Source organism: Suncus etruscus, chromosome 11, assembly GCF_024139225.1.
Source record: "Suncus etruscus isolate mSunEtr1 chromosome 11, mSunEtr1.pri.cur, whole genome shotgun sequence".
Classification (NCBI taxonomy): Eukaryota; Metazoa; Chordata; class Mammalia; order Eulipotyphla; family Soricidae; genus Suncus; species Suncus etruscus.
The window spans coordinates 57,808,834-57,953,012 of NC_064858.1; the positions used below are offsets into that span (position 1 = coordinate 57,808,834).

The 144,179-nt window shown below is 42.6% G+C and overlaps 1 protein-coding gene and 2 non-coding genes across 3 annotated transcripts; 1 reads left to right on the forward strand and 2 right to left on the reverse strand.

The window, feature by feature from the left end:
• Positions 1-18,109: 18,109 nt before the first annotated feature.
• On the reverse strand, positions 18,110-18,272 carry LOC126023761 (U1 spliceosomal RNA). The gene has a single exon (XR_007500828.1). It is a non-coding gene; the product is annotated as a U1 spliceosomal RNA (small nuclear RNA).
• A 15,670-nt stretch (positions 18,273-33,942) lies between these two features.
• On the forward strand, positions 33,943-96,796 carry DRAM1 (DNA damage regulated autophagy modulator 1). Its single transcript, XM_049783192.1, has 7 exons — positions 33,943-34,073; positions 52,487-52,554; positions 58,552-58,694; positions 67,286-67,463; positions 76,270-76,328; positions 81,623-81,715; positions 96,606-96,796. The coding sequence occupies exons 1-7, from the start codon at positions 33,943-33,945 to the stop codon at positions 96,648-96,650; spliced, it is 717 nt and encodes a 238-aa protein (XP_049639149.1). The 3' UTR covers positions 96,651-96,796.
• Positions 96,797-136,541: 39,745 nt separating this feature from the next.
• LOC126023391 (U5 spliceosomal RNA) lies at positions 136,542-136,656 on the reverse strand. The gene has a single exon (XR_007500518.1). It is a non-coding gene; the product is annotated as a U5 spliceosomal RNA (small nuclear RNA).
• Positions 136,657-144,179: the final 7,523 nt, after the last annotated feature.

Consider the following 144,179-nt stretch of genomic DNA (forward strand, 5'->3'; position numbering starts at 1 on the left):
TGGGAATTACAATAATGGCTTTTATTTTTCTTAAATCCCATAGATGAGTGAGACTATTCTGTGTCTGTCTCTCTCCCTCTTATTTATTTCACTCAGCATAATAGTTTCCATGTCACCCATGTATGAAGGGGGGGGAGGTGTTCTTTTCTATAACTGAAACCCACTACAAACATGTTTGTAATCATGCTACTTAAAGATATTATGAAAAACATGAAATTAGAAATGGTACAAAACAAGGTCTCATTAAAAAAAAAGACATGATAAAAAAAAAGGCTATGATGTGTGTATGGAGCCAGTAGTTTTTCCCATGAATAGTATGCTTCAGGGGTGGAGAAAGCCTGAACCTCTTGAGCCTCTTAGGCCTTTCTAATTTCCCAGATACTGTGCTGATGGCAAAAAAAAAAAAAAAAAAAAAAAAAAAACCTTGCTTGCCACACCAGCCCTCCTTCCTTTTTTCTTTTCTTTTTTTTTGTTCTCATGGTTATTATTTTGTTGTTGTTTGTTGTTGTTGTTGTTGCTGTTGTGCATTTATTGTAGTTGCTGGTGCTGGTTTTGGTTTTGGGAGGGTTGTTGTTTTTTGTTTGTTTTTGTTATGTTTTTCTTCTTTTTTCCCTTCTTTTAAATTGATATTTATAACCTCTAGATGGACTCCTCCCAGTTTTTTTCTTTTTTTCTTCCCAACAGAACCACATAACTAGAATCATCTTGTTCTGCCTCATGAATTGATGGGGGAAAATGGAGGTTACCAGGACCAAACAGTTGTATGAACATTAAGTGGAAATAAAAAATGATCAGACTCAAATACCAAACCCAAACACCGAACACCAAAGTCAAAAACAACAGAATCAATACCCAAGCTATATACAGAGGGGAGCAGTTACACTAGCAGTCCAGGAGGCAAATGAGGGGAGGGAGATATGGATGCATGCTAGGAAAAGGGGTGGAGGGAGGACAACACTGGTGGTGGGAATACCCCTGATTCATTGTCACTATGTACCTTAAATATTACTGTGAAAGATTCATAATTCACTTTGGTCACAATAAAAATTATTTTTATTAAAAAGCTATGATGAAGGCTGGAGCAATAGAGCAGTTGATTGGGCTTTTGGCTTGCACGAGGCCAATCTGGGTTCAATCCTCAACATCCCATGAAGTCCTGAGCTCCACTAGTAATGACCACTAAGCACAGTCAGGAGTAACCCTTGAGCATTGCCAACCTGTTAGCAAAAAAAAAAAAAAAAAAAGCAAACAAACAAAAACTCTTTGATGGTTATTGAAGCAATAGTACAGCAATGTGGATGTTTGCCAATCTGGGTTTAATCTCTGGCACCCTATATGGTCCCTGTGCACTGCCAGTAATTATCCCTGAGCACAGCGCCAGAAATAAGACCTGAGCAATGCTGGGTATGGCCCTTACCCCCAAGTACAGCTATGATGTGATCAAAGGATATATATAGTTCAGAGGCAGAAAACATGCCTCAATATGCAAGTATGTTATGACAGGTGAGCAAGATATAGTTAAAGGGGCTGGAGATCAAATTTTGTGTCATCAAGTCCAGTTCAACTTAAAAAACTTTTTTAAAACTTTGTTCCATAAACAATGAGGCTTTTCTGCTGATTTAACATGTACAATTCAAAAAGAATAAGATTAATCTAATATGGGATTGTGAAAATGATTTTTAACTCTCATCTGAGCAGTGGGAGAAACAGTCCCATTTATCAGAAAATCTTTTATCAAATAATCTATAAAAGCCCCCCCCCCAAAAAAAGAACCTAGAAAACAGACTCAGGAGCTTGCTGAAAACCACAAGTGTTGCTTTTCTATCTAGCCATCTATTTTTCTTTCTTCCTTCTTGCTTGCTTTCATTTTTTAGATAAAACCTACTTTGCTCAGGGGTTACTCTTCGCTCTGAACTCAGGAATTAATCTTGGTAGTTTCTGGAGACCATATGGGGTGCTGGGAATTGAACCTGGGTCAGCTGAATGGAAGGCTATTGCCCTACTCAGTGTACTACTGCCCTGGTCCCCAAGTTTTGCTTTTAGAACTCCTCATTCCTTCCCTCTAAATCTACACTCTGATTCTGAGAACCTTTGTGCCAGGGTGAATCGATCAAGTGAATGGACCTAATACAGCAGGATTAAGAAAACAAAGACAGGGGCCAGAGCAGTGGTGCAAGCGGTAGGTCATTTGCCTTGCACATGATGACCTAGAATGAACCGCAGTTCGATCCCCTGGTGTCCCATGTGGTTCCCCAAGCCAGGAGCGATTTCTGAATGCATAGCCAGGAGTAACCCCTGAGTGTCACCAGGTGTGACCCCAAAACAAAACAAAACAAACACACACACAAAACAAGACAAACACAAGAGAAAAAAAGCATGGGGTTAGGGAGCCAATACCTCATGAACTGAGAGCCCTGGCTGTCCTCCACATACAATATTTATTCCTTAGAAATAGTGGTCATGGGCCTGGAGAGCGGTGTTTGCCTTGCATGCAGCCGATCCAGGACCAAAGGTGGTTGGTTCGAATCCCGGTGTCCCATATGGTCCCCCGTGCCTGCCAGGAGCTATTTCTGAGCAGACAGCCAGGAGTAACCCCTGAGCACCACCAGGTGTGGCCCAAAAACCAAAAAAAAAAAAAGAAATAGTGGTCATCAGAAGGATAACAAAGTTATTTGATCAGGTGCATTAATATCTAAGCCTACCCAGGCTAGACTTTTACACCTCCAAGAGCCTTAGTTTATCAGGACAAACATCTTTGTAATGGGCTTTCTCTAAGGGAGGTTCTTCCAGGAAAGCAAGCAGAGATAGAGCAGTTATAGGACCTCCAGCAAGATGACATTTCCTTTCCAGGCATCAGTCTTCTGGGTTTAAAGGTCCCATAAATGCACCCGCCCTGTCCTTTTCCTTTTTCTTTACCCCAGCTACTTTGTTATCTGAGTTCTACATCAACAGCAGATCAGAAAAAAACAAATTTAGGAATTTGATTTCCTATTCTTTCCCCCCAAGGAAGAAGTGACTTTTAACAATGTTTTTAGGAAAGAGAAGAAAAACTTACTCTAAAAAGAAGGTGGGAGATATTACAGGGTAAGGTTTGCAAGTGGCTGGTCTGAGTTCCATCCGCAGCATCCCATATGATTCCCCAAGCAGCACCAGGAGTAATTCCTGAGTAGCAGAAACAGGAGTTACCCGGAGCATTCACCAGGTATGGCCCCAAACAAAAAAGTTGGGGGTGAGTTGTTGCCAGAGAAATAACTCAGTGAAATGGAGCATGTGCTTTATTTGCATGAACTAATCCTTCTTTGCTCCCCAGAACTTTATATCCTCTGAGCACTGAGTAAAGTCACCTCAAAAAAGTTTGGCACAAAGAGTGATGAGTTTAGTTAGAGAAATAACTACATTCTGAACTGTCCTAATAATGAGAATGTATGAGGGAAATGGAAAGCCTGTCTAGAGTACAGGTGGGGGTTGGGTGGGGAGGAGGGAGATTTGGGACATTGGTGATGGGAATGTTGCACTGATGATGGGTGGTGTTCTTTACATGAATGAAACCCAAACACAATCATGTATGTAATCAAGATGTTTAAATAAAATAAAATAAAATAAAATATATTTTAAAAAAGTAAAAAAAAAAGTTTGTCAGGACATTGCTCAGTGATGCCTTTCATACATGGGACCTGGGTTTAATCTCAAAAAAGAAATCAAACTGGTTTACAAAATGTAACTTCAGGATCAATAATGTGGAGGGGGAAGAGCAGGAAGGTAAGAGTGCTCCCTCTCGGGTGTCCTGTCAACCATCTGGTAACCTAGGGAAGAGAACAAAGCTCTGCCAGTCTAAGACAAGTGTTTGCCATCTTATGGGTGGTCCACCCATGTGGGTATATGCCACCTTTCTCAGCAGCTGAGAGAGACAGAGACAGAGAGACACAGAGACAGACACAAAGAGAGTGCACTTAGCACCGCACACCAGCAGTGATCCTAAGCAATGGGTGCCACTTCATTCCCTTCCCCCAAAATACCCAACACAAACAAACGAAAAACCAGTTATAGGATAGAAACCAGAAGATGGCTCACAGGGCTGGGCAAAAGCTTTTCCACGCATCCTGTTTACCATACAGGTTTCATCCTCAGTTCCATAACCAAGACAACAGATGGTCTCCTGAGCACTGCCCCACCCCCAAGGAAAAAATAATTTGTATACACAAAGAAAGAGTATACAAAACATCTGAAACTCTTTTGCAACAACAACAACAACAAAAGACTTGGAGAAATTATTGAGTTCTTATTGTGATTTGACATAACAATCAGGTGATCAGAAGGACAAGGTGGGGCTGAAGTGCTGAAGTCAAGCACTGAAAAAGTAGGAGGTGCCTGGGATTGAGCCCAGGGCCTGGACTATACCGTGTCCAGGAATGAATTCCAGGATCTTTAGTGATCTACCTGCTGGAACCTGGTGATGAAATGCATGTGGCAGAGGGAGGGTGTGACTCGGTTTTTTGGCACAGCAGTCATCTGTTAATTTCAAACATGTAATTAATTTTGTCAACTGACTCAGCAAGTGTACAGTGTCTCCTCTAGCAAGCAGAAAGGTGTTCCAGAAAACCACACACAAAAAAAATTTTAAGACAGTAAATAGGGCAAGATGATGGAAAAGGCTTGGGCGACCTACTTACATTGATAAGCATAAAATGTCTTGTGATGGATTCTTTTCCCTTGGAGAAAGGAAAGGAGGAGTGGAGGGGAGAAGAGAGAAAGGAAGATGAAAGAAGGGGAGAGGAGAGGAGGGGAGAGGATGGAGAACAGGAAAGAGCAGAGGAGGGGAGGGGAGAGAAGATGAGGAAGAAGAGAGAATAAGAAAGGTAAAGTGGCTGCCAGAAAGTTCCATTTTGGCCAGTCAGAACTGGAGTCCCCTAGATGGAGACCAGGTTCAGTTATTAGATAGTCTTGGTGCCTCTACTTGGGGATTGCTGTTTACATTTTTTACTTATGAGATTTACTTATGAGAAATTAACTTCCTTCTTCCTCTGTCCTTCCTGATGAAACCCATGATCTCAGAACTCTTAACACTGAACTCTTAACACTGAGCCACATCCCCAGCTGCTCAAAACATCCAGCTTTTACTTTTCTTAATTTTTGGTGGGAGGCAGCACACACAGTGCTGCTCAGGAGTTACTCTGGCTCTGTAACCAGGAATTACTCCTGGCAGTCTCTGGGGACCATATGGGGTGCAGTGGTTTGAATCCAGATATCCCTACTTGTTCTTCTATCGCTTTGGTCCTTCAAAACAGCTTTTACTTGTTTTGCCAAATAGTGACTTAAACAAAAATGTAAAGAAAAGCTTCCCTGGGGCCGGAGAGATAGCACAGCGAAGTTTGCTTTGCAAGCAGCCGATCTAGGATCAAAGGTGGTTGGTTTGAATGTCGGCGTCCCATGTGGTGCCCCGTGCCTGCCAGGAGCTATTTCTGAGCGGATAGCCAGGAGTAACCCCTGAGCACCGCCGGGTGTGGCCCCAAAACCAAAAAGAAAAGAAAAGAAAAGCTTCCTTGCTAGAGAGGCACAGGGCTTCAAGGGCTTCCTGTGCAAGCGATGATTCCTGAAACACTGCTGGGAGTAGCCCTTGAGCACCATCAGGTGCGGCTCAAGCCCTCCCCCGCATTCCCAAATGAAAATCACCGTGTTTTTGTTTTGTTTTGTTTTGTTTTGTTTTGTTTTGTTTTTCTGGTTGTTCTTTGTGCTGTCCGGGTCTTAAGCATAAGTACCAGCCTGCTCTGCTCACTGCGCCTGGCAGGGTGAAGCATCCACTACTTCAGAAGTCGGTGTGGTATTGCTCCTCCTGCAGGAGGACACAGAAAAGCAACAGCTTCCTGCAATTTCTCTCTGGCTCCCTAGTGGCAAAATAGGGCACCGTCGCCACCTCGCGCTAATAGTTCAGAGAGTTTCTGAGTGAATGGATTTGGAGCTATAAGTGACCAGAAATGAACCACAAAGTGAACCACAAAGGGTTCCAGAGATGGCTTAGATTCTCCTAATCTAATATTTTAATCTGTAGGTGAAAGGCCCAGAGATGGGGATGGGAAAGGTAGGGCAAAGGGCCTCTTTTTTATTTATTTATTTATTTATTTATTTATTTATTTATTTATTTATATTTTTTGTTTTGGGGGTCACACCTGGCAGGGCTCAGGGGTTACTCCTGGCTCTACGCTCAGAAATCGCCCCTGGCAGGCACAGGGGACCATATGGGATGCCGGAATTCGAACCACTGACCTTCTGCATGAAAGGCAAACGCCTTACCTCCATGCTATCTCTCTGGCCCCATTATTTCATTCATTTAAATGTATTTATTTATTTTTGAATTTGGGGGCCACATCTAACGGTGCTCAGGGCTTCACTCCTGGCTCTGCACTCAGGAATAACTCCTGGAGATTCTCAGGAGATCAAATGGAATACCAGAGATTGAACCTGGGTGAGCCATGTCCAAAGCAAAACACCTACTGGCTGCTCTGTTACTCTGAGCCAGGTCTGATTTTTGCTGTTGTTATTTTGTGTATGTGTGAAGCAATATATATATATGTATATATATATATATATATATATATTTGGTTTTTGGGTCACACCTGGCAGCGCTCAGGGGTTACTCCTGGCTCCATCCCGGGATTTGAACCAATGACCTTCTGCATGAAAGGCAAAGACCTTACCTCCATGCTATCTCTCTGGCCCCCCAAATATTTTTATGAAGCTAACACCACTCTGATACCAAAACCAGACAAAGATGCTGCAATAAAAGAAAACTACAGACCAATATCCCTAATGAACAAAACTCAACAAAATCTTGGCAAATAGGATCCAATGTCTCATCAATAAGGTCATACACAGGGCTGGAGAGATGGCATGGAGGTAGGGCATTTGCCGTGCATGCAGAAGGACGGTGGTTCGAATCCTGGTATCCCATATGGTCCCCTGAGCCTGCCAGGAGCAATTTCTGAGCGTAGAGCCAGGAGTAACCCCTGAGCGCTGTCGGATGTGACCCAAAAACCTAAAACCAAAAAAAAAAAAAAAAAAAGGTCATACACTATGACCAATTAGGTTTCATTCCAGAAATGCAAGGATAGTTTAACATACATAAACAATTAACATAATACACCATATCCACAAAAGGAAAAATAAAAACCATCTGTTAATATCAATAGATGCAGAGAAAGCATTTGATAAGGTCCAACACCCATTTATGATAAAAAAAAAAAACTCTCAACAAAATGGGATGAAAGCACCTTTTCTCAATATAGTCAAGGTAAACTACCACAAGCCAATGGCAAATGTTATTCTCAATGAAGATAAACTAAAAGCCTTTCCTCTAAAATTTGTTATCAGACAAGCTGCCCCCTCTCACCACTCCTATTCAATATAGTACTGGAAGTACTTGCCACAGCAATTGGGCAAGAAAAGATATAAAGGGCATCCAGATAGGAAAAGAAAAAGTCAAGCTCTCACTGTAGATGACATGCTACTGTATTTAGAAAACCCTTAAAGGCTCTACCAAAAAAACTTATTTAAACAATAGACTCATTTAGCAAAGTGGCAAGATATCACTTCTGATGGTGCTCTTATAGGATTCCTGGAATGGAGCTGAGGTTGGCTGTGTGCAATAAAACACTACCCACTGTACTGTCTCTCCAGCTGTGGGTGTGGTTGAGTGGGGGTTACAGGGATACTCAAACTTTTTAAACAGGGGGCCAGTTCACTGTCCCTCAGACCATTGGAGGGTCTGACTATAGTAAAAACAAAACTTATGAACGAATTCTTATGCACACTGCATATATCTTATTTTGCAATGAAGAAACAAAACAGATACAAATACAATATGTGGCCCGCAGGCCATAGTTTGAGGACCACTGCTTTAAACCATTCAATCCAATGGAAAATTGTCTTCTTCTCTTGAAGGAGATCATCTAGGTCAGAATCCCTATATTTTTCATGAGGCTTTCCCTGAAATTGCTTTCCTTTTTTTTTGTTGTTGTTGTTTTCTGTTTTTTGGGTCACACCTGGCAGTGCTCAGGGGTTACTCCTGGCTCTACGCTTAGAAATCACTCCTGGCAGACTCGGGGGACCATATGGGATGCCGGGATTCGAACCACCGTCCTTCTACATAAAAGGCAAACACCTTACCTCTATGCTATCTCTCCGGCCCTGCTTTTCTTTCTTTTGCTAATCACTCCATCCTTCTGTCTTCTTGACTATAAAATGCCTTTACTTTGGACAATGCATCAGAACCCCTTGCTAGAAGTAATGCCAATTGATCCACAAACTCTTTAATAAAATCAACTTGAGGGTTTGGAGATGGTTACAGCAGTTAGGACACATGCCTAAACATGTACCCAATCCAAGCTCAAATCTCAGGATCACATGATCCCTTGAGCACTCCTGGCAGCAGCTCTGAGAGCCCCAGTACCCCCATGACTGAAGTATCCCAGCACTGCAGGATCCAAGCAGCATCTCATCTGCTTGTCATCTGTTGCATTGCACCAGACACAGCTGGAAAGAACATCCATAGCCAGAGCCATCCCCTCAAAGCCAATTTGATCTATCTATCTATCTATCTATCTATCTATCTATCTATCTATCTATCTATCTATCTATCTATCTATCTATCTACCTACCTACCTATCTATCTATCTATCTATCTATCTATCTATCTACTTATCCATCCATCCATCCATCCATCCATCCATCCATCCATCCATCCATCCATCCATACATCCATCCATCCATCCATCTATTTTGTGAAAATTATTGTGTCTCCAATGAAGTCATTAATACAATGGCAGAAAGTTCAGTAAGCTCTTGTGAGCTGTCCATTCTGTTAAATTGGTGGTTTTTTTCTTTTTGAGGGGTGTTAGGCCACACCTGGTGACACTCAGGGGTTACTCCTGGCTCTGTGCTCAGAAATCGCTGTTGGCAGACTCAGAGGATCATATGAGATGCCAGAGATCAAAATGGGGTCATCCCCATGCAAGGCAAATGTCCTACTACTGTTCTATAACTCCAGCCCCAAATTAATGTGTTTCAATAGGCATGACAGCATCAAAAAATAGTTATCCAGAAATTCAACACACTATTACTTATACTGCAACTTTTAGAGGCACGCACTCAGCTGCCAGGCCTTCTGAAAGAGGGAGGATTCCCGAAAAGGTTGCCCACACTCACTCCAAAAAAGCCCTCATGATATCAGCCCCCAAGCCAGACTATCTGAAGTGTGGTCAGAACAATGTCCCCGAATGAACTCTTAGAGGCTCTCAGATGAGGCGGGACCATTGGGGAAATGTTGATTCTGGGTGATGAAGACAGCAGGTGTGGCTTTGGGAGGGCAGGGTTTTGGCCTACCCTCTTCTTTAGAGATGGCCAGCTTTCTGCTATGGCCAGTTGTACCCATGATTTTTCATGGCTTGGTTTATATCTCGGTCAAGAAGACTGGGTCTAAGGAGCTGGTCTAGTGTGAACATGGTTACTGTGTTCGTGGACATGGTTATCTATCTATCTATCTATCTATCTATCTATCTATCTATCTATCCATCCATCCATCCATCCATCCATCCATCTATCATCTATCTATCTATCTATCTATCTATCTATCTATCTATCTATCTATCTATCTATCTATCATCTATCCATCTACTATCATCTATCTATCTATCTAATTATCTATCTATCTAATTATCTATCTATCTATCTATCTATCTATCATTTTTGTTTGTTTGCCTGCACTAGCCTTGGACGGACCGCCGTTTGATCCCCCGGCGTCCCATGTGGTCCCCCAAGCCAGGAGTGACTTCTGAGCACATAGCCAGGAGTAACCTTTGTGCGTCACCGGGTGTGGCCCAAAAACCAAACCAAAACAAAACAAAACAAAACAAAAAGTAAAAATAAAAATCACTTCTCCAGGTTTTAGATTTGGACAGCATTCAATTCATTTCACCACTAAGTGGCAGCATACTAAATGATAATTTCTAACAATGATCCCTTCTAGCATGCCCGTTGCTGAGGCTTTAGCAGTGCTAGGTTGTCAAATAGTTCTTTCTTTCTTTTTTTTTTTTTTTCTTTTTTTGGGCACCACCCGTTTGACGCTCAGGGGTTACTCCTGGCTATGTGCTCAGAAATCGCCCCTGGCTTGGGGGGGCCATATGGGACGCCGGGGGATCGAACCGCGGTCCTTCCTTGGCTGGCGCTTGCAAGGCAGACACCTTACCTCCAGCGCCACCTACCCGGCCCCTCTTTCTTTTTTTTGTGTGTGTGGGGGGTCACACCTGACAGCGCTCAGGGGTTACTCCTGGCTTTATGCTCAGAAATCGCTTCTGGCAGGCTTGGGGGACCATATGGGATGCTGGGATTTGAACCACTGTCCTTCTGCATGGAAGGCAAACGCCTTACCTCCATACTGTCTCTCCGCCCCAAATAGTTATTTCTTTAGGAAAACATGACCTAAATTACCCAATAATTTATTTCTATGCAGATATGCTGTAATAAATATGGTTAAGTACTAAAATGGCCATTATGAGGTACCACAGTGCGTGTGTGCAGGCTTTGCTTGTTGGAGATCCCAGTTTCTTCCTCTGCTGTAGAGTTTATACCTTGCATGTGTGAGGGCCTTGGTTTGATTATTGGTACAGTCAAAAAAAAAGTAATAGAAGGAACTCTCCTTTCAGCCCTTAGGCCTGCACTTGCAGTAATATTTGCACTACTTTATCTTTTCCTTAAACACTTCACTTCCATTGTCCCCTCCTGCGAAAGGAACAACAATGAAAAGTATGTAAAATGGCTAGTGAGAGCTCATGGAGCTCTTGGGGTCCCTGGAGCACATGCTTTGTATGCAGAAGGTCCAGGTCCAGTTCCTGGCACTGTAAGGTTCACCATATGGCCAGGAATGACTCCTGAGCAGAGAGATTGGAGGAACCCCTGAGAAATTCTTGGTGTTACAACAACAACAACAAAACAAACCCAACAAATAAAACTAACCCAAAATCATAAAAACTAGTATGTGAAATAATTAAAGATTTCCTTTCTTCAGAGCATGACTTCCCTTAACCAGGTCATTATTGTTAATGCTATGAATGTATATTCTTCCATGGAATTATTCTTGCAAATTTAATTTTAAAATTTTATTTTAGTGGTTTTTTTTGGGGGGAGCATACCTGGCAATACTGCCTCTGCACTCAGGAATGTTTCCTTGTGCTCAAGGAACCATACTGGATGACAGGGATTGAACCTGGGCAGCCATGTGCAAAGCTAAATACCCACTGTTCTATCTCTCCTGCCCCTTGATTTAATTTTTGTTGTTGAGCCATACCCAGAGGTGCTCAGGGGTTACTCCTGGCTCTGCACTCAGGAATAATTCTTATTTTTTGGCCACACTCAGTGGCATTCAGTGGTTATTCCTGGATCTGTGCTCAATAATCACTCCTGGAAGGCTTTGGGGACCATATGGGATGCAGGGGATGGAACTTGAGTCAACTACATACAAGGCAAATACTCTACTCGCTGTGCTATTGCTCTAGCCCCTCAGAAAACACTCTTAGTGGTGCTCAGGGGACCATAAATGATGCCCTACCTGCTATACTATTGCTTGAACCCCCAAAATTTATATTTCTCAAGGAGAATTCTATTCTTTTACTAGGAAGAGGAAGAATCTTAATACTTTTCAGTAGAAGAAGCAGTTGTGTGCTTAGCATTATTAAAAATTACTGAACAGAACTTCACTGTACTTTTCCTGGATACTTTTTTAATAATCCCTCCCTCCAAAGAGTTCTGAATCCCTTTTCTTAGACCAAAGACATAGTATAATGGGTAAGTGCTTGCTTTTCATGCAGCCAACCCAGTTCAATCTTCTGCATCCCATGTGGTCCCTCGGCCTGCTATGAGTGATTTCTGAAAGCATAGTAAGAAGCATTGCTAGGTATGGCCCCCCAAAAAAACAAAACCAATGCAATTTTCTTTTTGTTTTATATAAGATGGTAAAAACCCACATTCTTTAACTTCGGAGGAATGAGAGGCCCACATTCAGTGGTGCCAAGCAAGTCCTCTCCCAATACCTGGAGTCCATGTGCTGGTAGGATCAGAGATGGGGCTCCTGCATGCAAATACATGTTCCAACCTGATTTGATCTTTCCCGTCTCCTGTAATCCCAAATTCTAAGAGCCCTGTCTTTTTATTTATTTATTTTTTGTTTTGTTTTTGGGTCACACCCAGCAGCGTTCAGGGGCTACTCCTGGCTCTATGCTCAGAAATCGCCCCCAGCAGGCTCGGGGGACCATATGGGAATGCCGGGATTCGAACCACCATCCTTCTGCATGCAAGGAAAATGCCTTATCTCCATGCTATCTCTCCGGCCCCTCTAAGAGCCCTTTCAGCTAGTTATCAGTGTGTGCTCCACCATCAATGCTCATGTTAATAAACTAGCTTGTTCTTTTTCTCATCTCTCTCTTGCCAGTCTAATTTATGAATTTCTGGCCAGAAATACAAAGATCAATAGAGGAAAAAGATTTTTCCCCTCCCTCATATTCTTTATCTAATGCAAGTCCTTTGCTAAGAGTATAAACTTCACCCAGTTTTAAAGTTAAGAATATAAGAGAAGGAAACAAAAATAGAGGGGGAAAATTATTTGGGGAAGGTCATTCTAGAACATTTCACTTGTTCCATCATTGTGTGTGTGTGTGTGTGTGTGTGTGTGTGTGTGTGTTAGTTTGGGCCACACATGGTGATGCTCAGAGCTTAATCCTGGTTTGATGCTCAGAAACCACTCCTGGTGGGACTCAGAAGACCATATGCAGCACTGGAATTTGAACTTGGGTAAGCTCTGGTGCAGAGCAACAACTTTACATATATGTATGTATGTATGTATGTAACACAAAGCTATATGTATATACTATATAGCATTAGGGCCACACCTGTCAGTGCTCAGGAGTTACTCCTGGATCTGCACTCAGAAATCACTGCTAGTGGTGCTCAAGGAGCTATATGGGATGCTGGTGATTGAATCTGGGTAAGCTGCATGCAAAGCAAGTGCCCTACCTGCTGTACTATGTTTTTATGATTGATAATTAGGTAAATTATCTTTTAAGTAAAATTCTTCCACTTTATACTTGCCCACCTCTTTAATTTCTATTTTGTTTTGTTCTGGATTTGCTGTGGCAGTGCCCTGGATTGGCTTTGTGTTCAGGGGTCATTTTGGAAGAGCTCAGGGTCCATCTGGAATGCATAGGAACAAATCTTTGTTGGCCCAAACACATGCAAGGAAAGCTCTCTTTACCCACTGTGTATCTTTCTGGCCCCCTGCCCATATTTTTTTTTGTTTTTTTTTGGGTCACACCCAGCAGTGCTCAGGCATTACTCCTGGCTCTACACTCAGAAATCACTGCTGGCAGGCATAGGGGACCATATGGGATGCCAGGATTCGAACCACCTTCCTTCTGCATGAAAGGCAAACGCCTTACCTCATGCTATCTCTTCAGCCCCTGCCCACCTTTTTTAATGTTAATCATAAAAATGTCAAATTCTGTTCTTATTTTTAGACCTGAGATTTGTTTGACCTTTTATGCCCAGAGAAATTAAAGCCCAATATTAATGAAGATGCAAAGTAATAACAAAGAGATTGCTTCTTCTGCCTCTGTTGTTGATCATAATAATGATATTGGTAATGAAAGACTTGAATGAAAACATAGAAAAGTAAACATAGGATAGGAGGGAGAAGTATCACTTTCCCTCTACCATTCTGGGTTCTTGGTTAAGACATTCATAAATTATGAGGAGGAAACCAAAAACATAAATACTTTCTTATACATACATGTGAAAGAAAATGAAGTAACTTGTCAAAATAGCCCAAGATATCTCCTTAAATACTATCTAAAACTAATGACAAAGATGGGATGGAAGAGAGAATGAGAGGTTAGCAAGAAATGCACAGTAAACAGATTACGAAAGGCTCTTTAAAAATTATTTTTAGGGACCAGAGCAATAGGACAGTATGGAAGAGCATTTGCTTTGCATGCAACTGACCCAGATTTGATCCTCGGCATCCCAGTTGGTCCCCCTTGCACTGCCAGGAGTAATTCTTGAGTGCAGAACCAAGAGTAATCCCTGAACACCTCTGGCTGTGGCCCTCAAACCAAAAAATTATTATTATTTGTATAGTGACCATGGAATTACAAAATTATTCATGATTGGATTTCAGGAATACAATACCATATCAATACCAGTCCCTTCACCAGTGTCTACTTCCCTCAACCAGTGTCCTATTTCATCCCAATTTTTCACCACACCTGGTGGTACACAGGGCTTACTCCTGACTCTGGGCTCAGTAATCACTCCTGACAGTGCTCAGAGAATCATATAGGATGTCGGAATCAAACCTGGATTAACTGTGTGCAAGGCAAGCTACCTCTCCATTGTACTATTGCTCAGGCCTGAGCACAGAAGACTCTTTTTCGGTTTTTGGCCCACTCCTGGTGCTTCTCAGGAGGATTAAATCCAGGTCAGGTGTGTGGAAGGCAAATGCCCTACCTACTTTGCTATCATTCCAGCCCCCCACCCCCAACACAGAAGATTCTTAAGACAACTTATATAGCTATTGCCTCCATAGACAGGATTAAAGAGATTCTGTCATCTCCCTCTGCCAGGTACAAGTGAAGATGTTCTTTACATATGTAGGTACCTTAGATTCAGGTCAAACCTGGAAGCCAGGGATGACTCTGCAGCAGAGCAAGTGCCTTGCAACTTTGAGGCTTCAAGTTCTATCGAAGGGGCTGGAGAGATAGCATAGCAGTAGAGCATTTGCCTTGCATTTGCTCGACCTGGGAGGGAGCCTGTTTGAATCCCAGCATCCCATATGATCCCCCAGCTTGCCGGGGCGATTTCTGAGTGCAGAGCCAAGAGTGATCCCTGAGCACTGCTGGGTGTGACTCAAAAACCAACCAACCAATCAATCAATCATTTAGTTTAAAAAAAAAAAGTTCTAGGGGCCGGAGAGATAGCACAGCGGTGTTTGCTTTGCAAGCAGCCGATTCAGGACCTAGGGTGGTTGGTTTGAATCCCGGCGTCCCATGTGATTCCCCATGCCTGCCAGGAGCTATTTCTGAGCAGATAGCCAGGAGTAACCCCTGAGCACCGCCGGGTGTAGCCCCAAACCCAAAAAAAATTTTTAAAAATTAAAAAATAAAATAAAAAAATGTTCTATCCCAGCAACTTCTCACGTAAGAGACTAGTAGGATCCTGTTGGCACTGACATTAGGGTTCTTTGGACCTATTGCAAAGTCTCTGTTGTCTCACAACCACATATGTGCACTTCCATAATTGTTGTGACAATGAAAAAGAGAAGGGTAGGAATAAAACAGGAGACCACCCTAAAGTAGTCCTTACACTAGAGGAAAATTGTGGGAGGGCAAATTATGCTTTGTGTATCAGGAATTAGAAAATGTACTGTCTCTAGCTTCAGTTTGCTGATGAGTGCTTTGAGCCAATTTCTTTTCTTTTCTTTTTCTTTTTTCCTTTTGTAATCCCTATGCTTGAGGGATATTCCTGGCTCTGCATTCAGGAACCACTCCTATCCTGGTGGGGGAGGTTGGGTGACCATATGCAATTTCAGGGATCAAATCTGGATCATTCACATGCAAGGCATGTGCCCTATCTGCTGTACTATCATTCTGGCCCTTTTGAGCCTATTTATTTATTTATTTATTTATTTATTTATTTATTTATTTATTTATTTATTTATTTATTGTTTGGGGGCCACATCTGGCAGCACTCAGGAGTGATTCCTGAATCTGCGCTCAGAAATCACTCCTGGCATGCTCAGGGGACCATATGAGATGTCAGGGATCAAACTTGGGTCTGTCCCAGGTCAATCATGTGCAAGACAGATGCCCTACCCTCTGTGCTATTTCTCTGGCCCCCTTTGAGCCAATTTTTAAAATGCTTTCCATTAGATACATTGAATGAAGTAAGCCAGAAGAAGAAAGACAAACACAGGATGATCTCACATATCTATATCATAGAGAATAACTGGATGAGAAAATGTAATGTAGTAGGGGGGATACCTAGATCACCTTTGACCCCAAAACTTAAGGAAGAGGACAGAGAAGGAAAGAAATCAAGGTGGGGAAGGAAGATGAGAAAGGAAAGTAATAGGGGAACAAGAATCAGAGATTCAGATATATAGGAGAGTAGCATAGCTAAAAATCCAAAGCACATAATCAATATCACTGAAAACGTGAGATCTAAGCTGCCATTAATTAATGTTGTCGTCTCTGTCAAGGTGGCAGGCAGGTGGTGGGGAATGGGGATGAAGGCTCATGGGAACACTGATGCTGGAAGTTGACATTTATGGGTGGGTTGGTGTTGAAATATTATATGTCTAAAATACAACTATCAATAACTTTGTAAACCATAGATCTTTAGCTAAATAAAAGAAATTAGAACAAACAAATAAAATGCTTTTCCTTAGAAAAATTCCATTTTGGGGGGAGTTGCCTTTGGAGGTGTTCAGGGCTTGCTTACTCATTGGTCTTTATTTAGGCATCATTCCTAGCTGAAAGTAAGGCTAGGGGACTATATGAGGTGCCATGGACCTAGATTAAACCTAGGTTGAACCTAGGTTGAACTAAGTGCAAGACAAACAGCCTACCCTTTATCTCTCCAGCCCCATTAAAAACTAATTAACTAGATAATGAAGGGACAAACATGAAATTCTGCCAGCAGATAGCTGGATGAGTTTGGATATATCACATCTCACTGGATTTATTATATTTTTTTAAGTTTCTAGATCACATCTGGTGGTATTTAGGGATTACTCCTGGCTCTGAATCAGGTGTCACTCCTGGTAGAGCTCAGAGAACTATATTGGATGCTGGGGATCAGTTCCACTGAGAGCAAAGCAAGTACTTATTTGCTGTACTATCTATCTCTTTTGTTGTACTATCTATCTCTTTGGCCCTTAGGTTAACAATTTTTGTTTGTTTGTTTGTTTTTGGGTCACACCCGGCAGTGCTCATGGGTTACTCCTGGCTCTATGCTCAGAAATCACTCCTGGCAGGCTCAGGGGACCATTTGGGATCCCGGATTCGAACCACCTACCTTCTGCATGCAAGGCAAATGCCTTACCTCCATGCTATCTCTCTGGCCCCATGTTTAAAATTTTTTTATGTTTACGATTTTTTTTACATCAGACTAAAGGATTGGATAGAAGTCCCTCTGTGAATCTACGATTTTTTTTTATGTAAAATCATTTTATTTAGAAACATAAGAGATGGAGGTTTTAAGAGAGAGAAAATGAACTTACCCAGAAGGAAAAAAGCCAAGAATACTCATCTCAGGTTGAGATGCAGGCAAATCTTTAAGATAGAAAATGTATGATAAAATAAAAGAAAGGAGTTACAGAGCCGTAGTGGTAGCACAGTGGTAGGGCGTTTGCCTTGCACACGGCTGACTTAGAACAGACACAGGTTCAATTCCCTGGCATCCTGAGCCAGGAGCGATTTCTGAGTGCAGAGCCAGGAGTAACCCCCGAGTGCTGCCATGTGCCCCCCCAAAAAAGAAAGGAGTTACACATCTCAGATCAATATGCAAATGAGTCTCCGAGGTGGAGAAGGCACATGAATCTGATATTTTTGAAATCCTCAGCTAATTTTTTTACCATAAGTGTGATATTGAGTCACATATTTTTCCCTTCCGGAAATGGAAAAACCACCCTTTAAGAAATGCTAAATTTAATGAATCAGAATGGGTCTGGAGAATAATACAGTGAATAAGGTGCTTATCTCAAACATCACTGACAAGAGTTCGATCCCAGGTATCCCATATGGTCTTCTAAGTTTGTCAAGAGTAAGTTCTGATTGTAAAACTAGGCATAACCCCTGATCATCACTGGATATGTACATGATACAGTGAGCATCACTGGATATGCCCCCTCTCAAAAGCCAAAACAAAAGCAAAGAAACAAAAACAAAAGTACTCAACCAGAATAGAAAGAACTCTTGAACTCCCCAGTTGAAACCTAAGTACAAAGAGGAAATTACTGAGATGAGTAAACTTGAAACATTCTTCGTAAATGAACTTTTTTTTTTTCTTTTTCCAGGGGAGAGGCGAACGCAGTCCCCCACTACCACAAATTATGCAGTCGAGTTTTCCACATTTGGGGAAATCGCAGGGGTCAGCACATCTGGAGTGAAATGGATAAGCCTCACCCTGGGGAAACCACCTTCGTGATCATGGTATCTTCCTTGCCAGGTAAGTATAACTTTTTTTTTTGACAGTTAAACTATGACAAAGAAATTGGATGCCTGAAGTACAGCAAGGAAAGCCCCTTTAACAAATGGTGATGGAAAAATGGAATCATTACTGCAAAAAAAATAAAAATAAAAAACAAGCTTAATCTACATGGAATAAAGACTTTGAGATTAGACCAGAATCCGTGTAATACATTTAGAAAAAGCATAGGCAGAATTCTCCAATATTTGGACCTCGTAGGAGTTTTCAGTGATTTAAAGCTATAACAGTAACCTAGACAATAAAAATAAAAATAAACAAATGATATTCCATTAAACTAAGAGATCTTTGCTTGGCAAAATAACTAATGTAAAAATTTATAAAAATAAAACACTAGAGAGAGAGAGAGAGAGAGAGAGAGAGAGAGAGAGAGAGAGAGAGAGAAGTAAAATTTCTGCCCCAGAGACAGGGGTAGGGGCAGTGGGAGGGAAGAAGACATCAGGGAGGATAAGTGGGAAACTAGAGATTGATGATGAGAAATGTGCACTGGTGAAGATTGTTGTAAATGTATGACTGTAACTCAATCATGAACAACTTTATATGTAAGGAAAAACCTGTATTATGAATAACCTTGTAACCACGGTGTTTAAGTAAAAAAAAAAAACACTCTGAGAAATGGAAAAAAGATTTACTTATCATACATCAGCTAAGGGCTAATTAATATCTAAGATATAAAAAGCATTTACAAAGCTCAACAAAACAATGAACCTATAAAATAAAATGTGGGGCTGGAGCCAGAGCTATGGCGCAAGTGGTAAGGCATCTGCCTTGCCCATGCTAGCTTAGGATGGACCATGGTTCAATCCCCCAGGTCTCATATGGTCCCCCAAGCCAGGAGTGATTTCTGAGCGTATAGCCAGGAGTAACCCCTGAGTGTCACCGGGTGTGGCAAAAACAAACAAACAAACAAAAAATGGGGGGGGGAGACAAGATGAACATTTCTTCAAAGAAGACATATGAATGACCAGTAAATAGACCTATGTTTGTTGTCACTGGCAATCATGGAAATCCTAATCCAAATAACAATGAGCTATACCATGGAAAATGGCATGTAATGAAACACTGGAAGTAACCAGTGTTAAGGAGATGGTGGAAGAAATCCTTGTTCACCATCAGGGGTCACCTACCTGCTTGCCTGCTTTTCGTGTGCTGATTCCTTCTTCAGTTACTGTCACTCTTCTGGGTCCATTCAGTGAGTTTTCAGGTTCACCTGCCATGCTCTGCCATGCTTTCCACTTTAGTGGCTTTGATTATAGTTTCTTCCTACACTTCATACACTACTCATGTAATCTTCATTCTGTGTTGAAAGCTTCCTCTATAGTTTCTCTTATTCATAGAACATCTTTGTCACCACTGTCACTTTGAATCTTGATTTCTGAGAAGTTATATCCTCTGGAGTTTCATTTAATCCCTATAACTGTGGAATTTTGTTTTCATTTATTCATTTCAGGATGACTGGTCTCTCCTCCACCTTCTGCTGGAGGTGAAATAATTTAAAAAAGAGATAAAAGGAAATAAAGAAAATACCAATAATACAAAAACAAGAAGAAAATTTGTGAAAATTGGGGCTGGAGAGATAGCATGGAGGTAGGGCATTTGCCTTGCACGCAGAAGGATGGTGGTTCAAATCCCGGCATCCCATATGGTCCCCCGAGCCTGTCAGGAGCGACTTCTGAGTGTAGAGCCAGGAGTAACCCCTGAGTTCTGCCGGTGTGACCCAAAAACAAAAAACAAAAAACAAAAAGAAATAAAAGAAAATTTGTGAAAATTACTGTTTTTTGCAATGAGGTAATTAAGTCATTATCAGAAGGTTTAGTAAGCTCTTGTTGATCATTTTGTTATTTTTTTTTCTGAATATTAGGTGGATTCAAATACACATTGGTATTTAAGGTGGGTTTCTTATGAAGATGACAGTATTAAAAATAAGAATAAAAATAGTAAGGATATAACATGTGGCTGTGTATGTGATGACACGATGCAGGAATTTCAAACACCATTGCTTTTTGCAGAGTATGCTTTTGGCTGCCTGAGCTTTCAGAGTATGAGAAGTCTGGGAGAGAATGCCTGAACTTACTCCAAAAAACAGTCCTGGTGATTTCAGCTCAAATGGTCAGATTGGTGTCTCTGCAGAGATTCATAGAGGAGTGGCCATTGGAGAAGGGGCTAATGTGAGTGCAGCAGGGTTGGCTTTGGCAGTGCAGAAACTTGGCTCATCCTCTCCTGAGATCGCCAGATTTCAATTGTGTGGCTTTGTACCCATGATTTTTCACAGATTGATCTGTATCTCTTTTGAGAAGAGTGAGTCTATAGAGCTGGCCTGAATGCAGGCATCTACCACTCTTGGTCTCTTAATTGGTACATTTAGACCATTGACATTGAGAAAGATTATTGTCGTGGAGTTTTGTACCATCTCTCTGTAGATATTTCATATATTTGTAGGGTTTATTTTGTTTTAAAGTAGCCCCTTCAGTTCTTCTTTAAAAGTTAGTTTCGAGGGGCCGAAGAGATAGCATGGAGGTAAGGCGTTTGCTTGAGTCTGCCTGAGTCTGCCGGGAGAGATTTCTGAGCATAGAGCCAGGAGTAACCCCTGAGCACTGCTGGGTGTGACCCAAGAACCAAAAAAAAAAAAAAAAAAGTTAGTTTTGAGTCTATGAGGTTCCTGAGCTGTTGTTTATCTGTGAAGGTATATATATATATATATATATATATATATATATATATATATATATATATATGTATATGTATATTGTTCCTTTGAATATGAATAAAAATCTGACTGGGTAGATTATTTTTGATAAGGTGTTCATTTCATTGAATATATTTTGTTTGTTTGTTTTGGATAACACCTGGAAGTGCTCAGGGTTACTCCTGAGAGGTTCAGGGGACCATAGGGTATGGCTAGGATTGAACCCAGGTCATATGCAAGGCAAATACCCTACCTACTCTGCTATCGCTCTGGCCCCATGACCTAATTTTTTTAACTTTTATTTTATTGAAACATTTGTGATCTACAAAGTCCTTCATAGTTAAATTTCAGATATACCATGAGTCAGGTCCCTTCCCACCACCAGTGTCAAACTCCCTTTGCCAATAGACTCAGAGTGCATCCTATATCACATTGCTTTGATCCCTGGCTTGCCAGGATAACAGACCCCTTTAGGTTTGGATTGTTAAAGTTTAGGTCCCTTGATTGAATTATCATTGATTTTTGCTTAGATATTTAGTTCTGTTCTTATTTATTTCACTGCCAATGCATCTGAGACCACTTGGCCTTGGCCTCCAGCCTTTCTTTATTCCTTTCCTCTTAGTTTTAAAGAAAAAATGCGGAAATATGTGGTAAAATAAAGTAATCTATGTCTCAAGGTTCTATGTAAAAGGTGAAAGGCCCAATTTAAAAGTTGAGTTTATGCAAGTGCTTTACAGCTCTGAGAACTTTTCAGCAATGATGTCCTTGTTGCCTTTTCATCTGGGTTACTTTCCTGTCCCTCAAGGACTCTGTTGATTCTTATATTGTTCCTTTTGAATTTATCTCCAAGTTCTCTTTCTGTTCAAATATTTTGAGTTTTTTTCTCCATTTTTTGCTGTTTCCAGGAGGTTTCCAGCATTCTCACTGATTCTGTCCTCAGCAACTGTAGCTCTCTCTATTTTTGAAACCTTCCATTAAGTTTTACATTTCACTACCAAGTTTTTTTTTTCTTTTTGAGTCACACCCTGTGATGCTCAGGGGTTACTCCTGGCTATGCGCTCAGAAATTGCTCCTGGCTCAGGGGACCAAATGGGATGCCAGGGGATCAAATAAGATCCATTCTAGATCAATTGTGTGCACCCTACCACTGCACTATCGCTCAGCCCCCCCCCCCCTTTTTTTGGTGGTGAAGAGGGAAGGTTTGGACACCCAAGCAGTACTCAGGGGTTACTCCTGGCTCTGTACTCAGAAATCTCTCCTGGCAGGCTCTGGGGACCATACGGGATATGGGAGATCAAACTCTGGTTGGCTGCATGCAAGACAAATGCCCTACTGCTGTGCTATAGCTCAGGCTCAGTTTTAGTCATTTTATTTGGGTGGGGGTTCCCAAGCAGTGCACAGGTGTCTGGGAGCCTCTTAGTTTTGCTGAGAGAATGTTAACTGAGTCTTTCTCAGTTAACTAGTTCAGATGATTCAAAAATGCTTGGCCTGCAATACAAAGGATCACAAGAGTGACCTCAACCATACAAATGTCTGTCTTAAAATTATTTTGGGGGTGGGGCCGGAGAGATAGCATGGAGGTAGAGCATTTGCCTTGCATGCAGAAGGACGGTGATTCAAATCCCGGCATCACATATGGTCTCCTGAGCCTGCCAGGAGCAATTTCTGAGCATAGAGCTAGGAGTAACCCCTGAGCGCTGCCAGGTATGACCCAAAAACCCCCCAAAAATTATCTTGGGGACTGGAAATATAGTTCAGAGGGTAGGTCTTTTGCCATGTGTGTAGCTGATTGGGAATCTATACCTGGCATCCCACATGGCTCCCCCAAACCTGCCAGGAGTAATTTCTGAGCATAGAGCCAGAAGTAAGACTTGAGTACTGCTGGGTATGGCCCAAAACAAAAAACAAAACTGTTTTAGGGGCTGGAGTGATAGTAAACCCTGGGTTCCATCCTTGGTACCCCATATGTACCCCAAACTTGCCAGGAGCAAGTGCAGAGCCAGGAGCTTTCTCTGGTGTGGCCTCAAATTTGTTTAAAATATTTTAAAAGTTATGTTGATTATTTATTTATATATTAAACATTATTTTTATTTTTTTGTTTTGTGTTTTGTGGTTTTGTTGTTTGTTTGTTTGTTTTGCTTTTTGGGTCATACCTGGTGACGCTCAGGGGTTACTCCTGGCTATTATTTTTTAAATGTTTTTGAAGTATTATGTTTGTTTCGAGGAAGAACAGCTCTATTTATAAAAATAAATTTTAATAGTAATAGTCAGGAATGCAAGTTTCTGAAGAACACAAATAACAAATGCTATCAGAACAGTCTCGAACACAAGATCAAATAAACAAGAAACTTAAACAAAAGAGAAAGAGAACAAAAATGGATCTTGTCAGTCAGGAGTGGGTGGACATGGACAATAGGTAAACCATTGCCAGGGGAGCTGTGATCACCTACTTCCCTCAGCATCCTAAAATTTTACTGCATCATGACCCAAAGGATAGCTAAGGGACCTGGTGGTGGCTCAGCGGTTCCTTGAATGTCTGAGGCTCTGTGTTAGATTTTTGGCTTTGCAGAAATAAAAAAGAGGATGATGACATTGATGATAATAATAGGGGCTGGTTGATAGCATAGCAAGTAGGGAGGATATTTGCCTTGCACATGGCCTGGCAGGAGTATTTCTGAGTGTAGAGCCAGGAGTAACACATGAGTATGCTGGGTGTGGCCTCAAAATAAAAAAAACAAGCAAACAAAATAATAGTAATAATTAATAATAATAATAAACAGCTGTCATACACTTATTTTTTTCTGTCATACACTTACTCTTTAGAGAAATGAATCAGAGCACAGCTTTCCCATAGATAACCACTAAAGCACATCCCCAGTTCCTAAGAAAACCCTGTGTTTAAGTGTTTAAGACACACTTAAGGGCCCGGAGAGATAGCACAGCGGCATTTGCCTTGCAAGCAGCAAATCCAGGACCAAAGGTGGTTGGTTCGAATCCCGGTGTCCCATATGGTCCCCGGTGCCTGCCAAGAGCTATTTCTGAGCAGACAGCCAGGAGTAACCCCTGAGCAGCGCTGGGTATGGCCCAAAAAACAAAAAAAAAAAAAAAAAAAAAAAAGAGACACACTTAAGATGAACTGAACCCAGAAAATCAGATGATCCAAGCCTTGGTAATTTTGTTTTGTATTGTTTGGGGGCCACATTCAACTGTGTCCAGGGCTTACCCTGACTCTGAATTCAGGGTTCACTTCTGATGTTTGGGAGACCTTCTGGGGTTGGAGATCAAATTTGGGTCACCTGTGCAAGGCAAGTGCCCTACCTGCTGTGCTATCACTCTGCCCCAAAGAGAAAGGGAGAGGGAAATGAACTTTTAAAGACTGATGAAAAACTCAGACTCATAATGGAAACCCCCAAAGCAGTCTTTCCTTTTTCTTTTCTGCCAGCATACAAACATCTATTAGACAGCATGCAATAGAAGAAATCTGGTATAACTGTCCAAACTTGTTTTCACTTTTCATGATCAGGCCACCCTTACCTAAGCATCATTCTCAAGAGCTTCTGCTCCTCCTTCTTTGGAGATAGCTTGGTATTCATTCTTAGCCACCAGGGGCTGAGATGCCTCTTCTGTAAGCTCACATGCTGTCCATGTGAACGAATGGAACAAGACAGCTTCTCACCAGCGCTTTTCTGTAAAGTTTCTTGTGAGCATTATTATTGTTGTTGTTTGTTTTGTTTTGGGGTCCCACTTGGTGTTGCTCAGGTGTTGCCAGGACATCCTGGCATGTGTTCAGGGATTACTCCTGGCAGGTTCAGGGGACCATATGGGATGCAATGGATGAAACTGGGTTGGCTGAGTGCAAGGCAAGTGCTCTCTCTACTTGCTCTACTATGGCTCTAGTACCCCAACAAACATTTAATAGTCATTTATTCCAGCTGGTTCTAGAGCTGAGACATATATCGGGGGCTGGGGAAAAGAGGAAACCCTCCCCCAGGAAGCACATTGAGACAAATGCCAGCCATACACATTTTACTGCATGCCCTGGACAATGATGTATCAGAGCAGAAATGAGTTCCTGTCTTCATGGAGATTGTGTTACTGGTACAGATCCTAGAGAAAGTCAGCCAGATACATTTGATAAATAATGTCAAATACAGTGTACTTATTTCTATTCATTTTTCATTGGGGAGATCTTGGAACCACATCTAATAGTGCTCTGGTATCCCTCCCAGATATATTCTGGGGATCCATGTGGTGTTAGGGATAGATCCAGTGGTCCCCCACAAGAAAAGTATAAACTCCCATTTTTAGGCCTTTCCCACAGCCCTTATGATTCTATTCTATTTGTTGTTGTTTTTGTTGTTGTTTAATATTTTCAGGAGCCATATTCAGTGCTCAGGGAACATATGGGTTACTCCTACTCATATGGTATCAAGCACTGAACCCAGGAGCTCTCATATGCTCTGCATGTACTCTACCCCATCTCTAGGATCCCAGCTGAATTATGAGAAAAATAACTATCTCTCTGGGGAAATCTCTTTCCCCAGTAATTTTCGTTTGTTTTCCAGTACTACATATATCACAGGAGCAAAGCTTCACTCCTATAAAGACATATGCTACCTCCCATGTGCCTCCCAACCAGCTCTCTGTACCTACACACGAACTCCTGACAGTTCTTCCCTCTCCCTCCTCCTCCTTTGGGTGATACCATTTTGTTGTAAAAATCTAAATGTTGGAGTCAGGAGAGAGAGCTCAATGGTCTAAGCACATGTTTGGTATTAAGGAGGACCTGAGTATGGGGGCTGTTGGATCCATCTTCTGGATTCTATGTAGCTCAAGTAAATTCTCATCAGAGAGGGGCTTAGTGTGGGCAGAAATAACTAGTTTAGCATGGAGCAGATTTCCATTAGGTCAGTTGTGGTGATCTCACAGCTATGTAACCAGTTACCTAATTTTCCATATCTTTTTTAATGTTTTTGGCATAGAAGTATCTGCAAAAAATACTCACTTCATAATTAACAACCTCATTCATTGTCACTTCATTGCTTTTTTGTCTATTTTTCTTTTTGATATATATATTTAAAAATTTAAACACCATGGTTACAAGGTTGTTTATACTATTTTCCCCATATATAAAGTTGTTCATGACTGAGTTAGTTATTTTAATGTACAACAACCTTCACCAGTGCATATTTCCTGCCACCAATGTCAACAGTTTCCCACTTGCCCTCTTCCCTGCTCCTCTCTGTGTATAGGGCAGGCATTTTACTTCATTCTCTCTCTTTTCTTTTTTGACACTGTGGTTTGCACTAGTGTTAAGAAGATACATATATAAAAACATCTTAAAAAAAACAAAATAAGGAAGAAATACTAAGAAAAAATGAAATATATATTGGAAATTTAGCAGAACAATATATAGAAAAATAGTATCTGAATTATAGGAATACCAGAAAAAAGACAAAAAAGATGTAAGGAAGAATTTTTGTCACAAGCATGTATAACCAAATTAAAAAGTCCCTATCTGAAGATCACCTTTGACTTCAAGACATAAGCAGCTATACTTGTGTACTTATTCAAAATAACTCCCCCAAAAAAGATATGCTCTAATCAAAATGACAAGAGTTCGAGATAGAAACATTATCCTATGAGCAGAAAGGGAAAAATTCAAAACTACCTATACAGAGTCTCCATAAATAATTATAGTAGATCTTTAAAATAATACCCTACAAAATAGAATGAATTATAACATGATATGTGAATGAAATAAGAACCATATCAATACAGCTAGATTAGCATTCAAGTTTAATAACAAATAATAGGTAAAGTTATTGGCACTGAAAATGCACTTAATGTTTTCATATTTAAAAAGGTTTTTTTGGTTTTGTTTATGGGTCATTCCTGGCTCTGTGCTCAGAAATCACTTCTGGCAGGCTCGGGGAATGATATAGGAGGCCAGAATTCATACCGGGGTCTATCCTTTGTTGGCTGCATGCAAGGCAAATGCCCCACTGCTGTGCTATTGCTACAGCCCTAAAAAAAAAGCATTTTTAAAAATTCAGACTAACTGTAGAATCATTCCAGAGCCAATACAAACATTTTTTTTTGTTTTTGGTTTTTGGGTCACACCTGGCAGCGCTCAGGGATTACTCCTGGCTCTACGCTCAGAAACTGCTCCTGGCAGGCTTGGGGGACCATATGGGATGCTGGGATTCGAACCACCATCCTTCTGCTTGCAAAGCAAACGCCCTACCTCCATACTATCTCTCCGGCTCCAATACAAAAATATTTTATTAAATTCCTTTGCTTTAATAATGTACTGAATATTAACGTATGAAAACCACAAATTAAAAGTGGAGTGGTAAGGTGAGTAAAAATATCTGAATACCCCCCACAAGAAAAGAACAGCACGGGCCCGGAGAGATAGCACAATAGCGTTTGCCTTGCAAGCAGCCGACCCAGGACCAAAGGTAGTTGGTTCAAATCCCGGTGTCCCATATGGTCCCCCGTGCCTGCCAGGAGCTATTTCTGAGCAGATAGCCAGGAGTAACCCCTGAGCAATGCCGGGTGTGGCCCAAAAACCTAAAAAAACAAACAAACAAAAAAAAAAAGAAAAGAAAAGAACAGCACATTCATTCTTTCCATTCAGTCTCAGAAATAAGCCCAATGGGAAAACTAACTTTTATTATCTATCCTAAGGGTATTCAATATAGGGGAAGGGATTTTTTGTTTTGTTTTGAACCATATCTAATGGCCTTCAAGGCTTACCACTGGCTCTGAGCTCAGGGATCACTCCTTGGTGTATTATATGGAGTTCTAGGGATCAAATTGGTCAGTCATGTATAAGGCAAGCATCGTACCCACGCTATACTATTTCTCTGGCTGTCAGGAAAAAATTTTTTGCCTCTGACCTTGTAGGTTTTTGGCTGGTTCTCTTCTGCAACAAAAGATTAACAATACCAAAAAAAAAAAAGGCACAGAGAATTTTATTAACATATATGTCTCATCTACGCATGGAGAAACTCAGAGGCAAGGACATTAGAAGAGATTGCTGGATCTGGAGTTTATAGTGTCAGGAATCCCAAAATGTCCTCCAGTTTCCTTGCAAGTTATTCTGAGATTGTACAAACAAATAAGCTTAAGGCAGTTGATAAGAGAACAAAATGAGAACTGCACTTATTAGTGGCATGCATGCCTGCCTCTGATGGATATGGAAAAGACTGAGAAAAGCAGTCTCTCACTTCCTGCTCTTTGATACTATGTTTAAAAGTTAATTTAGAGGACAATAAGGAGAAGAAAGAGGTCAGTAGGGAAATTATTAAGGAAGATACTAGAAAAGAAAACCTACACAGTACAGGGACTACAGTGTAAGCTTTGCCTATAGCTGATCCCACACCTGGCCCTACATGGTCTCCCACTATTGCAGGGTCCATTGACGGCTCTAGTCTCTTCTCTACCATGTATATCTCTGAGTACACTTCTCCCGTAACTTCCCAGAGACCAAGCAGCTCTGACTCCTAATGCCCTTGCATTGAACTGAGGAGCACCAGTGCTTCCTAAGCAGTGCTTGGGAGGATACCCTGCAAAACAGGGTGCCCAGCAAAGGCTAGAAGAATAATAGTACAGCAGGTAGGATGCTTAGCTTGCACTTGGTTGATTGAGTTCAATCCCCAGTACCCAAAAGTGATCCCTGAACACAGAGCCAAGAGTAAGCCCTGAGAACTGCTGGGTAAGGACCACAAAACAAACAAAACAAAGATCTACAGACATTTTTGTTTGTTTTGGAGCCACACCTGGCATTGCTCAGGGGGTACTTCTGGCTCTGGGAATTGCTTAGGGGTCATTCCTAGCTGTGCTTGGAGATGCTTGGGTGCTGGGGATCCAACCTAGGTTGGCTGTATGCAAGGCAAACAACTTTCTTCCTCTGCTCTCTCCCCAGACCTACAGATTTAAGGTCTACATTCTGCATTCCTTAGCTCTTCCCTGGGAAGTGTAACATTCAAAAGCAACTGTCTTGGGAATCCCAGAAATGACTCATAAGCCAGAAGTGGCTCATGCACTGCCTGGTAAGCTTGAAGCTAGAGATCAAGCCTTGATAAAGGAATTCGATTCTAACAACTCTTTTCTGCCATCTCCAGTGCTACAAGGAACTTCTGGCCACAACACAGCAGGACTGGGCACTGCTATGAAAAGAGTGTGAGTCTGATGAACGCACAAAAACACTGCCCATACCACAGCCAAGTGTACATGGTTGTGACCTCATTCATCACATAACCCACATGAGATTGGCTTGCAAGTCCTTTCAGAGCTATCTCCCGGCTTAGATATATTCAGGAAAGGAAACTTAACTCTGTCCTTAGGAAAGGCTTGGGTGAGAAAACTTAGCCTGTTTTTGCTGTGTAGGGGAGCAAAACCACCCTCAATTGTCTTTATGAACAAAAGGGGCAACATTGACATGCTAACATCCTACTAAGGCTTCTCCCTCATTGCTTGTTTGAACATATGTCTTTTGTTGTTTGGGGGTAATACTTGGGGAGTGCTTGGGGATTGCTTGCTTGGGAGTTATTTATAGCAGTGGTGGGGCATGAGGTGGCACAGGGGTGTCAAACTCACACCACATGCATGCTGAGTGTGCTCATGGCTCTTAGACTCAGGGTAATGCCAACTAGTAACTTTCTCAGTGGAGAGGCTAAGCTGAAATTTATCTTTGAGTCTTAACTTTGTTCACTACCCCTCCCCTGGTGACAGTCCACAATACTTATCCCCCCCCCCCCCAAGTCTTCCCAATGTTCTGAGTTTGTTTTTTGTTTTTGCAGGTCATTCCTGTTATGCTCAGGTTTGACTCCTTACTCTTACCTTAAAGTGGGAAAATTAGAGGCAAAGTGGGAGGAAACTGGGAGATCCATTCTCATAGCTGGACAATGATAAATAGGCCATAAATCACAAAGGTACAACAAGAACAGAGAGAAAGACTGATGAGGTCATTAGCAGGAAGGAATAATTAGAAGGTCACAGAAACAATTAGTAAGATCTATTTGACACTTAAATAAATTGCATTAACTGATTGGATCAAATGTTATTAACCATGCTATCAACCACTGTGTAGGTCAGATGAAACATGTTTTCTATAAATGTTGTTGCCTGGAGCCAGAGTGGTAGCACAGTGGTAAGGTGTTTGCCTTGCAAGCGGCTGACTCAGGACGGACATGGGTTCAATCCCCGGCATCCCATATGGTCCCTTGAGCCAGGAGCCATTTCTGAGTGCAGAGCCAGAAGTAACCCCTGAGTGCTGCCGGGTGTGGCCCAAAAGCAAACAAACAAACACACAAAATGGTGTTGCCTTGTCTTTCTAGCTCTTTGTGAACTGCATTAAAATCTCAACCCGTTTTGGCGATAGCTAGATTGAGTTCTTTTTTTTTTAGATTGAGTTCTTATACTCAATGAAACACAAAAAATAAAGTTATTATTTTAACAACAACAATAATAAAAAAGTCCTTCAGACTTTTTGGGTTCTGCTTGTTTCTTTGCCAGATTACAGGGATCTTTCTGAAGTGGCTCTAGGGACCATATGGGGTGTTAGGATGGACCCAACTTAGTCATGTGCAAGGTAAATGTTTCTGCCATATGGTCTTTTGGGCCCATTCTGTGCCTGAAGCCACTTGTGGCTTAATGTGTCTTTCTGGAGTCTCTTGCACACACAGGAAATAAACATGCTACTATTATATTATATTCTTTTTGCCTTTTCTGATCAATCTGATACATTTATTTACCAATCTAGAAGGTAGATATAAAAGACTTTCTGTCCCAAGATCTAACCTGCCTTTCGCTCCAAATAATGCTTATAGTAAAAAGGCATATTTAGGAGTGATTTTTTTGGTTTCCATCCTCAGTCAGGGTTGATTTTCAAAACTTTTTCATTTCTTACTATTATTTATTTATTTATTAAGTTTTGGGATCAAAGCATGCAATGCTGAGAACTTACTCTTGACTCTGTGCTTAAGGATGATTCTTTCCTGGTGGGGCTCAGAGAGCCTTATGCTGTGCAAAGGATTGAACCTGGGTCAGTTGCATGCAAGATAAATGCCTTAACTTCTGTACTCTCTGGGCTCACCATCATCATTTTTCCCCATCTAAGAAAGAGTGGGAGGAGAGGAATGAAATGGGAAGCTTTTAGAAGGGACAGGAGAGATATTGACTACTGCTTGACAGCAAATTTATGTATAAATCAGGGTTTGTATAAATATATATAAATATACACATACTTATTTAAAATAACAAAATAGGAGCCAGAGTGATAGTACAGAAGTAGGGCATTTGCCTTGCATATGGTCAACCCGGAATGGATCCGTGTTTGATTCCTGGCATGGTCCACAGAGCCTGCCAGGACTGATTTCTGAGTGCAGTCAGGAGTAATCCCTGAGCATTGCTGGGTGTGGCCACTACCAAGCTACATCCTGAAGCTCCATTCCTGACTCCACAGGGAGGGTTTTTAAATCTCAGATGAACCCCTAGTAGAGAAGGAAAGGGGCAGAGGATGGGAAAGGGCAAGAAGACTAGAAGAGTATAGTTTTCAGAATCCAGGAACCTAAGGAGAGAAGTACAACAAGTCAAGGCAGAGTATAGTTGTGAGTCTGCTTTATTCACTATTGGGGGTCATTTTCCTGCCCCCCATAATTCTACCCAGGCAAAGAAAAGGTAAGTATTAGAGGTGGTCCGGACTGGGTCGGGCTTAGAAGATGCAGAAACTACATGCTAGTTGCAGGCGATCCAAATCAGGGCTCTCTATATGCAAAGCCATTACCAGTTAGATCCTCCACCCTATGTATGAGGCTGCTTATTTTTCAAAGGCATTTTTCAAATGCCAGGCAGAAAACTGAGAGCTGGGCTTCCAAGCCACATTTCCAGGAATAAGAATCTCTGCTAAGAATCTCTGTTTGCTTAGAGGTATTGTTTTGAAAGTGAAACAAGTGTAGTAACATGGATAGGCATGTATTTCAGGACATCACAGGGAAAGGATTTTTGAAAACTGCCACATCAGCAAAAGGTCTTTTTTTTTTTTTCTTTCATCTGTACACTGTCTCAGAGCAGGATTAGCTTCTATTTTATTTTATTTTTGGTCATACCTAGCAATGTTCAGTGGTTGTTTCTGGCTCTGCACTAAGGAATGATTTTTTTTTTTTTTTTTTTTTTTTTTTAGTTTTTGAGTCACACCCGGCAGCGCTCAGAAACACTTCTGGCTCTGTGCTCAGAAATCGCTCCTGGCAGGCTCGGGGGACCTTATGGGATGCCAGGATCCGAACCACCGAACCACCACCGTCCTTCTGCTTGCAAGGTAAACTCCTTATCTCCATGCTATCTCTCCAGCCCCAGGAATGACTCTTAAAGGTAGTTGGGAGACCATATAGGATGCAGGGTATAGAACCTGGGTCTCATGCAAGGCAAGTGCTGTGTACCATTTGTCTAGCCCTGGCCTCTATTTTATTTTACATCCTTCTCCTTCCTCTTTCTCACGAACTGCTGAATTCATAAAAGATTTAAGAGAAGGGAAATAAGAAGGTAGGGATTATGAGAGGGGTCTCCTTAATCGGATTCCATTTTATCTTCTAACACTTCTTACACCTTAGCTTTGTCGTCTCCTAGACTCTTGTTACCACGCAGACTCTTTATTCCAGGCGCATAGTAGGGTGTGGGTGGCCAAGACATTTACGAAGCTGAAATGTCCTGGATCGTTCACTCGTGTCACTAACAAACATCAAGGCCCCCAGCCAAGAAACATTTATGGAGCTGAAATTAACCCAATCGGTCACCCATGTCCCCAACACCAGCATCCCCCGCCTTTTCGGGGTTCAGAGAAACCTTAACACAGGGGTCCTCAAACTTTTTAAACAGAGGGCCAGTTCACTATCCTTCAGACTGTTGGAGGACCAGATTATAGTAAAAACAAAAATTATGAACAAATTTCTATGCACACTGCATATATCTTATTTAGAAGTGAAGAAACAAAATGGGAATAAATACAATATGTGGCCCGCGGGCCGTAGTTTGAAGACCCCTGCGGCTTAACAGAAACATCAGGGGCCAGAGAGACAGCACAGCGGGTAGGGCATTTGCTTAGCACGCGGTCGACCCAGGATCGCTCCCCTGCATCCCCTCTGGTCCCCTGAACCAGCCAAGAGTTATGTCTGAATGCCAAGCCAGAAGTAACTGTTGAATGCCGCCAAGTGTGGCCCACCTCCCTCTTTCCCCCACTAAAAAATAGAAAAAGGAAACCTCAAAAGCACCGTGTTGTCAAGAATAAAGTCTTCAAAAGGCACACATTCCTTTTGTGCAAGGGGATTCGAACCCCCCCTTGCACCACCTTCAAGTCCTGACTCTTACTCAACCCTGCCGGGGAGCCCCACCCCTGAGAGGAGAAAAGGAAATCATTTCTAGGAACCCCGAGGCCATTTCCCGGGGGTGGGTGGGTGGGTGGGGATAAAGCAGAACCGAGAGCAGGGCGCCTTGGGGCTGAGTCTCACCCCGGCACGACTCGCTGGGCGGACCTTAGCTTCTGGGCCGCCCCGTCCAGGTGCCCTCTCCGCCCTCCGGGGCGGGGGCCACCCAGCCTCGAGCTCTCAAGTCCCGCACTGGGCCTGGACCTGAGCGCACAGCGGTCGGCGGGAAGGGAAGGGACGGGAAGGGAAGGGCGAGTGTCTCCGGCGGAGCCACTCTGGCCCCCGGACGTGCGCGGGGGGACCTCGCTGGCCACCCCGGAAGCCCAGGGAGCAGGAGGGGCCGGCAGGAGTCAGCCAGCGGGCTCCGCGGAGTGGTGCGAGTGTCCGAAAAGCGAAAGCCAGAGGCGCGGCCCTTGCGCCGTCCGGGGTCCCCTCGCCCCGGCCCCGGCCCCGCTGCTTTGTGCCCCAGCCCGGCCGTCGCGGGAGTCTCGGGTCCGGCCCGCCCGGGCCGCTCGCACGTGCGCGATGCTGTGCTTCCTCCGCGGAATGGCCTTCGTGCCCTTCCTGCTGGTCACCTGGTCGTCCGCCGCCTTCATCATCTCCTACGTGGTGGCCGTCCTCGCGGGCCATGTCAACCCCTTCCTCCCCTACATCAGGTGAGCTGCGGCGGGGGGAGGTCGGGACCGTCCGGGAAGGGCTGGGGGCAGGTGGGGTGCCGCTGAGCTCTTGGGACTGCACCCCCTGAACGCAGTGGGGACGGTCCGGAGGGGCTCGGGATGGGCTGAGGACTCGGAGCGGTGGCCTGGGACAGACGCTGCTTGCGGGATTTTCAAACTAGAGGTCCAAATTGACCAGAGAAGATGCTGGGGAGGGAGAGAGCGCACGAAGTGGATGAAGGAATGCTTCGCACGCGAGAGGTCCAGCTCCCACACTCAGCCTCACCTTGGCTCAAGGGAGCACAAACCGGGAGTGGATCTCTAAAGGAACAAACAGACTAGGGGAGAAGGGGAAACACGTGGCCGAGTATGTCCAGAGCAATTCTTCATCTAGGTGATGATTTTGTCTGCAAGGAGCTCAGAGAGGAGGAAACTTCCCCATCAGAGCATTTCTTTTCTTTTTTTGTCCCCTTTCGTGTTTTTGTTTTTGGACCACACCCAGCGGCACTCAGGGCTTACTCCTGGCTCTGTTCTCAGAAATCGCTCCTGACAGGCTCAAGCGACCATATGGGATGCCGGGAATCATACCCTGGTCCATCCCGGGTTGGCAGCGTGCAAGGCAAATGCCCTGCCGCTATGCTATCACTGGCTCTCTGGCTCATTTCTCTCCCAAGTGAACCTGACTTGCTTCACTATTCTGAAGTAGAAAAGATCCTCTTCGACTAGTGTCAAAAGGCAGAGCCCCACTCTCCCCTCGGGCGTTTTTTATTTTTGGCCAAACCATGTGTGCTTGCTGCCTGGCTTTGTGCTCAGAAATTACTCCTGGTTCATATGGGATGCCAGGGTCGAAACCAGGTTCGCTGTGTGCGAGGCAAATACAAGGCCTTACCCATTGTGCTATCGCTCTGGCTCAATGGTTTTATTTTTAATTCATAAAATAACCATTGGGGGGTCGGAGCTGTGGCGCAAGTGGTAAGGCATTTGCCTTGTCGGAGCTAGCCTAGGACTGACCGTGGTTTGATCCCCTGGTGTCCCATATAGTCCCCCCAGGCCAGGAGCGATTTCTGAGCGCATAGTCAGGAGTAACCCCTGAGCCCACTGGGTGTGGCTGAAAAAAAAAAACTATTGGGGGCCGGGCGGTGGCGCTAAAGGTAAGGTGCCTGCCTTGCCTGCGCTAGCCTTGGACGGACCGCGGTTCGATCCCCCGGTGTCCCATATGGTCTCCCAAGCCAGGAGCAACTTCTGAGCACATAGCCAGGAGTAACCCCTGAGCGTTACCGGGTGTGGCCCAAAAACCAAAAAAAAAAACAACAAAAAACAAAAAAAAAACTATTGGATCTAGAAATGAATATCTAGAGCATATAGACAGTACTTGCTAACAACATCCTCTCGCCGCCAAGAGTTTCGTAGAGGTATTGTGATACCTTCAGAAATGGGGAAATCCGTTGAGAGATATATGAGCTAGCTGACAACCACTGTGCAAAATTCAAGTCAAAGATAGCCCCAGGCAATAACTGTACATAGAAGAGCAAGGGAAGGAAGTGTTTGGAAGAGCGGGGTTTGTAGGAGGCTGGTTGCTCTGAGCTGTCAGCCTGCAAGTAGCAAACAGGTATCAGCTGCCTACATTTGTTTGTGCTCATTAGCTCTCTGACTGCAAGACCAGTTGGATGGTGCATCTTGAGTTTGCTTTTCTTGAAAGAAGCCCTTGTGGAAGGACAATGTGGTAAGAAAGAGATAACAATCAGGATGCTGAAAGCACTAGGTGGAGAGAGTGACACCAGGTTTACTATTTGGCCTAGAATTGATGGTCTTTAGTCCGTTTTATTCCTATAACTAATTTCAGTACCTCCTCTTCCTGTGGCCCAGGCAGGTTCTCCTCCTCTTGGCTTCTGAGCTGGCTGTGCTCTGTCAGAATGCTTTCCCTCCCATTTCTAAGCTTGTCTTTTAAGCTCCTTTCCCTCACCCATCTCCATAAGGTCTACCCCAACTGACCTGCTGTCATTTACACCTAGTGTTATACCTAGGCTTCCAGGCTCATTCATTTTGGAGGGTGACCCTAGATGTGCAGGGGATCATGCAGTATATAGGGTTTGCATTCAAAGCTAGTGCTCTAGACCTAACACTATCCCCTCTCCTGCCCACCAAGGTTCTTTTTTGTTTTGTTTTGTTTTTCTGGGCCATACCCAGCGGCACTCGGGATACTCCTGGCTCTGTGCTCAGAAATTACTCCTGGCAGGCTCTGGGGACCATATGGGATGCCAGGAATAGAACCTGGGTCTGTCCAGAATCTGCTGCGTGCAAGGCAAACACCCTACCGCTGTGCTATCTCTCATGCTAAGGTTCTTTTTTTTTCAATTGGTTAAAAACCTGATGTTGGGGACCAGAGCGATAGCACAGTGGGGAGGGTGTTTGCCTTACATTTGGCTGGCCTGGCTTTGCATATGGCTGACCTGGATTAGATCACCAGCATCCCATATGGCCCTCCATAGACTGCCATGATTAACCCCTGACCACCACTGAGTGTGGCTCCAAAACATAAACAAAACCTGTTGTGTTTTTACAACTTAAAGAAGGTTAAGTAACAGTAATTTTATGTTAGATTAGAGCTTCTTGGAAGCATCTCCTACCAGTTTGTTATTCAAACTCAGTTCCCTTATCAGAATAATATTGCTATTCTTCTGAGTGAGATAGCTTCGGCTGGAATGATAACACACTTAATCAGTGTGTTTAAGACACGTGCCTGTGGCTGCCTATCTGTGTTAAATCCTGTCAATCTTAATGTCCCTGGAGTACTACCAGGAGTGTGATTCCTGAGTGCAGAGAGCCAGAAGCAATCCCTGAAAACCTCTGGGTGTGATCCAAAAACAAAAAAAGGAGGAAAGCTCCTTGATTATTAGTACGATGCTCCACATCATGAAGAGAATGAAATTCTAATTTAAAATTGACCTTTGTCACTTTTCTGTTTACTGAATTGGCAGAAAACCACATCACTGATGGTACATCTCTTATAGGTGAGACCGGGGTGACAAACTCTAATAGATTTTTTCTGGGAATGTCCATTGATTCAGAGGTTCTGGAAGAATTTTGATCTTTTCAAAATTCATATATATGTGTATATATGCATATAAATATCTATATAATTATTCCAGGCAGTGCTTTTATTAACTAAAAAGTCAAAGATAGTACATATTTTCTTTAATAGAGGAGGACTAAATGTGGTTTATCCAAAGACTGCAGTTGCATTCAAGTGATAGTTTTTTCAATACTCTTTGTTTTTTTTTTTTTTTTTTTTGGTGGGGGGAGAAAGAGGGGTGCACTCAGCGATGCTTAGGGCTAATTCCTGGCTCTGCACTCAGGGACCACTCCTGGTGGTTCTCAAGAAACTGTTGGGTATTAGGGATTATACCCTTGTGAAACAGGCAGGCCATGTATAAGGAAGTGACTTAGCTTTTGTACTACCTTTCTTGCCCCTCTTTTGATACTCTTTATATTGATATAGAAAATAGTGGGAGGCTGGGGCCAGAGAGATACCATGGAGGTAGGGTGTTTGCCCTGCATGCAGAAGGACTGTGGTTCAAATCTTGGCATCCCATATGGTCCCCTGAACCTGCCAGGAGCAATTTCTGAACATAGCGCCAGGAGTAACTCCTGAGCGCTGCCAGGTGTGACCCAAAAACAGGAAGGAAGGAAGGAAGGAAGAAAAGAAAGAAAAAATAGTGGGAGGGATCCTGGACACATTGTTATGCAAAAATGCAGACAAAATATGCCTTCTTGGTGAAGTAGTTTATATTTGCTTGCATTAAAAACTAGTATATATGGTTTATCTGATAATAGAGGGAGGGTGTGATCTTGGTCACCCCCATAATTCTTCTTTATTTTTTTAATTTTTGTTTTGTTTTGTTTTTTGGGCCACACCCAGCGTTGCTCAGGGGTTACTCCTGGCCATCTGCTCAGAAATAGCTCCTGGCAGGCACGGGGGACCATATGGGACACCGGGATTCGAACCAACCACCTTTGGTCCTGGATCGGCTGCTTGCAAGGCAAACACCGCTGTGCTATCTCTCCGGGCCCCCCATAATTCTTTCGATGCATAGATACCTTAAAATGCTTTAGATAGAGAGATAGTATAGCAGACAGGGTGCTTACCTTACATATGGCTGGTCTAGGTTCAATATCCAGCACCTCACCTGGCCACTTGAGTACTGCTGCAGAGCCAGGAATAAAACCTGAACACTGCTGGGGTGGTCACTATTTTCCTCCCCCAAAAAATCTTCAGGTGCCTATTTTTTGGAGGAGAAGTACATCTTTATTCCAATATTGTCCTTTACTTCACATTTTTTTGAAGGGAGATATGAGCAAGGATTGAGCAAGTTCATTTTAGCAAAAATGTTTTCTAACTTCAGTGTTCTCAGTGGCTATCATAGAGCTGACACTTGTGCAAGAGACAGACTATAAACAATATCAACATCTCTTCACATAGATTAAGAATAGCCACTGTGGGGCCAGAGTGATAGCACAATGGTAGGGAATTTGCAGTATACACGGACGACCTGGGACAGACCCAGGTTGGATCCCCAGCATCCCATATGGTCCCCCAAGCCTGCCAGGAGCACTTTCTGAGTGCAGAGCCAGGAGTAACTCCCAAGTGTCGCTAGGTGTGGACCAAAAACCAAAAAAAAAAAAACAAAAAACAAACAAACAAAAAAAAACATTGAGAACATTGAAGTCAGAAAACATTTTTGCTAAAATGAACTTGCTCATATCCTTGCTCATATCTCCCTTCAAAAGAAAAATATGAAATAAAGGACAATATTGCAGCTCTCAGGAATAACTCAGTTTGGGGTAGAACACCTGGGTTAGTTTTCATTCTGTTAGATGCTCCAGTTTTTGAACTAGGAGCAAGGTTCTTGGCTTTTTTTCTTTTTTTTTTTTTTTCTGCTGTCCTTTGGGTTCATAATAGCATTTCCCGCATGAGTTAACATATTAACTCACCTAGAAATCATTAACTCCCCTGGCCCAAGAACAGTAAAGTTCTCAATTAGGAACTCCTCAGGAACCAGTTTCATACATAGATACATGTATTAGTTAGGAAAGGATATTTGGGTGTGGACTCATTTTAAGAATCTTTTTGACTTATATTATTGCAAAGTGACTGGGAATGTGTGAAGTTCCAGGTAGGAATAGGCTATGCTCAGTAGTATGCAGGGATCATTGCAGGCTCTTTGCTTCAGAGCAACCCTTATTGGTGCTCAGGGAACCCTTTGTGGTCTTGAGTCCAGACAATTATGAATGCCAGGCAAGTGCCTCACTTTCTGTATTCTCTCTAACTTGTGAATACTTTCCACACATCTTTCTCAGTATATAATCAGACTTCGCCACCACAAACATGCTAACATCCCTCCATACTGTTTCTTAGATCCCCTCCATCCTTTGTGTCCTCTCTGCCTTTGTTCTGTGATCCAAACCCAAAGATTAGTTTTTGTCTGTTCATGATTGTGGTGGGTTTGGTTTGTGGATATAGCATAGTTTTCTTTCTTCCTTTTTTTTTTGTGTGTGTGTAGGGGCACACCTAAAGGTGCTTGGAAGGGGATGCCTCTTCCAGGTTCATTGCTTGGTATGGTACTTCATATGGTACTTTCGGGAGCGTGAGTTTTTGGGGATAGAACTTGAGGCTCTGAATTGCAAAGTCTGTACACTAGCCCCTTGTACCCTCTCCCTGGCCTCAGAAAATTGCTTCTTTAACCAATCCTGGTCAACTCACTGAGTTAGTTGATAAGAGGTTCTTCACTGTAGAATCCCTTCATTCTTCACGCTTGTGGCGGTTGAGCCCACTTCTTTTACATGATTTTTCTTTGCCATTTGCCAAGTATCGGCTGTGTTTGCTCCCAAATGTGTCTGTCAGTTGTTTTTTTATAATTAAAGTTCTGTCATTTAACTCAATATACATCAATACACACACACACAAAAAAAAACCAGAATGGTCTTCTCTCTCTCTCTCTCTTTTTTTTTTTTTTTTTTTTTTAGTATAACATCTGATAGTGCTTAAGGGTGGGTTTTCCTGTTTTTACTTCAAGGATCATGCAGTACTGAGAGTGAACCTGAACCTGTTGCATGCAGAGCACACACCCTAGCCATCAAAGCCCTTTCCCCAGCCCCCCTAGATCATCCTCTGGGGAGGTGGGTATTGGAGTCATGCCTGGAAGTACTCAGGGTCTTACTTCTGACTCTCAGGAGTTACTGCTGGTGGAGCTCGGGGGACTTCATGGGGTGCCAGGAATTGATCCTGAGTCTGTTGTGTGTAAAGCAAACTCCCTGCCTATAATACTATCTTTCTGGCTCCCAGGATTGTCATTTTTTAAGAAATTTGGGTTAAATACTTTGAAAAGGATTTTTAAGAGAGAAGTTGTCAAGAATTTGAGGTCTGTTATGTAGTAATGTGACAATCCTAACAAATTATGAAAAGTAGGAGAATTTTGCAATTAACTTCCTATAAAGCTATCCTTAAGATTATTTTCTGTGAAGGGATCACAATGATAATGGGAGTTGGAAATGGTTGCTCTGGACAAGAACTGGGTGCTGAAAGGAGGGAAAGTGATATGCATGGTACTCCCTAGGTATCAATGTTGCAAACCACAGGGTCTAAAAGGATGAGAGGAAAAAAAAAAGAGAGAGAAGAAAAAGTCTGCCATAGTGACAGGCGAGGGGAGGGCTGGAGGGAAACGGGGAACACTAATGGTGGGAAAAATGCACTGGTAAAGGGATGGGTGTTGGACATTGTGTGACTGAATCTTAATCATGAATAATTTTGTAACTATCTCATGGGTTTTTTTTTTAAATCATCTTCTTCCACTTCATTTGACCTAGAAAACCCTATGCCATGGTGATCAGCAAGAGATGCAAGTGTTCTTGTTCACTCTAAGAACTCTAGGGATACTAACTAGTCCAGCCACGCAGAGCATACCTTCCCCAAAGCCACAAAGACTCTGATGGTTGTCCATCCACAGAAGTGATGTGTGTCATCCTGCTATAATGATGGTGCCTGTGGGTGGACACAGGGGTGGTGGTGCAGAAAGAATGCTTTTTGGTGGGAGAGGGGACATACCCTGAGCCTCTGTGCTCAGGGATCACTCCTTTGGTCCTGGGGATTGAACGCTAGTTGCTGTTTGCAAGGCAAATCCAGAACCCTCTGTACTGTACGAACGAAGTTCAGGCTTTGAGTGCTGAGTTTTTAATGCACTGCAGAAACGGAAGGGTTGAGAGATAGTCACTGGTCATTGAGCCTATCCAGGTGAACAAAGCCCCCATGGTGCACAGCAGAACTTTACAGAGCTCATGTTCAGATTCACTCCTACCTGAGTTCTACCAGCTATGTGGACTTGAGTCTCTCCACAAAGATGGTTCCCAAACCTGAAGAGGATGCTGCACAGAATCAGCTGAAGAAACAAGATCTTGTGACCATGAATAAGCTAGGCATAAAATAAATATAAGTTAAAATCCCTCCTCACTCTAGTGCTTTATTTCAGTTTCCTGTGTCCTTGCTCAGACTGTGTGATTTTTACATATTTTTGGGCCACACCTGTTTGATGCTCAGGGGTTACTCCTGGCTAAGCGCTCAGAAATCGCCCCTGGCTTGGGGGTACCATGTGGGATGCCGGGCGATCGAACTGCGGTCCTTCCTTGGCTAGCGCTTGCAAGGCAGACACCTTACCTCTAGCGCCACCTCGCCGGCCCCTACGTATTCTTATTTCCTAAATATTCCCTAAGTATATATGTCTTTTATATGAACTAAATACAGTTAGTTATTTCACCAAAACACATACACAAACACACAGCAAAACTCAAACCAAAATATTCACTCTCTGTTTTAAAGATATCAAAACTGGAAGGTATATGATTCACTCAGACTATTGGTTTATGTACCAGGCACAGAGAGTAGCTCCAAACAAACCCTGTGATGGCCTTAAATGAGTTGCCTGCATCAATAATAGGCAGTTGAGTCTGTACAGCATAGAGGGAGATATTTAGAACATGTATTTCCACACCTGGAATAGCTCAGGCGTTATTCCTATCTCTGCATTCAGAAATCACCCCTGGCAGGCTCAGGACTGTACAGGATGCTGGGGATCAAACCCAGGCAGGCTGTATGCAAGGCAAATACCCTATCTGCTGTGCTATTGCTCCAGGCCCCCAATTTTTGAGTTTCCATTGCAATGAATTTCCTGCAGTGGCGTCTGTTGCCTCCCTTTTCAGTGGCTTCCTAGATAATTACTAATCCACTGAGGAGACCTGTGAGCAGAAAATCACAGATTATGACATGCTATAAATACACGTAAGTGTTAGTACATGATCCCTCATAAAAGATCTTAAGTCCACTGCCATAGGTGTACCATTAAAAGGCAGGTGTTCCATTAAACTTTTCAGCTACAAAACTATCCATATTCTTTTTTTTTGGGGGGGGGTTCACTCCTGGCAGCGCTCAGGGGTCACTCCTGGCTCTATGCTCAGAAATCACTCCTGGCAGGCTAAGGGGACCATATGGGATGCTGGAATTCAAACCATTGACCTTCCGCTATCTCTCCGGCCCCTCCCCCCACATTCTTTTTTTTTTTTTTTTTTTTGGTTTTTGGGCCACACCCTGTGACACTCAGGGGTTACTCCTGGCTATGCGCTCAGAAATTGCTCCTGGCTTCTTGGGGGACCATATGGGGCACCGGGGGATCGAACCGCGGTCCGTCCTAGGCTAGCGCAGGCAAGGCAGGCACCTTACCTCCAGCGCCACCGCCCGGCCCCTCCCCCCACATTCTAATGCTACCAATGCTTCTAGTTTTTCTTCAGTACATCAGATGCAAATTAGTCCATCCCAATTGTTTTTATTATTCTGGATCCTGAATTTGGTTTCTAAGCTTCTTTCGGTTTGTTTTTGAGTGATACCCACCAATGCTCAGAGGTTACTGCTCTGCACTCAGAAATAATTCTTAGTGGGCATGAAAGACTATGGGATGTGGGAGAATGAACCTGGGTTGACCGAGTGCAAGGCAAGTGATCTACCTTACTATAGCTCCAGTTCCATGATTTCTAAACTTCTGTATTGTGAATATAATTTTTTTTTCTGTTTTTGGACCATACCTGGCTTGTGCTCAGGGATTACTCCTGGCAAGGGTTGAGAGAACCACACAAGATGCTGATTTTGAACCCTGGTCAGCCATGTGCAAGGCAAATGCCCTTTCCACTATACTATTCTCCTATTCCATGTCCACTTATTAATTTCTTCTTTGTTTCATTTTTTTTTAGTTGGGCCACACTGGACTATGTTCAGGGGATACTCTCAGAGGTGCCAGGAGACCATGGGTGCCAGGGATTAAGCCCTGGGTTCTAATGTGTGTTACAGTCATTTGAGCCGCCTCCCTAGTCCATGGCAGGCCTCTTGATAGAATCGGCATTTCAGTAAATCAAGAACGTGGGTTGTTGAAAAAAAAAAAAGAACATGGGTTGTGGAGGAATAGATGCTTGCATTTCTATAATACTGTAACTCACATGGAGATTATATATTACCATGGTTCCATGAAGAGAAACACAATGTAGTCCTGCAGAGAAAAGTTAGTAGTTGTATCTAGTGAAGTTACACAGCTCCCCATGCTTGGCTTGGTATCTCTATTTATGTGGAGCAATCTATTGCTTTTCTAAGACTCAGTTTCTTTTTTTTTTTTTTGGTTTTTGGGCCACACCCGGCGGTGCTCAGGGGTTACTCCTGGCTGTCTGCTCAGAAATAGCTCCTGGCAGGCACGGGGGACCATATGGGACACCGGGATTCGAACCAACCACCTTTGGTCCTGGATAGGCTGCTTGCAAGGCAAACGCCGCTGTGCTATCTCTCCGGGCCCCAAGACTCAGTTTCTTGCTACTGCTTTTCTAAGACTTGTTTTCTCATCGGAAGACTGAACTAATGAATTATCACTTTACAATGTTGTGAAGACAAAGTATGATGGCTGGCAGTGTTTAAGTGACAGAAAAAGTCATGATTTCTATAGCTCTGTTTCTCTTTGGAGGGGGTGTCATACACACCTTTATGGTTGGGGGTGGGACGCTCCTCCCAACCCAGTGCTCAAGGGGCCTTGCAGTGCCTGGGATCAAACCTGGGCCTCACCTATGTGAAGCATGTATTCAACCTACTCAACCTATGTATCCACTGCTCTATAGACATGTGTGTGTGTGTGTGTGTGTGTGTGTGTGTGTGTGTGTGTGTGTGTGTGTGTGTAGTACTGTGCTAAAAAAAAAACTTTACTGGGCCAGAGATATAGCACAGCAAGCAGGACATTTGCCTTGCATGCTGCTGACCTGGGTTTGAACCACAGCATCCTATAGGATCCCTTAACAGGGCAGCCAGTAGTGATTCTTTGAGTGCAGAGCCACAAGTTACCCCTGAGCACAGTTGGGTGGGGCCTAAAAACCAAAACAAAACAAAACATAGACTAGGGCCAGAGTGATAGCACAACAGATAGGTGGATAGGACATTTGGCTTGTACACTGCTGTCCTGGATTTGATCCCCAGCATCCCATATGGTCCACTGAGCCTGCCAGGAGTAATTTCTGAGTACAGAGCCAGGAGTAACTCCTGAATGCTGCTGGGTGTGGGCTCCAAAAGCAAACAACAGACCGGAGCACTGGCACAAGGGGTAAGGGTCTGCCTTACCTGTGCTAGCCTAGGACGGACCGCAGTTCGATCCACCGGAGTCCTATATGGTCCCCCAAGCCAGGAGTGATTTCTGAGCACATAGCCAGGAGTAATCCCTGAGAATCACCGGGTGTGGCCCAAAAACCAAAACCAAAACCAAAACAAAAAAAAACAAACAAAAGCAAACAACAAAAAACCCCACAAACCCCCCAAACAAATAAAAAACCATAAAACAAAACAATAATTTTCTTCTATACCTATAAACAGTCTAGATTAAATTTTTCACAACTGTAGGCTAAACAGTGCTTCATTGTAGATATCCCTAATCTGACTTCTAATAATCTCCCTCTTTCCACACTTGTCCCAGCTACTGTTATTTCTTGACAAGCTATCAAAATAGCTTCCTAACAGTCTATCAGGGGTCTCAAATTCGCAACCCGCGGGCCACAAACGGCCCTCCGTACAACATTTTGTGGCTCAGCCCTAGAGGAATCTTTTTTTGTTTTGTTTTGTTTTGTTTTAGTTGTTTGGGTCACACCCCCCAATGTTCAAGGCTTACTACTGACTTTGCACTCAAGGATCACCCCGACTTTGCCTCCTGCGGCCCCCAGGTAAATTGAGTTTGAGATCCCCAGAGCTGGCACATACTTTTCCTTTTATATTTCTTTTGTAATAGTCTTTAAAACATCCATCAACTTAATATCACTTTCCTGCTCTTAGCCCTCACCTGTTTCCCATCCTGCTTAGCATAACACTCATGCCTCACTATGGCCCATGGACCCTGTATGTCCTTTTCCCCTATGCACTTGCTCATAGGCCCCACCACAGGACACCTACTTCCTTGCCCTTCCTCCCACAGATTGTTTTGCTGTCTGGGCCTTTTTACTTGACTGTTTCTTCTGCTAATAAGTTTCCTGGCTAGCTCTTCCACTTCATTCAGGTCTGTTCAAGAACTCTCCCCAAGACAGGAGAGAGCATTTAGAAAGTTGAGGCCATTGCCTTGTATTCAGCCCACCCTAACTGCATTATCAACATTCCATATGGTCCCCCATATGGTCCTGCCAGAAGTGATTCCTGAACACAGCTCAGAGTAAGCCCTGAGAGGTTGTGGCCTCTGCCGAGTGTGGCCCCAACCAAAACCAAAAAATACGTATCAAAAGCAAATTATTCTTATTATGGTAAGATAATATGATAATTAATATAATAATTATAATATTCCTGATTATTTCATGTCAGGAAGACACTCAGTACTTACTGTTCTCTCATCAACTTTTTCTTGTCAGTTTTTTTTTTTTTTGAAGTTGGAATATTGAATTTCATTCACATGCCAAAATTACCCTAACAGCTCCAATGACCGGGGCTCAATGGAAAGTAAAATAAAGGGCTGTTTCAAATTCTCCTAACACAGTTTTGGAACTACACTTAGTACCCCCTGAAGACACTTATGCTCTATAAATGCATATCTATGCTTTTTGCACAACTGACAAAGAATTCTTTTCCTATCCAGGTTTTTCCCCAAGGTTCTGCCTTTATTCTTATTTGTGTCAGAACATGAAAAGCAAGACAATCTCTTTGTGACCCTTTCATTTCAACTTTGTCCTGCAGTGCCCATAATGAAATACACATCATTGAAACAGATCATTATTTTCATCTTTTCTCAGTGGCTAATTCCCCATTATCTTTCTGTTTTATTTATGCTTTATTTGTGTTACTTATAGAAAGAATTATGTATACACTGCAATCAGAAACTGTGTTGAGGGGCTGGAGCAATAGCATAGTGGGGAAGGTGTCTTCTTTTCCTCCTCCTCCTCCTCTTCCTCCTCCTCCTCCTCCTCCTCCTCTACCTCCTCCTCCTCCCCCTCTTCACCCACCCACCCACCCAGAGGGGGGTTGGCCACTTTCAAGGCAAACTCCCTACCAGCTGTTTTATCTCTCCGGCCCCCAAGGAAGTCATTTTCTTTGCACCTAGCTGACCTAGTTTGATCCTCGGCATCCCATATGTCCGAAGAACACCACCCGGAGTAATTCTTCAGTGCAGAGCCAGGAGTAATTCCTGAGTGCCACCAGGTATGAATGCCCCCTGCTCCCTACACACACACACACACACACACACACACACACACACACACACATGTGCCTCCCTAAACAAACAGTATCTGATAAAATACAATAGCTTCTAATTCCATATTGCTTTTAAAGAATTGACTTACATTTTGTGAAGTTTAAGGCTAGATGGTAAGAGTTTTTAGATTCTAAATTCTGGGTATGTCTTCTAAGCAATGAATGGGACTAGGAATCGAGGATAACCCTGTAAATGCAAACTAGGCATACAGAAAATTTGGTATTTTGTCATAGCATAACTCCCCCCCAACTCAGAACGTAATGTAATGAATTGCTTACATCGCCTTAATAAGGAACAGTTCTCAACAAAGCAATTGTGTGTGTGTGTGTGTGGACTCACACTCAATGACTATTCCTGACTCTGTGCTTATAAATTATTCCTGGAAGGCTTAGAGGACCATATGAGATGCTGGGGTAGAACCTGGGTCGGGTACATGCAAGGCAAACACCCTATACTGTGCTATTGTAGAGCTGCTGTTTAAGCATATTTTCCTTTTGGTTTCTGGACCACACACAGTGGTGCTCAGGGATTACCCCTGGCTCTATACTCAGAAATCTGAGAAATCTATACTTCTGGCAGGCTTGGGGGATCATATGGAATGCTGGGGATTGAACCAAGTCGACCTTACTCGCTGTGCTATCACTCCAGCCCCAGAACATTCCTTTTGTATATTTATTTCTTTGAGAATTAAGTAATCATGCACTGCTTAACATTCTAAATCAGGTTGAGGAAGGATGTTAGACGTGACATTTTTTTCATAATCAACTTGGAGAAATGGATATATAAAACTTAGGAACTTAAACTGATTTTCTAAACAACATCTACCCCAGAAATCAACTGTGTATACATAACGTCCTAACAGCTTCTAACCACATTCAAACGAGCAGCAAATTCTTAGTTCCTTGGCAGTTCCCAGAAAATACCCACTCTATAAGGAAGGAGGAGGAGGAGGAGGAGGAGGAGGAGGAGGAGGAGGAGGAGACTGCTGCAAAAAATGATTGCTTAAGTCTTGTACAGAATCATGTGGTGGAATTGGGTGGGGCAACTCTACTGAATTCCTAACATGGGCCCCCAAATATAGCTGTATCACTCATGCCTGCCACCTTTGCCTTTGCAAAATGAGATTATTGTGTTTTTTAAATAAAAGCAAAAAATAGAATACCTAATGGATTTCCTAGTTCCTTCTTGGTGCTGTACCCGCATAGATTTAGCCTTAGGTAGAAGATATGATTCAGTATTTGTTTATTAGATGGTATATTAACTTAGTGATGGGGCGGGCGAGGTGGTGCTAGAGGTAAAGTGTCTGCCTTGCAAGCGCTAGCCAAGGAAAGATCGCCACCGTGGTTCGATCCCCCGGCGTCCCCCCAAGCCAGGGGCAATTTCTGAGTGCTTAGCCAGGAGTAACCCCTGAGCATCAAACAGGTGTGGCCTGAAAAACAAAAACAAAAAACAAAACTTAGTGATCAAACAACTTAACTTTTTTAAGAGGTCCTTTTCTTTTTATTTTTAATAATAGGCAACCACTGCCATTTTTTAAAAGTTCTTAGAAAAAAATTTAAAAATGCCAAAACTTCAGGTCAGAGTGATAGGACAGTCGGTAAGGCATTTGTCTTGCATTCAGCTAACCTGAATTCAATCCCCCAAATTCCATGAGATCCCAGGAGCCTGACAGGGGTGATTTCTGAGTGCAGAGCAGGAGTAATCCTTGAGTGCTGCCAGGTGTGGCCCCAAAACAAAAAATATCCAAACTTCTTAAATGTATCAGCATTTTATTTCTTCTGGAACATTTCATTGAACTATTTTTTTTCAGGGGACTTCAGAACACTCTCAGCGGTGCTCTGCACTGCTACTGGCTCTGCACTCAGGAATCATTACAGCAGGCTTGGGACCATATGGGACTCCAGGGATTGAAACTAGATTGGCCTCATGCAAAGCAAGTGTCCTATCTGCTATACTATCTGTCCAGTCCTTCATTAAAATATTATTGTTGTTTGTTAGTTTTTAGGCCATACCCAGAGGTATAATTTTAAATGAAATACATATATAATGGTTATTTGTAAAAAACATTTGACTTTACCCATGTAACGTCATTTTTGGTTTTATTTTTTGGGCCACACATGGCAGTGCTTAGAAGCTACTCCCAGTTTGGGGCTTCATGGTGGTGGTGGTGGTGGTGGTGGGGTGTCACTCCTAGTGATGCTTGGGGGATCATATGGTGGCAGGGGTCAAACCCAGCATTTCTGCATGCAAAGCATACACTTTAGCCATTTAAGTTCTCTCTTTGGCCTATGTGATTCTGCCCATATCACTTTAAATGCGGGATAAACAGTAAGAAAGTACATACTGAAATTCTCAGAGCTCAGATTGCATGCTTGATATCAGGTTGGCCTAGGAGAAATCAGAGCCCTTAACATTCCTCTTCGGTCACTGTCAGTGGACAGTGAAGTCTTGCTCTCTTCTTGGAGGGTCTTCTGCTTTCTCCCCTGCAGTTTCCTCTTTCTTTCTTTATCCCCTTTCCTTTCCTTTCTCAGCAGACACCATTTGCCCTTTCACTGCAGGTAGCAGACAAGTGCTGACTGGTTCTCATGAGTCAGAGATCATGAGGTGCCCTGAGGCCCAGAGTAGGAATCTTGATTTCCCTTTGGGGCCAGTAACCTTCCTGCCCCTGTGCTGCCCAAGGGGACTTGCTGTTCCCTGCCCCTTCCACCCTCGAGGCACACCCTGGGAGGTCTCTGTGCTGGGCAGTAGCTTCTCTACCTGAGGTCCTGTGGGGAGAGCCAGCCCACTGGTGGGAAACGTTCTTTCCCGTCTCTTCCTTCACACTCTAGATGTCCAGGTGCTCTGGAGGTTAGGGTCCTGGGAACAGAGGGACCTGTTGACCTCTTTAGACCCTTTAAAGACGTAAGTGTTCCTCACACTTGAAGGTTCTTACTCTCACACATAGACATCTGGTAAAGTTCCGCAAACACTATGAAGTAGGTCTTTTCAACGACTTGGGTTTTGCAAGACTTGACTCTTCAGCTTCTTGACATGGAAACACTCCTGGGTAGGAGATATTGGGAGTTTGGTGACTCACATTATTAAACTATTGTTTCTTGTGAGCAGCTTAAAAATGGGAACACTTAAACCTTGGGGGTCCAGGGGTCTTGCATGCAGATAACCCCAGTTTTATCCCCCACATCATATACCATCCTCCAAACACCAGCCATGAACACTGTTAGATGTCCCCCCACCAAAAAAAAAAAAACCCTTTAATTTTGGCAATAATAAATAGAAAACAATGTTATCAATTACAACTTTTCAGCAAATTCAGTTGCTACACTTCTGTATTTGCTATACTGTACTAAAGATGTTTTATAGAAACTTTTTTCTAAAATAACTTACCAATCACCTGTATCCTCAATACCATATTATTTTCCAGAAAGTATCGATAGAGTCAATAAAATTGCTCACTTTTCCTAACACTGTGTTCTTTTTAAAGCAGTGTAACTATGATTAAGTCAAATTGTTTTTTAAAAAAAATAAAGGTCGGGGCCAGAGTGGTGGCACAAGTGATCGGGTGTTTGACTTGCACGTACTTACCTAGGACGGACCGCGATTTGATCCCTTAGTGTCCCATAAGACCTCGCAAGCCAGGAGGGATTTCTGAACGCATAGCCAGGAGTGATCAATCCCTGAGGGTCACTGTGTGTGCCTCCCCCCAAAAAATTAAAGGTTGGGGACGGAGAGATAGCACAGCAGTAGGGTGTTTGCCTTGCATGCGGCCAATTTAGGAAATGGTAGTTTGAATCCCGGGATACCATATGGTCCCCCAAGCCTGCCAGGAGAGATTTCTGAGCATAGAGCCAGGAGTATGCCCTGGGCACAGTCGCGTGTGACTCAGAAAACAAACAAGCAAACAAAAATTAAAAGTTTTTATTTTATTTATGTATATTTTCTGTTTGTTTTTGGACCACACCTGGCAATGCTCAGGGGTTACTCTTGGCTCTTCACTCATACTCAGAAAGCACTTCTGGCTCAGGGAACCTATATGGGATGCCGGGGATTGAACCCTGTCTGTTCCGGTCAGCCGAATGCATGGCAAACTCTGTACTGCTGTGCTATCCCTGCTATGGCCCTAAAGGTGTTTTTGATGTTGATTATTCAAATGTATCTTAAAGTTTTTCATTGTTCTTTTGGGAGGGGGGTTGGGGCTCTATCCAGAAGTGCACAGGGCTAAACCTGGCTCAGTGCTCTGGGTTCATTGCCTGGATCTGCTTGGGGGATCATGTGGTGTTGGGATAGAATCTGGCTTCCTGCTTGCAAAGTCTGTGTTCTTGCCTGTGACACTATCTTTCTAATCATCAATTGTTTCTTCGTTAGTGTTTATTTGCGGGGGAGGCTGAGATTGAATAAGGGCCTCATATACTTCACATGCTCCCCCACCCCTCGCCACTGAGCTGCATCTTCAACCCCTAGACTATTTTGGGTTTTTGTTGTTGTTTTGGTTTGTTTTTTTGGGGGGTCACAGCCAGCAGCACTCGGGGGTTACTCCTGGCTCTATGCTCAGAAATTGTTCCTGGCAGGCTCAGGGTGGGGGGGGCATATGGGTTGCCGAGATTTGAACCACCGTCCTTCTGCATGCAAGGCAAACACCCTACCTCCATGCTATCTCTCTGGCCCTGATTATTCTGTTTTCTAAAACATACACTCAGTTCTTCAAGAATGAACACCAGTTTGTTAGTTTTGACCATTCTGAGAAATATCACAACCACTTTTGCATGTATGAACACACTTGGCGGTGCTCAGGCTTTTCTCCGTGTTCTGCACTTAGGGGGCTGTCTTGGTAGGGTTTGCGGGACCATGTGTGGTGACAGAGATTGAACCAGTTCAGGCATATGGAGGGCAAATCCCCTGCTCACATATATCTGGCTCCACCATCTTCACTTTTAACATGCTAGTTTTCACAGTAACAACCAAATGTAATCTATCATGGATAAAAAAAATTGATTTTAGGGGTTAGAGAATTAGTACAGAGATTGAAGTACTTGCTTCTCATGTGGCTGACCCTCATTCAATCCCTGGAACCACATATGATCCCCTAATACTACTAGAAATGATACCTGGGCACAGAGCAAGGAGCAATCCCCAAGTACCATTGGGTGCTGCCCTAAAACCAGAAAGAACCCTTGTTTTAAAAAAAGATTTCTCATATCCAGAGCAATAGTACAGTGGGTAGGGCATTTGCCATGTAGACAGCTGATCCCCCATACCCCATTTGGTTCCCCAAGCCTGCCTGGAATGATCTTTGAGTGCAGAACCAGGAGTAAATCCTGAGCATTGTCAGATGTGACACCAAAACAAACAAAACAATAAATTTAAGCCAGAATAAAAATATTTTAGAACGAAATCAAACCAATTAAAAGTGAATACCCAGAAGAAAATGTGTAAAGCTGCTGTTTAGATGCTGTCTATAGATCTGAATTTTTTTTCCAAATTTTTTTTTCCTTTCTGCAGTGTTGGGCATAGAACCCAGATCATCACATATGCAAGGGCAAGGCAAATGTTTTCTCCTAAGCACCATTCCTACCCTGAACCAAATTCCTTTGTAATAATTCAGATATTTCTTCTGTTTCTCAGTGATACAGGAACAAAACCTCCAGAAAGTGGCATTTTTGGATTCATGATAAACTTCTCTGCATTTCTTGGTAAGTACAAAATAATAATGCCTGTACATTAATGAAAAATTGATAACCATAAGCCAAGTCAGATGTATTCTTTGTAGTTTATGGCTAATTTAGAATGGTTTTGTTTGCTTTTAGCCACATTTTGTTTCTTAGAACTGTTTTTGCTTCATAGATGAATTGAAACAATGAAGTGAAAGGCAGAATTTTCATATAAACATTGTCTCTCCAGCCTTTTGTCTAAAGTACAGTTGTACAGTTAGCTCTACAGAGAGACTTACTACTACAGTCACCTTTGCATTAGGGTTTACTTCTGATTGTGTGTAAAAATAAGCACACATTTATTTTTTATGGGGGCTACATTTAATGATTCTCAGAGCTACTTCTAGTTCTGTACTCAGGGATCATTCCTGGCAATGCTCAGGTGAACATATGCTATGCCAAGTATTGAACTGGGCTTCTTGTATTATCTCTCTTATCATAAAGTACATATATATATACATATATATATACATACATATATATATGTACTTGGGGGGCCATATAGGATGCTGAGGATCGAACCCAGGTCTGTCCTAGGTTGTCTGTGTGCAAGGCAAATACCCTATGACTGTACTATTACTCCAGCCCCAAGTTGTGTATATTTTTATTTATTTTTTTTTATTTATTTTTTTTAATTTTTAATTATGAGAACAAGGATGCAAAGAAAGAGGACAAGGTAAAGTTACAGTGGAAGGACAATACATAACATAATTCTCAGAAGTCCCCTTGCTGATATCCCAACTTTGAAATTTCATCCAAAGAACATTAAGATTGTAACACACTATAATATTTCTTAACAGCACACAAGGCAATCTAAAGCCATAAAACTTACATAACTCCTTAAACATTACAGGCATAGCATTTTTTTTTCATTTCCATATTCATGCATATTAGCTTACGTTAACCTCAAATCTTAACTGGGTTCTTTTTAAGGATTAGAGTCAAAGGAGCACAGCAAAAATGGTGTTAGAGTGGCAATTGTTGTTTGCATAGGCCCACCAAAATATGAGGGACATGGAAAGAAATAACCTTGGCCTAAATACAAAAAGACCAGACCCCTGAAGGTTCCTGGCACAAGACCAACTCTAGGCTCCAGGCAAGCTAGATCGTCCAATCCAAGACATTGTCTGTAGTGCCAACACACTTATATTTTTCACACAGTCTCTGTTGTTGGTATCAAGCTTCTGTATTTAAGATCCTGGAATCTGTATGTCCAACATTGAAGTCAGGATGTGGAGCGTCCTCTGGTTTCACCTCACAGTCAAAGTGCAACGCAGGGAGCCCTGTCCTGTAAGCAGGTCGTTGTTGTTGTTAAGTCTTCTCAGTGTTAATGGAAGTCTCTTTTGAGCAGGACCATGTCTGAGCAGTGTAGAGTCTTCCTATTTTTAAATGAAATGTTTGCAACTAGAGTTTTGTCCTCCTTTGAGAAACTAAAATGATGAAAATTCAAAAAAAATCAAAGTTATTTATAACATTTTTGCAGAACTGCTTTTTACTTTAGCTGGTAATTTGCCACAGGATTTTGAAGTGGACTTTAGATACTATTTGATTTTTTAAAAATGTGATTAATGTCTAATTGCTTTGATATGGCCCAGAGACACCTACTGCATAATCTAGTGCTTCTCAAAGTAGGTTTTGTGGAAAAAAAATTTTTTTTTTGTTTTTTGGGTCACACCTGGTAGTGCTCAGGGGTTACTCCTGGCTCTCTGCTCATAAATCACTCCTGGCAGGCACGGGGAACCATATGGACTCTGGGATTCGAACCACAGTCCTACTGCATGAAAGGCAAATGCCTTACCTTTATGCTATCTCTCCGGCCCCGTTGTGGAAAATTTTATGTAAATCACATGGGAGGGCAGAAATAGAGCTGTGAACTGGATCATCTGACACCCCAGAGTATGCACAGGGAAGACCCTCTCCAGGGGCCTTGGATTCTCACTCCGGCTTGTGAGCCACTGGCAAAGGTGTCTGTGACTTGTGAGAAGCAAAAAGATGTCAAGGGCAGAACAGTTTGTCTCCCACTCAGGGGTGAGTATGATTTTCCCTCTTTATTACTCAGAAGGGCAGTTGAGGAGATGTGGCAAGGAATGGTCTATTAGGAGATGACCCAAGTGCTGAGATGTAGGGCTCTTTCTTAGTCCTTCCCCAGACCCTGACCTATTATATAACTACACATTTGCTAGGGGCCTGTCCTGCCCCATGTGACCAGCAGTTTCTGTGTTGTTTGCTGGTGTGTTCTGGGAAGGGACAAGGTGCTGGAGCCTTTCTTAGTCACCCACCATCTTTGGAATTCGCTCATCCTACCTGGTAGAAATTCTCCTTAGGGCTGAAGAGATAGGACAGTAGGGAAAGGCTGCATAAGGCTGACCCATATTCGACCTCTAATGCCACAGATGGTCCCCAAGTCCTGCTTAGAAGGAATCTCTGAGCAGAGGAGGAAGTCCTGACTACCACTGGGTCTGATCCCATCCTCCCCACAAAAATGTTTTCTTAAAAGACAGCTAGTTGTGGTCTTCTCCTATAGTTTTTGGTGGTGAGCCAGGAGAAGTTGAAATAGGTTACTTGGGAAGATCTTCAAAGGACTGGTATACTTGTGGGACCCCAGGTTTGATCATTGGGGCTTCCTGGTCTCCAATCACTACAGGGTGTATCCCCCAACCACCACTTGGGTGGGCCTCTAAACAACAAAACATTACCAACCAAAGAGAGATCATGTTATCACTCATGGGTTTTATATATATTAAAACATTTATTTATTTTAGGTTTTGGGGCCATACCCAGTGGTACTCAGGGGTTACTCCTAGCTCTGTGCTCAGAAATCACTCCTGGCAGGCTCAGGGGACCATGTGGGATGTCAGGAATTGAACCCAAGTCTGTCCTGGGTTGGCTATTTGCAAAGCAGAACATCCTACGGCTGGGTTATCTCTCTGGCTCCCACTTATGGATTATAAATAGAGCTTTTTGCTTCTATTCTTAGCAAGACTGAATCTGACAGGACTCATCATAGAGTGTCTGGGAGCCAGGGAGATAGTGCAGGGTTTAGGATGCAAATGAGACCTGGCTTGATTTCCAAACATCACAGGGTACATACAGCCTTGGAGAGTCTGGAGAACTGTCAGAGTGGCTCCAGTGGTTCATGGCCACACAGGCCTGTGCTGGCGCACTGCATCTCGGGCCTTCACACAACCACCAGCCCAGTTGCCTGAGAATCATGCAGAATGGCCCTTGACTTTCCTCAGCACTACTGCGGTGCCTCACACCCCCACAAATAGTCTATCTATGATTATTTCTTGGCTTTCACCCTGCTTTTAGAAGCAGCAAAATATCATCACTGTGTGTTTTTTCAAAACATAGACACTTAACACATTGTCTGCATCTCAAGAATGAACTATAATTGTATCAAATCATTTTGTTAAACATTAAGATGATGATGGATATTATTTTGTAAATTATTACTACTTTTGTTTTTGGACCACACCCAGCCATGCTAGGGAATAATCCTGCCTCTTCATTCAGGAATAACTCCTGGTGTGCTCAGGGGACCACATGGGATGCCGAGGATTGAACTCAGATCTGCTGCATACAAGGCAATCAAGCACCTTACCTATTGTACTGTTTCTCTAACCCTGAGACTATATTGATTTTATAATTTACAATGCTGAAATAATTATTCTTTAAGACATCGTTGCATATTTTTTTGGTTTACTTTTGGGTCACACCCGATGATGTTCAGGAGTTACTCTTGCTCTGCACACAGAAATTACTCCTGGCAGGCTCAGGGGACCATATGCAATGCTGAGGATCAAACGCGGGTCAATGCCCTACCCACTGGACTATCACTCTGGCCCCATTTTTGTATATTTATGTGAGTTTTTCTAGAACATAAAGTTACCACGTTAAAGGGCATATGGACCTATACTGTTGGTAGCTGTTTGCTCCTTCCACCTTCATTTGCTAAGTTCATGCTTTGTACTCATGCTTGTTGCTGGTTATTTCCGGTTGGTGCTTAGGAGCAACTCACTTTGGTGTTCCAGGGCTATGCAGTGCTGGACATCAGATCCAGGCCTTATGTATTCAAAGCTTCCACTGCCAATTGTCAAGCTCTCGGTCCCATCTCAGATGCCCCTTTCTTACCAAATTATTCTTATGGTCTCCTGAGTACTGTCAGTACCGATCACTGAGAACAGAGCCTGGAGTAAACCTTGAACACCACCATGTGTGGCCTCTCTTATAAACAAAAACAAACAACACTCTCCCCCAAAAGATCATAACATCCACGGACAGGAAGTTTATCTGAACTAATACAAACTCCAAAAGCTATGCAGAAAATACTTGACAGATTTGAGTAAATTGAAAAATGGAAACTGTTAGATAATGAATTTTAAAAAGCCAGCTAATGAAGAAAAATCAGAAGGAACTTTGTAATATTTATTTAACAGACAATAGACAAGTACATAATTAGAAAAAGCAATTACAGATTAAAAACAAAGAGAAAGCTAAGAACAATGTAAAATGTGCAGCTTATTATTTGAAACTGGAGGGAAGTTGCTCTGCCTCACTGATGATGGAGACTCAGATGAAACCAACCTGCTTCCACTTTACAGTCATTAGGTTGGCAGTGACAAAGGCAAAGGCCAGGGCATGCAGGATTATAGTCAGGCTCTGATGCCCGAGAACAGATTCCTCTGTGGGTTTTGTTTGTTTGTTTGTTTGTTTTGGGGGGGTCACACACAGCATCGCTCAAGTATTACTCCTGGCTCTACACTCAGAAATTGCTCCTGGCATGTGGCTGGCGAGGTGGCGCTAGAGGTAAGGTGTCTGCCTTGCAAGCACTAGCCAAGGAAGGACCGCGGTTCGATCCCCCAGTGTCCCATATGGTACCCCCAAGCCAGGGGCAATTTCTGAGCGCTTAGCAAGGAGTAACCCCTGATCATCAAATGGGTGTGGCCCGAAAAAACAAAACAAAACAAAATAAAATTGCTCCTGGCAGGCTCAGGGGCCCATATGGGATGCTGGAATTCGAATCACCGTCCTTCTTCATGCAAGGCAAACACCCTATCTCCATGCTATCTCTCCAGCCCCATAAAATGGTATATCTTTTTTTTCTTTTTTTTTTTTTTTTTGGTTTTTGGGTCATATCTGGCAGCACTTGGGTTACTCCTGGCTCTATGCTCAGAAATCACACCTGGCAGGCTCGGGGTACCATATGAGATGCCGGGATTGTAGCCTTACCTCCATGTTATCGCTCCTGCCTCCTCTGTGGTCTTGATGCAATCTGAAGGTATTTCTCATTGCACGTGCATACTGGTACATGTATATGTGTGTGTGGGGTGTGTGTGCCAGTGTTAGAACCCAGGTCCTACACATGCAAGACATGTGTTCTACTGGTTATTGGAAAGCCACACTTGACCCTTCTAACTCTTTTATTTGTACATATAACTCTTTTGTTTGCTTTGGTTTATATCAATACTATCTCTAGGAACTTGTCTTCTAGGAACACCTGAAAGTCTGCCTAATACATCAAACAAAATTATCCTTGTACTCTTTTTTTCTCACTCCCCACATCATGTCTAGATAAAATTCAGAGTCTCATGCATGCAGACATGTGCTTTATTGCTGAGCCAATCTCAGCACATTTTTTCACTGGGGGAAAAAAAGCAAATAGGTAATTCATGCACAATACACCATACAGTAGCATTTGTATGAAAATGGTAACAACAAAGATGGTGCATGCGTGTGTGTGCGCACGTGCATGCATTTGTATTTATGAGTCTCCTGATCACATAGAATGGGCAGTAAAATAAGAATGGATACGTAAGCTAATGGAAAGGCAATTTCAATCAGGAAATTGAGAATAGAAACTTTAATGAGGCAGCTCTAGGTTGTCCCTGTGTTTTTTTAATTCTAAAATATAAAAATAAATGTAATAATAAACAAATCCAATAATCAAAATTAATCAGATATCTTTCTTTTTTTTAGGTGCAGCCACCATGTACACAAGATATAAAATAGTAGAGAAGCAAAATCAGACCAGTTATTTCAGCACTCCTGTTTTCAACCTGGTGTCCTTAGTTCTTGGACTGGTGGGATGTATTGGAATGGGCATCGTAGCCAATTTTCAGGTATGACTAAGGCTTTCCCATTATGAACAGTGTTGAAGGGATTAAAAGGCTCTGGAGAAGAGAACTGGGAATTTAGGAAGCAGGTTTATGCCTGTAGAGCTATCAAATAGTTGAGACACTGAAGAATTGGGCCAGCAGGGGGCTGGGAGAATAGATAGCTTAAAGGGCTGGGCCTTATGTTTTTTTTTTGTTTGTTTGTTTGTTTGTTTTTGTTTTTGGGCCACACCCGGTGACGCTCAGGGGTTACTCCTGGCTATGCACTCAGAAATCGCTCCTGGCTTGGGGGACCATATGGGACGCCGGGGGATCGAACTGTGGTCCATCCTAGGCTAGCGCAGGCAAGGCAGGCACCTTACCTCTAGCGCCACTGCCCGGCCCCATGGGCCTTATGTTTTGCCTACAGGACATTTGGGTTCAATCCAGAGCCCTGTGTAGTCCTCCATTACCTCCACCTCCTGGAGTGATCCTAACGCGCCACACCAAGAATAGTACAGTGCGTGCTGCTGAGTGTATTCCCCAAACCAAACCAAAATGAGGTAGGTTGATTTTTAAGAAGCAAGTTGTAGGGTACTTGCTTTACACATGGCCAACCTGGGGTCCATCCCTAACATCCCATTTGGTCCCCTGAATACTGCTTAGAGTGATCCCTAAGCACAGAGCCAGGAGTTACCCCTGATCACCACTGAACATGGCCTGAAAACAAAAACAAACAAACAAAACAAAAATGAAGACCAAACCATGACTGTTTGAAAGTTGGCCTTGCTTGAAGCAATGATAGACTGTATGTGTGCATGGTGACATGAGAAAGTGAAACATTCTGCTCTGTTTCACTGTGTCTTTGCTTTGTGGGTAGAACAGCCACAGCCACTGTCAGGATTTCACTAAGTAAGATGACCTTGTAAGAATGTATGTGTGTGTGTGTGTGTGTGTGTGTGTGTGTGTGTGTGTGTGTGTGTGAGAGAGGGGGGGGAGAACGAGAGGGAGGGAGGGAGGAAGGGAGTGGAGAAGAAAGGAAGGAGGGAGGGAGGGAAGAAGAGAGGGAGAGAGATATTCTACCATTTGAAATTGAACTTCTGCTGTTGAGTTCACAGAGCAGCACTGGGCAGTGTCTCTTACAGATGATGAGAGAGAGAGAGAGAGAGAGAGAGAGAGAGAGAGAGAGAGAGAGAGAGAGAGAAAGAGTAGAGAGAGAGAGAGTTGCCTTTGCTCAAGTTATCCGCTGCAGAGTTCAAACCCAGCCCCACTGTAGCCAATGAACTTGGGTCATGGCCAAGGTGGAGACTGTGAGCAAGGCTTGAGAAGATCTTGTCTGATTCCTGGGTTTATTCAAATTTGTAGGTTGCTGCTGCTGTCAGTGGCCCTTCCAGGATGGCAGGGCCCTATGTATCCTTGGTTTCTGGAATTGAAGAGTCAAAAGTTCTGGTTGCATTTCCAATGTAAACAAGTACTCACACCCCACCACCTCATTGTCAGGATTCAGGGAGACCCCAGCAGTACTGGATATCTAGTGGGGGCTTGCTTGTCCATCAGACATCGACACAGCAGCTGAAGCTACTCCAGAGGTTACTCCCCTTCACTTTCTTTCCACAAAAAGTGGGATGACTTTTTATGATGCATAGTTTCATGATTTTGTTTTTTGTTTTTGCTTCATGGTCAGCAGTTCTCAGAGGCTGCCCTAGTTCACAGCTCAGAGAACCTTATGTATTGGGGATTGAACCCTGGTCTCCTGTGTATAAAGCAATGCATGAGTCTTTTGATCTATCTCCCTAGAGCCCCTTACTAAGGAAGTAAACTCTCTTAACACTTGCTGCAACACATCTTTCTTTTCTGAGCCACGTCCATAGGTGACGTGTAGTGCCTGTGATCAAACCCAGAGCTCCCACAGGGAAACATGTGTTAGTCCTTGGAGGCATACCTGCCCATTCCTTGCTCAGGGATGCTATTTTCACAGTATGGAACCTTCCCTGCTTACTGGCAGTCGTAGCTCATAGTTCACAGCACTGCGCCACCTCCTAGAGTTGATTTGGCTTTCTCTGGAGCACTGCCAGAGTCTCCTTGTTTACCTGTCCTGAGTGAGCTGTGGAGAATCACTTTTCTGCTCTGCAGCTGGAGGATGCCAGCTACCAACTTCTGGGACTCAGAGCTGTGTGTGTGTGTGTGTGTGTGTGTGTGTGTGTGTGTTTCACAGTATCTCCAGGGTAGCCTGTATGGCAGGGAAGTCTCTGTGTGTGAGTCAACCAGAGTTTTACCATTGCATCCTCACCATTGCTTCCTGGTTAACTCAGGGAGGCAGGAAGTAAGAGTCAGATGGAGCCTCTCGGGGGGCAAGAGAATGAGGCCGCATTGAAGGTGCTTTGGAATTGAATCTGCTTTCAATTTTTCCTCCCTGATCATCCCTAAAGGAAAAAGAAAAACGGACCAGCAGTGGCACTTGCTACATGGGCTCTTAGTATCTGCTAGAGGCACAGTGACTTTTTCCTAGAGTTCTGTGTATGCTGCCATCCATGACATCAGACATTATTGTAATTACCTGTGTGGCAGACATGGAAACATTCAAGCTTCTGAGAAAACCTCAGAAGACATGGCCTTGCTTCTCCTTTGTCTGTAGTGATGAAATGAAGGTCTCTCTCATTTGTAGCAAAGTTCTCCTGTCATAATGAGGACAGTTCTTGAAAAAATAAAATAAAAGAAGCATTGACATAATTCACTGGTCTGTAGTATCAGAAAGAACAATGGGAATACATTGGAAAAATGTGGGGAGACACTTGGATTGAGATTTATCTTATGGAGTTGGGATTTCAATGAGACAGATGCACTAAATGAGAGAATCCCTCACTTTGTTCTCTGAAAATGCAGTGTTCTAAGTATTGTGGTCTTAGGTGTTCTTTATTTTATTTTGGGGGGCTACATCCATCTGGATTGGGAGCATCTCCACGTGGCACTCAGGTGATGGGGAATCTGGCCTACTACATGCAGAACCTGCACCCCAGCCCTTTGCACTCTTTCCCTGCCCATGTCGTCAACATTTTACTTTTATTGTTTTTTTGGGGGGTCATACCTAATGGTTATTAGTGCTCTGCACTCAGGGTTCACTTTTGGTGGGGCTCAGAGAATCATAGGAGGTGCCAGGATCAAACTTGAGTCATCCATATGCAAAGCTAGCGCCTATCTCTTTATCATCTATTATGTCAATTTGTGTTAAGCATTAACTTTTGGAGGAAATTTTATACCTTTTGACAGTGAATTTTGGGTTCCTTTTAATTCTTCTGTGAAACTATAATTAAACTTTCATAAGACCCAGAAATAGAAACTTAAAACTCCCTTGGAATCCTAAGTATATATTTACCTTGTTATCAGTCCCATAAAAAATCGACATGACTTCCTTGTTTGATGTTCTGTAATTAATTTCCAATGTGCTGGTGAGCATAACCATGAAGAACTACACCCACGAGAAGTGTTATAAATGGGAGGGGGGAGAGGGAAGAAAAAATAGGAGAGAGAGTGGAGAGAGGAAGAGAGAGAACTAACACTGGTTCTTTTTCTTTTTTGTTTAACTTTTTAATTTATGTATTGATTGAATGATTGATTGGTTTTTGGGCTACACCAGCAGCAGTCATGGTTACTCCTGGCTCTGCACCCAGAAATCACCCCTGGCAGGCTGGGAGACCATATGGGATGCCAGGAATCAAACCGGGTCCTTCCTGGGTCAGCCGCATTCAAGGCAAACGCCCTACTGCTATGCTATCTCTCTGGCCCCTGCTTCTTTTTCTGAGTTGGAAGAATCAATGTCATCATTGCATTGAGAGAGGAAGAGATTGAGAGAGACAGAGACACACAGAGAAAACTTACACTGCTGCTTTTTCTTGAGTTAGTGGAATTAATATCATCATTGCATCAGAAACTCACAGATCTAAGTTTGTCTGAACCTGAGAAGCTGGCCTGATTGCTTTTGGGTGTCTCCCCCTCAATTTTTATCTAAGCTTCAGTTTACCCCTCCTGGATATTTCTTTTTGGGAAAAGACACCATTTCCAAGTTTTAACCTTTCAATACCCTGCTTTCTCTATTTTTTTGACTGTCAATTTAAGGTGTTTCCAAAAAGAATCTAAGAAATGTGCCACATTTCTCCCTCACTAAAACCCATGTATCTGAATTATTTTCAGTCTAACAGGTAAGTTTAAATACCAAGTCTGCCTCTGAGCTGACAAAGACCCCTTACAAATACAATTCCTACTGTTCATAGGGCTTTTGACCTTCGATAATGGCAGCAGTATCAGGAAGTTTTCAGGTTAAGATAGTAAATAGAGGGCCAGAGAGATAGCGCCCCTTTGAGGGGTACACTCTCTGCATATAGGAGTCCAGGGTTGAACCCTGCCTCTGCATTCCTCAGGGCAATCTGCTGGATGAGCTGGAAGTAGCCTCTAAGCTTTGCCAGGGCCACTGCCCCAAAATCCCCTCCAAAAACATCCTGAAAGAAATGCTGAATTGGCCAACATGGACAATTCCCTGGCAGTGCTAGAGGAAGGAAGCCAAGTATGCACATTCAGGATGTTGCTTTACTTGGTGGGTGAGGAAAGTGGAGAGTGGAAAGTACCAGGACTCTCAGAAAGTTGTTCTCCAAAATGACTCATTAGCAGATGATTCCATGCCTTCTTTCTGTTTCTTCTTTCTCACCCAGATGTGAAAGAATTAATTTTGCTAAACAGTTCTGGTACTATTTATTTACCTTTTGTTGAATAGTTTTCTGGTTCAAAAATTTATTTCTGCTTTATTATTTTTGTGTGTGTGTGTGTGTGGTTGCCAAGGCCATACCCTGTGGTGTTGGGAATGGAACCCAGGGCCTCACACAGACTACTTCTTTTTTCTCATTCTTTTTTTTTTTTTAATAAAATCTTTATTTAAGCACCATGATTGTAAGTGTGATTGTAGTTGGGTATCAGTCATAAGCAGAACATACCTCTTCACCACTTCAACATTCCCACCACCTGTCGCTCCGTCCCCACCCTGCCTGTATTTATTTTTACAGCTGCTTTATTAGATGTGAGCATGAATAAGTATATCACATATTCTTATACATACAGATATACACGAATCCATTGTGAGAATAATAGAGCATGAACATGAGATCATTTGGGATCAGATCTAGGCATTGACATATATAGGTCATCTACTCTACAATTGAACCACACCTAGCCTCCTCTTCCTCCTCCTCTTCTTCTTGCTCCTCTTCTTTTTCTTCTTTCTCTTCTTCCCCTTCTTACTCTTCTTCACCTTATTCTTCTTACTTTTCTTCCTCCAACTCCTCTTATTATTATTCTCTTCCTGTGTCTCTGGGACTTCAATGGTTCCTATGTTATTCTGTTGAGTTTAATCAAAGACTTCCACTTTCATCTGTTCACATTCTTTGAGTAGTTTGTCCAGTGTCTGATCATTTTCTTTAAAATTCTCTTCCAATCTCTTCTGCTGTATGGAATTGTTCTGCATTTCATCCTCTGGCTCAATGACCCTGTTTGCAGCTGCCATTACTCCAGTGGAGAGACTATCCATTAAGGTTTTCAATTCATAAACCGAGTTTTTCAGACCTGTTATTTCAGTATGAAGTTTTCTAATTTCTTTTTTTTTTTGAAGTTTTCTAATTTCAATCTTCATATCCTTTTGATTCTTATTTGTGTTTCATTCAAGCCTATCTATGCTTTCTTTGAGCTCCATGAGCATCCTCCATAATTCTTCTCTAAACACCTTATCTGAGTAGATATGTAGCTGTTTGATACTTTTTGGGTCATCAGAGCAGCCATCTTCATTCTCTATACATGGGGTTGTCCAGGAATGACCCCTAATTACTGCTGGAGATGGTCCCACCCCCCAAAAAAAACCCAAATAAAAGCCCCGTGTAATAATCTAAGCTTACATCTGTATATCTTAGATGACTATACTACTATATGTCAATAGATACATAAGAGATCTGTATGTCAATAGATATGGTACATATATAATTATGTCAGCCACATGGAAAACAAATGTTGTACCCTTTAGACCATACCCACCCCCTCAAGTTACAGTTTTCTTGAGATGAGCACAGATTATACAGCATAGTATTGTGTATTTGTTTTGGCTTTGTGAAATACAGAGCACAGTATTGTGAATACTGTTTTGGTGCTGGGCATTACATCCTTAGAAGCTTTTTCTCTTTGGTTGCCTTCCCTCATTTCTCCCTGTTCATATCCCTACAGAGAACATATCAGTCTGTTTTCTGTCTTATGTGAGTTCACACAGGGGTGTTGACAGTGGGCAGAGAAGGGGAAGGATCTTGCCAATGGTGTTCAGGGGTTCTGGGGCCATTACAGCAATTCTTGGCCAACCATGCCACATTTCAATGCAAGAACTGGAGGAGGATATGCTTCTTGGATGTGCAGTGCTAGAGATACCTTGATCGCCCTGACAGTGCTCAGTGGTGTCCAGAACTTCATCCTGTGATGCTGAGGATGCACCCTGGGTGGAACACATGCCCAGTGGGAACTCCAACTACAATTTGGTCACTGTGATGGCCTCTGTGATCATAGACAAATACTATTTGCCTTTATCTGGTTTGTTTCATTTAGTAGAATACCCTTCTGGTCCAAGCCTGTAAATGTGGGAATGTTTCCTCCTTTTCTAGACTGAGCAATGTCCTCTGTGTAAGACTCGTACCCTTAGTGTAGATTGATACTTATTTTATTTTATTGAAGTAATATCAGGTTTTATTTAGAAATTATGAGGAAGGTGACGAAGAGGAGAAAGAGAGAGCAATGCACTCAAGAGAGAGTGTTGGCTTCTCCGAAGGAGGAGAGAGCCCTGGTGCACATCCCAGTGTGAAGGTCTGAAAGTCCAAGTCAAGAGAATAGTCGCAGGTGATGTGTTTGGGTGCTGTCAAAACATATATGGGAATTTTTTTGGTCCTAAGTTGGTTTTATAGTTTCTCCCAGTCTCCCACAATAGGGTTTTCTACCTAGGTGGTTGTCAAGTCGAAGATCTCCGTTGACCTTCCTTTTCTGGTCTTTGTTCTTGCTGAAGTTTCAAAGAGCAACTTTTAGGCCAATAGTTTTCACCCTTGATAGTGAAATATGCTTAAAAGGGTTGGGATTGGGGGCCAAAGTGATAATACAGTAGATAGGGTTCTTGCCTTGCACATGGGCAACCCATATGGTTCCCCAATCACTGCTTGGAGAAATTCCTGAGAGCAGAGCCAGAAGTAAACCCTGAGCACCACAGTGCATGACCCTAAAACTAAATTTTTTAAAAAAGGTTAGGGGCTTTTGGTGTGGTGCTGGGGATTAAATATAGGACTTCTGGCATGCAAAGCCAATGTTTTACCACTGAGCTACATCTCTGGCCCCTAAAATCCTTTCCAAATGAATATAAATCTCCTTTCCTGGGGCCAGAGCAGTGGCAGGGAGCACTAAGGTGTCTGCTTTGCCAGCCCTAGCCTAGGATGGACCACTGTTAGATCTCCTGGTGTCCCATATGGTCCCCCAAGCCAGGAGTAACCCCTGAGTGTCACTAGATGTGGCCCAATAAAACAACAAAAAACAAAAAACACCTCCTTTCCTATATGGAGAATAAAAATTTAGTGCTATTTTCTCTGAACAATCTAGCTGGATAATACTGTGATACAGTGAAGCCTAGAGACCCAGGAATACTGGGTAGTTAGTGATTTGGGACTCAAACCAAGCTCTTCAGGATGATACTTTCACTGGTCCCTTTTTTCAAGCCGGGGACAGAGAGATTTCATCATCAATGTGATGGCCAGAGAGATAGCACAGAGGCTAGGGTGCTTGTCTCACTTGCAGTCCAATTTGATGTGGTCCCAGGTATCCCATATGGACCCTGGAGTACAACCAGGAGTTAATTCCTTAGTGTAGAGCCAGGAGTAATCCCTAAACTTCACTGTTTGTGACCCAATTTCCTTCCTTCCTTCCTTCCTTCCTTCCTTCCTTCCTTCCTTCCTTCCTTCCTTCCTTCCTTCCTTCCTTCCTTCCTTCCTTCCTTCCTTCCTTCCCTCCCTCCCTCCCTCCCTCCCTCCCTCCCTCCCTCCCTCCCTCCCTCCCTCCCTCCCTCCCTCCCTCCCTCCCTCCTTCCTTCCTTCCTTCCTTCCTTCCTTCCTTCCTTCCTTCCTTCCTTCCTTCCCTCCTCCCTCCTTCCCTCCCTCCCGCTGCTGCATTCTGAAATGCACTTTTCTACCCAGCCACATTTCCAGCCCTGTGTTGGCATCTGAAAGGAGCTTCTAGGAGACTCCTTGGTCAGTCAGTGAGGAAAGCATACAGACATTTTGTACCTGGATCCAGTGAAGGGATTGCCTTCAGGATGAAAAGCTTCCTGCACCTTTGCAAGTGGTGTGGGCTGGGGAACTGAAGTTGCTTTTTTATGGCCAGAGCATGTTTGACTCAATTTGCACCTGGATTACCCGCAGATAAAGGCTTTGGCCCTGGAACTCGGGACTGACACAGGTTGGCCACTAAGATCTCAGTGGTCGCAGAGATCTGCGGACAACTGCATTTGCACAGCGCTGGTGTGGGGGTCCCGTTGCAGACATTGACATGTGTGCCCTTCCCTCTAGGAGCTTGCCGTGCCAGTTGTCCACGATGGAGGCGCCCTCTTGGCATTTGTCTGCGGCGTCCTGTACACACTCCTGCAGTCCATCATCTCTTACAAATCCTGCCCTCAGTGGAACAGCCTCAGCACGTGCCATACGCGCATGGCCATCTCCACCGTGTCTTGCGCAGCCGTCATTCCCAGTATCCTTTGCAGTCCCAGGCCGAGTAGAGCGCTGTGGTCGTAGAGCGCATGCTCACATGCGCATGGTCCCAGGCTCAACCCCCAGCCTTGCCTGGCTCCTGAGCACCCCTGGGCTGACTTCTGAACTGTTGGACCCATGTGGCCAGGCTACACAGTACTTACTGAGTGCTTAAACCGCTGCAGGAGTCCTGTGTTGAAGCAAATAAACAAACAAATCTTGAGTAAAGCAAAGGTTAATAACCACATATCCGCAGGCTTTGACTTCAGAAGAACAATTGAGAGGAGAGTGAAATTCAGGAAGGGAATATTTCGCCATGGTAAGAGTCTTTAGGAGTGTGAACAGAGGGTGGGAAATGTCAGGCCGCTTCAGTCTGTTGACATGACTTCATCAGGGTTATTTCAGGAGCCTTAAACAAATATTGAATTTTCTTTGGAGTGCTTGGGTAATGGCACCCAAAATTGTACTTAAACTAGCAGCCCTAAGAAGTGCCAGGCCGCTGGCCTTGCCCTCTTCCTAGTGACCTTTACTTTAGATTTGTTTTCCTGTGAGTTCTCTTCCTTCTGTTCTCCCTTCCCAACTCTCCTTCCTCTTTCTCCTTCCCCATTGCCCTGCCTTTGTGTCTAGAATAGAATATTCTGGGCCTATACATCCTCTATCACTTAGCTACAACCCTAATCTAGTAATACCCAAAATATTTTATTTTTTTTTGCAAGGATCTGTTATTTGTTGATTAGTTCTTTTAATTTTTTCAAGAGCTTTCTTATATACCCCCTCCCTCCCTCTCTCTATCTCTCATTTTTGGGTCACACCCAGCAGCGCTCAGGGATTACTCCTGGCTCTATGCTCAGAAATCACTCCTGGCAGGCTTGGGGGACCATATGGGATGCCGAGATTCGAACCACCCCGTCCTTCTGCATGCAAGGCAAATGCGTTACCTCCATGCTATACCTCCAGCCCCCATATATTGGTCTCTTTTTCAAAATGAAAGTTTTGCTTCATTTTCTAATTGATGAATGAAAAGGAGTGTACTGTGCTTGTAAATGGAGGTGTAGAGGAAAACTTTTCTTTTTTATTTGTTCAAAACAAATTACAACTAAGCCTGATTTTAAGGTTTTGTTGATGTGGTTCAAGAATTGGACAGATCTTATCATGCAGGTTCAAAGGAGGTCTGAAGGGCTGGACAAGATGAAAAACTATTTTTTTGTTTGTTTTTTGTTTTTTTTGGGGGGGGGCACACCCGGTGGTGCTCAGGGGTTACTCCTGGCTGTCTGCTCAGAAATAGCTCCTGGCAGGCACGGGGGACCATATGGGACACCGGGATTTGAACCAACCACCTTTGGTCCTGGATCGGCTGCTTGCAAGGCAAACGCCGCTGTGCCATCTCTTCGGTCCCAAGATGAAAAACTTTTGAGTGGGGGCTGAGGGCCAGTTCTGGTCAGGGGCTATATATAGTGGTGGTTGGAGGTGGATCCAATGGTGTTGTCTGCATGCAAGGGATCACCTTACTCACAGTACTGTCTGTCTGGCTCCAAGAAGAACAGCATTTATAGACAGAGGGAGATGGACAAGGAGGATTCAGCAGTAAACAGCAGACTGGGTTTGCATGGCCACCACCTCCTTTTGGGGTCAAAGGTCTCAAACCCAGGCCACTAGGGTGTGAACCAGGTGGTTCCTGATCAATTGGGCCAGTTGCCTCCCTGTATCTAACCTGAGGGTAATGGAAGTGTTGGTTAAATTAGTCCAGGCATCACAGATGATTCCATTTGGGACCAAAGTTGTCACTGAAGAATTTCAAGTAGTTTCAAATAATAATTAAAAAAAAATCTTCTGTTCTTCCAGGGTGGGAGAAAAATCCCATCTTTTGAAATAACATCTGTTGTGAAATCAGGAAATGAAAAATGGGTGAGAGGTCAGAGACATAGTCCAGCAGGTAGCACACTTGCCATGCATGTAGTCAACTTAGGATCAATCCCTACATCCCATATGGTATCCTGAGCCTGCTAGGAGTGATCCCTGAGCACAGCTGAGGTGTGGTTCCCTCCATATAAACAAAATGATTCCTCCCTCAAAAAACTAACAAAAAAAAGAAGGGAAGACAGGAACTATTTTCATAGTGATTATGGGCCTGAGTTCGGTCTTGCCTTAGAGAAGTCAAGCTAGAGTGAGTGGTTCCAGAGAGCAGCTAGGTATTAAATGCTTTATTTCAGAGTAGAAGCTCTTTAAAAAATTAATTAGGTGACTAGAGAGACAGTACAATGGGGAGGGCTTTTGCCTTGCATGCAGCTGACCCAGGTTCAGTTTCCACATCCCATCATTCCTTGAGTCCGCCAGGAATGATTCCTGAATGTAGAGCCAGGAGTAACCTTTGAGCACAGCAGAGTGTTCCCCACCCCCCAAAAAAGACAAAAAATAAATTGGTGGATTAGAAGCTGTACAGAATGGAATATCTATGTATAGTTGACAATGTTTTATTTTATTATCAGAGGTCAGGAAAATTTATAATTTTAGATAAATGACTTCTCTTATTTATCAATGAATGATGCTCATGCCTTTATTATGTCAAATTAATTTTAGTTGTAAAATTCTCAGGTGAATTATTTGTAGTACTGAAAGCAAAATTTCTTGGTATAGGAAATCTTTTCTTGCTTTAAACTTTGAAATATCAAGATACTAATCTCAAGATACTAGTAATCTCAAAATACTAAATTCAGAAAGAAAGTGGGGTCAGAGTAATAGTAGAGCTGGTAAGGTGCTTGTCTTGCATGCAGCTAATCTGGTTTCAATCACTAGCATCCTATTGTCTGGCATACCAGTTGCCTGAGCACTGATAGAAATGATCCTTGAGTGCAGAGCCAAGCGTAAGCCCTGAGCATCACTGCAAGTGGCACATAATCTAATAATAAACATTCAGTGCCCCACTCAGCCATCATGCTCACACTGTGACAGTGTTCTCAGAAGTGTTTAAATGGTCCCATGGAAGAACCACACATTGTTCCTAGCCTGGCTGTAGGAACTTCCGTGATTCCAGGGCATCCAGTGGCTTTCAGACAGAAAGGAGGGAGAGAAGGTCTGTTTCCCCTCAGTACAAGAACACATCTCTTAGCATCTGAAAAAAAAAATGAGCCTAGCCCCTCATTCTAAGATTCTTTTGTCTTAAAAAGCTAGCAGTTGGGCCCAGAAAGATAGCACAGCAGCGTTTGCCTTGCAAGCAGCCGATCCAGGACCAAAGGTGGTTGGTTTGAATCCCGGTGTCCCATATGGTCCCCCATGCCTGCCAGGAGCTATTTCTGAGCAGACAGCCAGGAGTAACTCCTGAGCACCCCAGGGTGTGGCCTCAAAACAAAAACAAACAAACAAAAAAGCTAGCAGTTACATTTTCTTACCCAGATTTTTAGTCTCATTGGGGCTGGAGTGAGAACCCAACAGGCTGGAGCAGGAGAGTCCTAGAACTTCATGGTTCCCCACCTCATGGGGATCCTCCATGGTCTGCAATAGTGACTCCATGTCCTGAGCTGGGAGGAGCATTCAAGCACCACTGGGTGTGGTCCCACAACATCACCACCAACAACAAACAACCCTTGTTGGTGCATTATTTCTTTTAACACTTTTTATAGGGCTTGGCTACTTTCATATACCTTAGTTCCTAAATTAAACAATTTCCCCTTTTGGGAGGGTTGGACCATACTCTGCAGTGCTCAAGATTTACTTCTGGTTCTGCTCAGATTATTCTCGGCAGGGCTTGGGGGACCAAAGGGGGTGCCAGGGATCAAGCTCACATTAGCTGCATGGAAGATCAGCACCATCCTCACCGCACTATTTTTTTAAGCTCCAGTTTTATTTTTAAAAAAGGGCCCTTATTTTACTTCCCAGAAAAGTTCCAAGGCATAAACAAGCCTCTTCTGAGACCTGAAGGAACAGTCTTGGAGTTAGACATCATCTAAAAATAAATGTTGTTAGAGACATCATATTCTTTTTTTTGTTTTTGTTTTTGGGCCACACCCGGTGGTGCTCAGGGGTTACTCCTGGTTGTCTGCTCAGAAATAGCTTCTGGCAGGCACGGGGGACCATATGGGACACCGGGATTCGAACCAACCACCTTTGGTCCTGGATTGGCTGCTTGCAAGGCAAACGCCGGTGTGCTATCTCTCCGGGCCTGAGACATCATATTCTTTATCGAAATTCCCCTCTTGGACCCTGCTCCTGAAGCTTTCTAAAGCCTTGGAAAGCAGCAGCACTAAATCCAGGTTCCCCTGTGGGTCCCCTGGACTGTCTGTCCTCTAACCCAGTGGTCAGTAACCTTTTTTTCAACTGGGCCAAATCTCGCCAAAACCACGATTGAAATTTATTTTGTGAGCCATACAGGGCGCTCCCTGACAGAGGCTAGAAGCAGAGTCCTGACTCCTGTAGCGGCTGCCCGGCACACAGAAGAGCCAAATTAAAAGTGTAAAGAGCCACATGTGGCTCGCAAGCCGCAGGTTGCTGACCACTGCTTTAACCCCATTTACACTTTTCCCCCATGGGCTAATTCTCTCTCTCTCTCTCTCTCTCTCTCTCTCTCTCTCTCTCTCTCTCTCTCTCTCTCTCTCTCTCTCTCTCTCTCTCTGTTTTCGGGTCACAACTGGTGGCGCTCAGGGGTTACTCTTGACTCTACGCTCAGAAATCACTCCTGGCAGGGATGCCTGGATTCAAACCACCTTTGGTCCTGGGTTGACTGTGTGCAAGGCAAACACCCTACCATTGTGCTATCTCTCCAGCCTGTAGTTTTTCTCTTAAGCCCAGACCCTTCTCTGCCTCTGCCCCATCTTTCTAGCTACAACTCCAGTGTGGTATTTACCTGGGTCATGTATCTGTGACCTTGAAACTTGTCAGGTCTAAGTTGAAATGTGCTATGAGTATAGCATATACCAGGTTCAGAGACTTTTATGAAACGGTTAAAAAATAGGGTTAAATCTCATTAATAATTTCCTCGGGGAGTGGTAGTGGTAGTGTAAGCCCAAACCTGGCAGTACTCAGGAATCAGTACTGATGGGGCTTGGGGACAATATTTGGTAAGGATCAAATCAGGGTCATCCACATACAATGCAGATGCCTTATTCACTAAAACCCCCCACCCCAACCCCATCTCTTAGTTGTGCCTGAGTCCCGCATACTGGCGGGGTCTTGCTCAGGATTGTGATCAGCACCAGAGATCAGACTCAGTTGCCTGCTTGCTTACTTCTGGCTCTGAGCTCAAGGTCCAAAAACAAAATAAAACAAACAAGATATCAGTGTAAACATTCCTGAAGTGCTTAGGGACTATATGGGTTCTGGGATCAAACCTGGGTCAACTGTGTGCAAAGCATACATTCTATCCACTGTACTACCTCTCTGGCCCCCTAAGTTACTGAGCCATCTCCCATATTCTGATTAATTTAGCCTTTTATTTATTTATTTATATGTTATTTAAAAGGCTGCTTTATTATTACTGAGCTAACATGGTTACAATAGTATCGTTAATGCTTTTGGTATTCACAGACAGTTACTGCACCTTCACCATCAAACCTCCCAGGCCTTCAGTCTTTAGGTCATTCACCAGCCCCAATCCTCCCCCTTCACCATTTGAAAACCTGTTCTATTGCTGAGTCTGAGTTTCCTTCCTTTTTCCCTTCCTTCCTTCTTTCCTTCCTTCCTTCCTTCCTTCCTTCCTTCCTTCCTTCCTTCCTTCCTTCCTTCCTTCCTTCCTTCCTTCCTTCCTTCCTTCCTTCCTTCCTTCCTTCCTTCCTTCCTTCCTTCCTTCCTTCCTCCTTCCTTCCTTCCTTCCTTCCTTCCTTCCTTCCTTCCTTCCTCCCTCCCTCCCTCCTTCCTTCCTTCCTTCCTTCCTTCCTTCCTTCCTTCCTTCCTTCCTTCCTTCCTTCCTTCCTTCCTTCCTTCCTTCCTTCTGTTCTTTCTTCCGTTCTTCTTTCTTTCTTTCTTTCTTTCTTTCTTTCTTTCTTTCTTTCTTTCTTTCTTTCTTTCTTTCTTTCTTTCTTTCTTTCTTTCTTTCTTTCTTTCTTTCTTTCTTTCCTTCCTTCCTTCCTTCCTTCCTTCCTTCCTTCCTTCCTTCCTTCCTTCCTTCCTTTCTTTCTTTCTTTCTTTCTTCTTTCCTCCCTTTTTCCTTCCTTCTTTCCCCCTTCCTTCCTCCCTTCCTCCCTCCCTCCCTCCCTTCCTTCTTCCCTTTTTCCCTCCCTTGCTCCTTTTCTTTTTTCTTTTCTTCCTTATTTTCTTCTTTCATTTTTGGGCCACGCCTGGCGACACTTCAGGGGTTACTCCTGGCTTTGGACTGAGAATCAATCTTGGCTGGCTCAGGGACCATATAAAATACCAGGGATCAAACTCAGGTTGGCTGTGTGCAAGGCACATGCCCTTCCCACTGTGCTGTCGCTTTGGCCCCATTAAGGGTTGGTTTTCACTGGACACTGGTCCTCCCCTTTCTTGCTCTTTTTACTTACCTCTTTTGGGTGAGATTGACTGATGTTTGTTCTTCTGACACATTTCACCTAATGGGAAATACTCTAATTCCATTCAAATTGTAACCAATGGGAAGCTTTCCTCCTATACCTGAATGGTATTCCATTGTGTGTATTTCTCACTAAGTCTTCACTCACTCATTTGTCTGTTGGCATTTTGGTTGTTCCTAGATCTTGACTCTGAGCCTGGGCAGTCAAAAGAAGGTGTTTACTTTGAATTTAGAGAAGGCTCAGAGTTTATTTTTTTGCTCTTTAGTTATTTGTGTTTTGGCTACACCCTGAAAAGCTAAGAATTAGTCCCAGATGGGGGAACATGTGGTGGCAGGGATTGAATTCATGGCTTCTACATATGAGCCATACACTCCAGATGGCCCCATGGACCATCTTCACAGCCCAGACACTAAACTTGACCTGACTTATATTTTGAATTCCTTTTGAATTTGTTCCTTCACCAATGCTCAGGGGTTATTCCTGACTCTACGCTCAGAAATCTCCCCCAGGCAGGTTCAGGGGACCATATGGGATGCCTGGATTCGAACCAGCGACCTTCCGCATGCAAGGCAAATGCCTTACCAATGTGCTGTCTCTCCAGCCCCACTCTTTTGCCTTTCTTTACATTACTTTGTAGGATCAAAATAGGGAGTCACCAGTTTTGTGTAGAAAATGTTTTGCTTGCTTTTGGATCGCACCAGCAGCACTCAGAAGTTAATCCTGGCTCTGCTCAGAAATCTTTCCTTGTGGATGTAAGGGATGCCAGAGATAGAACCCAGTTCTGGCTTCATGCAAGGCAAGTGCTCTGTCTGCTTTACTATTTATCAGGCCGATTATATTGTAATAACATTTAACAGAATGGTGTAACAGTTGTGCAGTGACACTCCTAGGCATGTGCCATGTTTTGGCACATGTCCTCTGTGGACAGCTGCTGAATGGCTCCTGGCTTTAAGCTTTGATGTAGGAGGCTGCAGTGAACCTGAGCAGGGTTTAATCTCTTTATAAAGTCTCAGAATTTGGTTGTTTCTCTACTCATGAATTGGGCTGCTGGGATCACATAACTTAGTCTGTTTTCTGTGTCTGGAGGAACCTCTGCGTTTTCTTCAGCACCTGTCCCATTTGACTTTTTCCAGCCATGCACTGGAGCTCCGACTCTGCATCTTCCTCGCTCATACTTCTCGGTGGTTGGTTTGATTTTTGACTACTATGTGAGGGCTCACATCCAACCACCTGGGGAGAGGATCCAGGGGTATGGAGCATCAAACTTTGGACTTAACACAGGCCAGACTTATTTACACTCTACTGACTAAATGGTATCCCTCACCTCATGTGACCATGTGTGTGTGGAGGTGAGAGCATGTATATCTAATAGTGTAAATAATGATGATGCTTATGGCGAAGGAGAAAAAGCTGCGTTTGAATGTGAAAGGCACTTTGTTTGTTTTTTTGTTTTTTGTTGTTGTTTTTGGGTTTTGGGTCACACCCGGCAGCGCTCAGGGGTTACTCCTGGCTCTACGCTCAGAAATCGCTCTTGGCAGGCTCGGGGGACCATATGGGATGCCGGGATTCGAACCACCGTCCTTCTGCGTGTAAGGCAAACACCTTACCGCTGTGCTATCTCTTCGGCCCCAATAATTGTTTTGTTGTTGTTGTTGTTGTTTGTTTTTGTTTTTGGGTCACACCTAGCAGCGCTCAGGGGTTGTTCCTGGTTCTACGCTCAGAAATCACTCCTGGCAAGCTCAGGGGACCATATGAGATGCCGGTATTCGAACCAATGACCTTCTGCATGCAAGGCAAACACCTTACCTCCATGCTATCTCTCTGGCCCCAGTGAAAGGCACTTTTTTTTTTGGTTTTTGGGCCACACCTTTTTGACACTCAGGGGCTATGCGCTCAGAAATCGCTCCTGGCTTGGGGGGACCATATGGGACACTGGGGGATCAAACCGTGGTTCGTCCCCCTGCCCACCCCTACCCCCTTCTCTCCAACCTGCCTTTGTTGCAGACTTTTTTTGTTTTTGTTTTTTTTTTGTTTTTTCTTTTCTTTTGGTTAAACCCAGTGTCATTCAGGGGTTACCCTAGTTCTGCACTCAGGAGTCACTCCTGGCAGGCTCTGGGGACCATATGGGATACCAGGGATCGAACTTGGGTCGGTCGTTTGCAAAGCTAGAGCCCTACCCACTGTGCCACTTTGGCCCCACAGACATTCCCCCCCCTTCCCATTTAGACACTATGGTTTGCAATATTGTCACTGAAGGGATTATTGATCATATATATCTTTTCCTATGAGATGTTCTTTTCCTTCCCCAGTTTCCTTAACATTTCTCAGTGATTGCCTGTGCATCGCTCATTTCTATAACCAAGCTGGAGTGGAATCCCAAAGAAAAGGTAAATCTTCCTCAATATGATTGCTGAAGCTAGTCCTTTGAGCTTGTGGCTGCATTGGCCTGAGGAAGGCTGACTGGCTTTCCTCAGGATATGAGATGTAAGAGGGAATTCCTGATGCACTTCAGGAATTTAACTCTCAACTGTTGAGCTCAGCTGCTGTAATTAGGTTATACAATGCATTCTGGAAAATACCCAGGCTGGTTCTAGGGGATTCCTGATTCTCTACAAGCAACTGTGCTTTGCGAAAGAGGCCAGGCATTTACAGGCAGGGAAGAAGGTGGGTGAAGGGTGGAAAAAAAAGTGTAGGATATTTCTCAAAGGGCTCAAGCCCAGCTCTGGGCCTGCATCGAATTGTTTCTTTCAACATAGAGGTACCTATGTAGCAGGTGATGTATTTGTAGGGAACAAGTGCAGCCAGAGTAGCCATTAATGATCTCTGAGAAGGAATGGAGAAGGAGGACTTTAAATGGCTGTTAGACAGAAGTGGCAGCAAGAATGTCGGAGCAAATTGAGTGGCCACATTGTAGAATCAGCCTCTCAAGTTAGGACTGGCCTTGATGGAAGCCATGACAGAAGAATGTTTGAGGGACGAAATCAACCAAACAAGGAGAATAAAAGAACATGAGGAACAGAAGGTGGCTGCCAATATTTTTTTAATTTTATTTTTAGTTTGGTTTTTGGATCATTCCTGGCCTTGCTCAGGGGTCACTCCTGCAGTGTCAGGAATCAAACCAGGGTCAGCTGCATGTAAGACAAGCTCCCTTTTCTCTATACTATCTCTAAGTTTTATGAACTCATGGATGAACCAATGAATTTGTTCCCTTTAACAGAGATGTCTCCAAAAGAAATAGATGATTTCCTGTGAGTGGGAGGTAGAGAGTGGGTTTGGTGTTGAGTATGGTGAAAACCATGGAGATTTGCCCACTTAGACCTGGATAATCCACAGGGCCACGAGTGAAAACTGCATAAATTTGGGGGTGTGCCATGGCATGAGACTTGGGGGCCACAGGAGCAATGAGAGGAAAACAGAATTGACCAGAAAAAGCAGATGATTGGGAAAGTGTTAGACATAGGATCAGTCTAGTGTGTGTATTTTGAGGGTGGGGTGTAAAGAGCTACCAGAGCTCAGGGACAGTGATGACTTTTTTTTTGTTTGTTTTTGTTTTTGGGTTCATACCTGGTGGCGCTCAGGGGCCACTCCTGGCTCTGTGCTCGGAAATCGCTCCTGGCAGGCACAGGGACCATATGGGATACCGGGATTCAAACTGCCATCTGTTCCGAATTGGCTGTGTGCAAGGCAAATGCCCTACCGCTGTGCTATCTCTCCGGCACAAGTCATTTTTATAGAGATCCTCCCAAGCAATGCTTGTTGGAACAGGGCCACTCATGGCATTACTCAGCTCAGCCTTGTGCTACTGAGGACTGCTGTTGGGTAGGCCCCAGCACCTCACAAGGCTCTTTCTCCAGCCCTAGGTGTCCTCCCTGGGGCAATGACCTTCCTTTTTAAGAACGGGCACCCCCGCATTAAAATTGAGGCCAGTGGTACAGGAGCTAAGACAACTAACTGCCTGCTTTGCATGCAGTTCACCTTGCCTGCAGCTGGCCCAATTCTTTCCCCAACACTGCATAAAGGCCCCATAACACTGCTAGGGATATCCCAATACTTACCCCCAGTCAATTTTTTCTCAGTGAAATGAAATCATTTTAATGCATTGTGCTGAGAAATCAATTACAAGTGCCCTATAGTTGAAGTGCTGGGAGCTAGAAGAGGAAGAGGAGAATCTGGTTATGGTAAGAGGAAGCTTCTGGTTTAGAGAAAGGATTTTTTCCAAGCTGGAGGCCGACCACATTTAGTGAAGCCCACCAAGAGGCAGAGGAGGCAGTAAATGAAGGAAGGATCCAGGCAGCTTTCAATACTAGTTTCCCTGACTGGGAGCCTTCCTAGCAGACCCAGGTGTATTTCACTGTATTACCACTGGAGGGAGACCTTCCACCACAAATAAAGCAAAGCAGCTGCCAGGATCTGTGCAAGCAAGCAGTCAAAATTTTCTATTTTTTCCTCTTCAACTGTCATTTATGGAACAGAAGCATCATTTAGGACCCTTTCCAGACGCCCCTGGCATGCATTACAGTACTGATTGTAACACACACATGCTGCTCCTCAGGTGTTGAAAGCCCCTGCTTGGTGTGTGTGAAAGAGAGAATTAGATAGAATTAGGATGCTGTTGTTTATGTTTCACTGTGAGCACATTAGGTGCAGTCTGGGTCTGTGCTTTCATATGTTCCATCCTAGAGGGTCGAGCCATAGCTCACTGTGCTGAAGGCATGCTTGGTATGCAAGGCTTCCTGGGTTCAAATTCCTGTATCATGTAGCATGCACCATCATGGGTGATTCCCAAGCAATGAGACAGGAGTAGACACCCCCCCACCCCCCAACCCCCGCCAAGAACCGTGGATGTGTCTCCAAGTCTATCAGTAAATAAATAGTGTACTGCAGAAACACACTTTTCTCCCCAATTCACTTTAATTTTCTAAGCAGCCTTCATTTTCCAGGGATGCTATGGGAAGCACTAGATCTCTTGGGGTTCTCATGGGAAAGGTACACATATTCTTAGTTCCCCTGAGAGGCATTCAGCTTTTCCTAATGTGGACTTGACAAAACAGTAGAAAGGGAGGGGTTTTGGAGACATAATGCAGGGGGTAAGGAGCCTGCCTTGCATGCAGCAGACCCTGGTTTAGTCCTAGTACCACATTAGGTTGTTTTGTTTTGTTTTGGGGTCACACCCGGCAGTGGCACCAGGGGTTACTCCTGACTCTGCACTCAGAAATCATTCCTGGCAGGCTGGGGGGACCATATGGGATGCCGAGATTCAAACTACTGTCTGTCCTGGATTGGCTGCCTGCAAGGCAAATGCTCTACCACTATGCTATTTCTCTAGCCCCCACAGTAGGTCTTTTAAGCATCACCAGGAGTGATGTCCCTGATGAAATCTTTGTGACTAAACCAGATCTGAAGAAAGATTGAGCCAGCACCAGAGGCTGACCTGCCCTTCTGCACCTGTTTCCTCACACTTATCACTGTAGCAGAGCAGAGAGTGAAGGAGAAAGAACAAAGCAATTAGGTCATGATCTGGAAACACCTCACAAATTACTCCACAAGTCAACTTGACATGTAGGGTAAAGTTAGGATGCAAGTGTTGTTTTTTTTTTTAATTTGGTTTTACTTTTATTCTTAAACAATAACAACAAAACACCCCTAGGTGGTATTTTAGGGGGCCGGAGAGATAGCACAGCGATAGGGCGTTTGCCTTAGACGCAAAAGGACAATGGTTCGAATCCTGGCATCCCATATGGTCTCTTAGGAGTGATTTCTGAGTGTAGAGCCAGGAGTAACCCCTGAGCACTGCCGGGTGTGCCCCAAAACAAAAACAAACAAACAAAAGGTGGTATTTTAGAAATATATTTAGGGTTTAGGGAGCTGGCTCAAAGGATTGGAGTGTTTGCTCCTCATGTGAGTATCCAGGTCTTGATTCCCAGCAATACTTGGTCCTTTAACTCCCCTGGGATGATTCTCAAGCATTGACATGTATGAACCAACAGCCAAAAAAAGATAGGTGTATTTTTAGATGAGTGTCAGTCATAAGCACAAGGGCACACACATACACACATAGTCTCTCAAAACCCCGTAGACTGGGGTTAGATTTTTCTACTTGGTGAATGTGTATTGATGAGGAGACACAAAGTTTCCCTGCCCTCTCTTTTTGAAGCCTTTATTTTCATTAATGTGTTCTGACTGCCTGTAGGCAACTGAGTCTGGAAGCTCTGATTAAAATAATTTTCTTTTTATTTAACTTTTTTGTTTGTTTGTTTTTGTTGTTTTGGATCACACCCAGCAGCGCTCAGGGGTTAGTCCTGGCTCTACTCTCAGAAATCGCTCCTGGAAGGCTTGGGGAACCATATGGGATGCCGGGATTTGAACCACCGTCCTTCTTCATGCAAGGCAAATGCCTTACCTCCATGCCATCTCTCTGGTCCCTCTATTTAACTTTTTTTTTTTTAATTCATTCACTTGTGATATACAAAGTTACTCATCATGACTGAGTTTCAGGCAACCAGGGTTCCAAAACCAGTCCCTTTCACTGGTGCACTGAAATGAGGACAGACCCTCAGATCAATGGAACAGAATGACAATCATTCTTAATCTTGGGTGGGAGAGATAGTAAAGCCGGTAAGGAACTGGCCTTGCTCATGGCCAACCAGGTACCCATGTGGTACCTTGAGCTCCACCAGGAGTAATCATTAAGAGCAGAGCCAGGAGTAAGCTCCGCCAGGTGAATCCCTAAACAAAAAGTAATGCCCCGCACCCATGATTCTTAATATTTCTTTTTTGTTCCTGCCCCCAGGAAGGAAGACCCATGATTCTTAATATTTCCTTTTTGTTCCTGCCCCCAGGAAGCTAGAATGAGTCAACCTCACTAGCATTTATACTCTTGTCTTCCTCATGATGAATGTTGAACTGAGCTGCCTTCTGAACTGACTTTATTTTTTGTTTTTGAATCATACCCACTCAGCTGTGCTGTGGGGATCAATCTCAGTGATTAAGATTGGGATTCAGGGAACCATATGGAGTTCAGGGTCAGCTGAATGCAAGGCCCACCCCCACCCTGTCTTTTGGCCCCTGACCTGACACTTTCTGTTATTTGGGGGGAACCACACCCAGTAGTGCTTAGGAATTTTTCCTGGCTCTGCTCAAGGATCTTCAGGCATCTATGGGATGCCCAGGATTGAATCTAAGGCAGCCACATTCAAATACAAGTATTCTACTCACTGTACTATCATGCTAGCCCCAACATTTTCTATAGTAATAGCCAGAGACTTGGGATCACTGCTTTCCACAGGCAGCCTCTTTTGCTCTGCAGGGCCAGGAGCTGATCAGACTTTGGTGAGCATGTTCAGGTTCTTGTTCCCAGCAGTGTGGGGGAGGGCAAATCTTATCTCCTGTGGTCTCCTGAGAAAACCAATTTTGCTTCCTTCATCTTCACCATTTTGAAGTTATTCAGGTGAAGTTAGTGTGTGGGGATGAGCATGGTCTTAAGGAATAACTATTCACGTCTTTGTGTGTGTGTGTGTGGGGGATACTCTCTGTTGATGTTTATCTGCTGATCTTCCTGACTTTGCTTTTACTGTATTACCTTTAGGTTGGTGCTCCCTGCACTGACTTGTGATTTTTGATCTTACGCTTATTCTCCTTTGATTTGGTGTCAGCTAAACTCTCTCTCTATTGTCACTATTAGGATTACATTTATCACGTGGTGAGCGCGATCTGTGAATGGACAGTGGCCTTTGGGTTTATTTTCTACTTCCTAACATTTGTCCAAGATTTCCAGGTGAGTATTCCTCAGCTCAAATGTTAGAAATTATTGACAGTTAGAATCCAGAACAATGTGTAGAAAAACTATATTTGAGAAATTAATTTGAGCATGTGTCTCATTTCATTCTCATTTGCTTGAAAAGGTGGGGGCATATTGTGGGACTTAGTTTATGCTCCAGGGAAAGCCTCTTTATAACATCCAACAACAGTTTTGAAGAAACTTTTGTTGTTTTTGTTGTTATTTTGGGAAGTTTAAGGATTACTCCTAGATCTGTGCTCACGGATCACTCCTGGCAGGCTCAGGGGATCATATGGATGTTGGAGATGGAACCCAGGTCAGCTACATGCAAGGCAGGTGCTCTACCTGCAATACTGTCTCTTCTGTTAAGACCACTAGCAGGGTTGAAGTGGTAGGTAGCACAGCGGTAAGGCATTTGCCTTGCACGCAGCTGACCCAGGACTGACACAAGATCAATCTCCAGCATCCCACATGGTCCCCTGAACCAGAGTGATTTTTGAACGCAGAGCCAGGAGTAACCCCTGAGTGCCACCGGGTGTGGCCCCCCAAAAAAGACTACTAGCAATTTTGTATGTCCCTTACCACCAGATGCTTAATGTTACATTCCTGGTTCTTTATATTTTTCTCTCCCTGTTTTATTTAAAAGTTTATTTAAAAGGGGCCGGAGTGATAGCACAGTGTTAGTTGCCTTACATGCTGCTGACCCAGGACGGACACATGTTTGATCCCCAGCATCCCATATGGTTCCCTGAGCCCAACAGTAGTGATTTCTGAGTTGAGATCCAGGAGTAACCCCTGAGTGCTGTGGGGTGTGGCCCAAGAACCAAAAACCTTTATTTAAATGATTTTCTTTAAAAAAAAATTATTGGTTTTGTGGTTACATTAGCAATGCTCAGTGGTTACTCCTGGCTCTGCACTCAACTCACTCTTTGCAGTGCTTGGGGGATTATATGAGAACCTGGGGTATACAAGGCAAACATCCTACTTGCTGTGCTATCACTCAGGCTCTTATTAGATTTTCTTTCTTTCTTTCTTTTCTTTTTTTTTTGGGGGGGGGGGCCACACCCGGTGATGCTCAGGGGTTACTCCTGGCTATGTGCTCAGAAGTCACTCCTAGCTTGGGAGACCATATGGGACGCCGGGGAATCGAACCGCAGCTAGCGCAGGCAAGGCAGGCACCTTACCTCTAGTGCCACGGCGCAGGCGCATAGGATTTTTTTTTTTAATGAAAAGTCTTACCTTCTGTTTGAAATCATGTGTGCAATAAACCGTTTCCTGTTGTCATTGTGGTTAGATGTTGGACTGGGGTGTTAGAGCCAGTTGTGGTGCCAAGAGAAAGGGGCATGTGGTTCAGTGGATGGAGCCCAGCGCCTTACATGGACATGCTATGTACTCTACCACAAGAACAATATTTTGGGCCAAAGAAATGGTATCTTAGTTTCTTTAAGCTTCTTATTTGACTTTTTTATTGTTATTTTTTTTTTTTTTTGTTTTTGGGCCACACCTGGTAACGCTCAGGGGTTACTCCTGGCTATGTGCTCAGAAGTTGCTCCTGGCTTGGGGGACCATATGGGACACCAGGGGATCGAACCGCGGTCCGTCCAAGGCTAGCGCAGGCAAGGCAGGCACCTTACCTTTAGCGCCACAGCCGGGCCCTTTATTGTTATTTTTGTTGGGAACCATATATGACATTCCTCAGGGGCTACTCCTTGGGGTCTCTCTCAATGGTACTTGGGGACCTTATAATATGGTGACCCATCTTGGGCTCCTGCATGCACCATGCCCATGGCCAGTTGAACTCTCTCTCTCTCTCACTCTAGCCCAGGAAAGAGCTTCTTTGAAGATTAAAAATGTGTTGTTGGAGCGGAGTGATAGCACAGTGGTAGGGTGTTTGTCTTGCATCAGCCAACTGGGGACTAACCCGGGTTCGATCCTCAGCATCCCGTATGGTCCCCTGAGCCCGCCAGGTGTGAACCGTAGCGCAAAACCAGGAGTAACCTATGAGCACCACTGACTGTGGCCCCACCCCACCCCCAAAGAAAAGTGTTGTTAAAAAGATTCTCCAGGTAGGTCTTTCTCAGATTTTGCCACAGGGAAAATTTTCAAACAGGAAAATTATTAGTTTAAAGGAAGCAAAGAAAAAAATTTCTTTTTTTAATAACTAAAGTATTTAATTGATTCAACATGAAATACAGAGTTACAAAGATGTTCATGATTGAGTTTCAGTCATACAACTTACAACACCCTTCACCAGTGCACATTTCCGGCCACAAATGTCCCCAGTTTCCCTCTTGTCTTCCACCCAACCCTTTCCCCTACCTGCCTTGGCAGACATTTTTCTTCTCACCTCTTTCTCTCCTCTTCTCTCTTTTCCCTTTTTATCTCTCCTTTCCTTTCTTTCTCTCTTCTCTCTATCTCCTTTCCCCCCCTTCTCATTTGCACCATTGCTACTGAAGGGGTATCACACATATTACTTCATCTTTCAGCTCCATCCAACTTCAGTGACATCAACTCTTTTGGGGCCGGTGTTACATGACATTATTGAAAATCTTTTTTAAATTAATAATTTCTTTATTTAAGCACAATGGTTATAAACATGTTTGTAATTGGGTTTCAGTTATAAAATGCACACACCCCTTCACCAGTGCGACTTTCCCACCACCAATGTCCCTCATTTACCTCTTCCCTCATCCCCTGTCTATCTTTGAGACAGGCATTGGATTTATCTCTCTATCATTGTCATCATAGTTGTAAGTGTAGCTATTTTTCTAATGAGTGGGTTGGTCTTACTGGTCCTCATCTCTATGGTTTCTGGATATTATTACTAGATTGTTGTTTGTTTATTGGTTTTTGGGTTACACCTGGCAGCGCTCAGGGGCTACTCCTGTCTCTATGCTAAGAAATCACTCCTGGCAGGCTCAGGGGACCATATGGGATGCCAGGATTCAAACCACTGTCCTTCTGCATGCAAGGCTCTACCACTGTGCTATCCTGCCAGCCCCCTTTTATTTTTCTTAAATCCCACAAATGAATGAGACTTTTCTGTGTTTATCTCTCTCTAACTTATTTCACTCAACATAATAGTTTCCATATTCATCCATATATAGGCAGATTTCATGACTTCATTTTTTTCTAACAGCTGCATAGTATTCCATTGTGTATATGTACCACAGTTTCTTTAGCCGCTCATCTGTTGAAGGGTATCTGGGTTGTTTCCAGATGTTGGCTATTGTAAATAGTACTTCTATGAACATAGGAGTGCAGAGGACATTATTGTATTGTGTTTTTGCAGTCCTTGGATATATTCCTAGTAGTGCTATTACTGGATCATATAGGAGCTCAATGTCCAATTTTTTGAAGGAATATCCATATTATTTTACAGAAAGGCTGGACTATACGACATTCCCACCAATAGTGAATGAGAGTTCCTTTCTCTCTACATCCCCACCAGCACTGCTTGTTCTGTTCTTCGTGATGTGTGCCAGTCTCTGGCACACAGAACTATTTTTCTAACGAGTGGGTTGGTCTTTCTGGCCCTCATCTCTATGGTCTCTGGATATTATTACTAGACTATATTTTTTTTTCTTTTCTTTCCTTTTTTTTTTTTTACCATGAGATGGTACCTCACTGTTGTTTTGATTTGCATCTCCCTGGTGATTAGTGATGTAGAGCTTTTTTCATGTGTCTTTTGGCCATTTTGTATTCTTCTTTGAGGAAGTATCTGTTCATTTCTTCTCCCCATTTTTTGATGGGGCTAGAAGTTTTTTCTTCATAAGTTCTGTTAGTACCTTGTATATCTTAGTACCTTGTGTATCTTGTATATCTTATTCACCCTTATCTTTCTTGCCCCTTTGTCAAAGTTTAATTGATTGTATATCTTGGGGTCATTTTCTGAATACTCAAGTTTATTCCATTGATATGAGGGTCTGTTTTTATTCAGTATCATAGTATTTTAATGTGTATTGCTTTGTAGTAGAATTTAAAGTTAGGGAAAATAATGTCTCCCATCTTCTTTTTCCTAAGTGTTGCTTTAGCTATTCTTGGACTTTTATTGTTCCAAATGAATTTCAGGAGTGTTTGATCTACTTTTTAAAGAATGTCATGGGTATCCTTAGAGGGATTGCATTCAATCTGTACAATGCTTTGGGAGTATTGTCATTTTAATTATGTTAATCCTCCCAATCCATAAACATGTTATATGTTTCCATTTCCTTGGGTCCTTTTATTTATTGAAGCAATGTTTCATAGTGTTTTATAGTTTTCTTTGTATAGGCCCTTCACTTCTTTAGTTAAGTTGACTTCAGTGTATTTGAATTTCTGTGGTACTATTGTGAATGGAATATTTTTATCTATTCTTCTCTATCATTATTTGCGCATAAGAAGGCCATTGATTTTTGTACCTTAATTTTGTAGTCTGCTACTTTGTTATATGAATTTATTGTTTCTAGGAGCTTTTTTGTAGAGTTTTTAGGATTTTCTAAGTATAGTATCATGTCACCTGAAAACATTGAGACTTATCCCTTTCCTTTTTTTTTTAATTTTTTTTATTTTTAATTATGAAAACAAAGATGCAAAGGAAGAAGACAAGGTAAAGTTACAGTGGAAGGACAATCACCCATAACATAATTCTCAGAAGAAGTCCCCTTGCTGATATCTTAACTTTGAACTTTCAGCCAAAGAACATTAAGATAAATAAAACAGAATCCATGTACAATTACTTTGTCCCTCAAGTCCCCAGATTGTAACACATTATAATATTTCTTAACAGCACCCAAGGCAATCTAAAGCCATAAAACTTACGTAACTCCTTAAACATTAGAGGCATAGTATTTTTTACATTTCCATGTACATGCTTATTAGCTTAAGTTAACCTCAAATTTTAAGTTTTTTTTTTTTTTTTTTTTAAGGATTAGAGTCAAAGGAGCACAGTAAAAATGGTGTTAGGGTGGCAATTGTTGTTTGCATAGGCCCACCAAAATATGAAGGGCATGGAAAGGAATAACCTTGACCTAAATACAAAGAGACCCTACCCATGAAATTTCCTGGCATAAGACCAAATCTAGTCTCCAGGCAAGCTAGATAATCCAATCCAAGACATTGTCTATAGTGCCAACACACTTTTATTTTTCACACAGTTTCTGTTGTTAGTATCATGTTTCTGTATTAAAGATCCTGGAATTGCATATCCTACATTGAAGTCAGGATGTGGAGCGTCCTCTCATTTCACCTCACCATTAAAGGGCATGCAGAGAGCCCTGTCCTGTAAGCAGGTCATTGTTGTTGTTGTCTTCTCAGTGTTAAGGGAAGTCTCTTTTGAGCAGGTGGATGTCTGAGCAGTGGTAGGGTCTTCTGTGGTAGAGGATTGCTTCCAGGTGATGTTTTATATATATATATATATATATATATATATATAAAATTCTTTTTTGTATATATTTTATTTGAACACCTTGATTACATACATGATTGTGTTTGGGTTTCAGTCATGTAAAGAACACCACCCATCACAAGTGCAACATTCCCATCACCAATGTCCCAAATCTCCCTCCTCCCCACCCGACCCCCGCCTGTACTCTAGACAGGCTTTTCATTTCCCTCATACATTCTCATTATTAGGACAGTTCAGAATGTAGTTATTTCTCTAACTAAACTCATCACTCTTTGTGGTGAGCTTCCTGAGGTGAGCTGGAACTTCCAGCTCTTTTCTCTTTTGTGTCTGAAAATTATTACTGCAAGAATGTCTTTCATTTTTCTTAAAACCCATAGATGAGTGAGACCATTCTGCGTTTTTCTCTCTCTCTCTGACTTATTTCACTCAGCATAATAGATTCCATGTACATCCATGTATAGGAAACTTTCATGACTTCATCTCTCCTGACAGCTGCATAATATTCCATTGTGTATATGTACCACAGTCTCTTTAGCCATTCATCTGTTGAAGGGCATCTTGGTTGTTTCCAGAGTCTTGCTATGGTAAATAGTGTTGCAATGAATATAGGTGTAAGGAAGGGGTTTTTGTATTGTATTTTTGTGTTCCTAGGGTATATTCCTACGAGTGGTATAGTTGGATCGTATGGAAGCTCAATTTCCAGTTTTTGGAGGAATCTCCATATCGCTTTCCATAAAGGTTGAACTAGACGGCATTCCCACCATCAGGGGATAAGAGTTCCTTTCTCTCCACATCCCCGCCAACACTGTTTATTCTCATTCTTTGTGATGTGTGCCATTCTCTGTGGTGTGAGGTGGTACCTCATAGTTGTTTTGATTTGCATCTCCCTGATGATTAGTGATGTGGAGCATTTTTCATGTGTCTTTGGCCATTTGTATTTCTTCTTTGTCAAAGTGTCTGTCCATTTCTTCTCCCCATTGTTTGATGAGATTAGATGTTTATTTCCTGTAAATTTCTGTCAGTGCCTTGTATATTTTGGAGATTAGCCCCTTATCTGATGGGTATTGGGTGAATAGTTTCTCCCACTCAGTGGGTGCCTCTTGTATCCTGGGCACTATTTCCTTTGAGGTACAGAAGCTTCTCAGCTTAATATATTCCCATCTGTTAATCTCTGCTTTCACTTGCTTGGAGAGTGCAGTTTCCTCCTTGAATATGCCTGTAGTCTCAATGTCCTGGAGTGTTTTGCCTATGTGTTGTTCTATATATCTTATGGTTTTGGGTCTGATATCAAGGTCTTTAATCCACTTGGATTTAACCTTCGAACATGATGTTAGCTGGGGGTCTAAGTTCAATTTTTTGCAAGTGGCTAGCCAGTTGTGCCAACACCATTTGTTGAAGAGGCTTTCCCTGCTCCATTTAGGATTTCCTGCTCCTTTATCAAAAATTAGGTGATTGTATGTCTGGGGAACATTCTCTGAGTACTCAAGCCTATTGCACTGATCTGAGGGCCTGTCCTTATTCCAATACCATGCTGTTTTGATAACTATTGCTTTGTAGTACAGTTTAAAGTTGGGGAAAGTAATTCTCCCATATTCTTTTTCCCAATGATTGCTTTAGCTATTCTAGGGTGTTTATTGTTCCAAATGAATTTCAAAAGTGCCTAATCCACTTCTTTGAAGAATGTCATGGGTATCTTTAGAGGGATCACATTAAATCTGTATAATGCCTTGGGGAATATTGCCATTTTGATGATGTTAATCCTGCCAATCCATGAGCAGGGTGTGTCCTCTCTTATTTCTTGCAGCAGAGTTTTATAGTTTTCTTTGTATAGGTCCTTCACATGTTTACTCAAGTTGATTCCAAGATAGTTGAGTTTGTGTGGCACTATTGTGAATGGGGTTGTTTTCTTAATGTCCATTTCTTCCTTATTACTATTGGTGTATAGAAAGGCCATTGATTTTTGTGTGTTAATTTTGTAGCCTGCCACCTTGCTATATGAGTCTATTGTTTCTAGAAGCTTTTTGGTAGAGTCTTTAGGGTTTTCTAAGTAGAGTATAATGTCATCTGCAAACAATGAGAGCTTGACTTCTTCCTTTCCTATCTGGATTCCCTTGATATCTTTTTCTTGCCTGATCGTTATAGCAAGAATTTTCAGTACTATGTTGAAGAGGAGTGGTGAGAGCGGACAGCCTTGTCTTGTACCAGAATTTAGAGGAAAGGCTTTTAGTTTTTCTCCATTAAGGATAATATTTGCCATTGGCTTGTGGTAGATGGCTTCAACTAGATTGAGAAAGGTTCCTTCCATTCCCATCTTTCTGAGAGTTTTGATCAAGAATGGGTGTTGGACCTTATCAAATGCTTTCTCTGCATCTATTGATATGATCATGTGGTTTTTATTTTTCTTGTTGTTGATGTTGTGTATTATGTTGATAGATTTACGGATGTCAAACCATCCTTGCATTCCTGGGATGAAACCTACTTGATCATAGTATATGATCTTCTTGATGATGCATTGGATCCTATTTGCCAGGATTTTGTTGAAGATCTTTGCATCAGCATTCATCTGGGATATTGGTCTGTAATTTTCTTTTTAGCAGCATCTCTGTCTGGTTTTAGTATCAAGGTGATGTTGGCTTCATAAAAGCTGTTTTGGAGTGTTCCTGTTTTTTCAATTTCATGGAGTAGCTTGGCTAGGATTGGTAGTAGCTCCTCTTGAAAGATTTGAAAAAATTCATTAGGAAAACCAGCTGGGCCTGGGCTTTTCTTTTTGGGCAGATGTTTGATTACAGTTTCAATTTCCTCAGTAGTGATGAGGGTGTTTAGCTATGCTACATCCTCCTTTCTTAAATGTGGAAGGTTATAAGTGCCCAAGAATTTTTCCATATCTTCTAGGTTCTCATGTTTTGTAGCATAAAGTTTCTCAAAGTAGTCTCTGATTACCCTTTGGAGCTCTGCAATTTCTGTCGTGATCTCCCCCTTTTCATTTCTAATACGGGTTTTCGGATTTCTCTCTCTTTCTTTTTTTTTTTTTTTTTTTTTGGTTTTTGGGCCACACCCGTTTGACACTCAGGGGTTACTCCTGGCTATGCGCTCAGAAATCACCCCTGGCTTGGGGGGACCATATGGGACACCGGGGGGATCGAACCGCGGTCCATCCGCTTGCAAGGCAGACACCTAACCTGTAGCGCCACCTTCCCGGCCCCATTTCTCTCTCTTTCTTTGTGAGTTTTGCCAATGGTCTATCAATCTTTTTTATTTTTTCAAAAAATCAGCTTCTGCTTTCGTTGATCTTTTGGACTGCTTTTTGGTTTTCCACTTCATTGAGTTCTGCTTTCAGCTTTGTTATTTCCTTCTGTCTCCCTATCTTTGGTTCCTTTTGTTGGTCATTTTCTAATTTTTTGAGCTGCGCTATTAAGTTATTCAGGCATGCTCCTTCTTCCTTCCTGATGTGTGCTTGTAGAGCTATAAATTTTCCTCTCAGGACCGCTTTTGCTGTGTCCCATAGATTCTGCAGTTTGTGTCTTCATTATCATTTGTTTCCAGGAAAGTTTTGATTTCCTTTTTGATTTAATCTCGGACCCACTGTTTGTTCAGTAGCAGGGTGTTTAATTTCCATTTGTTAAAGTTTTTCTTCTGTGTGGCTTTGCAGTTCACATCTAATTTCAGAGCCTTCTGGTCAGCAAAGGTTGCCTGCAAGATTTCTATCCTCTTGATTTTATGGAGGTATGTTTTATATGTCAGCATGTAGTCTATTCTGGAGATTGACCCATGTACATTGGAAAAGAATGTGTATTCAGGTTTTTTGGGATGGAGTGTCCTGTATATATCTACTAGTCCTCTTTCTTCCATAACTCTTTTCAGGGCTAGTATGTTTTTGTTGGGTTTCAGTCCTGGATGTCCTATCAAGTGTTGATAGGGCCGTGTTGAAGTCTTCCACAATGATTGTGTTATTATTGATTTCTTCTTTCAGATTTGTCAGTAATTGTATTAGATAATTTGCTGGTCTGTCATTGGATGCATATATGTTTAATAGTCTGATTTCTTCCTGTTGCACATATCCCTTGATTAGTACATAGTATCCATCTTTTTCCCTTACCACTTTTCTGAGTATAAAGTTGGTGTCATCAGATATTAATATGGCCACCCCAGCTTTTTTCAGGGTGTTGTTTGCTTGTATGATTTTCCTCCAGCCTTTGATTTTGAGTCTATGTTTGTTCTGACTATTCAGATGTGTTTCTTGTAGGCAGCAGAAGGTTGGATTCATCTTTTTGACCCATTTTGCCACTCTGTGTCTTTTAATTGGTGAATTTAGTCCATTGACATTGAGGGAGATGATTGTCATAGGATTTACTGTCATCATTGTAGATAAGTTTGCTGTGTTTGTTGGTCTCTCTTGTCTTAGAGTAGACCTGTCAGTTTTTCCTTTAAGGCTGGTTTATCATCTGTGAAGTTTCTGAGCTGTTGTTTATCCATGAAGCTGTGTATTCTTCCTCCAAACCTGAACGTGAGTCGGGCTGGGTGCAGTATTCTTAGTTAGGCATCCATTTCATTCAATCTTGTCACAATATCCCACCACTGTCTTCTGGCCTTGAGAGTTTCTTGTGACATGTCTGTGGTGAGTCTTAGGGATGCTCCTTTGAATGTAATTTCCCTTTTTGATCTTGCTGCTTTCAGTATTTTATCTCTATCTACGGGATTTGTCATTGTAACGAGGATATGTCTTGGGGTGTTTTTCTTTGGGTCTCTTTTAGCTGGTATTCTTCGGGCATGTAGGATTTGATTGCATGTAGTCTTTAACTCTGGGAGTATCTCTTTGATGATGTCTTTGACAGTTGCTTCTTCTTGGAGATCTCCTTCCTGGGTTTTTGGGACTTCAATGATTCTTATGTTGTTTCTGTTGAGTTTAGCAAAGACTTCTATTTTCATCTGTTCGCCTGCCTTGAGTACTTTTTCCATTACCTGTTCGTTTGTCTTAAGGTTCTTTTCCAATTTCTTCTGTTGTGTTGAGTTTTTCTGCATCACATCTTCCAGTACTCCGATTCTCTCCTCAGCTGCTGATATCCTGTTGGCGAGGCTATCCATTGAGGTTTTCAGTTGAGCAACCATGTTTTTCAGATCTGTTATTTCAGTTTGCAGTTTTCTGATTTCTGTCTTTGTGTTCTCTTCAGATCGATCTATGCTCTTTTTGAGTTCTACGAATATCTTCCATATTTCTATTCTAAACTCCTTATCTGAAAGGTTAATCAGGTGGTTGGAATTTATTAGGTCATCCGAGCTTTCGTCTTCATTCTCTGTGGATGATGTTTGCCTGCGAGGTTTCCCCATTGTCACACTTGTAGTATGGTTTTTCCTGTGTGTTGTGGTGGGGTTCACTGATTAGAAAGAGTGTGCAGCCGTGAAGGAAAGTGAAGCAGCCGCTCTCTTCTGCTGCCTCTAGTTGACAGTCCTCAGAGTGAACAAAGGCACAGCAGGGCAGAGCGATCTCGCAGCCCCAGAATGTACTCACTCAGCAGCTTCAAAATGCAGTTTTTGGGGGGTGCACTCCCTAGGCCTCTGAGGAAACCTTCGGGGATTCAAAAGCACAGTTTCAGGCAGACAGAGATAGGAGTTTCCCCTGAAGTCCTCAGAGTGAACAAAGGCACAGCAGGGCAGAGCGATCCCACAGCCCCAGAATGTACTCACTCAGAACTTCAAAATGCAGTTTTTTGGGGGTGCGCTCCCTAGGCCTCTGAGGAAACCTTCGGGGATTCAGAAGCACAGTTTCAGGCCTATATGACTTTCTTAATGAGGCATTATATCCTGTTTCCTCAGATTTTGTGGAGATTCTTTTCATCTGTGGTCATCAGGGATATTGGTCCGTGCTTTACTTTTTTGCAGCATCTCTGTTTGGTTTTGATAACAGTGTTATGTTAGCTTCATAAAAACTATTTGGAGTGTTTGCTTATTCAATTTCCTGAAAGAGCCTAAAAGTATAGGTGGTAGGTCTTTTGAAAGTATTTGTTAGTGAATTTGGACCTGGGCTTTTGTGTTTGAGAAGACTTTTGCATAAGCAATATTTTTAATTTCCTCAATAGCGGGTCTCTTCAGATATGCTAGATCATCTTGGTTTAACCTTGGAAGGTTATGAGTCCAAGAATTTATCAATTTCTTCCAGGTTCTCATGTGTTGTGCCATTGTTTCCCAAAGTAATCTCTTATTATGCTTTGAATTTCTGTAGAATCTTAGTATTCTCCTTTTCATTCCTAATTTGGTTTATTATGTTTCTCTATCTTCCTTTCTTTGTGAGTTTAGCTAATGTTTTATCATTCTTGTTTATTTTTTCCAAGAACCAACTCCTGCTTTCATTGATCTTTCCAATTATTTTTTGGATTTTGCATTCATTGGTTTCTGCTTTAAGTCTTTTATTTCCTTCTGTCTTTTTATTTTTTGTTCATTTTGTTAATCACTTTTCAATTTTATAAGCAGTGTCATTAAGTTTTTTTATGTAGGCTCCTTCTTTCCTGATGAATGCTTGTAAACCTATAAATATTCCTCTTAGTACCACTTAGGTGTGTCTGACAAATTCTGATAATTTGTGTCTTCATTCTCAGTTTTCTAGGAATCTTTTGATTTCCTCTTTGATTTTATCTCTGACCCACTGATTTTTCAGTGAGCTGTTTAATTTCCAGGTGTTAAAATTTGTCCTGTGTCTTCTTGTTATTCACTTCTAATTTCAGTGCATTATTATCTGAGGAGATAGTATGTAAAATTTATATGCTCTTTATTTTATGCAGGTATGTTTTATGGACTAGCATGAGGTCTATTCCAGAGAATGACCCATGTGCATTGGAGAATAATATGTATCCAGTTTTCTGGGATGGAGAGCCCTATACAGATCTACTAGACCACTTTGTTTCATTTCTCCTTTCATAGCTAGTATATTCTTGTTAGGCTTCAGCCTGGCTGACCTATCAAGGCAATGTTGACATCTCCCACTATTATTGTGTTGTTATTGGTAACTTTCTTCAAGTTTGTCAGTAGTTGTTTTAAATATTTTGCTTGTCCATCATTGGGTAGATATATGTTTAGGAGTGTAGTTTCTTCCTGTTATACATATTCCTTAATAGGAAATGTCCGTGTTTCTTTTTAAGTCTAAATTCTGTTTCTTCTGAAATGAGTATGGCCACTAGTCTTTTTAAGGGAGTTGTTTTCTTGAATGATTGTCCTCCAACAGTTTGAGTCTGTGCTAGTTCTGACTATGCAGTTGTGTTCCTTGTTGGCAGAAAAACATTGGATTCAGCTTTTGATTCATTTTGCCACTCTGTGTCTCTTAACTGGCGTGTTTAGTTCATTGACACTGATGATTATCATGGGATTTAGTGTCATCTTTTAGTAGGAGTTTGGTATGCCTGTTGGTCTGTCTTATCTTAAAGTAAATCTTTAAGTTCATTCTTTAAGACTGGTTTAGAGTATTTAAAGTTTTAAAGCTATTATTTATCTGTGAAGCTGCCTATCCTTTCTTCAAATCTAAATGTAAGTCTGGCTGGGTGAAGTACTCTCAGCAATGCAGTCATTTTGTTGAGTTTTATAACTATATTCCACCATTACCTTTGAGCCTTGAGGGTTTCTTGTGGCAAATTTGTAGTAAATCTTAGGGATCCTCCTTTTAATGAAATTTCCTTTCTTAATCTTGCTTCTTTCAGTATTTCATCCCTATCTATGGGATTCATCATTGTGACTAGGATGTGTCTTAGGGTGCTTTTCCTTTGATCTCTTAAGGCTGATACTCTTTGAACATGTAGGATTTGGTTGTAAGCACTCTTTAGTTTTGTGAGTTTCTCTGCAATGATGTCTTGAATTTTGATACTTCATGGGGGCTTTCTTTCTGTGTCTTTGGGACTCCAATGACTCTTTTTTTTGGTTTTTGGGTCACACCTGGCAGTGCTCAGGGGGTTACTCCTGGCTCTATGTTATGTTCAGAAATCATTCCTGGCAGGCTTGGGGAACCATATGGGATTCTGGGATTCAAACCACCATCCTTCTGCACGCAATGTAAACGCTTTACATTCATGCTATCTTTCTGGGCCCCACCAATGATTCTTATGTTGTTTCTATTGAGTTTATCAGACTTCTATTTTCATCTGCTCAGATTCTTTTGGATCTTTTTCCATTGTCTGATCATTGTTTTGAGGCTCTTTTCCAACCTCGTTTTCTTTGTATGTAGTTGTATTCATCTCAATTTCCAACTCACTGATTCTGTCTTCTGCTGCTGTTAGTATTTTGTTTTTGTTTGTTTGTTTGTTTTTGGTTTTTGGGTCACACCTGGTGGCACTCAGGGGTTACTCCTGGCTCTAGGCTCAGAAATCGCTCCTAACAAGCTCGGTGGACCATATGGGATGCTGGGATTCGAAGCACCGTCCTTCTGCATGAAAGACAAACACTCTATCTCCATGCTATCTCTCCAGCCCCAAGGCTAATGCTGTTACTATTTGGGATAGGTTTTCCAGTGATGTTTTTATTTCACCTACCAAATTTTTCAGCCCTATTATTTCAGTTTAAAGTTTTCTTATTTCTATTCTCAGATCCTCTTGATTCTTATTTGTGGTACTTTCAGTTCATGTTATGATTTATTTGAGTTATATAAACATCCTCCATATATCTTCTCTAAAGTCCTTATCTGAAAGCCTAAATAGGTGTTTGGTACTTTTTGGGCCATCAGAGCTACCACCTTCATTCTCTAAGCATAGTGGAGGCTTGCTTTGTTTCCCCATTGTCGCAGTTTTAGTGTAGATTTTCCTTGACTAGGAGGAGCATATAGCCTCTGTTTCTTGGACACATCTTCTGTGGCTCTGGGTCCCCACTTCAGATCCTTTCTCTTACCTGGGCTCTGCTGACGTGGCTTCTGGATCCCAAAACTGCAGGATCTGCTGTGGCAGTCTCTGTTGTCTCTTAAGATGTGTAGCTCTTGGAGCTGGAGAGATAGCATGGAGGTAAGGCATTTGCCTTGCATGGAGAAGGACGGTGGTTCGAATCCCGGCATCCCATATGGTCCCCCAAGCCTGCCAGGAGCGATTTCTGAGTGTAGAGCCAGGAGTAACCCCTGAGCGCTGCCGAGTGTGACCCAAAAACAAACCAAAAACCAAAAAAAAAAAAAAAGATGTGCAGCTCTTAAAATTCTTGATGTGATTTTAACTGGGGAACTGGCTCAGAGGTAGAGCACTTGCTGTCTATATGTGAGGCCTAGGTTCTATTACCAGTAGCACTACCAAAATAAATAAATTAATTAATTAATTAATTAATTAATTAAAAATTAGACCCTTGTTGTGTAGGCTGGAGAGAGAACTCCTGGAGCAGGCTTTGTATGTGGGAGATCTAAAGTTTGATTCTTGGCACTGCATTGTCCTCTGAGCACTGGCATGTGTGTTTCAACACCTCTCACACAAACAAAATCAGCAAAACTAAAGAAAGTAACTTGAGGGGTATGTCTTTTGTTTTTGTTTCTGTTTTTTTTTTTTTTTTTAGAGTGTCACTCTAAGGATATCCACAGAAATTAGTGATGACTTTTGAAGAAACCAGAATGAAGTCTCAGTGAAAGTAACAGTCTTTTTTAGAATTGGTCCAGGGGACACACAGCCTTTCCGCACTGCTTGACTAGGATGCTTCTGCTGGCCGTCAGGACCTGCGTCACATTAAGAATTTCCACAAGTTGTACTATTTCTGAAGGTATATCTGCCTGGAGAATGCAGGTGCTGAACTCAACAGTAACCACAGTTTTTAGTTTTCTCAGTAGAGTGCTTTTATGTTAAAAATTCCACTGCCAAAAAGATCAGGAGTTGTAGAGAAATGACAACTCTTAATCTTGGTACTGGTGATTCAACCTCCCCCTTTTTGGTGTGTGAATGCTTTGTGGAGATACACTAAAATGAGGAATTTATTACAAATAGTAGTAGAGTTCAAGGAATGTGTTTAATTTTCAGTTTTAGAAAATGAACTGAATAGTTTCTATCATGAGAACATTAATAAATTATGACGATTGAGGATCTCCTAGATGAACACTCATGAGGGGATGGAATTCTAGAGGATGCTTGTAGGGAAAGAAAGGCCTTCATGTTGATCTTCTCAGGGAACCTCTGGGACACAGGGAGATCTTGGTTCTGATGGCCCCTCCATGGCCTGGCCTGGCCTCTCTGAGCCCATGCTTGGATCTCGGGCTTCCCTGTATGTGACCCCTTTTGGTACTTACAACTTGACAGGTCACAAACCAGGAGCCAGGCCCAGAGTGATAGCATAGTGGTAGAACATTTGCCTTGCACATGGCCAACACAGGACAAACCCAGTTCAATTCAGAGCATCCCATATGGTCCACCGAGCCTGCCAGGAGAGATTTCTGAGTGCAGAGCCTGAGCATTGCTGGGTGTTACTCCAAAACCAAAAAAAAAAAACAAAAAAAAGACAGGAGTCCCACCCCAGTACTTGTTTTGTTTTCATCAGGGAGTACCAAGAGACAGTAGACCAGGGAGCTTTTCAGAGGTGGGATTTAGAGGAGGACACCCCATGAGAAGTCTTCAAATGCCCATGTCTAAGCCCTTCTTGCTGGTGGCTGATGTACCTCAGTGTCTAACTTCAAAGTAGTGCCACTTTCACTTTCTGCTACAAAACATATGAAAGAGAACAGTGTTCTGAGTGCAGGTGGGATGGGGAATCTTGGGGTGGCTGTAGGCAGCCAGCTCTTTCTGCTTCTTTTCATGTTTGCACTGACATGTGAATTGGGTACTCATCACCAAAATCACACATGCACACATGTCCCATGAAAAGCAAGTCACACCAGTGGAAGAAGGCTCCCCCACCCCAAAATACTAAACGCTTAGGTTGGAAAGTGAGAAGAACTTGCCTTGTAGACCACCCCCCTCAGGGCACTGATGGTGTTTGGCCAAGGGACTCAATTGTAACCCTCAGGAATATGCAGGGGCCAGGCAGCCCCAACTTGGGACAGGTGTGGAGAAAACTGAGGGCAACTTGGTCACTGGTGTGAAGATACCATCTGTCAGTCCCCTTGGTCCCCTGTAAATGTTCAGCAGTGTGCTGGGGACCATATTTTGTTGTTGGAACTTGTCTTCATGCCATGGAAACCCTGGAACTGAACAGACTGATGAGATCTCACTAAGTTATTGGTCTTTATGAAGAGGAGCAGCAAGGGGAAAATGGGGCTGTCCTCAGGGTTTGGATGCACAGACTTTGGCTACCAACACAGCTCATGGCACCATCATTCTTCATTTTTCCATCCCTCCCTGGAAGGACTAGCAGCATTTTCTTGAGGGCAGAGTACAAGCTCTGAGTATTGTCTCTGCAACAAGAATGTGTGAACTATTGAGTGAAGAAAGGATGGATAAAAGATATTTGTAGCTTTGTATAATGCAATTATTTCAGGTTGGGTTAAGAGATAGTTTTTACTTTTTTTAATCACCTATAAGGCTAACTGTTGTGCTTTGTGTACTATAAATATTTCAGTTTGGGGCTTCACAGAAATTGTCACCCGGGTAGACAGTATGTACAACTGGAGAGAAGGGCCAGAAGTCACTGTGCTGATCCGAGGTGGCTTCTCCCTTCGGTTTGGTATTAGTTCCACTTTCTGTGAACTTGTATTTCCTTGTACCCCATGCTGAAAGACTAAAATAAATAGTTTTTATTTTAATAATCATGTGTCTCTGTGAAGTTACCTGTCAGCTGAGAAGTACTACAAAGTAAGTTTATGTGGGAAACAATTTTCACTCCCCAGGCATATTATAAGAACATCAGTGGAGCCCAGCTTTTGAATGGGGGATGGAACATGTGGTGCCAGATGTTGAAAAATGGGCTCTTATATTCACCATGTGATCTCCCCCTACCCAAGCTTGGAGCAACCTCTCAACATAAATAGGTGTAGCCAACCTTGCTCCAAATCTCTACCAAGATGGATCCTCAGGCCCACATGGAAAATTGCCTAATATATACATTCAGGCTGGTCCTGGAGAGATTCTTGAACATTCCTATCAGAAGTATGCTTTAGGGGCCAGAGCAATGGCACAGAGAGTAGGATGCTTGCCTTGAACCTCTAACCCATTTGGGTTCGATCCCTGAAAATCCATATGGTACCCTGAGTGATCCTTGCGCCCAGAGCAAGGAGTAAACCTTGAGCACTTCTGGGTATGGCTGAAAAGCAAAAACAATCAAAAAACCAAACAACAAAAAAGCTTGCATTAAATATCTTAGAAGACAGGAGAAAGCCCACTCAGATTTATTCAAGAACAAGGCATTCTGGCAAGCTGGTGGATCCACATGCCACCAACTCCCTGGGTCTGTCCTTTCCCAGCTCTGTTCCTGTCTTTGTCCAGTCCTCAGACAGTCTATTCTTACCCCCTTACCAACACCCCCAATCCCCCATGGATTAAAACATCTTTTCGGAGTCCCATGCATCCTGGATGCAGCAGACTCAGTAGAGACTGAAAGAGCCTGTGAATTGAAGTGTATGTGTCATTGGCCTGGCTTGGGTCCTGTGAGTGCTTACAGCTGAGTCCACTGATGGGCAAGGAAGAGTCCAAAGGGAGCATATCCAGATCATCAGCGAATAGTGAAGCCTGAAGCCATAGCTTTCACCATATGACTTAGTTCCTCCACCCACTAAGAGCTGCCCAACTTAGGTCAGAGTCACTCACATTCTTCTTGCTGATGCCATTTCAGGATTAAAAAAATAAATCTTGGGCAGGACATTGTTTCATTCATAGTCATTTGTCTCCATGGGGAAACTGAGGCAAAATGAAGTTCTTGCTTCCACCCAACAGTGAATTAAGAGGATCCACTACAAAGATAACAGCTTTTCTGATTCTGAGTTCAGTTAATAATCACCAATGCAGAGAATTCCATTGACATTGAATTTCATAAAACAAACAAGCATCTCTGGTTTTTATGTTGGTGAGGGGGGCAGTGGGGTTTCTGATTTACCCTCCCTGTGGTGACACCCCAGTTTCCCACTTGCTTATCTGTTGGATACTCTCTGGAGGCAAGGATAGATACCAGTGTGGTGTCCTCTTGCCTCTCCTTAATGCACACCAACTTTAGTTTTAATGCCAATGCTATTTCCCAAGCATCTGATGCATCACTTGGGATTATTAACTCATATTAATCCTCTAATAAACCATCTAGAAGATTCTGTGGGGTGGGGTCAGCCCCATCAGCCCATTTGCTAATAAAAATTAATGAGAAAGGAAGTGTGTGTTGCAGGCCAGTGCCAGCCAATGATCTATGGAGTCAATGAGTTCCAAGAGAACCCTGTGATGCCAAGTAGGATTTGGTGGGTGCCCCATATGGTCCCCAAAGCACCTCCAGGAGTGATGCACAGAGCCAGTAATAAATACTGAGCATCACCAGATGTGACCCCAACCCTCACCCCCAAAATAACAAAAATGAAAACTAAAAATACCCCAAAAGCCAAACCATAAAAAGTAGCATGTTTATTGAATTGTAGGCATCTAAGATCGAAGACTGAAGGCAGCAGGTGTCACGAAGATAGTTCAAGGGTTAAGACACTTGTCTTGCATACAGCCAATCTCTGCTGGCATGTCCAAGAGTAATCATGAGCACAAAGTTAGTCCTGAGTACCGCCGCCCCTTTCCCCAAACCAAAAAAAAATTGAGAGGTGGCAGAGATCAGGTGTTTGGAATCAGGAGAGGGAAGCTTATATGCTGCACCTCATATTCAGTAGAGATGGTGATGAATGTCAACCAGATCCTTTGGTCCCTAAGGAGAACGCAAATGGCTCAGAATGCCCCTAGGCAGTGCCATTGGCAGGAGTGGGGATGGGGTTTCATTACACTGAGTCTGGTGGGATGAAGTGGAGAGGTGTGATGCTTGTGGCTGGGAACACTCCTTGGGGCTGGCTTCTGTTTAGAAGGAAGTAGCTCTACTTCTGACTTGGGCTTCCTCAGTACTCACACCTGTCAGCTGATATCTAAGGCATTAGACTCAAGCACAAGCCATCATTCAAACCTTCAGCCACTGCAGGCAGCAGCGAGGGCTGTTGCTGTCTTAGCTCAGCACACTGACATGCACGGCTTCACTTTATCCAGCAGCTCTTTGGCTCAAGGCCAACCTAGAGTTTAAGGGCCAGTACCCAATCAATAGGTCAAAGGTGAAGAGTGATATGCTTCGACTTGCCCAATGGTGTGACTGCTGCACACATGACCCTGACAGCATGTATGGACAAGGACACTGACTTCATCTCAGTCTGTCATTTCCTCTTAATACTCAATACCACCAAATGTGTGAGCTCCCCCAAAAACCTCTGGCTGGAGAGATTTTTTTCTGCTCCACTACACTTGGAACCCATAGTAGGAGCCACCTTGAAATTGAAACTGGGGAAACCCCAAGACTTCTTGGCCATGAGGAGAAGAAAAGGTATGTAGAGATTTATTAAATAATTACCTTGTTGTTGACATTTGCTAGGGGAAGGAAAAAAGTGAAAAGGCATTGGCATGTGGGAATGGAGATTAGTCATGAGCTGACCAATGAGCTAGAACGTTCTTGACCTTGACTCAGGGTGAGTCAGGGCTGTATTTTGCCCACTCAGTGAACTGGAGCCTGGAGTCAGTCATTGTGTGGGTCTGCCAAATCAAAGGAGACAAATTTGACCCTGAGCTGATCTGGAGGCTGCTCTCTTGAGTTTCCCATTGTTTTTTGTAGGCTTCTGATCATGTCTTCCTGGAGATTCCTATTATTCTGTGCATAGGCATTTATATCAACCTTCTCAGTAACCAACTTTTAACTTCAGTTTTGTTTGGAGGCGACACTCAGCAGTGCTCAGGGCTTACTCCTAGCTCTGAACTCAGGTCACGTATCAGGGTACTTGGGATATCTTATGGGGTAATGGGGATTAAATCCAAGTCAGCCACATGCCAGGCAAGCACCTTATTATTGTACTATCTTTTGAACCCTAACTTAACTATTTGTACTGTTGAAAGAAACTTCCCTACCCACAGCTGCTTCTGGACTGTCCACACAGTAAAGGACAGGACATAACACCCAGGGCCAAACTTGAGTGTCTTTATGGCTGCTTACACTTATTTGGCTTATTTTCTCCACACTCCCATTTTTTATGTTTTGTTTTGGGATTGTTTTTTGGGCCACATCTAGCAGTGCTCAAGGGTTAATCCAGGCTCTGCAGAAATCGAATTATTCCTAGTGGACTTAGAGGATCATATATGATGCTAGAAATTAAACCTGGGTTGTTAACATGCAAGGCAAGTCCCTGCCCACTGTTCATCAGTCTGGCCCTAGTCTCTCTTTTCATGTAAAGAGATTTGATGCTCCACAATGGTACCTGAGGCTGTTAGCACCTCCTGAGGCAGTAGCACCCTCCTGAACTGGAGCTTGTCAAAGGGCCATGACCAACCATGAACCAGTAAATCTGAAGAAACTAACAAGTTTAAAGTAAAGGTGACACAGGACATACAAGCAGAGAGAATAGGGAATGAGTAATCAAATTAAAGTGAAAGTGTTCCAAGTCCCACTTTGGGAAATACTAGTTTGGAGACTCTGGTCCTTAGCCCCAGGATATGTTTTCATTTTCTCTTGATACAGGGGGAAGCCAACACAGGACTGATGGTGGAAGAAAGGAGTAAGGTAGCAGTTGTCCATGCAGTAAGTTGGTTGACCCAGAAGCAAGTATTTGGGAAAGGGACAGAGACACATTGTCCAACTTGCCTATATAGTCTTGGAATCCTTGTTCTCTTCTATGCATCCATGGTTACGTTTCCACCTTATGTACTTGCCTCATTATTGTTTTCCTGGACTATGCAGTAGCTCACAGGACTGCCTTTATTTCAACGTGTTCCATTGAAGCACATTATACTCACTGTCCATGTACACCTGATCCATCCTTAAAATCCCTCAGGGATTCCCCATAACCCTTGTTCATATCCCTTAGTAAGGCTATCTACAGGTCTGTTCCGTCTCATCTTTCTAAGCTATGAGATTATTTGTTTTTTCTTCTCCAGGTATTATGTATGACACAGATCTAGATCTGGGCTCTGAGAAAAGAAAAGGAGGAGATAGATGGGCTTCTGTCTCAAAAGGAATTACAGTAGCCTGAAGAAATAAAAAAAAGAAAAAAAACCTTCCTTTTCAGTGACTATGCTCCTGACAAGTGCAGTGCTTAGGACTTCACTACACAAAGACTGGTGCCAGCAGCAGAAGTAGTACCAGGGAGATTGTGAGAAACTTGTCTCATGACCCTACCCAGACTATAGCCTGAATGGGTAGAGTGGGTAGGGCACTTACCTTGCATACAGTGGAAGGTGGGTTTGATCTTAGGCATCCCATTTGTTCCCCTGAGCCTGCCAGGAATGATTTCTATGCATAGAACCAGGAGTAACCACTGACCATTTCCAGATATGGACCCATAACAAAAAAAAAAAAAAAAACAATGAAAAGAATATGGGAGGGAGGGACTTCAGAGCATAAAAACCGGCTAACCTTTGCAAAAGCTGGCTCCCTGTGTGTGACACCAGGCGGGGAAAATCCGCGAAAGTACACCGGCCCAGTGGGGCTCAGCTGTGAAAGACTGTGAGTGTGACCTGTCTATGTCTGTCTACTGTCCTCTTGCGTGAAACTCTTGCGAGTGGGGCAAAAAGAGCCTCCAGAAACCTCGCTCGCCCAGACGCCATTTTCAGGGAGGGACTTCAGAGCATAAAAACCGGCTAACCTTTGCAAAGGCTGGCTCCCTGTGTGTGACACCAGGCGGGGAAAATCCGCGAAAGTACACCGGCCCAGTGGGGCTCAGCTGTGAAAGACTGTGAGTGTGACCTGTCTATGTCTGTCTACTGTCCTCTTGCGTGAAACTCTTGCGAGTAGGGCAAAAAGAGGCTCAGAGGAAAGAACTCCATTGCAACAAGAAGGAAAAATCACACTAAGAACGGCGCTATATCACAGAAGCAAACATTTCTCTCTGGACTGTCTTCTCTGTTGCATGCTCGGGCCTAAGATTTGACCCAGTGTGAGGCTTCATCCACGGAGGACTCCCCTCCCTTAGAGGCAAGTCAGCCCATCCAGAAAGGGAGGAGCCAGAGGAGTGTGCTGCCTACATCATATAGACAATGAATACCACCACAACACGTAGAAAAACCCACAATACAAGTGTGACAATGGGGAAACAACGCAGGCCAGCATCAGACATAGAGAATGAAGATGACAATTCTGAGGACCAGATAATGACTGAACAACTAATCAACCTCTCAGATAAGGACTTTAGACTAGCAATATGGAAGGTGCTCAACAGACTCCAAGAAACCATGGATCGAGTTGAACAGAACACTAATAAGAACCAAGAAAATATGAAGGCAGAAATGACAAAACTCCAAACTGAAATAACATGTCAACTAACAGGACTGAAAAAGTCAGTAAACGAAGTGAATGACAAAATGGATAAGCTCTGGGACAGGGTATCAGAAGCTGAGAATAGACTTGGTGCTGTGGAAGATGAGATACATAACAATTCCATACAGCAGGAGAGATTGGACAAAAAACTTAAAGCAAATGAGCAGACAATGGAAAAATTAGTCAAAGAATGGGAACAGACGAAAATAGAAGTCTATGATAAGATCAACAGAAACAACTTAAGAATCATTGGAGTCCCAGAGACCCAGGAAGAAAATTTCCAGGAAGAATCAATGGTCAAGAACATCATTAAAGAGAAACTTCCAGAGCTAAAGAATATATGTGATCAAATCCTGCATGCCCGAAGAGTACCAACCAAAAGAGACCCCAGAAAAACCACCCCAAGACACATCCTAGTCACAATGACAAATCCCACAGATAGAGACAGAATTCTGAAAACAGCAAGATCAAAAGGGGAAATCATGTTCAAGCAAGCTTCCCTGAGATTTACAGCAGACCTGTCACCAGAAACGCTCAATGCCAGAAAGCAGTGGTGGGATATTGTGACAAGACTGAATGAAATGAATGCTTCACCCAGAATACTATACCCAGCAAAACTCACTTTCCGGTTTGATGGAAGAATACATGGTTTCACAGACAAAAAACAGCTCAGAAACTTCACAGACACAAAACCAGTCTTAAGAGAAAAACTGAAAGACCTAATCTAAGACAAGACTACCCAAAAGACACACCAAATTTTGAAATAAAGATGGCGTTAAATCCCAGGACAATTCTTTCTCTCAACGTCAATGGACTAAATGCACCAGTTAAGAGACACAGAGTGGCTAAATGGATCAAAAAACTCAATCCAACCTTCTGCTGCCTACAAGAAACGCACCTGAATAGTCAGAACAAACATAGACTCAAAATAAAAGGCTGGAGAAAAGTTATCCAAGCAAACAACACCCATAAAAAAGCTGGAGTGGCCATACTAATATCAGATAATGCAAACTTTATACTCAGGAAGGTTGTAAGGGACAAAGACGGACATTTTATATTAATCAAGGGGTACGTAGAGCAGGAAGAATTCACTCTCCTAAACATATATGCACCGAATGAGGGGCCAGCAAAATATTTAATACAACTGTTGACAAATCTGAAAAATAATATCAACAACAACACAATAATTGTGGGGGACCTTAACACGGCTTTGTCAACACTGGACAGGTCAACCAGACTGAAACCCAACAAGAATATACTAGACCTGAGGAGAGAAATGGAAGAAAGAGGCCTAGTGGATATATATAGGACACTCCATCCCCAGAAACCTGGATACACATTCTTCTCCAATGTACATGGGACATTCTCCAGGATAGACTACATGCTGGCACATAAAACATACCTCCATAAGATCAAGAGGATAGAAATTTTGCAGACTACCTTCGCTGACCACAAGGCTCTGAAATTATTTGTGAACTCCAAAGGGACTCAGAAGAAACACTTTAACACCTGGAAGTTAAACAGCCTCATGCTCAATAACCAGTGGGTCCGAGATGAAATCAAGGAGGAAATAAAAAGGTTCCTGGAAACAAATGACAATAAAGACACAAACTCTCAGAACTTATGGGACACAGCAAAAGCAGTACTGAGAGGAAAATTTATAGCTTTGCAAGCACACAGGAGCTTACCTGAGTAGCTTAATGACACAGCTAATAGAACTAGAAAATGCTCAACAAAAGGACCCAAGAATAGGAAGACAGAAGGAAATAACAAAGTTGAGAGCAGAAATCAACGAAGTGGAAACTCAAAAAACAATCCGAAAGATCAACGAAAGCAGAAGTTGGTTCTTTGAAAAAATAAACAAGATTGATAGACCACTGGCAAACCTAACAAAGAAAGAGAGAGAGAGAAACTTGATAACTCGTATCAGGAATGAAAAAGGAGAGATCACTACTGATATGACAGAGATTCAAAGGGTAATCAGAAACTACTTTGAAAAACTCTACGCCACTAAAAATGAGAACCTGGAAGAAATGGATAAATTCTTGGACTCTTATAATCTTCCACGGTTGAAGGAAGAGGATGTAGCATATCTAAACACCCCCATCACCATTGATGAAATTAAAACAGTAATCAAATGTCTGCCGAAAAACAAAAGCCCAGGTCCAGATGGATTCACTAATGAATTCTATCAAACTTTCCAAGAGGAACTACTGCCAATCTTGGCAAGACTCTTTCATGAAATTGAACAAACAGAAACACTTCCAAATAGCTTTTATGAAGCCAACATCACCTTGATACCTAAACCAGACAGAGACGCTACCAAAAAAGAAAATTACAGACCAATATCACTGATGAATGCAGATGCAAAGATCCTCAACAAAATCCTGGCAAATAGGATTCAATGCCTCGTTAAGAAGATCATCCACTACGATCAAGTAGGTTTCAACCCAGGAATGCAAGGCTGGTTTAACATCCGTAAATCTATCAACATAATACACAACATCAATAACAAGAAAAATAAAAACCACATGATCATATCAATAGATGCAGAGAAAGCATTTGATAAGGTCCAACACCCATTCTTGATCAAAACTCTCAGCAAGATGGGAATGGAGGGAACCTTTCTCAATATAGTGAAGGCCATCTACCACAAGCCAGTGGCAAATATTATCCTCAATGGAGAAAAACTGAAAGCCTTCCCTCTAAATTCTGGCACAAGACAAGGCTGTCCTCTCTCACCACTCCTATTCAACATAGCACTGGAAGTACTTGCTATAGCGATTAGGCAAGAAAAGGATATCAAGGGAATCCAGATAGGAAAGGAAGAAGTCAAGCTCTCACTGTTTGCAGATGACATGATACTCTACTTAGAAAACCCTAAAGACTCTATCAAAAAGCTTCTAGAAACAATAGACTCATATAGCAAGGTGGCAGGCTACAAAATTAACACACAAAAATCAATGGCCTTTCTATATACCAATAGTAATAAGGATGAAATGGACATTAAGAAAACAACCCCATTCACAATAGTACCACACAAACTCAAATATCTTGGAATCAACTTGACTAAATATGTGAAGGACCTATACAAAGAAAACTATAAAACTCTGCTCCAAGAAATAAGAGAGGACACACGGAAATGGAAACACATACCCTGCTCATGGATTGGCAGGATTAACATCATCAAAATGTCAATACTCCCCAAGGCATTATACAGATTTAATGCCATCTCTCTAAAGATACCCATGACATTCTTCAAAGAAGTGGATCAGACATTTTTGAAATTCATTTGGAACAATAAACACCCTCGAATAGCTAAAGCAATCATTGGGAAAAAGAATATGGGAGGAATTACTTTTCCCAACTTTAAACTGTACTACAAAGCAACAATTATCAAAACAGCATGGTATTGGAATAAGGATAGGTCCTCAGATCAGTGGAATAGGCTTGAATACTCAGAAAATGTTCCCCAGAGATACAACCATCTAATTTTTGATAAAGGAGCAGGAAATCCTAAATGGAGCAGGGAAAGCCTCTTCAACAAGTGGTGTTGGCACAATTGGATAGCCACTTGCAAAAAATTAAACTTAGACCCCCAGCTAACATCATGTACAAAGGTAAAATCCAAATGGATTAAAGACCTCGATATCAGCCCCAAAACCATAAGATATATAGAACAGCACATAGGCAAAACACTCCAGGACATTACAGGCATCTTCAAGGAGGAAACTGCACTCTCCAAGCAAGTGAAAGCAGAGATTAACAGATGGGAATATATTAAGCTGAGAAGCTTCTGCACCTCAAAGGAAATAGTGCCCAGGATACAAGAGCCACCCACTGAGTGGGAGAAACTATTCACCCAATACCCATCAGATAAGGGGCTAATCTCCAAAATATACAAGGCACTGACAGAACTTTACAAGAAAAAAACATCTAACCCCATCAAAAAATGGGGAGAAGAAATGAACAGACACTTTGACAAAGAAGAAATACGCATGGCCAAAAGACACATGAAAAAATGTTCCACATCACTAATCATCAGGGAGATGCAAATCAAAACAACGATGAGATACCACCTCACACCCCAGAGAATGGCACACATCACAAAGAATGAGAATAAACAGTGTTGGCGGGGATGTGGAGAGAAAGGAACTCTTATCCACTGCTGGTGGGAATGCTGTCTAGTTCAACCTTTATGGAAAGCGATATGGAGATTCCTCCAAAAACTGGAAATCGAGCTCCCATACGATCCAGCTATACCACTCCTAGGAATATACCCTAGGAACACAAAAATACAATACAAAAACCCCTTCCTTACACCTATATTCATTGCAGCTCTATTTACCATAGCAAGACTCTGGAAACAACCAAGATGCCCTTCAACAGACGAATGGCTAAAGAAACTGTGGTACATATACACAATGGAATATTATGCAGCTGTCAGGAGAGATGAAGTCATGAAATTTTCCTATACATGGATGTACATGGAATCTATTATGCTGAGTGAAATAAGTCAGAGAGAGAGAGAAAAACGCAGAATGGTCTCACTCATCTATGGGTTTTAAGAAAAATGAAAGACACCCTTGTAATAATAATTTTCAGACACAAAAGAGAAAAGAGCTGGAAGTTCCAGCTCACCTCAGGAAGCCCACCACAAAGAGTGATGAGTTTAGTTAGAGAAATAACTACATTTTGAACTGTCCTAATATTGAGAATGTATGAGGGAAATGTAGAGCCTGTTTAGGGTACAGGCGGGGGATGGGGGGGGAGGAGGGAGATTTGGGACTTGGGTGATGGGAATGTTGCACTGGTGATGGGTGGTGTTCCTTTTATGACTGAAACCAAACACAATCATGTATGTAATCAAGGTGTTTAAATAAAAAAAAAATTAAAAAAAAAAAAAAAAGAAAAAATATGGTGGAAAAATCTACGAAACTATGCCTGCCCAGTGGGGCCCGAACGTGAGAAATTGTGAGTGCTGCCTGTGTGTGTCTGTCTCCTGTCCTGTCGCTTGAACCTCTTGGGAGTGGGCCGAAAAGAGGCTCCAGAAAACTCGCTCTCCCAGAAGCTCATTCTATGGCAGGAACGCCAAGGAACTGCTTCATAACATGAAAACCGGCTATAAGCAATATTTGCAGAAGCCAGCTCCCATGTTTGTGATGTCAGGCTGGAAAAATCTATGAAACTACGCCTGCCCAGTGGGGCCTGACTGTGAAAAATTGTGAGTGCTGCCTGTGTATGTCTGTCTCCTGTCCTGTCGCATGAAACTCTTGGGAGTGGACCGAAAAGAGGCTCCAGAAGAACATAGCCACTCTGCTTCACTATGCAGTCATGCGCTCTTTCTAAGGAAAGAGCACCATTGCAACAAGAAGGAAAAATCACACTAAGAACGGTGCTGGATCACTGAATCCCAGCATTTCTCTCTGGACTGTCTTTGCTGCGTGCTCAGGCCTAAGATTTAATCCTGTGAGGCTTCATCCACGGAGGACTCCCCTCCCTTAGAGGCAAGTCGACCCACTCAGAAAGGGTGGAGCCAGAGGAGTGTGGATGCGTACATTATTTAGTCAATGAATACCACCACAACACGTAGAAAAACCCACAATACAAGTGTGACAATGGGGAAACAACACAGACCAGCATCACACATACAGAATGAAGATGACAATTCTGATGACCAGATAATGACCAACCAACCTCTCAAATAAGGACTTTAGACAAGCAATATGGAAGATGCTCAAAAAACTCAAAGAAACCATGGATCGAGTTGAACAGAACACTAAGAAGAACCAAGAAAATATGCAGACAGAAACCACAAAACTCCAAACTGAAATAACATGTCAACTAACAGGCCTGAAAAACTCAGTAAATGAAGTGAATAACAAAATGGATAAGCTCTGGGACAGGGTAACAGAAGCTGAGAATAGACTTGGTGCTGTGGAAGATGAGATAATTAACAATCCCATACAGCAGGAGAGATTGGAAAAAAAACTTAAAGCAAATGAACAAACAATAGAAAAATTAGTCAAAGAATGGGAACAGATGAAAATAGAAGTCTATGATAAGCTCAACAGAAACAACTTAAGAACCATTAGAGTCCCAGAGACCCAGGAAGAAAATTTCCAGGAAGAATCAATGGTCAAGAACATCATTAAAGAGGAACTTCCAGAGCTAAAGAATACATGTGATCAAATCCTGCATGCTCGAACAGTACCAACCAAAAGAGACCCCAGAAAAACTACCCCAAGACAAATCCTAGTCACAATGACGAATCCCACAGAGACAGAATTCTGAAAACAGCAAGATCTAAAAGGGAAATTACATTCAAGGGAGCATCCTTGAGATTTACAGCAGACCTGTCACCAGAAACACTCAAGGCCAGAAAGCAGTGGTGGGATATTGTGACAAGACTGAATGAAATGAATGCTTCACCTAGAATACTGTACCCAGCAAAACTCACTTTCCGGTTTGACGGAAGAAGACATAGTTTCACAGACAAACAACAGCTCAGAAACTTTACAGACTCAAAACCAGTCTTAAGAGAAAAACTGAAAGACCTAATTTAAGACAAGACTACCCAAAAGACACACCAAATTTCGATATAAAGATGGCATTAAATCCCAGGAAAATTCTTTCTCTCAATGTCAATGGACTAAATGCACCAGCTAAGAGACACAGAGTGGCTAAATGGATCAAAAAACTCAATCCGTTCTTCTGCCTACAAGAAACGCACCTGAATAGTCAGAACAAACATAGACTCAAAATAAAAGGCTGGAGAAAAGTTATCCAAGCAAACAACACCCATAAAAAAGCTGGAGTGGCCATACTAATATCAGATAATGCAAACTTTATACTTAGGAAGGTTGTAAGGGACAAAGATGGACATTTTATATTAGTCAAGGGGTATGTAGAGCAGGAAGAAATCACTCTCCTAAACATATATGCACCGAATGAGGGGCCAACAAAATATTTAATACAATTGTTGATAAATCTGAAAAATAATATTAATAACAACACAATAATTGTGGGGGACCTCAACACGGCTTTGTAAACACTGGATAGGTCAACCAGACTGAAACTCAACAAGAATATACTAGACCTGAGGAGAGAAATGGAAGAAAGGGCCTAGTGGATATATATAGGACACTCCATTCCCAGAAACCTGCATACACATTCTTCTCCAATGTACATGGGACATTCTCCAGGATAGACTACATGCTGGCACATAAAACATACCTCCATAATATCAAGAGGATAGAAATTTTGCAGACTACCTTTGCTGACCACAAGGCTCTGAAATTATTTGTGAATTCCAAAGGGACACAGAAGAAAAACTTTAATACCTGGAATTTAAACAGCCTCATACTGAATAACCAGTGGGTCCGAGATGAAATCAAGGAGGAAATAAAAAAGTTCCTGGAAACAAATGACAATAAGGACACAAACTATCAGAACTTATGGCACACAGCAAAAGCAGTACTGAGAGGAAAATTTATAGCTTTGCAAGCACACATCAGGAAGAAAGAAGGGGCTTACCTGATTAGCTTAATGACACAGCTCATAGAACTAGAAAGTGCTCAACAAAAGGACCCAAAAATAGGGAGACAGAAGGAAATAACAAAGCTGAGAGCAGAAATCAACGAAGTGGAAACCCAAAAAACAATCCAAAAGATCAACGAAAGCAGAAGTTGTTTCTTTGAAAAAATAAACAAGATTGATAGATCAGTGGCAAACCTAACAAAGAAAGAGAGAGAGAAACTTGATAACTTGTATTAGGAATGAAAAAGGAGAGATCACTACTGATATGGCAGAGATTCAAAGGGTAATCAGAAACTACTTTGAGAAACTCTATGCCACTAAAAACGAAAACCTGGAAGAAATGGATAAATTTTTGGACTCTTATAATCTTCCAAAGTTAATGAAGAGGATGTAGCATATCTAAACACACGCATCACTATTGAGGAACTTGTAAAAGTCCAGGCCCAGATGGATTTACTAATGAATTCTTTCAAACCTTTCAAGAGGAACTTCTACCAATAATGGTAAGACTCTTTTATGAAATTGGAAAAAAAAAGGAACACTTCCAAATAGCTTTTATGAAGCCAACATCACCTTGATAACTAAACCAGACAGAGATGCTACAAAAAAAGAAAATTACAGACCAATATCGCTGATGAATGCAGATGCAAAGATCCTCAACAAAATCCTGACAAATAGGATTCAGTGCCTCATTAAGAAGATTATCCACTACGATCAAGTAGGTTTCATCTCAGGAATGCAAGGCTGGTTTAACATCCGTAAATCTATCAACATAATACACAACATCAACAACAAGAAAAATAAAAAACACATTATCATATCAATAGACACAGAGAAAGCATTTGATAAGGTCCAACACCCATTCTTGATCAAAACTCTCAGCAAGATGGGAATGGAAGGAACCTTTCTCAATATAGTTAAGGCCATCTACCACAAGCCAGAGGCAAATATTGTCCTCAATGGAGAAAAACTGAAAGCCTTTCCTCTAAATTTTGGCACAAGACAAGGCTGTCCTCTCTCACCACTCCTATTCAACATAGCACTGGAAGTACTTGCTATAGCGATTTGGCAAGAAAAAGATATTAAGGGAATCCAGATAGGAAAGGAAGAAGTCAAGCTCTCGCTGTTTGCAGATGACATGATACTCTACCTAGAAAACCCTAAAGTCTCTATGAAAAAGCTTCTAGAAACAATAGACTCATATAGCAAGGTGGCAGGCTACACAATTAACACACAAAAATCAATGGCATTTCTATACACCAATAGTAATAAGGAACAAATGGACATTAAGAAAACAACCCCATTCACAATAGTGCCACACAAACTCAACTATCTTGGAATCAACTTGAGTAAAAATGTGAAGGACCTATACAAAAAAACTATAAAACTCTGCTGCAAGAAATAAGAGAGGACACGCGGAAATGGAAGCACATACCCTGCTCATGGATTGGCAGGATTAACACCATCAAAATGGCAATACTCCCTAAAGCATTGTACAGATTTAATGCAATCCCTCTAAAGCATGGCTCCTCAAACTTTTTAAACAGGGGGCCAGTTCACTGTCCCTCAGACCATGGAGGGTCTGACTATAGTAAAAACAAAACTTATGAACGAATTCTTATGCAGACTGCATATATCTTATTTTGCGCTGAAGAAACAAAACAGATACAAATACAATATGTGGCCTGCCGGCCATAGTTTGAGGACCACTGCTCTAAAGATACCCATGCCATTCTTCAAAGAAGTGGATCAGGCACTTTTGAAATTCATTTGGAACAATAAACACCCTAGAGTAGCTAAAGCAATCATTGGGAAAAAGAATATGGGAGGAATTACTTTCCCCAACTTTAAACTGTATACAAAGCAATAGTTATCAAAACAGCATGGCATTGGAATAAAGACAGGCCCTCAGATCAGTGCAATAGGCTTGGTACTCAGAGAATGTTCCCCAGACATACAATCACCTAATTTTTGATAAAGGAGCAAGAAATCCTAAATGGAGCAAAGAAAGCCTCTTCAACATGTGGTGTTGGCACAACTGGCTAGCCACTTGCAAAAAATTGAACTTAGACCCCCAGCTATCATCATGTATGAAGGTAAAATCCAAATGGATTAAAGACCTTGATATCAGACCCAAAACCATAAGATATATAGAAAAACACATAGGCAAAACACTCCAGGACATTGAGACTACAGGCATATTCAAGGAGGAAATATATATATGGGAATATATTAAGCTGAGAAGCTTCTGTACCTCAAAGGAAATAGTGCCCAGGATACAAGAGGCACCCACTGAGTGGGAGAAACTATTCACCCAATACCCATCAGATAAGGGGCTAATCTCCAAAATATACAAGGCACTGACAGAAATTTACAGGAAATAAACATCTAATCTCATCAAACAATGGGGAGAAGAAATGGACAGACACTTTGACAAAGAAGAAATACAAATGGCCAAAGACACATGAAAAAATGCTCCACATCACTAATCATCAGGGAGATGCAAATCAAAACAACTATGAGGTACCACCTCACACCCCAGAGATTGGCACACATCACAAAGAATGAGAACAAGCAGAGTTGGCGGGGATGTGGAGAGAAAGGAACTCTTATCCACTGATGGTGGGAATGCCATCTTGTTCAACCTTTATTGAAAGCAATATGGAGATTCCTCCAACTGGAAATCGAGCTTCCATACGACCCAGCTATACCACTCCTAGGAATATACCCTAGGAACACAATAATACAATACAAAAATCCCTTCCTCCTACCTCTATTTATCGTAGCACTATTTACAATCTCCAGACTCTGGAAACAGCCAAGATACCCTTCAACAGATGAGTGGCTAAAGAAACTGTGGTACATATACAAAATGGAATATTATGCAGCTGTCAGGAGAGATGAAGTCATGAAATTTTCCTATACATGGATGCATGGAATCTATTATGCTGAGTGAAATAAGTCAGTGAGAGAGAGAGAGAGAGAGAGAAGAGAGAGAGAGAATGGTCTCACTCATCTATGGGTTTTAAGAAAAATGAAATACATTCTTGCAATAATAACTTTCAGACACAAAAGAAAAAAGAGCTGGAAGTAACAGCTCAGCTCATGAAGCTCACTACAAACAGGCATGAGTTTAGTTAGAGAAATAACTACATTTTGAACTATCCTAATAAAGAGATATTCGAGGGAAATAGAAAGCCTGTCTAGAGTACAGGCGGGGGTGGGTGGGGAGGAGGGAGATTTTGGACATTGGTGATGGGAATGTTGCACTGGTGATGGATGGTGTTCTTTACATGACTGAAACCCAAACACAATCATGTATGTAATAATGTTGTTTAAGTAAAAAAAAAAAAGAAAAAGAAAAAGAAAAAAAATTTTCTCTATAAAAAAAAAAGAATATGTTAAAATCTTGACTTTGCAGTGACTATGGAACTACCCCTACTGGAAACAGAGCACAGAGAGAAGGATATTCAAAGCAAAGCATAGCGAATAGAGTGAGAGATACGGCCCTCATTGTCCCAACCAAATTTTCTAGATGTCCTGACCAAACAACAAGAAAAGAGATGGGCCCTGACGAAGCGAAAACCTAAGCCTACAGTTGAATGAATTTTCCACCGCCTGCCTGATTCAAGCCACAAAAGTTTGCATAGCCCCGAACCAACAGAAAACTCTGCAAATAAATTTAGCTCAGCACAAAGAATCTGGCTTAACCAGATGCCTTAACCTTTCCATGGAACCTGTTTTTGTAACTGCTCTCAAGCATGTAGTTATAGATATGTTTTTGTAAAGTTTAAATTATGATCCTTATTGCTTGCACAAAAGATAGATCTAAATGGAAAATAGGCTAAACAAATAATTGTATTTGCGTAAATATCAATTAGCTATTTGTTTAAGAATTTGCTTCCCCTCCCCACATCCTGCCAGGTTCCTCTTTATCCTTCCCGCCATCAAAATGTGTTTATGCTCCCATTGGTTAAAATTGTTGTACTTGTACAAATCTGATTGGTTTATGTTTCAATCCTATGTTACTACTCCTCCCACTGAAGCAGGGCATAAAAACCCTGATCTCCCCTCAATAAACCTCTCGACTGGCAAAAAAAAAAAAAAAAAAAAAAAAAAAAAAGAAAAAATTAAAAACAAACAAACAAACAAACAAACAAAAAACCACTGGGGAATTTCCACTGAAGTAGTTTGGAATTTAGTCCCTTTGGAGGGAGGAGCAGAGTCATTAAGAACTTGTTGGAGCTCACATAGCTGATTGAATGATGTGCATGAATGATGGGTATGACCAGCTTGCTTAGGACAAGACAAGGCAAAGGGCATCTCTCCTCCTGATGTTCATATAGTGAAATCAAACTCCTTGAGTGAATAACATCTCTGCCGGGCCAGAGTTATAGTATAGATGTGTAGGGCTCTTGCTCTTGCCTTGCACAGGGTTCAATCCCTGGCACCACACATATGATCCCTTGAGTCTCACCAGTGTTCCCTGAGTGCAGAGCCAGAAATAAATCTTGAATACCACCAGCTATAGCTCCAACAACACAAAAGAAAAGGGACAGAGCATTAGTACAGTGTTAGCCTTGCAAGTGGCTGATCTGAGTTTGAACCTTGACATCCTTATGGTCCCTGCGTCCCTCCAGGAGTGATTCCTGAGTGTGTAGAGCCAGGACTAAGCCTGAAGCACTGCTGGGTGTGCCCCCCAAAAGAAAAAGAACCCTCTTCTCTTTGCAGACTGTACCAGATGTTGTCTGTATGCTTCCCCAAGCCCAGAAAAATGAGTTCATTCTTGAAGGAAATGATTTTCAACTTGCATCAGTCTCAAAGGCTTTGATCCAACAGGCCATGATAATTAAAAGCAAGGCTATCAGACGAGCTGTGGGTGGCAGGCCCATCTGTGAAAGCAACGGGGCTACTGACCTGTACCCCAGAAAGTCTTCAGATGTGGAGAGACTTGAGCAGAGGTGAGGTGTTGAAAACCTTGCTCTTGGAATTATGTGGAGCTATAAACAAAAACTTCCTCTTCTACATAGGAGTGTCTACTGCTCCAAAATGCTTCGCCTGAGCTTGAGAGATAGCACAATGTTAGGGCATTTGCCTTGCACATGGACAACCAGGATGGATTCCCAGTATCCCACATGCTCCCCAAACCTGCCAGGAGCGATTTCTGAATGAAGAGCCAGGAGTGCCCCCTGAGTGAGACCCCAACCATCCCCTTACCCCAAAGCTTCACCCACATACACCAAGGCCTCACTGATCCAGTTAACCTTCATTTGCCTTCATTATCATGGTAAAACACTTGCTGCTGCCTACTCTGTAGGTTTTTTTCTGTCTTCTCTTGCTAGTCATTCCTGAGTCTTTAGGGCTACTAAGTCAGGTTTGTCTCATCTGAAACGTATCTCAGTCATGTTTGTCTCTCTGAATCCGTAGCTCTATAAGAGGCATCCTGGTCACTCAAAAATAACATTCTAAAATCCAATTTACACAGCATCCAGAAAGGATTACACGGCAAGACCATATGAAGGAAATATATGCTAGTTCAGTGAATGAAGTGGTCGGTTGATAACTAAGTCAAAGAGGCACTTAAAATATGTAAGGGGATGAGGAAGGACTGAAAACATAGTATAGTGGGTAAGACACTTGCCTTGAATGAACTATTAGACCTGACTACTGGTCACTGAGCTAGGAGTATCCGCTGAATCTTATTGGATATAGCCCCAAAACCAAACTCACTCAAGCAAAAAATACACAAGAGAAGATAAAATATATGCCTTTGGGGATACAGAGTACTAGTATAGTGGGTGGGACATTTGCCTCGCATGTGGCTGACCTGGGTTAGATTTCTAGTATCCCGTATGTTTCCCTGGAGTTATTCCTGAGTGCAGAGCCAGGAGTAAGTCATGAGCACAACAGGTGTGGCTGCAAACACAATCAGCCAATCAATCAATCAAAATAGAAGCCATTTGCTTGTCTAGCATCACATTCTGCAGCCCACCTCTGGCCCTTTTCCAGAAGTTTTGTTCTCTTTGGCCACATCTTTGTTCCCACAGGAGACTACTGTGTTCCCTGATTCTGGAACAACTTCCACAAGTTGGACTTTTTAACATGGAACCTGAGTGAATGTAGAGCAAGTTTCTGGTAGCCAGCGCCATATAGATGTCCCAGTAAATTTGTGAACTATTGGTTCCTACATCTTTTACCATGTGTAGCTCATGAGAACAAAGAATAAAACAGTGCAGAGACAGGTGTAAGCCTCTGAACACAGCCAGGTGTGGCTCAAACACAACCCCCCTCAAAAAAGAATAAAACAAATGGGGAGTAAACGGAGGCCCAGGACTAGAAAAAGTAAAGAACTTCAATGGTATTGGAGATCCTGGATTCAGTTATTCCTAAGCCTCAGGCACATTCCTGTCCTGGTCTTTCATGGACATCATATTATTCCTTCGAATAAATGTCCTCCTTTTCTGAAATGAATTTCAGTTAGGGCTCTGTCACTTGTAACCACAGAAGTCCTAACTAATACAGCACGGGCTGATTCATAGTACACACAATAAAAGAGATGGGATGAATAAAACCTCATTAGACCCATTTATAAAGTCTTGTAAACAGAGCTCTTTTTTTCTTCAAAACTTCTCATCCTTATTTGTGGTTTCATATTATATTTATATTAATATCCCTCCCTGATTTAGTACAATACTGAATAGAGAGGGGGCAACTTCAGATGTTACCATGACTTGTTTTTGTTTTCAGTGATTTTTTATCTGGGTGCATTTGTGGAGAATCTCTGCTGCTTGAGGCTGCAATACCATCTGTGCCTGATGGGAAACATTTGTGAAGATTTTGTGCAGTGCCAGGGCAATGGGCTCACATCAGCAGCTATGGCCTGACTCCTCAACTCACCAGCAGAGCAGGGGTGAAGATCTCCCTGGTAAGATCACAGGGTGAGAGACCAACTTGCTTTGTGTCTGTATTTTCTGAACTGCAGATTCACATGACCCAGTTGAGCTGAGTGAACTTATGGGGGCAATGAGATAGCCTAATTTATGTCAGATGACCAGCTTAGCATCTCTGGTAATCATATTTGTAGAACTAATCTATAGCATCCAACCCTTCTCTAAGCAGGCCCTTCTCCTCACTGCCAACCAAATAAGCCGTGTGTGTGTGTGTGTGTGTGTGTGTGTGTGTGTTCAGCACATTTGCTTACAGATTCAACAGTGCCAAATACCTCTTTCTCCCTTTGTCGCTTTCCATGGGTTTCAAACCAATCCTCCAGAGCTGGTACACTGACCTCCTTAGCAACAATCATCCAAGCCTCCCCATCAAAGCCTCCAGCATATAGCTCAGTAGAAGAATGTTGAGTCTGGGCCATATTTGAGTCACTTATTTAATGATATTTTTAGGACTGAAAATTATACATATTGAAGGTGTATGGGTGATAGTTTGGCCCAAGATCACCCATAGTAAAATGACAATATTATTTAAGATAGCTCCTCTCAGTGTGTGTGTGTGTGTGTGTGTGTGTTTGTGTGTGTGTGATGAGAGCACTGAAAATATACTCTTGACAAATCCCCAGTCTCCTCTACAGGACTATGAATTAGTCTTCACACTGTACATTTGATCTCCTTGTCCATAGCTTCAGCCTTTAGATCGATGCTTGCACATTTTTCTGCTTCCCTGGTAACCACTGCTCCACTTTGCTTTTACTACTTTTTCTTTTAGGGTTCTACATGTGAGATTGTGCAGCTGCTTTCTCTGTGTCATCGAGCACAAAGCCTTTCAGGTTTATCCATGTTATTTTAAATGTATGTATTCATTCATGTATGTATCAGTTTCTTTATCCATTCACCTATCACTTAGATTGATTCTGTAAATGGAGCCTTAAAAAATGATAACCTGTTTAACTATACACAAAACTTGATCTTCAAACCTTTACACTTGCCCAGTGTGATCTATCAGTTCATCCTTTGGACTGTCCAATTAGCAGAATTGTGTCCATAATATTTATTGAACATGTTATGAAACAAGTTCTTCTCTGAAGACAGAGATAAATTAAATTGAAAATACCAGAAGCCAATTCTCTTCCCAAAAAAGCTGGAACGTACTTGAAAGGGGGCACATTTTATTTTCTAATATTCTTGGCTAACAGTAGTGCTGTTTCCCATTCTGCAAATAAACATGCTTTATGGAAACATAAAAACAACCAATCAGCGAGGCTGAAGGCAGGGGCTGCCTGGTGAAGTCCAAGGTCTGGTGTCTGGGGGGCCTTGGTCCTCACAGCAGCATTAACAACACCCAGTCACTTGGAGTTCAGTTTCATAATTGTAAGAGCAATTCATTTGGACTCAAATAGCATTTCTCAAGCGTGTCCCCTGGATTACTTGACCTACAAGACATTTGGATAAAAAGTGGTTTTACTGTGAAGAGCTACTGGGAAATTGTATATCTCTGGGGACACAACATCTCTTAAATGCCTTGGAAAAGGCCAGCAAGACAGAACTTGCTTATTTAATGTTCACAACTCAAAACTTATGTAACCCAGCAACTCCTGACCCTCCTTTGGTTTCACCTAATGACAGTGAGTCTCTAGGACTAATAATCCACATTTAAGTGAAAAAAGATTCTTTCTTACATACCTAAAATTCTTTTTTTTTTTTTTTTTTTTTTTTTGGTTTTTTGGGCCACACCCGGTGACGCTCAGGGGTTACTCCTGGCTATGCGCTCAGAAGTCGCTCCTGGCTTGGGGGACCCTATGGGACGCCGGGGGATCGAACTGCGGTCCGTCTCCTAGGCTAGCGCAGGTAAGGCAGGCACCTTACCTCTAGCGCCACCGCCCGGCCCCTACATACCTAAAATTCTTGACGTCTGTAAACTAATTATGTAACCTGACTATAAACTACCCTTCAGTGAAGCAAAGATGGAATCACAATTTGAGATTTGTAAGATTTGTGTGTCAGAAAATTCAACACCCTATAGTCCCAGGAATTTCCCAAAATGAACAATAGAGGGCATTAGTGGACCACAGAAAGGGCGATAAAGAAAGGAAGGAAAGAACAGAGTAAGTTGTAGCAAGAACAATTCCTTCCTCGCCCCGCAGTGGAAAGCTACTGAGAAGCCAGCCCATCTCTCTCTGTCTCTCTCTCTGTCTCTCTCTGTCTCTCTGTCTCTCTCTGTCTCTCTCTCTGTCTCTCTCTCTGTCTCTGTCTCTCTCTCTCTGTCTCTGTCTGTCTCTTTCTCTCTCTCTGTGTCTCTACCCTCTCCACCTTTCTCCTTTGGAGAAAACAAATGGGATTAAATTAAAATAAAGAATGAATACATGTTTGCTCCTTTCCTTTATACGAGAAAAATCCTCTAAAGCAATTTATTGAACTATTTATCCTAGTTTTGTTCATGTCAGAATAGCTGCTTGTGGTAGTAGAAATGGACTCAGTATAAACTTATGAGTGAAAAAAAAAATAGAATTCTTGCCTTTAACTCCCTGAAAATTAAAAAAAATAGCTGAAGACTTTGTTAGAATATAAATTCTTCGTAATATAATTTTTTCTATACACTCTGCATTTTTGTTTTTGTTTTTGCTATGCTGGAGATGGAGCCCAGTGCATGCCAGGCCTGTGCTTTAACCATGGAACTATGTAGCCTCAGCCTGGACTTTTAAATTATGTGGTACTCTCTCCTCCAAAAAACCAAAAAAACCTGGGGGAAATAGATCACTTCCTTACATATCACCTCTTTGTCATTTCCTGTTAACTAGAACAAGGAAAACAGCTATCCCTCTCCAAGACAGAACCAAGAGACTGGAATAAGCCCCTGGGTGTGGCCCTGGTGGCCCCTAAGTAAGAAGAGGAGGGAAGGAAAAATGGAGAGGAAAAATAAGAGATAAGACAGAAGAATGAGAGAAAAGTAAAAAAAGAAAGAAAGAAAGACAGAAAGAAGAGAAAAAAGACAAGAAGAGAATGAACAAGAAAGGTAAGAGAAATGAAAGAAAGGGTGAGAGTGAAGAGAAAGAAAAAGGATGAAGAAAGAAGGAGAAAGAAAGGAAAGCAAAGAAAAGAAACAAAAGAGAATGACAGAAAATGAAAAGAAAGAGGGATAGAGGGAGAAAAGAGAAGGGAAGAGAGTGAGAAGACTCCCCTCCCAACCCCCTTCTTCTTTAAGACCAAGCAGATTCAGAAGATAGTCCACAGAAACCCACAAAGACCAGAAAAGTCACTTCTTAAAAAATTCTCTGCCTTCCTGGCTCAGAGAAACTTGGAGCTGGGATATCATCTATGTTGACCTCATTTTGTCATCCTCCTATTGTGTACCTAAGTAGGGGCTGGGGGCACTGGAGTTAACAACCTCATTGTTGCTGGGGCTTCTGGTCCTTGACCATCCCATTGCCTCCTGCTCAACAATAACTCCAGACTTTTAGATTTTAGGGATTCATTGCTGTGTGCAGCATAGTGCCAAGCAGCCACAGCCTATCCTGTGGGGGGAAACCTTGTTTTTCACAATCCCATTCTGGTCCCAATACAAATAGTGAGGCAAGGAGGATAGAAGCAGTGCATTAAACCAGCAAGCCAAGACCTAGACCTCTGGTCTACAACTCACCTATCAGAGTAGAAACTGAGAATCAAATCCTTTCAGCCCTTTGGAAAGTTTCTGATGCCTCCAAATTCCAGGAAGTGCTGAATCACAGTGTCACAGAAGAGGAAAGTATTCTGAGAAAAGGATGAATGAATATTTATTGGACACCTCCCATATTATGAACTTTTCCCCCTCAACTTCACAAACATTCTCAGAGTTCAGCTTGCTATGATTTGTTACCATGGGAGGGGTGAGGATCTGAGGGGGTAAGCAAATTAGTAGTAGTTCAGCCTTCAAGTGAGATTTTGAACTAGATCTGAGTCTACTGTTCACAACCAGGACTGTTTTCACTTGCTATTGTGTGCTACATGGATGCTCACTCCATGCCCTGCGTGTAAAAGATGTTTCCCTGTGCTCTTTTCAGAGCTGTCTAAATAATGGAATTCTACAGTCACATTTGAATGTGTCTTCCACAGTCACTAAGGAATGAGTTCTTTCCAGGGTCTCACAAAAATCCCCCTCAAAAGGGAGGTAATATTGGCTTTGTCCCCAGGAACATGGAAATGGCTATTGGCTGTTTCCCAGACTTGGTTCCCAGATCTGTTTCCCAGTTGTTTCTCTTTAAATAATGACAAATATAAGACACATACATTGCACCTTCAGAAGTGATTTTTGAGCTCAGAGCCCAGTAGCAGAAACTGAGTACCAGTCAGGGCCCCCCAAACCTAAAACTAAACAAAATAAAAAATAGTCAGAAACCTCATTCAGAATCAGAGCACTTTACCTGATTTGCAATTAAAATGGCCCCAGATATTCCCCCCCCCACTTTCTCCTGAGCTGAGCCAGTACCCCTTTTAAAAAGTATATTTTAGAACAGGCCCAGCTCCATATCTCCTGACTTTCCACCCCCCACACACACCATCCCATGTGTGATAAGATTCATCTTTCAATTGACATCTTCATAGCCTTTTAGGAACCGACAGAATTCCTCCCTTTTTGCTGGATTCCAGCAACCTCTAAATCCAATTTCTTCTGCATTAACAGGCCCAGTTCTGCATCTCCTGAACCACATAGCTGCATCTTGACCACAAGATGCTCAAGTCATCAATATCACACTGTTCACAGTTACACTTTCTATAATTGGGCAATTATGGTCAAGAAGAAAAAAATAACAGCACCTAGTCTAATCTCCCAGAGACTTGCAGAGTGCTAACTATAATGTCTCACTTTCATCACTGTGTAAAAACAGCAAAACCCATGGAGAAGATCCACCAAAATTCAATGGGTAAAAACAGTAACTCAGAAGGCTCAACCACATCAACCAGTTCTATGAATTCTCAAAAAATGATTTTAGTGACACTATGGTGACAATGTTTGATGATCTCAAAGTAACAATGACACAGGGAGTGAGCAGTTAGCAAAGCAGAAGTATGAGAGCTGTAATGAGAAAACTATAATAAAAAATGACAAGTATGGTATATGATATGAAAACTCAATAGAAGGTCTCAGCAGCAGAATAAAAATATCTGAGAAAAAGATCTAGACTCTCCAAGATTAGTTTGCAGGAAGCCTCTAGAAAACAACAAAAGATGAGGAAAAAAAGTCTTAAGAAAACTTTGGATTCTTACACATGCAACTCATGTGTTTCTGACCATAATTATCTTTCCTGTCCCTCTGGTTACTTGTTTAAGAAAGTAAAAACATATCTTATATGCACTATGTTTTACATACTATTTTCTTTTTTTAGGCTGTTTTTTTTTTAATTTAAGGTTTAGAGTCAAAGGAGCAAAGTAAAAACAGTGTTAGAGTGGCAATTATTGTTTGCATAGGCCCACCAAAATATGGATGACATGGAAAGGAAAAGCCTTGGCCTAAATACAAGGAGACCCACCCCTGAAGTTTCCTGGCATAAGACTAGCTCTAGGCTCCAGCAAAATAGTTTGTCTAATCCAAGTTCTTGTCTGTAGTGCCAGTACAGTTTTATTTTCCAAACAGTCTCTGTTGTTGGCAAAAGATCCTGAAATCTGCATATCCTACATTGAAGTCAGGCTGGTCTCGAGCATCCTCTAGTTTCACCTCACAATTAAAGGGCAATGCAGAGAACCCTGTCCTGTAATCAGGACATCATTGTTGTTAAGTCTTCTCAGTGTTAAGGGAAGTCTCTTTTGAGTAGGTCGATGTCAGAGCAGCAGTAGGGTCTTTCCTGGTAGAGGATTGCTTCCAGGTGATGTTATAGACAATGTTGGATGTTTTGTAGGTGGCTTCCCTAGTTCAGGGGTGAATGGAGAATGCCCATTCTTCTGAGGCCTGCGCCAGGTCATTATGTCAATGTTCAGAGTGTAAGGTCCAATTTCACTACAAGTTTTGTGTGTTCCCATCTCTATTAAATAAGAACTTATTTGTATGTACAGAATTTCACCATTTTAATGTGCGTATGCAAACAAGGAATAATGCCACGTGGCATCATTGGTACATATGGGGGCTGCAATAACAGGTCCAATAATCCCCATGACTTGGTTCATACAGAAGCGATAAATGGAATCTTTCACCAAATTCCTTATTGATCAGTTCACAAAGAGAAGAAAAGAAAAAAAGTAGGGGAAATTGTCACTATATAAGAGAATATTTAGTAAGAGATATAGCTGTCAAAGAAAATAGATATTAAACATCCAAAGGGCATGCTTGTCTGTTTTATGCTTTTGAAATAGTTGGGTGGGCGTTAACTTCAGTGCACCATGTTGATCTGTGATTTTGGATGGTGCAGTACTGAAGTTAAAAAGGGTAAATGTGGGGTAATGATGGTTCGGGGTGAGAGAGTTGAAGAGTAAAAATGAGTTTTGTAGGGGTGTGATAAAGAGCAGAATATAAAATGGACATTCTGCATACATAAAAACATATCTTAAGGATATGGAGTACTATTAATATATATTGTGTGCGTGGAACATGTAGACTGGTATGAAATTACCAGTGACTGCCGAGCAACTATCAGCCACCCCAGTTAAGCTCCTCCAAGTGTAAAAAGGGCCTTTGGCACAACGGAGGTCTGCCGAAACCCATGCTGGCAGAGACTCCTGGCTCCCAGGAAGGAAGGAGATCCTTCCCAAGCCGGAAGGTCGGAAGTTCAAAGCCCGCACCCTAAGCCTCCCTCTGGAGCCAGCTTGGGAGTGGGGAAAGCCTAGGGTACCCCATAAGGTCCTCCAAGGGACCCACCTTGCTGGCTTGCCCAGGCATGTGGCCCAGGGGAAGCCCTGGAGCTCCGGAGGAAAGAGGTAGAGGGGTGCTGGGGTGACCCAAGTCCCACACCCCGACCCTAGGCCTGGTTAAAAAGGCCTTTGGCACAATGTACATACTATTTTCTAACAAATTAATTTCATAGTCAGTATATTCTAGGAACATAGAGGTTAATGTGCTTTCCATGCACATGCTCATCTCCAGTTTTAATTCTTGGCATAGAATATGATCTGTGTATCTCCATAAGAGATTCTTTATCTAACATCCAGGAGTAAGTCCTAAGTATCTCTGGTGTGGAGTATTCCTGGTATACCAGACCAGCAGTATGTTCTAGTGCTAACATTTTTGGGAGGGGATGTGCAGAAACAAATTCGTGACATTATACACTAGAGGCAAATCCTGTGGTGCTGAGCTATAATGTCCCTGGTATAGGATTATCTCTTTTTGTTTTATGTTAGCAAGAATTATACTGTTAGAATACTGACATTTTCAAAGATAAATTTATATTAAGCCATCATTGGTTAATATGCATCAGAAATGTAGCTATAATTTGACCTCATATCATGATATAATTAAAAATATACTCAGGACCAGGGAGATATTACAGCAGGCTGGGTACTTGTTTTGCATCCAAGCAGACCTGGGTTCCTTTTCCAGTACCACATATAGTTTCCAATCCCTGACAAAGGTGATCCCTGAGAACTAGTGGATGAGGCCTAAATACCAAAAAATCAAAATGAATTCCCCCCTTCCCAATAAGTCCTCTTCAAAAACCAAACCAAACCAAACAAAAAAAAACCCAACCAAAGAAGATAATTTTCCAACATGATGATCTCTGGAAGACTATTTTGGTCCCTTTATATTATTTTCCTCTGCACCTTTTACCCTCTGTGTTATCAGCAGTCTTTCCTCTAGATCTGAGCTTGATTTTGTTTCTTGCTTTGCTTTGTCTCTTTATGTGTCATATATAAGTAGACTGATTGTTTTTGTCTTTTCCATCTGACATGTCATTTAGTATAACAGAAAGATAACATTGTGTGTGTGTGTGTGTGTTTTGTATTTGGGTCACACCCAGCAATGCTAAAAAGCTATTCCTGGCTCTGTGCTCCAGAGTGCTTCCAGTGGTATTCAGGGGGAACATACACAGTGCTTGGGATTCAAACCAAGGACTCTCAGAGAAAGGAAAGCACTTGGGGGCCTAACTATCTCTCTGGTCTTTGGGACTAACATTCTTTTTTATTATTTATTATGTTTATTAGAAATTATAAATTATTTGTTAGAATAAAGTATTGTTTTGATTACATTAATACATAATGAGTTTATTGAAAGGTAACATTTTCATTTTACTTGTAAAATAAATATTTCGTTATGTAATCATATCCTGAAAACATTTGCAAATTATAAAAATAAATGTATTTTTTCTAGGAACATTTTGTGGACTCTTTAGGGTCTTTGATGTGTATCATCATGTCATCTGCAAATAGAGATGATTTGACTTCCTCTTTTCCGATTTTGATTCCTTTGTTTTTCTTCCCTTGTCTAATTGCTATTGCTAGGACTTCTAATACTATGTTGAATAAGAACGGAGACAGTGGACATCCTAGTCTTGTGCCTGACCTTAGTGGAAATGCTTTCAGTTTTTCGCCATTAAAAATAATGTTGTCTGGGGCCGGTGAGGTGGTGCTAGAGGTAAGGTGTCTGCCTTGCAAGCGATGGTTCGATCCCCTGGCATCCCATATGGTCCCCCCAAGCCAGGGGCAATTTCTGAGCGCTTAGCCAGGAGTAACCCCTGAGCATCAAATGGGTGTGGCCCAAAAAACCAAACCAAAACAAATAATAATGTTGGCTGTGGGCTTTTCTTTTTTTATAGATAACTGTTACTATCCGGAAGAAGGTTTCTTCTACACCTATTTTGCTGATGATGGTTGGGATTAATATTTTATGTAGAAAAATAAAACAAGGCCTATTTGCATCTGAGCTGTTAGGCTTTAGAAAAATAAGATTTATTTTCTTTGTTTTGGGGCTGCACCTGGCTATGTTCAGGGCTTACTCCTGGAACTCTGTGGTTAGGGATCACTCCTGGCAGTGTTCAGGAAACCATATATGATGCCAGGAGCAATCCAGAGTTGGCTTTATGCAAGGCAAGTGCCTTAACATCTGTATTATCTCTCTGGCCTGTGTTGTGTTTTGGGACCACAATGCTCAGGAATGCTCCTGAAATAGTGTTTGAGGGTCACAACCAGTGATGCTACATGCTACCACATGGCACCAGGTATCAAGCATTCAATGCAATCCAAACAATTCAATTTTGAGCCAACACAAAATCCCTACCACTGACTCACATCCCCAGAGATGCCTGTGTTATTTCTGTCATCTTCATTTCTGAGTGTGATGCACTGTAGATTCTCAATAAATGCTTAGTGAGTACAGCAATAAAGATACATGTAGGGGCCAAAGCAATAGAACAGCAGGTAGGACATTTGCCTTGCAAGTGGCCAAATCGGGTTCAATCCCCAGCATCCCATATGTTCCCCTGAGCCTGCCAGAAGCGATTTCTGAGTGCAGAGCTAGGAATAAGCCCTGCATGCCACTGCCAGGTGTGGCTCAAAAACCAAAAGCCAACCCTGCCTTCAAAAGGGCACATTTAGATCTCCAGGTTTCTTGGATCCTCTGACATTCTCTGATTTCTTGGATTTGACTGACACAATGGAAAAATCCTGAAATGAGCTCACAGATTTATATGCTTTTGTTTTTGTTTTTGCTTTTTGGCCACATTTGGCAGCACTCAGGAGTTACTACTGGCTCTGCACTCAGAAATCATTCCTGGTAGGCTCAGAGACTATATAGGATGCTGGGAATTGAACCTGGGTTGGCCGTATACAAGGCAGATGCCCTTCTTGCTGTACTATCAATTTGGCTCCTTTTTTCCCCATGCTTTTATACATTTAGGGTCAAAGAGACATATTCCTAGAAGTTCTGTGGTTTTGATAAAAACAAGTTAAAAGACTTGCCTAAGGTTCCTTAGAAGGGCAACACTAAAAGCAGGATTCCAATTCGGTCTCATGCAATAGTGAGCTCTCTCATTCCTTTGGGAAGGATACCAATAGATTCCATTTTTGGAGACTTCCTATCCCTCAAACCATGCCTCGTAAATCAGAAAAAAAAAGACCACAAATCTATAGATACTTGAGCTAACTGTGCACCCCAGGCACAGCTGTTACTCAACACCAGTGTTATAGATAAGTTCCACTGGGCTTCATAGGCCTCAACTCACACTGAAGCGCCAGGCTAGATTGACGAGAGGAGCGAGACTGACCTTGACTGTTTACTGGGGAGTGCACATCTGTTTCTGTTAATCGGCATGAGGGAAATTAGAGGGAACACTCAGAAGCAGACATTTTCAACATAAAGTTCTCTCCCAGTCTGTGAAGTTTTGTCATCCCTCAGGCTGCAGACCAGGTTGTGGATTTAGTCAACAGCCTATTGAACCCAGGAGAAGCATCTGGACTTTTCTCTTTCAAGAAGAATTATTGCTTCTTAGCCAAAGTTGAAACATTTGTTTAAATGAGGGCCCTGCTATCTTATGACAATTATTATTTTTTATTTTTTAATTTGGGTGTGGGTGGGAAGTTCAAGTCACACCCTGCGGTTCTCAGGGGTTTCTCTTGGCTCTGAACTCAGAGATCACTCCTGGCAGGGCTCACAAGAACCAATTGTGGTATCAGGCATCAAACCCAGGTTGGCTTTATGCATGGCAAGTGTCCGACCTGCTGTACTATCTCTCTGGCCTTCTTATTATTTAATCATTTGTTTTGTTCTGGAGTCATACCTGGTGGTGCTGGGAGAACCTTACCATGTTGGGAACCAAATCGATTGCAAAATTTGCACTTGGGCACTTTAAGCTGGGTTCAGTTTCCCTCTTTCATATTTTGTTTCTGTGTAACAATGACCAAGGCTCACAATGTGTATGTTTGGGGGTGTTGGCACTCTCAGCTATGCGCTTGCTGGAAGGGGTTACTGATTTAAGTTGTGCTTGCAAACATTCTACTTGTTGTGCTCAGTGGCATGAATGTATGTGCTTCCTGGGGGGGCCCAGATCCTGACGGCAGTACACATATAAACACACTCTCAAATTCACTCACACACATACACACACAAACTCACACATGCTTACATATACATGCTTGCACACACTCACACATGTTACACCCCACTCAGGAAGGGCACACATCAAAAAAGTGTTGCACTCCTGAAAAAGAATTATTTGCCAAAAAGGCCCACTTAGAGCAGTCAAAATCAGTTGACCCTTTGCGTGGAGTGTTTGGCCATAATTCTAAAACATAGTTGTAACTATCTCTCTCTTTATTTTTGACCATTATTAGAAATCAGGCCTTAGTAATTCTTTCTAACAAAGGAGGACAGTACAAATCCCGCCAAAAGTCTCCCACTGACCAGCTCTTGTGATCTTTGCTACCTTGGCGCCAAGATCATGTTTTTTCCAAAACTTAGCTCATAGTAAAGCAATTTTCAGTTTTCCCCCAAAACTCTAAAATATTTCTCTCTCTTCCCACTTCCCTGAAAATTACCTGGTTTCTCCTACTTACCTAAAACAAAGCTAACCCAAAACAAAATTTCTTTTCACCTTCAGTATTGGTTCTTTAATATGCAAATTTTAGCCATGGCCTTTCATTCTTTTTCCCTAACCATCTCCCACTTTCTTTGATGTCCAAAATTACACCCCACATTCCAACGCTCAACCCTTAAAAGCTACCCAGCTCAAAAAATTAATTTGTCTTCGTCTTTCTAGATGCAAGTCCCCATGTATTCTGTGTGGTCTCATTCATTTTATATTTCATAATTCATATTTCATATTTGCCTCTTCGTGCTCCCGCTTGACTCTCAGTGGGAAAATGAACTCACTAAGGTCATGCTTAGGGACTTTTTATTCCATTAGGATAAAACAGTCCACAGCACACACATATACACACAAACTCACACATGCTTACATATACACGCTTGCACACACTCACATACACACATAAACTCTTACACATATGCACACTCAGACACATATACACACAAATTCACACATATGAATCTATTATGCTGAGTGAAATAAGTCAGAGGGAGAGAGTTAGACACAGAAGAGTCTCATTCATCTATGAGTTTTAAAAAGAATTAGGGACATTATTGTAATAATGACCCGAGACAATAGAGGTGAGAGCCGGAAGGACCAGCTCACAACATGAAGCTCAACACAGAGTGGTGAGTGCAGTTAGGGAAATAACTACACTAACAACTATCATGATAATCTTAGGGAATGAGAGAAGTAGAATGCCTGTCTCGAATACAGGCAGGGATTGGGAAGTAGGGAGGGGGGCATTGGTGGCAGGAATGTTGCACTGGTGAAGAAGGGTGTTCTGTTTATGATTGAAACCCAACTACAATCTTGCTTGTAATCATGGTGCTTAAATAAAGATTTTATATATTAAAAAAACAAAATCACATTTATGCATTCACATACATACACTCACACATGGCTTATGTCAGAGTTCTCAGTCTTTGTCACTGCCTCAGAGACTCTTCAACTCTGCTAATATACCGTACATGTAGATATCACTGGGTGGGGGTCAAACTTGGGGCCTCTGGTTTGCAAGGCACATGCTTTTAACTCACTTAAACATCCCCAGGCTTTAAGTGGACTCCAAGGGAGAAGGTACATTTTACACTGAACTGATGACAGCTGTAAGGACTCCAGATCAACTTAGAAGAGTAAAAGAGTTTTGCCGTTTCTTGTCCAGCAACAAATCCAAGCAAGAAGAACCTACCCCTTTTCTGATCTGCCCTCTTAGGGCCTCCATTCCTCTGCCCACTTGAGGATATGGGTATAGCCTGGGAGTAGGGGACCTCCCAAGTCTGGAGTGCCTTCCAGTTCAGTCTTGGCTCAGACTTCTTTTACTGGGGATGTAGGAAAATATACCCAGTTGTTCTCAGGGGCCTGTTCCTGGCTTTGTGCTCAGGAGAGATTCCTGGCAGTGCCAGGGATTTGAAGTGGGGTTGGCAAACACACCAATTATGCCATAACCCCTGTCCTTTTTTTCTGGTCCCTGCAGAGACACCTTCAGCCAAGGTGACTCTTTACACCTCAGCTGCTGTCCAGGCAAACACTGTTTTCTGATGTGCAAGCTAGGGACAATGCCATGTCTTCTTGCCCAGATACAGGTATTTGGCCCATGGTGTCACTAGAACATGGGGTGGAAGGGACAGGTTGATTGAAAAAGAGTCCATATGTTTTAAAAGAACTTGGTATTTTGGGTTCAGCTGATTTTTCCAGCAAAGATTATCTGGTAGCAAGCCACAATGATGTGGGTTCCAGACCTATCCACCATAACCAGAACAGTTGTCAACTCAGGAGCAGACTTTGAGCCAAATGAAACTTTAAAATTTTTGAATATTTTTAAATTCTTTTGGTCTTTGAGCCACTCCTGGCAGTGCTCAGGGCTTTCTTCTAGCTCTGTGCTTAGGGATCACTGGTAGCAGGGTTTGGAGTCATCATTTGGTTTGATTTGGTTTGGGGGCCATACCTGACAGTGTTCAGGGATTACTCTTGACTCTGTATTCAAGATTAACTCCCGGTAGGCTCTGGAGACCATATGGGATGCCAGGGATCAAACTCAGATTGGCTGCATGCAAAGCAAGCACCCTATTTGCTGTGCTACCTTTCTGACCTGTGGAGTGAGCATTTGAGTTGCTGAGGATCAAATCCGGGTGCTGGGATCAAACTTGGGTAGGCCATATGCAAGATAAGCAACCTATCCATTCTAGTCTCTGTAAGTGACTCTTTATCAAACAATAGGCTGTGAAGGGGCCGGGTGACTGTATTTTAATTCCTGGCACCACATGGTCTCCTATAAGCACAACCAGGTGCTGTCTGGAGACTCCTGTACTGCCAGGCTGATCCGAATCTCCCCAGCACTGCTTGGCCTGAGCAGCATTACGTTGTTGGGCCCTTGCATTGAACTCCAGCCTAGGTGGCTGAGGCTCACCAGTGAGTTTCCTAGACCTCCTAGTACAGCTTGGGAGACATCCCCATATCCTGAGAAGAAATGAAAGAATAAAAAAAAAAAACTAAAGGAAGTTTAGGATTGGAAATAAGAATGGCAGTTGACCCCCTCTCTGCATCTTTCTGTTCTCTGTGGGCTGGTGCATCCAGCACAAAGTCAAGTCTAAAACAGGCTAAGGAAACAGGTTTGTTCCTGCTGGGGAGAATTCCAGGCTGAAAGCTTGAGAACAGCCTAAAAAGGAGTCAAGAGGGCAGCCTGGGGTCTGCTCTGAAGGTGAGCTATGACAAAACAATAAAAACAAACAAGAAATGAAAGAGAAACGTGGCCAAGTGATGGGGGTGAGTTGTGTAGCCACTGTGTCCATCCATCCGTGCTTGACGTGCTTCCACAGCCTGGTTCTGAATTCCTTTTCTAACTCAATAAAAGTGTTGTCACTGCTCTTTTGGTTATGAAAAAAATATGCCAGCTTATGATCCAGTTCTCCCATATCTGATTTCTTAGACTTTTGACATTGCTGTCATCCTTCTCATGGTTACACTGTTTGTCTTTGGATGTATCTGCTCTGTCCCCTGGGAAGCACATTTTGCAATAAACAAACTTCCCCTTGTCCAGGCTACCTCCCTTCACCTCCCTGCTTTCTGCATGCCATGCTCAAGCTTTCCCAGAGGCAGCTCTTTCAATAAAGAGCTTTCCCTTTTTCCTCCCTGACAATGGCAGAGTGTGGTGCTGGGTCTGCCTCAATTGGTGAGAGGTGACAATGGCTGTTATCACTGAGGACACAAAACTGAACCAGCTATCCATGCAGCGCTTCAAGGTCCTGCAACTTCCAGGCCTGCAACAAGCCTGCAACTTGCTTCTGTACTCCCCCTAAAAGGGAGGAGTGGCTCTGACATTGAGTCCCCCACTTTCACAAGCCCCCGCTGGGCTCAAGCCACCCCCAAGGGGAAAAGGAAGTTGGTGCAAGTATCTGGTACTGTGGCTGGAGAGATAATATAGAGGTAAGATTTGATCTCCAGCACCCCAGATGATCTTCTAAGCACCACCAGAAGTAACCCATGAGTATCACCAGGTGTAACCCAAAAACAAAATCTACGACAACAACAACAAACATTATCTGATAGTGGAGGCCAGAGCAATAGTACAACAGGAAGTGTTTGGTTTGCACATGGATGACTCAGGTTTGATCCCAGCATCTATATGGTTCCCTGAGTCTGCCAAGAGTGATTCCTGAGCTCAGACCTGGAGTAACCCCTAAGCATTACTAGGTGTGCCCCCCCACAAATAAACAAAAATATCCAGTACTAAATTGCTCCCATTTTGTCCTGGTTTACACTGAAGCTGATTTGAACCTACTATGGGAGAGGAAAGAAATATTATCAAGCATACACTGAGTTTTATGTAAGTTTTTATTGTAAATAATATGAGTAAATCTCAATCCTGATTTACAAAGAAATTGGAACTTAAATAAGCACCTTGCCCCCCATTCAATGAGCAGAGCTGCATTTAAAAGCCACTTTGAGGGGCTGGAAAGATAGTCCAGCTCTTAAGTTGCTTGCCTTGCACACAGCCGACCCAAGTTCGATCACTGGCATTCCAATGGTTCCTTGAGTCTGCCAGTAGTGATTCCTGAGTGCAGAGCCAGGAGTAAGCCCTGAGCCCTCCTGCCCGCCCCCAAGTCACTCTGAAATGAACAAATTTGTATCTTCAAGAAGACATTTGAATATGTAGAATTATTGTGATTCATAATATGTTAATTAAGAGGCTAAATTTTTTTGTTTTTGTTTTTGTTTTTGGGCCACACCCGGTGGTGCTCAGGGTTACTCCTGGCTGTCTGCTCAGAAATAGCTCCTGGCAGGCATGGGGGACCATATGGGACACCGGGATTCAAACCAACCACCTTTGGTCCTGGATTGGCTGCTTGCAAGGCAAACACCGCTGTGTTATCTCTCTGGGCCCTTAAATTTTTTATTCTAATTTTGGGGGGACACTTGGCTATGCCCAGGGTTTACTACTAACTCTGTGCTCAGGGATTACCCTTGGTAGTACTCAAGGGACCATATGGGATAACTAAATTGAACTTGGATTAGCAGTATATAAGAGCCTTACCTGCTATCCTATGTCTCCTGCCCCAAGTGGCTTAAACTTTAACTGTATTACAGTGGTCATAACAAAAACCATCAGAACAAAAAATACTCACAAAGATGCTTAAGGTGGCTATTCATAGACATATAAGCACGTGCTAAATTCATGATAGTAGCAAGGAGTGCATCGTGGTCCTTGATAGGCAGAGACCATAGTCTGTTTTGTATGAATGTAGGTGACTCCCCTTATGATGCTCTAAGGCTCTAAGATATAACGTATGGCCTATTTTTAATTTAATTTTATTAAATTTTTTAAAAACCAAATCACCTCGACATACAGTTACAAAACTGTTCATGATTCAATTTCAGTCATACAATGTTCCAACATGGTGTTCTATCCCTTCATCAGTGCATATTTCTCACCAGCCTCTACTCTCTCTCTCTCTCTCTCTCTCTCTCCCCCACCCCCCATTGGGACCAGAATTTTATTTGTAAATCATGTCAGAAACATGGGTCAATGACACCTAACTAAAAAAAACTTGATGTAACACATCATGGCACAGAGAAATTTGAAAAATAAGAAAGTGGTCACCTAAAATGATGGAACATCTACAGGCTTAATATTGAGGTTATCATTAGATTATTCAAAAATATCCCTCCCTTCCTGATGAAATTAGACTCCAACAGTGTGTCCAAGATAGTTTTCATTATGTAACAGAGCACTCCCTACCCCCAATCCACTGTGTAAGAGAGTACTCCCCAGTGTGTAACAGAGCACTACCAGAATTTAACAACCTATATGTCCATGTGCTTCTTCATTTTTTTTCACTGGCATGTCCTAGGTCAGTTTCATTTCATCTGATTCCTGAAAAGATATGGTCACATGGTCGGAGATGATATAGCATAAAAATATATTCATCTGTGGCTCTAGTTCTTAACACTCTAGAACTGAACCCTAAAACCCTCATAACTCCCTCAGAGATGAAATCATCAAGAAAGTTTTTACTTCAAATATTCAAATGAGTGATTCTTGTTCCAGATATAGAGCCCCTTTTTACTCTGCAGTTTACTGGGAGATAGAATTATCTTTGTTATTTTGTTCAGGTTTTGGGTGAACAAACCTATTGGTATTGAGAGCTTACTCCTGGTCTCCGTGAAGAGATCACTTCTGGGGTGATTGGGGTATCATATGTGGTACCAGGGAACTAACCTGGGTTAGCTGCTTGCAAGGCAACTGCCCTGCCTGCTGTACTATCTCTCACCAGCCTCCAAACTGTCATTCCCCACCCACCCAATGAGGTGCCATGGTGAACTGATCCTCAGAAAGACTAAATCTTAAATAGTAACTTAGGATTTTAGGTCTCACTTTTACTCCCCTGATGGTGAGGGGGGCTGAAAATTGAATTCATGATCAATCATGCATATGTGACAATGCCTTCATAAAAATCACAGCAGTGGGCCGGAGAGATATTAGAGGGTATGCTAGTTGTCTTACACATACTTGGTTGACCCAGGTCTGAACCCTGGCACCACATATGATTTTCCAAGCACTGCTAATGATTCTTTTTTTTTTTTTAAGCCCTGCAGATCAAGAACTTAAAACATTGGTCATAAGCTCAGAATTGTTCCTCTCCACAGAAATCTTTAGTAAAAGGTGAAAGATTTATATGATTTGAAGAGACACCAGAGTATGCTAATGATGCTTGAGCACAGAGATAGGAGTAAGCCTTGGGCACTTCTGGGTGTGGACTCAAAACAAACCAAACCAAATCCTAGCAGCTGAGGGTTTGGAAAGCTTTTGAGTTGGTGAACATGTGGAGGTGCGGAAAAGGATTTGCCTGAATAAGCAATGGAAAGATGTTCCAGACCCTTTGCAGCCCTTATCCTACTCACCTCTCCGATCACAATGATCCTCTTGGTCCTCTATCCCATTCCTTTGTAATATTCAGGTACAGAGTAAAGTGCACAGTTTTCTCAAGTTCTGTGATTCTCTAAATCAAACTCATGGAACTTGAGGAGGGAATGATGGATACACTGGATCTGTTGCTGTTTGGTCATTAGCTCGTGAGCCTATGATGTCTTATACTGAGCCTTTTGCTTATCAAGCTATTTGCAGGTAAATGTAAACATTGTTAAAAAATGTTGAACATGCAGCTAGTATTGCAAAAGTGTTTGATGTAAGAAAAAAAATACTGGGGCCATAGTGGGTAAGGTGGTTCGCCTTCCATGTGGCTGACCTGGATTTAATCCCTGGTATCTCATATGGTCTCCCAAGCCTTCCAGGAGTAATTTCTGAGTATAAGACCAAGAGTAACCCCTGAGCTCCACTGGGTATAGTCCACAAACCAAATAAATAAGTGAAAGAAAATAAACACCAAAGTATACAAACCAAAAGTGTTGTGAGCCAGCCAAAGATGGAGGTGACTATGCTGTCTCCCAGGCTTGGATAGGAAACCTGATCAATCTACTCAGCTAATACTCCTTTGCCTCTGAAAACCAGGATATGGTATCATTTGGCACAAAGATGGACATTAAGGTGCTTAAGCTAAGTGAAATAAGTGACAAGATGAATGTTGAGGCTTCCATCCTATATGGAATATAAATTGTTAACGTATGGACTTGAAGAAAAAAAGCAAAACTGTTAGACTTGGTGAAACTATAGTGGTTACCAAAGGGAAAAGGGGTGTATGGGCAGAATGTGGAGGGGTTTAGGTAGTTGAATGGTTCTGGATTTTCACAGGTGGGTCTGGTGAATATATACCTGGTGGGAAGCTGTGCCCTTAAAATTTTAGAAGATAAACTGATACATCACTAATGAAATTATTTTTGAAATATTGGGAGTAGGGGCCAGAGAAATAGCATGGAGGTAAGGCATTTGCCTTTCATGCAGAAGGATGGTGGTTCAAATCCCAGCATTCCATATGGTCCCCTTTGCCTGCCAGGGGTGATTTCTGAGCGTCGAGCCAGGAGGAACCCCTGAGCGCTGCCAGGTGTGACCCAAAAATCAAAAACCCCAAAAAATTAAATATTGGGAGTAGGTTGTAGTATGAGAATAAAAGAGAGACACATGAGGAAGAGTAAATTTTTCTTACAGAACTTGCTACAAAGCCATAGCCTGCCCTCAGTATCCCTAATGCAAAGAAGAGGTTAATCATTGTCTTGAGTCAGAGATGTTGGGGTCTCATTAGAGACCCTTCTTTCCATATTAGAAATCATACCTGAGAGTCCAACACAGTAGTGCAGGGGTAAAGGCTCTTGCCAAATATACAGCTGCTTTAGTTGCTTAGACCTCAACCCCAGTTTAAATCCCTGACACCACATATCTCTGGCACCACATAAATCCTGAGCACTGCCAAAAGCACAAAGTCAGAAATAGCCCCTGAACACTGCTGGGTGTGTTCCCAAAGCCAAAAGCCAACAATAAATAAAAATACAGCACAAAACAACTTAACAGCTAAAAATACAGTAGAGTGGTTAAGAGTCTCACCTTGCATATGACTGACCCTGCTTCAATCTCTATGACCACACCCTGAGCCTGGCTAGAAATGATCCCCAAGCATTACTGAGTGAGTGTGGCCTAAAACCCAGCCCCAAATATCTGAGAATAGGCTTCTCAGACTTATAGGTTACTAAGTTGTACTGGCTTTATTTACTGTGTTACTGCAGAGGCGGGCAGGTGAGAGCTCAGATCCCATCTCGAGGAAATGATGCCCCCTTCTACACGGACACTTCATTCTACCAGCACCTTCTGCAAACACCTGGGACTAGAACATTCCCGATCTACTGTTTCTCAGCTGAGTCAAGTTCGAGAAACCTCCAATTTCCTTCACCATACCCCTGTTTTCTGGAAATTCCTTCAATGTATGGCTAGGACTTCCCTTTGGTTTACAGCTCTGGGGTGAGGGGCCCTGACAATTTCCCTTTGGACTGCCCTCAGCTGAATTTTCCTATAGCACCATGAATGGCATTATCTACCATTTCCTTGGCCCTGGGAAGCAGTGCAGACACTCTCCACCCCATGAAGAAAATAAATAGAAGACCCAGCTTTAGCCAGAACCCATGTGGCTGGGCAGTCCCAGGTGAGAGAATGGGCTTCTGTTTGCTGCTCCTGTGCAGAGAAGGAAGGATGTGAGAGAGATATTCTGCCCTTAGCCTTGGGTGAAGGTCATGGGGGGAAGTGGGCCAGATTCCAGGCAGGGTCGGAAGTGAGGATGCTTCTGGGCTCCTTCGACCAGAACAAGAATCTCCCATGCTTTGCTGAAAGCCACACTTGGGTCATGCTTGGCAGTCTACTTGCTATCTGGTTCTCATTTCCCCAACATAGAATGTGGGAGGGCAGGATCACACCACATTTTCTTCCTATTCCCAAGATGCTCTGAACTCCACTCCTTTAATTTTTGTTCCCATCCATGCTGAATTACTTGACAGGCTCCTAGCACACACCACTCTCTTCTCCTCCCGATCCTCTGCCTGACTGCTTCTCTGTGCCCTGCTTTCCAGACACAGCCACTTGGCAGACCCTGTGCAAACTATGACCTGCGTATGAATTGATGCCTCCGAGTCTGTTGGGGTCCTTCTTCAGTAGGAAATCATGAGGAGCTGGGACCAGGGTTCTCTCTGAGGCTTCTTTGTTTTCCTGATGCCCAGTACGAAAAAAACTTTTCATGAATGTTGATCTGAAGATGAAACATAGACGGAAGGGTGCATGGAAGCTCCCTCACTTGTTCCTGCACTGATTCTATAAACTACATTTTTTTAAATATTGAATTAAAAAAACTACATAATAATTCCTGGGGTCAGACAATAGTACAGAAGTTGAGGTGCTTGCTTTGCATGAGACTTACCTCAGTTTGATTTCCAGCACTGCATCTGATCTCTTGAGCACAGTGCTAAAAGTAAGTCCTGAGCGCTATTGGTGTGGCCCAAACCAAACCACCTCCAAAATTTGATCGGGATTTGACCCCCGGCATCATATGGTCTGCCTTCCCAGGTCAAGGGAAGAAAACTAGGGGCATTGGGCTATCTGTGCTTCTTAGACTTCACATTATTTTTTAATAACATCTTCATTTAAGCACCATGATTACAAATATGTTTGTAGTTGGATTTCAGTTATAAAAAAAGAGCACCTCTTTCACCAGTGCAACCTTCTCACCATCAATGCCTTCAATCGTTGAGACAGGTATTCTATTTTTCTCACTCACTACCTTTGTGAGACTTCACATTCAAAGCCATAGTCAGGGAGACAAGAGGGAGACCTCTTTATTGGCAGAGCTGCCTCTGGGAAAGCCAGCAGTAATTCCTGAGCTCAGAGCCAGGAGTAATCCCTGAATAGAGCTAGGTGTGGCCCAGAAGAAAGAAAAAAAGCACATAAAAAGTCGTTGATGTGCAGGACTGAATAGTTGCTCACATTCCTACCCCAAGAGAAGATCAGCATCCAAAGTAAATCCAAGCTTTTACCATCTCCTTGTTTACAAATGGAGGCTATATGGTCCAGACTAGTAGCCCTCTCTTCCCCTCCTTCAGGGTGATCTTGTTCTAAAAATCTTTGACAAAAACTGGAACCCCTGTGAGCAGGACATATGCTCAATTATAAAAGTGAGCCCTTCTGGGAAAATGAGGTGAGAAATGTACACAGAGAATTGGCTCAGAATGCTAGAGAGCAGGCTTTGTATGTGGGAGCCCTAGATCTGACTCCTGAAAACACAGGGTCCCTTGAGCATCAGCTGGAGTGGCCTTGAGCACTGCTATGTAGAACTACCTCACAAGGAAAGAGAAGAAAGGAGAAAAGAGAAAAAAAGAGAAGGGGAGAAAAAAGACAAAGGGGAAAAGGAAGAGAAAGGCGAAGGAGAAAAGGTTTTCTCTAGGCTATGAGGATGTATTGTCTTGATGTGTGGAATAAAAGCAAACCACACCCCGCTGGTGCTTGCACTCACACCCCAAGAAGAAAGGTCCTACACCAGCACCTCTTCTTCCCGGCCCTGTGTGTTAATCCAAGCTGAGGGTTCTTGAAGATTTGTCTTCTCACTCCAAGGAGCCAAGGGTCACACTAACTTCAGGGTGTTTAATCACTTTAAAGCATCAATTATGGTATAGAGTTGTGGTATAGAAAAAAAACTTACCTTGTCAAATGCTTTTTTTTTTCATTTTTACTTTTTTTTTCTTGTATTCCTTTCATCGCTCCTTTACATTTTTCTTTCCTTTCCCTTCCTTCCTCCTTACTCTTACTATCTCCCTTCTCTTTCTTCCTTCTTTTCCTTCCTCCCTCTTTTTTTTTTTTTTTTTTTTTTGGTTTTTGGGCCACACCCCGTAACGCTCAGGGGTTACTCCTGGCTATGTGCTCAGAAGTTGCTCCTGGCTTGGGGGACCATATGGGACACGGGGGGATCGAACCGCAGTCCGTCCAAGGCTAGCGCAGGCAAGGCAGGCACCTTACCTTTAGCGCCACAGCCCAGCCCCTCTCCCTTCTTTTTCTTCCTGTCCTTCCTTACTACTTCCTCCCATGCTCCCTCCCTTCCTCCTTCCCTTCCTCCCTTCCTTCCTTCCTTCCTTTCTTCCTTCTTCCTTCCTTCCTCCCTCCCTCCCTTGCTTCCTTCCACCCTCCCTTTCTTTCCTCCCTTCCTCCTTTCCTTCCTCTCTTCCTCTCTTCCTCCCTCCCTCCCTTCCTCCCTTCCTTCCTTGCTTCCTTCCACCCTCCCTTCCTCCCTTCCTTCATTGCTTCCTTCCACCCTCCCTTCCTCCCTTCCTCCTTTTCTTCCTTCCATCCTGCCTCCCTTCCCTCCTCCCTTCCTCCCTCCCTTCATTTTTTCCTCCTTTTCTCCCTTCCACCATTCCTTTCTTTCTTTATTCCTTCCTCCTCTCCTTCTTTCTTCCCTTCCTCCCACCCTCCCTTCCTTTCTTCATCCCTCCCTTGTTCCCTCCCTTCTTCCTCCCTCCCAACATTTCCTTCCTTCCTCCCTTCTTTCTTTTCTTCCTTCTTTTCTTCCTTCCCTCTTTCCTTCCTTCCTTCCTTTCTTTCTTCCTTCCTTTCTTTCATTTGTCCGTCTGTCTCTTTCTTTCTTTCTCTCTCCTTCCTCTTTCTTTCTTCTTTCTTTCTTTCTTTCTTTCTTTCTTTCTTTCTTTCTTTCTTTCTTTCTTTCTTTCTTTCTTTCTTTCTTTCTTTCTTTCTTTCTTTCTTTCTTTCTTTCTTTCTTTCTTTCTTTCTTTCTTTCTTTCTTTCTTTCTTTCTTTCTTTCCTTTGTTTTTTTTTTTTTTTCCTTTTTTTCTTTTGGGCCACACCTGGTAACACTCAGGGGTTACTCCTGGCTATGAGCTCAGAAGTCACTCCTGGCTTGGGGGACCGTATGGGACGCTGGGGGATCGAACCACGGTCCGTCCTAGGCTAGTGCTGGCAAGGCAGGCACCTTACCTCTAGCGCCACTGCGCAGGCCTCCCCCCCCCCTTTTTTTCTTTTAAACTCCTGGCTCCCTTTTACAAAGCATGAGCTCAAGTCCTCTGAGCCATCTCTCTAAATCCATTATGTATTTTTCCTTTTCTCAAAAGAGTACATGTCTGTAGATGTAGTGTGAGTCTGATTCTCTACAAAATTAGTTACTAGGCTAGAGAGATAATATCGTCTGTGCTTTCCTTACACACGACCGATTGGATCCTTGGCATTGAACACTGCCAGGAGTGACCCCTGACAATAGAGCCAGGAGTAAGCTCTGAATATCACTGGGTGTGGTCCAAACTCAGACAAACAAAAATCAGATCCCCTTTCATGATGTTTCCCTTTTTCTGGGGTCATTCCTAGTGAAGTGCTTGTCAGATATAGTCTGTGGTGATGGACAAGGGGTTGTTTCTGTGTCTGGAGAGTGACTGAGGCTTCAGCAGTTTGGACATTGCTCCCAAGACAGAAGCAAGTACCTGAGTTAGGAAGAATTTCTCTATCTGCTACCTACAATAGGAGTTTCATCAGCTTTGTATTTCAGAGTCTGAAGGTGTGGTGGCATCTGGTATTTGGTTTCACACCAACAGGCCTGAGAACTGCTTATGTACAGCAATCTTGAGTTCTCATACCAGCACTGTGATCAGGAATGATGCTGTCAGCCCTAGTAGCCCCCACCCTCCTCATCAGTGACTGGCAGTGGACTGGAGTAGATTTTTTTGAGAAACTTCCCCATAGATAGACCACAGAACATCTAAGTACCCTGGGCATCTTGACAGAGATGCATACACAATTTGCTCAACAGATGCACCCCAGAAATTGCTCTAGTGGAAGGACCCTACTTGTTTTGATTTACAGACTCACAAAACCAGGATCCTGCAAGTGCTTTGCATGTCCTAGCTGCCTGGAGTCTACATAACACAAATCAGATCACTTTGTTCCAGAAAGTACCATGTGGCAGGAGCAGGATTTACCATGTTGGACACTGGGGTTCACATGAGCCTGACCTTGACCCTCAGTTGGTCAGCATGAAGGCCAATTGTAGAATATAATACAGATTGTGTAATGAAAAGAGAGGTATATGTATATACGTGTATGTAGCAGTGGTGTGCTAAGTCTCTTTCCTTAAGTGAGCTATGATATCTTCCTCCCCAGGTCAAGGGAAGCAAGCTGGAGACATTGGGCTATGTGTGCTTCTCAGACTTCACATTCAAAGCCAGCATTGTTTTCTGATCAGAATGAATTATCCTCACATTCCATCATATCTTATCAGACCTTTCTTTACTCAAAATGTTGTTGGTCCTATTACTTAGTGAACTGGAGCAAGCAATAAATTCCACTGGTCTACAGAGACTGTGGTTGGGTTCCCAGTACTAAAATGATTTTGATTATTGAGCTGGCATTTACCTCTAAACATTCCTAAATCAGCAGTTGGCAGTGGCCAGATGCTGAGAGAAAGAAAAAAAAATTGCGCGAGCGCGCGCACACACACACACGCATACACACACACACACACAAACATACACACACACACACACACACAGCTAGAAGCTTCAAAGTCTTGTACACATTAATTGGTTCCTTCTGGGGGACATGGCCTTGATTGTGAAAGAGGACAAAGAACCAGAAGGAACCTTATTTCTTTAAACAACAACAAGTTTTTTTTTTTTGTTGTTGTTGTTAAATATTCCTTTAAAGTCCATTTTTCTGAAGCGGTGAAAAAAAAAAAAAGAAAATGTGAACATAATGGAACTCTTAAAAATGTGAGTCGGCAACAATAAGAAACCAGAAT

Excerpts from the sequence above, each read along its gene's own strand:
- DRAM1 (XM_049783192.1), top strand. The coding sequence starts at position 33,943 with ATGCTGTGCTTCCTCCGCGGAATGGCCTTCGTGCCCTTCCTGCTGGTC. Across the intron at positions 58,695-67,285 it reads GCATCGTAGCCAATTTTCAG|GAGCTTGCCGTGCCAGTTGT; the intron begins GTATGACTAAGG and ends CCTTCCCTCTAG. Across the intron at positions 76,329-81,622 it reads AGTGGAATCCCAAAGAAAAG|GATTACATTTATCACGTGGT; the intron begins GTAAATCTTCCT and ends TGTCACTATTAG.